The following is a 141,819-nucleotide window of genomic DNA, read 5'->3' as shown; positions in this document are numbered from 1 at the left end:
TAATCTGGATCCACATATACTAAAATGCCTTATTTGTAATCCTGTTGTTTTTGCACTGGGTCAGTGCAAGGGCAGAGTTCTTGTTCCTTGAGAGATTCCATTTTACTGGATTGGAAGTACCAGTTCCTCTTCTCCCTTTCTCCAGATTCTTCTCAAGCCTGGCTCTGCTGGGTTAGTGTGGATGGGCACAGAGGGGCAGTGACACTCCAGCGGTTGATGGGAGGAAGCAGGGTAATCACCTGGATGAACTGAAGGGAGGGGGCAGGGAACACAGGGAGATGAATCAGGGTGGAATAGGACACTCTGGATCTCACCCTGTCTCCTTTCTGTGTCTGTCTCTTTCTGTCTCCTGTTCTTAGAGGTTCCTTTCCCAGCTGCTGCTCTTGGATTCTGAATCCATGCTGGCTGAAGATAACATGAGGGAAGGATCCACTTTTGGACCTTAGTTGCTCCCCTTAGGCCCACAACTCCTTCCTTCCAGAGCACATGCTGTCTGGGTAGCCCTTTGGCATCGGACCTGGCCAATCACAAGTGGGCAGCATCTGGAGAGTGGTCATGGAAGGCAATGCCCAGGGCTGTTTTGGGCTGAAGTTGTATCGGATTGGAATGTTCAGTGGCCTTGGATGTTAGCTCTGGAGGGGAACAAAGGAGTGAGCATTGAAATGAGGGGAACTGGTAGGTGAGGGGAGTCTTGTGGGTGGGGGTACCAGGAGAGATGGGAGCTGGGGGGCATGGAGGTGGGTGGGACCAAAGGGCAGGGGGTCATGAAGAATGTGGTGGGCGCTGGAGTTGAGGACATCTGAGTGCTGGGTGGGGGGGGGGGGAAGCAGAGGAATAAGGGGTTGTGGAGCTAAGTTTCTCTTTTCATGAGATGTGGGGGTGAGAGATGTGGTGAGGCTGAGCCTTGTGGAGGTGGGTCATACTTTTTATTTATATTATCGTAGTAGGGGTGGTTGGTACACAGATGGCAGGATGGCTCCAGATTGCTGTGTGACTGATGTATATTGTTTTTTCCTAGACACAGGAGTTACAGACACTCAGCCTGTCATTTGGGACAACTCAAAACAAAGTGCCCAGTATATATGCACTTGAAACCCTTCAACTCCTTTTGTCTTGTGCTCCAAACTGGAAACTGGGACAAGGGGGCTGTAACTTGTGAAGATGGTTGAACAAACAACCCCCCAACTGTGCCATTGCCTTTCAGTCTGGTCCAAGAGTGCCCCCTTCTTATGCAGTCCTGCATCTCTGTCAATACCCCTCAATCCTCAACTGCTGCCCTACAGCTCTGCCCATGCTCCTCAAGTCTGACCTTACAGAAATCCTAATGCCCCTGTTGTTCTCTTATCTGTATGAACAATGTTTTAGTTTCTGTAGTAGTTTCTGTGTTTAAGGACACATTTGGTAATTAAAAAGATGTATAATTGATTTGTCTTGTAGAGTTAAATTAGCCCAACATCAGTAGCAGTAAAACCTTATCTGCAAAAGACCTTTTTTGACTGGTATTATTTGTGAAAAAGAGGTATGTTGAGAAATGAGGGTGATAGGAACCATAGAGGTGAAAGACCCCTGTATTCTGCTCCCCAAGCCCCTGAGATAGCCAGTCCCCCTGCCCTGGAGTCGATTGGAACCACTAACCTAAAAGTAAAAAGCCCCTGAGCCCCTTGGAGCCTCCCACATCCATTTTTATTCTCCTGCCCCATGAATCTTCATTTGGATTGGTTGGTGATTCTTTGCCAGCAGGTGGCAGCAGCATCCTAGGTATGGTGCAACCTTCTGGTGTCAGTTTACTGACATGTTCTTTCATGCTCCAGTTTCCCCTTTGAGATTCAGTCAAGGGGCTCCAGTGTTTCCAGTGTACTAATCATGATCATTCCACATCTCACCACCAGTTTAAGAGATTGGCTGAATCCAGACACATTATTTGCTGGGGAAAGACTCCCCAGCCCTGTATTGCCACAGAAAATCTTTCTCTCTCACTCTCTTCTGTCTCTCACTCTTAGCCTCACATAGACACTGTTCTGTTGTGTTCACCCCACCTGCTGTCCCAGCCTGACCTAACACTTATGTAACAGCCATTCAAGTCTCATTCCCTTGTCCTGCCTTTGCCAAACCCCACATATGAATCTGCCGTCCCTCCTTCCCTTTCCCAGCAGCCGCAAAGTCACAGAAAAGCCAGAGCCTTACAGAGAGGTTGCTAATGAACCGGCTGCTGATCATGCATTCCCCTTGTTAGACTCTCATACCCAGGTCCTTGGCAGCCCAAGTAGGAGATGACTGGGAACAAATCCCTCCATCTCCCTGTGCCCATCTACTAGCTTCACGTTCAACCCTTCCCTCATGGCAGCCGCAGAGGAAACCGCTTTCCAGTCCCAGAGGCCTGGACAGAGACAAAGAGATGGCATATTCCAAACCATAAGTGATCTCTCTCCTGCCATCCATCACCACCCTCTGACAAACAGAGGTTAGGGACACCATTCCTTACCCATCCTGGCTAATAGCCATTAATGGACTTAACCTCCATGAATTTATCTAGTTCTCTTTTAAACCCTGTTATAGTCCTAGCCTTCACAACCTCATCAGGCAAGGAGTTCCACAGGTTGACTGTGCACTGTGTGAAGAACTTCCTTTTATTTGTTTTAAACCTGCTGCCCATTAATTTCATTTGGTGGCCCCTAGTTCTTATATTATGGGAACAAGTAAATAACTTTTCCTTATTCACTTTCTCCATACCACTCATGATTTTATATACCTCTATCATATCCCCCCTTAGTCTCCTCTTTTCCAAGCTGAAAAGTCCTAGCTGCTTTAATCTCTCCTCATATGGGACCCATTCCAAACCCCTAATCATTTTAGTTGCCCTTCTCTGAACCTTTTCTAATGCCAATATATCTTTTTTGAGATGAGGAGACCACATCTGTATGCAGTATTCAAGATGTGGGCGTACCATGGATTTATATAAAGGCAATAAGATATTCTCCATCTTATTCTCTATCCCTTTTTGAATGATTCCTAACATCCTGTTTGCTTTTTTGACTGCGTGGATGTCTTCAGAGAACTATCCACGATGACTCCAAGATCTCTTTCCTGATTAGTTGTAATTAAATTAGCCCCCATCATATTGTATGTATAGTTGGGGTTATTTTTTCCAATGTGTATTACTTTACATTTATCCACATTAAATTTCATTTGCCATTTTGTTGCCCAATCACTTAGTTTTGTGAGATCTTTTTGAAGTTCTTCACAGTCTGCTTTGGTCTAAACTATCTTGAGCAGTTTAGTATCATCTGCAAACTTTGCCACCTCACTGTTTACCCCTTTCTCCAGATCATTTATGAATAAGTTGAATAGGATTGGTCCTAGGACTGATCCTGGGAGAACACCACTAGTTACCCCTCTCCATTCTGAGAATTTACCATTTATTCCTACCCTTTGTTCCCTGTCTTTTAACCAGTTCTCAATCCATGAAAGGATCTTCCCTCTTATCCCATGACAACTTAATTTACGTAAGAGCCTTTGGTGAGGGACCTTGTCAAAGGTTTTCTGGAAATCTAAGTACACTATGTCCACTGGATCCCTCTTGTCCACATGTTTGTTGACCCCTACAAAGAACTCTAATAGATTAGTAAGATATGATTTCCCTTTACAGAAACCATGTTGACCTTTGCCCAACAATTTATGATCTTCTATGTACCTCCAGTGTATTCTCCTGTTAGGAAAGACCAGGACTAGGTGCTGTAGAGGGGAGCAGGAGTGTTGGCAGTGGGGGTTATCTCTCAGCTACTCCAGTTCTGGTTTCCCCCAACAGGAGGCACTATAAGGAGCAAGGCAGAAGTATTGGCTGTGGGGAGAGTGTTGGTTGGCGTGCAGGCTTGGGGCATAGCAGTTTGCAGCAGTTGTGGTGGTTGGTCTTACTTGCCCTCTCCCCTCTGCACAGAGTTCTCCCAACGTTTGTGTTTACTCAGTAAACACAGGGCCTTGTGTTTGTGCAAATGCTCAAGTAGTCCCAGAAAGGTCCTCTGTCCCCTCTTCTTCCTAACTCCTCTATAAAGTTTTGCCCAGGATCTAGCCCATCTCCTGGTGAGGCAGAGGTGCCAAATCATTCCCACTTCCCTGGTTCCTCTTCACTGTTATGGTATAAACCATCTCTGTGGCCTTTAATTAAAGGTCATAACTTCAATTGGAGCTAAACTTAGCTCCCTCCCACTTTCGTAGCACTGGGAATAGCAGCTGGATAAGAGGAGTTGGATTACTCCTCAGCCAGGTGACCTGTCTCTGGCCCCCCCTTGGTATCTGCTCTGCTACCCATTTCCATCTGTGCTTTCCTCTGCTTCCTCCTATTCCTACAGATCCTGCTCTGCTGACCCACAGAGTCCTGGAAGACTGAGCTCTGGGGAAGATTTTACTCCTCATTTACTACCCCTATACATCTCCATAACCCACACATTCTCATGAAAGGGATACTCCTTAGAGATATCAAAAATGTGTAGTTTCAAATACCCTCCAGCTCTCAATCCTAAAATGGGATGCCTATTCCGCAGGCATCTTGTCCCATGCTGGGCATTGCTGAGATGAAGCCTGTATAGCGGGCATCCTAACTTGGGCTGGGCGTAGCCAGGGCGCTGCTGTGAGAAAGCTCATGCTGCAAGGATCCCAATCTGGGCTAGGCAGGTGCTGTGAACTGATGGGAAGCAGGCATTGTGTCCAGGCAGGGCACTGCCAAAGACAAGTTGTTCGTGCTGTGGGCGCTCCCCCTTCACACACACAATTGTTTCATTACCAGGCCCTGGCCTGTTCTCCAGCCAATGAAAATGCACTGCCACCACTGATGTGAGCAGGCTAGTCAGGTGGTAGGCAGGATGTCCGCAGTCACGTCCAGCGGGTAGGAGCCTCCCAGTGCCTTATTAAAATGTTACTCACGCTGCTGAGAGCAGCCTGGTGGGAACCTGGCCTGAGGGTGGGGAATGCCAGGCCAGCCAGCGTCTGGGAAACACAGTCCCATTCTAAGCATGTCTGGCTAAAGCAATTCAGGGGGAACGCAGAGCCAATGAAAGTCCAGGGCAATTTTAGCTCAGGAGGGCTTGGGGCCAGCAGCACTGTAAGCTTCCTTGCAGCAGTGCTGAGCCGAGGGAAAGGTGCCCGCGGCGGTAGGATCCTCCCTATAGTGTCCTGGCAAGCTCCTGGGGGGTGGGGTGGGGATGGAACTGGTTTGGGGGATTTGTTTCCTCTGATTCCAGCTGGTAGCTTGTCTGAGCCCCTTCATGGCTCAGTCCACGTGACAATTGTTCCCTATTCTTTCCAGGGGCGGGGGGAAGGGGCGGTTGTGCAACTCCAACGCAGCCCCCATCTCAGAGTGGAGCTGCTGGATTTGGCCTCTTGCCATATTACCATAGTGTTTATGATAGAGGTGCATACAGTTACTTTCCTGCCAGTCTTCGGTGAGCGGGATGGAAGAAAGCACCAGTTGTAACTCAGCCTGAGTGGAGACAAACCCCTGGCTCACACCAGTGAAAGACCCATGGGTCCCATCCCCCACGCAGGGCCTTTGAGAAAGATCGGGAGGGGCTTCCAGAACCCTTGCCCTCTCCCTGCGTGAAAATGTCAGAGCCCCTGAAAACAGGTGCCCCAATAGAGGGCTCCCCTCAGACGCCTGTGTGCTTCCCCTCCCCCCATCCTTCTCCCCACTGTGTCTAGGGCTCATGTGGGGGTGCACAGGAGCCAAACAAGCAGGTACCGAATAAACCCCATTGAGAAACCCTGCTATAGCCCTTAAATCCTGTTTTATAATCCTCTGCTATTCCATTCCTGGGCTCCTCACATACAGCCCTAACTATGCCCATTAGGTGTAATCTGCAACCCTCCTGCGATTTCACTCACCAGCGTCCCCCATTCCCAGACACACAGGGCACGCTACTTATTATTATTTGTATTACAGTAGCACCTAGATGTCCCAGCCAGGACCATGGGTCCGTTGTGCTGGGCACTGAACATAGTGACAATCCTCTTTCTATTCCAGTCAGCCCCTACCTCTATAGCTCTCCTAGTGCCCCTCAGTCTTGATGGCTAGGCCTGTGCCCTGGGTGCTGTGTTAGGCTATCTGTGTTTGTGGTTACAGTGTAGCTGGTGAATCCTATTACCTGTGTCTCCTCTCACAAACGTGCACGGGATTCATGGGTTGGAGTCTCCCTCTGCCTTCCCCTTGCACAGCAAGTGGGGACACAGGAGAGATCTGAGAGTGATTGGCTGTGTAGGGCTTGCAAGAGACGAGACAGGGGGAGCCCCCGCCCCGCTTCTCCTTTGTAGGATAGGGAGTGCAAGAGAACAGCCAAAAATGGGTGTGGGAGGAGGGAGACGCGCAACCCAGCAGCATTAGGGCTGCACGTACACTGCTCTCTGCTGCCCTCCGCCTCTGATTTGACGCTTTCTCAAAAGGCTGGGCCCAGCAATTACCATACGGGGATCTATAAAGGCCAGGACAGCGAGCCTACCTCCCTTTACCTTCCCCTACTGCAGGCGTGCGGGTCAGAGGCAGCCCCCAGGTAAGAAAGGGCTCACCACAATGTGGAGCCGGAACACGGCAACTAGGGTGGCCTCCTGCTGCGCTCCTGGGCAGCGATGCTGGCCGCTCTGGGGTGGCAGAGGACGGAGTGTGGGTTTCGGGATGCTGGAGGAATAAAAAAACGTGCTGGCCAAGAGCGGGGGCGGCTGCACCCTGGGGACAGGAGGGAGGAGGCCGGCGCTAGGGCGGGGGGCGCTGAGAAGTTGTAGGGGCAGGTGCACGTGAGGCTCTGGCTGAATTCGGATTCTCCTTTGTGCTCAGGCGGGGTAAGCAAAATGGAGGCCGGGGAGGCGGCGGCGACAAAACTGCCAGACGTGCGCTGCAAGCGGAGCTGGGAGTGAAGCGTGGGGGGCGGCGCGGGAGCTGGTGCTGGCCTAGGGAGGAGGAAGTCGCTCTCTGGGGGAAGTGGGTTTGGAGGCCCCGGCAGGGCGCCTGTGTCCCGCCCCGCACGCACGCGTGGGGCTCTGGTGCTCTGACCCCCGCACACCCAGTCCCCCGCCTGGCGGGGCTTTCCGGCCCGGCGCCGCGGCTTAAGTACTTTGGGGCCAGTTTGCTGGAGACTCGGCCTCCCGGAGCGCAGCAGCGGCAGGGTGCGTGGCTGGGGGGTGCGGGTCCCGCTGTCCCTCGAGGGTGTCTCACCCCCCCCGCCCACCACACACCCTTCTCCCCCCGTCTTCTCCGCAGGAGCATTTCGGCAGAGACACGATGGTGAAGGTCGGAGTTAACGGGTGAGTCTCTGCAGGGGCGGGGTGCTGGGCGCGGCGGGGCTGCCCCTAGGGCAGTGTAAGGCCTGAGTGTGGGGGGGGGGGGCGGTCTCCATCGCTGGGGGCTCACCACCTCCCCCCCTCCCCGCGCCAAGGGCGTGGCAAGGTCACTTGGGCCGCGGCTGGCCTGCACCACACCCACCGCTACAGCGGCTGCGGGCCCCTGGCGGGACGGTCCTAGCCCGGATGACTCACTTCTCCCCGCGGCTGCTGGGGGGAGGGGGGGCTGTGAGTCACCCCGAGCGGAAAGCGCCGCTGCATGCCGGGCTCTTGCCTCCGCCCCGGGAAGGGCGCCGTGGTATCGCGTGTCCCCGCCGGGCCCGGGGAATGTGACCTTCTCCTGCCGCGCCGCGGAGTAACCGGATCCGGGGCCCGGGGTAAATTTAGCGCCCGACCTTTGGGGGCGCGTGGGGGGGGGTGTCTCCGTTAATCTCAATCTCTGCTCGCCCCTTGCACGGCTGCGGCTCCCTGGGGCCCCTCCTACCTTATGGCCTCTGCGCCTCCGGGCTGGGAAGTAGCTCTCTTCTCTCTCTCTTCTCTCCCCCCCCCCCCCCGCGGGGGAGGGGATAGAGTAGCGTGGGGGGTCTCCTTTGAATCCCAGGGGTCTGGATGAAGCCAAGTCTGAGCTCCCCATCAGAACAGGGGTTCCCTTCCTGAGTGGGGGTGTGTACCAACCTCTTCTGTTCCTCTCCTAGATTTGGCCGTATCGGCCGCCTGGTCACCAGAGCTGCCTTCACCTCTGGCAAAGTCCAGATTGTGGCAATCAATGACCCGTTCATTGACCTCAACTACATGGTGAGTGGGACACTGATCTCTAACTTTGAGCTTGCTGTGTGGCCTGTGCTTATGCTGAGGTAGAGGTGGGGTGAAAAGGGGTGGGGAAGGAATGCAAGTTGTCTGATCTATCTATATGCTTTCCCTGTGAAAACCAGAGAACAACCCAGGGGATGAGGGATCAGATTTAATAGGACAGGGAACTCCCATCTGAGCCAAATACAGATGAGCAAGGTCACTACAGGCTGCTGCAAACTACACCCATGGGTTCCTGTGGCTATAAATCGGGATTGAGGGGCATTAACAGACCTATGAGTGGGCTTTGAGGATTGAAATAGGGAAGCTTTGAGAATGCAGCCAGCACTCAACTTTTGTCTGTTTCTATCCCTAGGTTTACATGTTCAAATATGACTCCACTCATGGTCGTTTTCATGGCACTGTCAAGGCTGAAAATGGAAAACTTGTGATTAATGGAAATCAAATTACCATTTTCCAGGAGTGAGTATGATTCTTACTTCCCTTTCCTTTGGAGCTATGGGAGAGGGCATTTGACAACCCTGCAGTTCCTAAACGGTTTATCTCCTCTCAGGCGTGATCCCGCTAACATCAAGTGGGGAGATGCTGGAGCAGAGTATGTTGTAGAATCCACTGGAGTCTTCACCACCACAGAGAAGGCCAGCGTGAGTGATGGGTCACATCTGGCTTGGGTATGGGAGGAAAAGGGTGTAGGGATGACTCCCTCCCCTGCAGGTGCAAGTGGGTGTGTACAGACTTCTCTGTCTGAGGCTGTATTGCAGTGGGATTTTTTTTTTGGGGGGGGGGGGGGGGGGCAAGGTGTCCAAGAACTGTAGAGAACTCTATTAATGTTGGTCTGTCTCCCTCAGGCTCACCTGAAGGGTGGCGCTAAGCGTGTTGTCATCTCTGCCCCCTCAGCTGATGCACCTATGTTTGTGATGGGTGTCAACCATGAGAAATATGACAAGTCTCTGAAAATTGTCAGGTGAGGATGGGGGAAATCAGGGTTGAACCTGAGGTGCAGAGCTGACTATTGTCCTCTCCTGTGAACGTGTGTGGGGGAGCTGAGTGATGTTTGGCCCCTCCTACAGAGGGACTGCCTTCTGGGGGGTGGGCCCTGACTGCCTCTGGCTGACTGTGCCTCTTGTCTCTTTCTTCCAGCAATGCCTCCTGCACCACCAACTGCCTGGCTCCTTTGGCCAAGGTCATCAATGACAACTATGGCATAGTGGAAGGTCTCATGGTAGGTGATCAGGAGGCACAGAACCACTTATTCCTGAAAACCCCCCACACCAGCTCTGTCTGCGGGGCAAACCATAGGAAGGTGCCTCTTTCCCCAATCCACAGTTTTGGGTGGAGCGAGATGGTGGCTGTGAACCCACAGAGCAGGAGAGACAGGCTCCCAATGCTGCCTGGAATAGAGGAAAAGGGAGGGTTGGGGGAGGAATACCTTAGTTCAGTGGGGTGAGGCTCTGTGTAGATGTTGATTCTGTTCTACCCCCTCCCCCCCTTTTAACTTCCAGACCACAGTCCATGCCATGACAGCTACACAGAAGACTGTGGATGGCCCCTCTGGGAAGCTGTGGCGAGATGGCAGAGGTGCTGCCCAGAACATCATCCCAGCATCCACTGGGGCTGCTAAGGCTGTGGGCAAGGTCATTCCGGAGCTGAATGGGTGAGTGTCGGTTCCGTGCATCCCTTGCTTTGGGGGCACAGGGATATCAGAAGGGGTGGGGAACCTGCATCTGGCCCACTTTGCCCTCTCCCCAGTAGAATATGCAGAAGTCCTGGTTGGGGGCAGGAGCCTGTTCTGATCCACTTGTGTCTCTCACAGGAAGCTCACTGGAATGGCTTTCCGTGTTCCAACTCACAATGTCTCTGTCGTGGACCTGACTTGTCGTCTGGAAAAACCAGTGAGTATTGCAGGAAGGGGACCAGGCAGGCCCTGGAGCAACTTCCCTGCACCCCCAATGCTTCTATCACCTTCTTAACCTATGGGGCAGGGAGCAGCTGCTTTGCAGCCTCCATCGTATTTGGAACTAGCCCCTTGTTGCTGCTTGTTCTAAGAGATTATGCAAGAGGCTGCCCCTGTCTGATGTAGTACCTGGCATAATGGGGAGCTATGCATCTCAGCTGTGCAGTCTCAAAACTGGAGCAACTTTCCCTGGGAAGCAGCTGCCACTCCATGGGGTCTGGGATGCTCTGACCCCCCCCCCTCTCTCTCTCTCAGGCCAAGTATGATGACATTAAGAAGGTGATGAAAAGTGCCTCTGAGGGGCCTATGAAGGGCATCCTGGGATACACAGAGGACCAGGTAAACTCACCATCCTTTCAACAGATTGGTGGAGAAATGGAGTGAATACCTCCTCACATGAAGGGAAAAGGGAAGCAACCTTTTGGAACATCAAATATTCTTTAATCCTTCCTCCCCCTGGGAGTGTTTATGTATCAGGGTGTCAATAACATCTTGGGGTTGGGGTGGGGAATGGAGTTGAGGACAAAAGGGGTGTGTGTGACAGTCTTTCCCTCTTCCCTCCCCACTTGTAGGTTGTCTCCTGTGACTTCAACGGCGACAGCCGCTCATCCATCTTTGATGCAGCTGCTGGCATTGCTCTCAATGATCACTTTGTCAAACTGGTCTCCTGGTATGGAGAAGAGGCTGTGGGGTTGAGGGATTTGGAGGGTGGTTTCTCTGGGATAGGTTGGGAGTCCAGGGGAGACTTGGGGGTCACTTAATGGGGCTGGCAAGGATCCTATCATGGCAAGCTTTGCATTCTCTCCCTCTATTGCCTCTAGCTGGAATTTTAGTGAAAACACTTTGCAGCTAGCAGCAGCAGTTTTTGGTTGGCAAAGAGGCAGTATCTGCCTAGGAAGACCTCCATATAGAGTGAGGTTGACCCCTAGTATCTGAACAACTGCAGTCTCCAATCTTTCCCAGCTGGGGAAAGGGAGGTTGTTCTGGGGCTTGGTGTGGGGGGACTCCCCATGGGGACGTACAAGGGGTCTGTCCATCCCTAACTGCTCCTTCTCTACTTCTGTCTCCAGGTATGACAATGAGTTTGGATACAGCAGCCGTGTTGTGGACTTGTTAGTTCACATGGCATCTAAGGAGTAAGCCAGGTGCATGGATCAGCCTCTGCCTGGGGAATGAGGTGTGGGGGGAAGTCTCACTGGAGACCCTTGTTCCTCCCACCACTCAGCTCTACAGCCTGCAGCGAGAAGCCAGTTCTGTTCCATCTGTCTTCCCCATTCCTCTACTGTGTATCTGAAGCTTGGGGGAGGTGGAGAGGCTAACAGAAGCTGACCTGTTTCTATACCACATTTTCTCAAATAAAGTAATAGCTAACCTACAATATTCCTGTCTCTGTCTGTCAGGAGATGCCACAAAGGGCTCATAACATGTGTTACTGTGGCCACTGACATAGCCTGGGACTTTTCCACCACCCCAAATGGTAGCTACTGGCATGGAAATGCAGCTGTTGTAAACTAAGAATATTTCATACAAGACTAAAACTAAGGTTTAATTCAAGCAGTCAAAACTTGGGAAATGCCAGAAGAAAGGCTGTGCAGGGTGTGGTTAGACTTTTGGGGGGGGGGGGGTAGAGGGGACAGTGTTCCCTCTGTGTGCTGCCCCCCAGCCCTGCGTGCACAGCTGGCATGGCAGCCCTCAAGCGAACTGCCCAATGACCACAAGGTCCGTTAAGGAACGAAAGCATCCAGCCAGGTTTGTCAATGAAGCATAGTACTAGTGTCCCACAGACTCTACTGGACCACTAATGCATGTATGCCTGTAACAATGGACCAGCTCAGTGAACGGCGGGACTTTCCATTCCTCCCTAGGCCAGACAGATACTCTCTCTCATACATTTTTATACCCAGATTATATGGCTATTTATTATCCATTACCATGTACATGTTGGTTTAATTAAAACATTTCTATTACATACTGCCATCCTGACCTTATCTTTTAGGAGGGGTCAGTGTGCTCCTGCTATTCTTGAGGAATGTTTTTGTACCATCCCTCATATCGGGATGTTTTGGTACCACTTAATATGGGATGTGGTTGCATGAATACTTTGTGACTAGCACTACTTAGGAATGTATTTTTTTTCCAATATAAGCCCTGTCCTTGCCAGGTTCTGTGAGCAGCCCTGCCTCATACCAGGCCTCTGATACAAGGGTTTATGTTTTAGGCTTTCTTCCTACTATGCAGGAAACCTTAAATCTGCCTTTTAATGATAGTCAAGCTACATGATCATATATAGTGCCCTTTTTAATCCATAGGACCTATGCTTCATTCATTCAGAGCACATGGACAACAAATGAGATGGGGGGTTTATATGAATGAAGTTCTGCGACAGTTCTTGTGTGATGCTGGGCCCTAACTTTCAGGGGCGGCCACTAATTGTGTTCTCAGTATCACAATTGACAACTAAAGCCTGATTTTCAGAAGTGATGATTGAACAACTGACGTCTGAGAATGGCAGGTGCTTAGCAGCTCTGGGAAATATCAGAGCTTAGGTCTGCCAAGTTGGGCACTTCTACAGAGGTTTAGCCTTCAACTTTTTCCTCAATTGCCTTCTAAAATACTACCCTGCTTTCTAGCAGTATTAAGGTAAGTAAATTCATTAATGGGGTGAAGTACTTGGCTACTGTGGGTGTCATGAAATTAAAACCTATTCAGTGCAAGGTTTGGATGGTGTATGATTAAGGATGTGGCACTACCTCTAATGGAAACAAGCAGCTATTAAATATTTTATGCTCAGTCCCTGATCACTGTCCATCCTGTGTAAGAAATGAGGTGGGAGGACAGTATAGTACATCATATAACTAGGTATTGTAGCTTGTTTTGGTTATAACGTTGCAAAGTCAATAATCCCAACTAGGAAAAAGTTGCCTTTGTAATATTTGGTTCTGTTCATATGTATTAGTGTAGTCTAAAATTCTATCTACCATCCAAACCATGCCCTGAAAACATAACTTATTTTCACAGCTCACATGTGAGCTAAGAGGCATATTACTATGCTCATGTTAGAGCGAAAGGCAAGTGAGGCATAGCTTAAGGCAAAATATATCCACTAATTTTGGGTGCCTAATTTAATTCACCTGAGTCTCGAATCTTCAGAGTATTTCGCATTATCTTTCAGTTTCTATGTGGCTAGCAAAGCGCTTATTAGCCTCAGAAGTGAGTGCTCAGCACTTCTGCAAATCAGAGCCCAAGATCTCAAATTAGGCATATGGGGGTGGGGGAAAGAAATGCCTGCCCTGTTCTACAGCCTAATCTAATTCATCATGCATCCATTATTCAGTCTGAGTGAATGAGGCAGGGGTCCTGTGGGGGGGGGGGGGGGAGGGCTTGTGTAACTTCCATTCTGGCATTTCCTACCATCTGAGTGCATGACACACACACACACAAAATGTAAAGAGGGGTTGCAATTTTCCTAGGCTTGTGAGAAGGGAAACAAAACAACTTTCATTGTGTGATATAGTATTACTATCCATGTAGTTCATTAACAGGATTGGGGTCAGTGGGGTGATTTGAAAGATTATTTCACTTGACGTAGTGAGGTAAGTGATACCAGTAACAAGCTGTTAGCTGGCAGTGGAGGGGGATAAGAGTTTGCCAGCAAGTTTCACAGCTGTTTGTGACAGTGGAGGAATAAAGAGACTCTGAAATATTAGATTCCCCTCTGGATCTTTGGAAAAGAGCATGCTCTACCAGCCGTTGTCCCTTCTGCCCGTTTCTTTTAGCTTGTCCTATTCCTTCCTGGCAATCCCCAGCTCCTTAGCCCTGCTCCATTTTCCTTGGCTAGTTAGTCTCTGGTTCCTGCCTGAGCTTAGTCTTCCTCCCAATCTCTATCCCCAATCCCTCTGCCTTCTTATCCCATTTTACTCTCTACCCTTGCTCTTTACCTCGCTAGTTTACCTATTCTCTCTATCCCAATCTTCCTCATGCCTTGTCCCAATGCTTACCTTTGTTCTACAGGATGTCTGGGTGCCAGTGTAGGGGGAGCAGTGCAGTCTCAGAAAACTGCTCTGGGGGGCTGGGTAAGCAATTGCAGGGAAAGTCCTGCTTGTCCCCTGCAGCCCTGGGATGGAGCATGCCCAAAGCAGAGAGCATCTTTGGATAAATTTAGCTGCCCCATAAGTCTCTTCTAAGCATGTGCAAAAAGATTTTTCAGCAGCTTAGAATGTGGTCAAACACAAGTGATTTTTTTTCAGAGGAATAGCAAAACCCTGCACCTTAAAGACCCTGCTGCCTCCAACTCCAGTTTCACACCCTTACTCTAAAACACAGAGGCTTTAACAAAGAAATGATTTTAATGTGAGCAAAAACGTTTTCCCTAATTTTGTTCTTGGAAATGACTGAATCATTTTTTGTTGAAACCTTCCCAAAAAATTGCTGGCATAGGAAGTTTCAGTCTGAATGGTTAATGAACAACTGAAAACAGATTCTTATATTAATGGGAAGTGTCAGTCAACTATAGCCAGCACAATGAGCTATACACTGCACAGACCTATCCCTTAAGCTAAAGGAACAACTGGAACATACAAAAGAGAGGACACTATCCTGGGAAGCAGTGACTCTGAAAGGATAATCAGCTGAGCATGAGGTCCCTGTACAATATTGTAGCCAAAAGGACTAATGCATGAACAAGGGAATCTCGGGTAGGAATAGAGAGGTTATTTTACCTCTAAATTTGGCACTGGTGCAACTGCTGCTGGAATACTGTATCCAGTTCTGGTGCCCACAATTCAAGAAGGATGTTGATAAATTGGAGAGAATGATTAATGAGTTAGAAAACCTGCCTTATAGTGATAGACTAAAGGAGCTCAATCTATTTAGAATCATAGAATATCAGGGTTGGAAGGGACCTCAGGAGGTCATCTAGTCCAACCCCCTGCTCAAAGCAGGACCTAATCCCAACTAAATCATCCCAGCCAGAGCTTTGTCAAGCCTGACCTTAAAAACCTCTAAGGAAGGAGATTCCACCACCTCCCTAGGTAACCCATTCCAGTGCTTCATCACCCTCCTAGTGAAAAAGTTTTTCCTAATATCCAACCTAAACCTCCCCCACTGCAACTTGAGACCATTACTCCTTGTTTTGTCATCTGCCACCACTGAGAACAGTCTAGATCCATCCTCTTTGGAACCCCCTTTCAGGTAGTTGAAAGCAGCTATCAAATCCCCCCTCATTCTTCTGCAAACTAAACAATCCCAGTTCCCTCAGCCTCTCCTCATAACTAGTGCTCCAGCCCCCTAATCATTTTTGTTACCCTCCGCTGTACTCTTTCCAATTTTTCCACATCCTTCTTGTAGTGTGGGGCTCAAAACTGGACACAGTACTCCAGGTGAGGCCTCACCAATGCGGAATAGAGGGGAATGATCACGTCCCTCGATCTGCTGGCAATGCCCCTACTTATACAGCCCAAAATGCCGTTAGCCTTCTTGGCAACAAGGGCACACTGTTGACTCATATCCAGCTTCTCGTCCACTGTAACCCCTAGGTCCTTTTCTGCAGAACTGCTGCCTAGCCACTCGGTCCCTAGTCTGTAGCAGTGCATGGGATTCTTCTGTCCTAAGTGCAGGACTCTGCACTTGTCCTTGTTGAACCTCATCAGATTTCTTTTGGCCCAATCCTCTAATTTGTCTAGGTTCCTCTGTATCCTATCCCTACCCTCCAGCGTACCTACCACTCCTCCCAGTTTAGTGTCATCTGCAAACTTGCTGAGAGTGCAGTCCATGCCATCCTCCAGATCATTAATGAAGATATTGAACAAAACCGGCCCCAGGACCGACCCTTGTGGCACTCCGCTTGAAACCAGCTGCCAACTAGACATGGAGCCGTTGATCACTACCCGTTGAGCCCAACAATCTAGCCAGCTTTCTAGCCACCTTATAGTCCATTCATCCAGCCAATACTTCTTTAACTTGCTGGCAAGAATACTGTGGGAGACCGTAACAAAAGCTTTGCTAAAGTCAAGGAATAACACATCCACTGCTTTCCCCTCATCCACAGACCCAGTTATCTCCTCATAGAAGGCAATTAGGTTAGTCAGGCATGACTTGCCCTTGGTGAATCCATGCTGACTGTTCCTGATCACTTTCCTCTCCTCTAAGTGCTTCAGAATTGATTCCTTGAGGACCTGCTCCATGATTTTTCCAGGGACTGAGGTAAGGCTGACTGGCCTGTAGTTCCCTGGATCCTCCTTCCCTTTTTTAAAGATGGGCACAACATTAGCCTTTTTCTAGTCATCCGGGACCTCCCCTGATCGCCATGAGTTTTCAAAATAATGGCCAATGGCTCTGCAATCACATCCGCCAACTCCTTTAGCACCCTTGGATGCAGCGCATCCAGCCCCATGGACTTGTGCTCGTCCAATTTTTCTAAATAGTCCCGAACCACTTCTTTCTCCACAGAGGCTGGTCACCTTCTCCCCATACTGTGCTGCCCAGTGCAGCAGTCTGGGAGCTGACCTTGTTTGTGAAGACAGAGCAAAAAAATTATTGAGTACATTAGCTTTTTCCACATCCTCTGACACTAGGTTGCCTCCCTCATTCAGTAAGGGGCCCACACTTTCCTTGACTTTCTTCTTGTTGCTAACATACCTGAAGAAACACTTCTTGTTACACTTAACATCTCTTGCTAGCTGCAACTCCAAGTGTGATTTGGCTTTCCTGATTTCACTCCTGCATGCCTGAGCAATATTTTTATACTCCTCCCTGGTCATTTGTCCAATCTTCCACTTCTTGTAAGCTTCTTTTTTGCGTTTAAGATCAGCAAGGATTTCACTGTTTAGCCAAGCTGGTCGCCTGCCATATTTACTATTCTTTCTACACATCGGGATGTTTTTTTCCTGCAACCTCAATAAGGATTCTTTAAAATACAGCCAACTCTCCTGGACTCCTTTCCCCCTCATGTTATTCTCCCAGGAGATCCTGCCCATCAGTTCCCTGAGGGAATCAAAGTCTGCTTTTCTGAAGTCCAGGGTCCGTATTCTGCTGCTCTCCTTTCTTCCTTGTGTCAGGATCCTGAACTCGACCATCTCATGGTCACTGCCTCCCAGGTTCCCATCCACTTTTGCTTCCCCTACTAATTCTTCCCGGTTTGTGAGCAGCAGGTCTAGAAGAGCTCTGCCCCTAGTTGGTTCCTCCAGCACTTGCACCAGGAAATTGTCCCCTACACTTTCCAAAAACTTCCTGGATTGTCTGTGCACCGCTGTATTGCTCTCCCAGCAGATATCAGGGTGATTAAAGTCTCCCATGAGAACCAGGGCCTGTGATCTAGTAACTTCTGCTTAACAAAGAGAAGGTTAGGGGGTGACTTGATCACAGGCTGTAAGTAGCTACATGGGGAACAAATATTTGATAACAGCTCTTCAATCTAGCAAAGGTATAACAGGATTCAATGGCTGACAGTTGAAGCTAGACAAATTCAGACTGGCAATAAGGTGTACATTTTTAACAGTAATTAAGCACTGGAACAATTTACCAAGGGTTGTGGCAATTTTTAAATCAAGGTTGGATTTTTAAAAAAATGCTTTAGCTCAAAAGGAATCATTGTGGGGGAGGTGTATGGTCTGTGTTATATAGGCAGTCTGCCTAGATGATCACAGTGGTCCCTTCTGGTTTTGACTATTCTGACTCTTATTAACTAATAGTAGTACAGAGTTTGTCTCTGTGAAGCTGTGACACACATTGCCAATGGGCTACAGAACAGCTTTCTAAACAGCAGTGGCATGTGAGTTATCAAGATTCCTGGATTCTACTTCTGTTTCTGAAAGGATAGTTTGATGGTGGCTGGCTTGCAGGTATGTGCAATATATTTTTAATGGTCAGAAAATTAAGGACCAAGCGTGAAACAAGTTCTACTGATACCAGGTGTAAATGGCGATTTTTTTTTTCTGAGTATATTTTGATGTTGGCCAATTTTTTTTATGAATTTGTGTGAGGCTAGTACAAGGCACTCTTCTGCAACCCAGGACTATCATGTTTTAAAATGTAGCGGCTTCTTTTTATATATATTTTTACCATGAGAAAAATTATCTCTTTTCCCCTAAACTTGTTCTTAAAAAGGTTGGAATTGGTTTTTGCTGGAATGGTTCAAAATGCTTCAAGCTCAGGCATGGACAACTTCAGCCTGAACAGTTAGTTTGGCAAATTTATAAGCCACTGAAAATAGATTACACAGCTAGTCTGTTACTATGTGCTTTGTCTATAATTCACTGTGTGTATTTAAAAAAAAAAAAAAATTAGGGCAAGTCTACACTTAAAACGCTGCATTGGTGCAACTGTGCCACTGTAGCACTTTAATGAAGATACTCTACACCGACGGGAGACAGCTTTCCCATTGGCATAGTTAATCCATCTCTGCGAGAGGCAATATACCGCTGGCTACACCGGTGCTTAGGTCGGCACAACTACATCATTCAGCAGTGTGGATCATTAGGTATGTGTCAACAATATCCATGTGGACTGGTCAGGGGTGGTGCATGATGCTCATATCATTAAGAACACAGGACTGTTTAGAAAGCTGCAAGCATAGACTTTCCCTATTGTCGGTTTACCGTTGACGGTGTTGAAATCCCAGTAGTGATCCTGGGGGACCTAGCCTACTCCTTCCCCAGGCTCATGAAGCCGTACATTGGCCACCTTCACAGCACCAAGGAAAGATTCAGCTACTGGCTCAGCAGGTGCAGAATGACAGTTGAATGTGCTTTTGTTAGAGTGAAGGGACACTGGCTTTGTTTACTCACTAGTTTGGATCTCAGTGGTCCCCAGGTGTGTCCCTGAGTGCCTGCGCAGCGCTAAATAGGCTGCCGCATGGCCATGCAGCTTACAGGGAACTAAGCCTGTGATTTACAGGACATAAGACTAGGTGATCTAAAGGTCCCATTTGGCCTTAAACCCTATTGAAACTATAATTTTTATTTATTTTAATCAAGGAAACTCAAATAAACAACAATTTTGTGTGAAGCAGGCTGGCAGATAATTCCATTTTGTGACAAATTTCTAGGTTTTGAAATTTGTCTTTGTTCTACATTGGCATTGACTCTCTCTACTATGAAGTGAATAGCAATCTCTGGACACAAAACTCCTTCCCAACAAAGTACCTCGCTGTTAAATATCTTTGCTTCAACAAAAGTTTATTTAGTCAAAAATGTTCTGCCTAGCTCTAGACTAGTCAAGTTGCACAAAACCACAACAAACAAACAATGACAAACATACACATATACATACACTCGGTCACTTTCCATTGCCGTAACAAATCTACCTTTTTCAACCACAAAGTTCACATGCAGACAACCTGACCTCTGTGTAACAGGTTGTCACCCCCCAGGGAGCAATCTGGGACCTGTGGGAACCACTTTGCCCCCTAACCATACAGCTGGGCTAGTCTCTCTCACACTGCTCTGCTGGTGGTTCAGCCAGCCTCTCCAGGCCCTGTTATCACCCAGCACGACAGCAGGTGGTGCCACACACCCAACTGAGCTTGCTCATAGACTCATAGACTCATAGACTTTAAGGTCAGAAGGGACCATTATGGTCATCTAGTCTGACCTCCCGCATGATGCAGGCCACAAAAGCTGACCCACCCACTTTCCCTTAACTCAGCTGTTGAAGTCTCCAGATCGTGATTTAAAGACTTCAAGTCGCAGAGAATCCCCTGCCCTATGCTGCGGAGGAAGGCGAAAAACCTCCAGGGCCTCTGCCAATCTACACTGGAGGAAAATTCCTTCCCGACCCCAAATATGGCGATCAGTAGAACCCCGAGCATACAGGCAAGATTCTCCAGCCGGACCCTCATTTTACCAGCGATGACACGTTATTGCCTAATTGACTAAAATCATGTTATCCCATCAAACCATTCCCTCCATAAACTTATCTAGCCTAATCTTGAAGCCAGAGAAGTCTTTTGCCCCCACCGTTTCCCTTGGAAGGCTGTTCCAAAATTTCACCCCTCTGACAGTTAGAAACCTTCGTCTGATTTCAAGCCTAAACTTCCCCACGGCCAGTTTATATCCATTTGTTCTCGTGTCCACATTGGTACTGAGCTGAAATAATTCCTCTCCCTCCCTGGTATTTATCCCTCTGATATATTTAAAGAGAGCAATCATATCTCCCCTCAGCATTCTTTTGGTTAGGCTAAACAAACCGAGCTCCTCGAGTCTCCTTTCATAGGAAAGGTTTTCCATTCCTCGGATCATCCTAGTGGCCCTTCTCTGTACCCGTTCCAGTTTGAGTTCATCCTTTTTAAACATAGGAGACCAGAACTGCACACAGTACTCCAAATGAGGTCTCACCAGCGCCTTGTATAACGGAAGCAGCACCTCTTTGTCCCTACTAGAAATACCTCGCCTAATGCATCCCAAGATCGCATTAGCTTTTTTCACAGCCATGTCCCATTGCCGACTCATAGTCATCCTGCGGTCAACCAGGACTCCGAGGTCCTTCTCCTCCTCCGTTACTTCCAACCGATGCGTCCCCAGCTTATAACTAAAATTCTTGTTAGTCATCCCTAAATGCATCACCTTACACTTCTCACTATTAAATTTCATCCTATTACTATTACTCCAATTTACAAGGTCATCCAAGTCTCCCTGCAGGATATCCCGATCCTTCTCCGAATTGGCAATACCTCCCAACTTTGTGTCATCCGCAAACTTTATCAGCCCACTCCTACATTCGGTTCCGAGGTCAGTAATAAATAGATTAAATAAAATCGGACCCAAAACCGAACCTTGAGGAACCCCACTGGTGACCTCCCTCCAACCTGACAGTTCACCTTTCAGTACTACCCGCTGCGGTCTACCCTTTAACCAGTTCTTTATCCACCTCTGGATTTTCATATCGATCCCCATCCTTTCCAATTTAACCAATAATTCCTCATGCGGTACCGTATCAAACGCTTTACTAAAATCGAGGTATATTAGATCCACCGCATTTCCTTTATCTAGAAAGTCTGTTACTTTCTCAAAGAAGGAGATCAGGTTGGTTTGGCACGATCTCCCTTTTGTAAACCCATGTTGTAATTTGTCCCAATTGCCATTCACCTCAAGGTCCTTAACTACTTTCTCCTTCAAAATTTTTTCCAAGACCTTGCATACTACAGATGTTAAACTAACAGGCCTGTAGTTACCCGGGTCACTTTTTTTCCCTTTCTTGAAAATAGGAACCACATTAGCAATTCTCCAGGCATATGGTACAACCCCTGAGTTTACAGATTCATTAAAAATTTTCGCTAAGGGGCTTGCAATTTCTGGCGCCAGTTCCTTCAATATTCTCGGATGAAGATCATCCGGTCCGCCCGATTTAGTCCCGTTTAGCTGTTCAAGTTTGACTTCCACCTCCGATACGGTAATGTCAACCCCCCCTCCTTTATTCCCCTCGGTCCTGCTCCCTCTATTCCTAAGCCCTTCATTAGCCTTATTAAAGACCGATGCAAAATATTCATTTAGATATTGTGCCATGCCTAGATTATCCTTAATCTCCACTCCATCTACATTCTTCAGCGGTCCCACTTCCTCTTTCTTTGTTTTTTTTCTATTTATATGGCTATAAAACCTCTTACTATTGGTTTTAATTCCCCTCGCAAGGTCCAACTCTACACGGCTTTTGGCCTTTCTCACTGCATCTCTACATGCTCTGACCTCAATAAGGTAGGTTTCCTTGCTGATCCCTCCCCTCTTCCATTCTTTGTACGCTTTCTGTTTTTTCTTAATCGCCCCTTTGAGACGCTCGCTCATCCAGCTAGGTCTAAATTTCCTGCCTACGAACCGTTTTCCCTTTCTCGGGATACAGGCCTCGGACAGCTCGTGCAACTTCAACTTGAAATAATCCCAGGCGCCATCTGCCTTTAGATCCCTAAGTATGTTAGCCCAATCCACTTCCCTAAGTAGTTGCCTTAATTTATTAAAGTTGGCCTTTTTGAAATCGTAAACCTTAGTCACAGTTTTAATTCTGTTAATCCTTCCATTTAGTTTAAACTGAATTAGCTCATGGTCACTCGAGCCAAGGTTGTCCCCTACAACCATTTCCTCAACGAGGTCCTCACTACTCACCAACACCAAATCTAAAATGGCATCCCCCCTCGTCGGTTCAGTTACTACTTGATGAAGGAATTCATCTGCTAGCACGTCTAGGAACATCTGAGCCCTATTATTGTTACTAGCATTTGTTCCCCAATCTATATCTGGGAAGTTAAAGTCCCCCATGATTACACAGCTCTTATTAGTTTTTACTTCCCTAAAAACATTAAATAGTTCTCTGTCTGCATCCAGGCTAGATCCTGGTGGTCTATAGCACACCCCAAGCACTATCCCGGGGGAGGCTCTAGTAGTTCTTTTACCCAGTGTAATTATTGCCCAGACAGACTCCGTCTTATCCATTCCATCAGTTACTATTTCTTTACAGTTTACCTCATTATTGACATACAATGCCACTCCCCCACCTTTACCTTTTTTCCGGTCATTCCTAAACAGCACATACCCTTCCATACCTGTACTCCAGTCATGACTACCGTTCCACCATGTTTCGGTTATTCCTACGATATCTGGTTTCATTTCTTGGACCAGGAGCTCCAATTCCTCCATTTTGTTACCTAGGCTTCTCGCATTGGTGTACAAACATCTTACTGTATGCTGTTTATCCTTTCTCCCATTAGTTATGCAATTTGGTACGGACCCCGTACTGTCCATCCGCCCCCTCCTTCTTATGTCCAATCCCTTTCCCCTACCTGTATCTGTGCTTATCTCTTCACCCTCCTTTTCAGTTTTGGAATCTGGCGTGGAGATTAACTGGACATCTCCCAACCGTCTCCCCCAAATTCCTAGTTTAAAGCCCTTTTGATGAGATGAGCCAGCCTCCCTCCCAGAAGTCTATTTCCTTCCCTACTCAGGTGAAGTCCATCCTGTGAGAACAGCTGTCTGTCCCCGAAAGCCTCCCAGTGGCCATACATCCCAAAGCCCTCCTTATAGCACCACTCCCTTAGCCAGCTATTTATCCTCACTATTCTGTCAGCCCTTTGCTGTCCTTCTCTAGGAACAGGCAGAATCCCACTGAAGATAATCTGAGCCTTGACTTCCTTAAGCGTCTTCCCCAGCCTGGCATAATCTCCCTTGATTCTCTCTAGCGAGAACCTAGCCGTGTCATTCGTTCCTACGTGAAGGATGATCAAGGGGTTCTTACCTGCTCCTTTTAGGATCCTTTTCAACCGCAGGTCCACATCCCGTATCTTAGCGCCCGGCAGACAGCACACTCTTCTGTTTTCTGGGTCCGCCCTGGTCACAGGCCTGTCTAACCTCCTCAGTAAGGAGTCTCCAATCACATAAACCTGCCTTTGCCTGGTGACAGCGCGATCTACTAATCTATCCCCTGTTCCCTGTAGTCGTAACTCCTGTCCGTTTCTATTTTCCCTTATAGTCCCCCTAGTGCCATCCTGTATCCTCCCCGGGCTAAGTATTGATGCTGTCTCCATCAACTCCTCCCCTCTCTCTATTGGACTAGCCGCTCTTCTCTTCTTCCTCTTCCTCCCACCATCAGTTACCGCCTGCTGCCTCCCCTCCTCGTTATCCAAACACCCAAACCTGTTCCTGAGTTCTATTTCCCCCTCACTAGCCCTCCTTTTCCTTGGCCTGCTTCTCACGGTCACATGCTTCCACTGCTCTTGTTCTCCCCCCGACATTCCCCCCTCACAGACCATAGCCCCTGCTTCCACCTGCACCCCTGAGCATTCCCCTTCCGCCACTCCCTGCCTTTGCTCCATTAGCTGCTCGAATCCCCTTCTAAACTCTACCAGGGTATCTACCTGCATCTCTAACCCTCGGATCTTTTCTTCTAGCAGGTCTATTAGGCGGCATTTCATACAGACATACCTCTGTTCAGGCGCCCCTGCTAGAACCATGTACATACCGCAGCTGCCACATGCAATCATCTGCATTGTGTCTCCTGCTGCTTGGCTCATGGCTGCTATGGTCTCTGGTCACTGCTTCTGGGGATACAGAGCACACCGGGCACCGCGCCCTCCTGCCCCCCCTTCCACCTCCCCCTGTAAACTCCCACTTAAACTCCCCTGTTAGCAGCCCTGTTTGCCGGCTCCTGGGTGCCGCTGCTCGCTGCTTGCTGAGTGTGTTACCTAAGCCACTCAAGGACAGACAAAAGACAACAGCCAATTTCCCAGCTCCCCAGCCTTGCACCCTTGTTGGAGTATAAACCCAGTATTATACTGTCTTGCACTGCACAGCTTACAATGCAAGCTCATTAATATAGTTACCTTTCCCCTTGATGTTGGAAAGATATGCAACAGGCTTTGTTTACAGAGCTGAGATTTTCCCAGACCCTTCACTGAAAACCAACTGGTTAAGATAAAACATAAAACAAGTTTATTAACTATAGAAAGATAGATTTTAAGTGATTATAGGTGATAACAAACAGATCAAAGCAAATTATATAGCAAATAAACAAAAACGCAAACTAAGCCTAACATACTAGATAGATAGGATTTGAGTTAGCAATTTCTCACGCTGACTGATGATACAAGCAGTCTACCAGGTTTCCATACATATTCTTTTAACCTGGGACCAGCACTTCCCCCAGTTCAGTCTTTGGTCCTCAGGTGTTTCCAGGAGTTCTCTTGTTTGGGAGTGAGGCCCAGAGATGATGTCACTTCTCACTTTATATAGCTTTTCCATATGGCAGGAACCGTTTGTTCCAAGCTAAGTTTCCAGTCCAGTTTGTGTAAAAATACAGATACCAAAATGGAGTTTAGTGTCATGTGGTCTGGTCACATGCCCCTGCATGCCTTGCTGGGTCATAGCAGCCATTACTCATAGGTTGGCTGAAATGTTCACAGGAAGGCTAAGCTCTTCCATGGTCCATTGTCTTTGTTGATGAGCCATTAGCACTGTTTAGCTTCTTCATTGTTGTACCTGAAAGTCTAGTTGTGCGTGTTACCCAGAGTAAGCTCATTTGAAATACAGATATATAGTCAATGTTCTTAACTTCAAATACAAAAATGATACATGCACACAAATAGCATAATCATATTCAGCAGATTATAACTTTTCCAATGACGCCTTGTACAAAATGCATCATAATTATGTCATAATCATATCATAATCATACCACTATGATGAATATGGGGGTACAATGTCACACTCTGTCCCCCATGAAATGATGTGAGAAAGAATGTATGTGTCTTCCAGATAGAAAAAAAATCAAAGTAATAGACACCCACGAGATCAACACAGGTATTGCTAATGCCACTCAGACAAACAAGCCTCAGTGGTATTTGTCTAAAACTAACCTTTATACATCAAAATAGTTCTGTATAACAGACAGTGTGTACAATGCACATGTTCATGACCTGCCATCATTTACAGAGTCATAGTAAGCAAACATTAGTATTTATGCACTTTTTACAGAACATGCAGCACTCATAAAACAACCCACCACACATGAATACACTATGGAATTATATATACACCATAAACTAGAAAATTAAAATGACCTTGTAGCCTACATTTGTGAGCTGGATATAAACATAGTGTCTTAAGATAACGTCTCCAAAAATAGCATAACATTCACAACTAATCTATTTCCACATGTAATCTTATTGTACACAGATTCTTCATCTTACACTTTTACTGCGCACATAAAAATAATTGTTTATAATGAGCTTGTTATGCAACACAGCTGTCAGAAAGAAATATTATTATATTAATATTACAAACACATTTGTTGTAACTGGTGAAGGTTCCTAAGCAGGAATAATAGGTAGAGTATAAGGCCAGAAGGAACCACTATGATAACATATTCTAACCTCCTGTATAACACAGGCCATAGGACTTCCTGAATTATTTTGTTTTAACTAGAGCAGATCTTTTAGAAAAACATCCAATCTTGATTTAAACATTTCCAGTGATGGAAAATCCAGCATGACACTTGGTAAATTGTTCCAATGGTTAATTACCCTCACTGTTAAACATTTGTACCTTTTTTCTAGTCTGAATTTTGTCTAGTTCAACTTCAAGCCACTAGATCTTATTACACCTGTCTTTGCTAGACTAAAGAGCCCATTATTAAATATCTGTTCCCCATCTAGCTACTTATAGATTGTACTCAAGCCACCCTCTAACTGTCTCTTCCTTAAGCTATATAGATTGAGTTCCTTGAGTCTGGCACTCTAAGGCAGGTTTTCTAATCCTTTATTCATTCTTGTGGCTCTTCTCTGAAGCTTGTCCAATTTATCACCAGGCTTGGCTTCATGAACTGTGGACACTAGAACTGGACACAGTGAGACGTTGCACTAGTGTCAAATAGTCCTACTTGAGACTCCCCTTTTTATTCCTCCAAGCTTTCCATTAGCCCAGTGATACTCAGACCTCAATGGTTCAGGAGCTAAATTAGCCCTCAACCGTAAAAGAGCCACAGTAGTGTGACTGCATTGTTTCATTTACAATTTTATTATATATGTATAATTCTCACAGCAAAATGGCTGAGCCAGTATTATTTTATTACTACAATTAACTACACTTGGTTAATAACCTAGTAAAAGCATCCTGATTGGTTAATAATTAAATCACACAGTGTTTTACTATTATGTGCTGCAAAGAGTAGCAGGAGACACATTAAAGGAGCCTCCGTCTGAGGCTCTGGCTACATATGGATAGGGCCCTACCAAATTCACGGTCCATTTTGGCCAATTTCATGGTCATAGGATTTTTAGAATCATAAATTTCATGATTTCAGATATTTAAACCTGAAATTTCACAGTGTTGTAATTGTAGGGATCCTGAGCCAAAAAGGAGTTGTGGGAGGTGTGGGGGGAGCTGCAAGGTTATTGTAGGGAGGGTTTCGGTACTGCTATTCTTACTTCTGCACCGCTGCTGGCAGCAGCGCTGCCTTCAGAGCTGGGCAGGTCGAGCAAGGTGGCACCAAGAGCAGTGCAGAAGTAAGGATGGCATTGTATGGTATTGGCACATTTACTTCTGCATTCCTGCCTGCAGAGCTGGGCCATCAGTCAGCAACCGCCACTCTCCAGCCACACAGTTCTGAAGGCAGTAGCGCAACAGTAAGGGTGGCATGGTATGGTATTGCCACCCTTGCTTCTGCACTGCTGCTGGTGGGGTGCAGCCTTCAGAGTTGGGCACCCAGCCAACAACCGTTGCTCTCTGGCCACCCAGCTCTGAAGACAGCACATAAGTAAGGGTGGCAATACCGCACCCCCCCCCCAATAACCTTGTGACAACCCCCCCCACAACTCCCTTTTGGGCAGGACCCCCAATTTGAGAAACATTGGTCTTCCCTGTGAAATCTGTATAGTATAGAGTAAAAAGCACACAAAAGACCAGATGTCACAGGACGAGACCAGATTTCATGGTCCGTGACGCGTTTTTCATGGCCGTGAATTTGGTAGGGCCCTAACTATGGAGCTTACAGTGGCACAGCTGCATCACTGCTAGTGCAGATGCTCTAAGCTGATGGGAGAGAATTCTCCTGTCAACTTAATCATTCCAGCCCCTGTTAATGGCACTAGCTATGTCGGTGCTTAGTTTAGTGTAACTTATGTTGCTCGGGGGGAGGCTTATGAGTGACACAATTTATACCGACATAAGCTGTATTGTGTACATAGCCTGCATATCACCGCCTTAGCCCTTTTGGCCACAGAATCACACTGGGAGCTCATTATCCACCATGACCCCCAAATATTTTTTTAGCATATCTGCTGCCCAAGATAGAGTTCCCCATCCTGTAAGTGCGGCCTACATTCTTTGCTTATTGTTTCCTTTTCCCCTCGTTACCAAGCCATCCAGATCACTTTGCATAAGTAACCTGCTCTCTTCAGTATTTACCACTCCCCCAATTTTTGTGGCATCTGCAAACTTTATCAGTGATTTTTTTTTTTTTTTTGCATGATTGTATGCAGGGCCATCCCTAGCCATTCTCACCAGTGGCGCGGCTGCCCAGGTCGCTTCACTTTCCACCGCCGGTGAGTGCAGGCCCTACCCCCTGCTGCAGTCCTCAGGAGAGTGGGGGGCGGGGCTGGGGCAGAGCAGAGGTGGGAAGAGGCGGGGCTGGGTTGGGGGCCAAGGGGAAGAGGTGGAGCAGGGGCTGGAGCAGCACGCAGCTGCGTAGGGCACCAGGAAATGTGGTGCCCCAAATTTCCTGGTGCCCTACGCAGCTGTGTACTTTGCGTATGGGTAGGGATGGCCCTGAGTGTATGTTTTCTTCCAGGTCGTTGATAAATATGTTAATAGCACAGAGTCAAGGACTGATTACTGCCAGACCCCACTAGAAACACTCTCTGATCATTCTCAGGGTACCCAGGACTGGGAGTCACCTTGTTACCCTCATGCCTCCATTGTGATGAGACTTGCTTGTGCTTAACTGGGTAACAATATTCTGACATGGGTGCTGTCGTGGTGGGCGTCTGCTATAGACCACCAGACCAGGAAGATGAGGTAGACAAGGCTTTCTTCTGACAACTAACAGAAGTTTCTAGATCACAGGCCCAGGTTCTCATGGGGGACTTCAATCACCCTGACATCTACTGGGAGAGAAATACAGCAGTGCACAGACAATCCAGGAAGTTTTTGGAAAGTGTTGGGGACAACTTCCTGGTACAAGTGCGGGAGGAACCAACTAGGGGCCATGCTCCTCTTGACCTGCTGCTCACAAACAGGGAAGAATTGGTAGGGGAAGTAGAAGTGGGTGGCAACCTGGGCAGCAATGACCATGAGATGGTCAAGTTCAGGATCCTGACAAAAAGAAGAAAGGAGAGCAGCAGAATACAGACCCTGGACTTCAGAAAAGCAGACTTTGACTCCCTCAGGGAACTGATGGGCAGGCTCCCCTGGGAGGCTAATATAAGGGGGAAAGGAGTACAGTAGACTCCATCCTGATGTGTAGAAAGAATAGTAAATATGGCAGGCGACCAGCTTGGCTTAACAGAGAAATCTTCAGTTAGCTTAAATACAAAAAAGAAGCTTACAAGAAGTGGAAAATTGCTCAAGCATGCAGGGGTGTAATCAGGAAGGCCAAAGCACAATTGGAGTTGCAGCTAACAAGGGATGTGAAGGGTAACAAGGGTTTCTACAGGTAGAAACAAGAAGGAGGTCAGGGAAAGTGTGGGATCCTTACTGAATGGGAGGAGGCAACCTAGTGACAGATGATGTGGAAAAAGCTGAAGTACTCAATGCTTTTTTGCTTTGGTCTTCATAGACAAGGTCAACTCCCAGACTGCTGCACTGGGCAGCACAGTATGGGGAGGAGGTGAGCAGCCCTCATTGGTGAAAGAACAGGTTAATGACTATTTAGAAAAGCTGGACATGCAAAAGTCCATGGGGCCAGATCTAATGCAGCTGAGGGTGCTGCGGGAGTTGGCAGATGTGACTGCAGAGCCATTGGCCATTATCTTTGAAAACTTGTGGTGATTGAAGGAGGTCCCAGATGATTGGGGAAAGGCAAATATAGTGCCCATCTTTAAAAAAGGGAAGAAGGACAATCTGGGGAACTACAGACCTCACCTCTGTCCCCGGAAAGATCATGGAGCAGGTCCTCAAGGAATCCATTTGGAAGCACTTGGAGGAGAGGAAGGTGATCAGGAACAGTCAATATGGATTCACACAGGGCAAGTCATGCCTGACCAACCTGTCTATGATGACATAACTGGCTCTGTGGCTATGGGGAAAGCGGTGGACGTGATATATCTTGACTTTAGCAAAGCTTTTGATACGGTCTCCCACAGTATTCTTGCCAGCAAGTTAAAGAAGTATGGATTGGATGACTGGACTAGAAGGTGGCTAGAAAGCTGGCTAGATCATTGGGTTCAATGGGTAGTGATGAATGGCTCGATGTCTAGTTGGCAGCTGGTATTAAGTGGAGTGCCACAGGGGTTGGTCCTGGGGCAAGTTTTGGTCAACATCTTAATTAATGATCCAGATGATGGGATGGATTGCACTCTCAGCAAGTTCGCGGATGACACTAAGCTGTGGGGAGAGGTAGATATGCTGGAGGGTAGAGATAGGGTCCAGAGTGACCTAGACAAATTGGCGGATTGGACCAAAAGAAATCTGATGAGGTTCAACAAGGACAAGTGCACAGTCCTACACTTAGGATGGAAGAATCCCATGCTGGGGACTGACTGGCTAAGCGACAGTTCTGCAGAAAAGGACCTGGGGATTACAGTGGATGAGAAGCTGGATATGAGTCAACAGTGTGCCCTTGTTGCCAGGAAGGCTAACGGCATATTAGGCTGCATTAGTAGGAGCATTGCAAACAGATTGAGGGAAGTGATTATTCCCCTCTATTCGACACTGGTGAGGCCACATCTGGAGTACTGCATCCAGTTTTGGGCCCCCCCCCCCCCACTACAGAAAGGATGTGGACAAATTGGAGAGAGTCCAGCGGAGGGCAACGAAAATGATTAAGGGACTCTGGCACATGGCTTCTGAGGAGCAGCTGAGGGAACTGGGCTTATTTAGTCTGCAGGAGTGAGGGAGGATTTGATAGCAGCCTTCAACTACCTGAAGGGGGGTTCCAAAGAGGCTGGAGCTAGGCTGGTCTCAGTGCTGGCAGATGACATAACAAGAAGCAATGGTCTCAAGTTGCAGTGGGGGAGGTCTAGGTTGGATATTAGGAAACACTATTTCACTAGGAGGGTGATGAAGCACTGGAATGGGTTACCTAGGGAGGTGGTGGAATGTCAATCTGCAGAGGTTTTTAAGGCCCGGCTTGACAAAGCCCTGGCTGGGATTAGTTGGGGTTGGTCCTGCTTTGAGCAGGGGGTTGGACTAGATGACCTCCTGAGGTCCAACCCTAATCTTCTATCAGTCTATGACACCACCAGCCTGTTGGCCACCCAAGCACTGCCCTCTGGGCTATGCTAGCCCTTACTTTGCCTTGCAGGTTAACAATAGGTGCATTCCAGTCCCCGAGTCCCTATGAAGCATTCCCCCGTAGGGTCCAGACCCTTATCCACTGAACACTCAGATACACCAGGTCTTCTGTCCACAGAGAGACAGTGTATTCACCAGCTTGTCTGATTTAACACTAGGATCAGCACTTTGCTTAATATCACAGCACTTAGCTATATTTATAGTGAAAACAAGGATAAGTTTATTTTCAAAGACGCAAATGGCTACATATAAAAACAATGTCATAACATGCTTTATAGAGACTAAACCAACAGGTTAATCTCACTCCCAAAGTCCTGTGCAGTGTTTCAACAACGGCTACTTGTGATCCCATTTTCATAAATAAAGGTGCTGTCCGTTTACTTTCTAGGTGCCAGATAAGGGGATGTCATCTTTGCCTTCTACATGTACTCCCCAAAGTTCATTGTCTTTGCATACAGCCAGGATAACCACCTGTTGTTTATTTTTCCTGGGTGCTTCTTCCCTGTTAACTTCACATCTCTTTACTAACTTCTGACTTTGTATGTAAATGGGCGTCCATTGTGTTAGCTTACAATGCTTAATTTATATCTGATAGAGATACATTTATATCCGATAGAGATACATTTCTTACCTCCTGTTGGGAGGAAAACCTGCTTTTCAGCCTTACCTTGATATTTAAAGAATATTTTTCAGTATATATATCCCACATTCTGCATATATTTCATGTTATAGCAGTCTTGGATGATGACCCAGCACATGTTCGTTTTAAGAACACTTTCACAGCAGATTTCACAAAACGAAAAGAGATTTCTAAAAATAGTTACAGCACTCAACCCAAGATTTAAGAATCTGAAGTGCCTTCCAAAATCTGAGAGGGATGAGGTGTGGAGCATGCTTTGAGAAGTCTTAAAAGAGCAACACTCTGATGCGGAAACTACATAACTGAACCACCAAAAAAGAAAATCAACCTTCTACTGGTGGCATCTGACTCAGATGATGAAAATGAAAATGCATTAGTCCACACTGTTTTGGATTGTTATTGAGCAGAACCCATCATTGGCATGGACACACATCCTCTTGAAGGGTGGTTGAAGCATGAAGGGACATATGAATCTTTAGTGCATCTGGCACATAAATATCTTGCGATGCCGGCTACAAAAGTGCCATGTGAACGCCTGTTCTCACTTTCAGGTGACATTGTGAATAAGAAGCAGGCAGCATTATCTCTTGCAAATTGTAACCAACCTTATTTGTCTGAGTGATTGGCTGACCAAGAAGTAGGACTGAGTGGACCTTGGAGGCTCTAAAATTTTACATTGTTTTATTTTTGAATGCAGTTTTTTTTGTACATAATTCTACATTTGTAAGTTCAATTTTCAGGATAAAGAGATTGCACTACAGTACTTGTATGAGGTGAATTGAAAAATACAATTTTTTTCTTACAGTGCAAATATTTGTAATAAAAATAAATATTAAGTGAGCATTGTACACTTTGTATTCTGTGTTGTAATTGAAATTAATATATTTGAAAATGTAGTAAACATAAAAAAATATTCAAAATAAATAGTAGTCTATTGTTAACAATTAATTTGTAATTAATTACTTTTTTTTTAATTGCTTGACAGCCCTAATATATATATATATATATATAAAGAACTCCTTATGTAGTATTTGTACATATGTTTTATAATAATATGTGGGATGAGTGTGATCCCGGCTTTCATTTAATACCTCACATGACATTCTTTGGTGAACCAGAATGGCCATACCTGAATCAGGACATTCCTGTAACTCCCTTGCTAGTTGGCATTAATGGGTTCTTGGGTCCCACACAAACCCATTTGATGATGCTTTCCCCATGAGACCTGTAAGTTAGTCAGTTTTTAGTGCATTGTACTATGTTAATTTTGTATCATTCTAGTTTCTTAATCAAAATATTATGCTGTACCAAGTCAAATGCTTTACAGAAGTATAAGGATATTACATCAGCACTATTACTTTTATTAACTAAACTTGTAATCTCATAAAAAAGATATTAAATTAGTTTGACAGGATCTATTTTCTATAAACCCATGTTAATTGGTATTACTTATATTACCCTTCTTTAATTCTTTATTAATCAAATCTTGCATCAGCCATTTCATAGTTTTGCCCAGGATTAAGATCACAAACAGTGGAAAACAAAGATTAATTCCTCAGGAACATTAACATTCAATAGAGGGGAGGGTTAAGAGCATTTGGCTGTTACCTTGGTGACTGTTGTTGTTTCTAGGCTATAAGAAGATTGAATGGACAACATGTGTTGATTCATAGTTTAAGGGACAGAAGGGACCATTAGATTATCTAGTCTGACCTGCATATCAGAGGCCATTACATTTTATTCTCTTACCCCTGTATTGAACCCAATACCTGTGTCTGACTAAACCAAATCTTCCAGCAAAGAATCCAGTCTTGATTTGAAGATATCAAGAGATGGAGAAGCCACCTCTGCCCTTGGTACTTTGTTCCAATGGTTAACATTTTTTGCTTTATTTCTAGTTTGAATGTGTCTGGTTTCAGCTTCCCATCCATTGGTTTTTGTTAGGCCTTTCTCTGTTAGATTACAGGGCCCTTTAATACCCAGTATTTTATCTCCATGAAGATACTTATACACTGTGATCAAGTCACTATTCAATCTTCTTTTTGACTGATCTCTTTTTCGGTCTAAATTACTCCTCACAATCAATGTCTCTCATAATTTTCTTCATCTTTGAGAAGTTAGCCCTTTTGAAGCACCAAGAATATATATTATTGGTTAGGACTGTCCCCTGTTTGCTCATATTGAATTAATCATGTCATGATCACTGCACCCTAGGCAACCACCAACCTTCAGTCCAGTGATTAATTCAAATTTAGTTGTCATAATGAGGTCTAAAATGAGGTGGAGCTTGTGTTGTGTGCATTAGAAAATTTTGCATTAGAAAATTATCATCTATAATTTTTAGAAACTCTAATGGATGTTTTACTATTTGTTGCATGAGAACTCCAGCATGTATGGCAGAAAGGGATCTAGGGGTTATAGTGGACCACAAGCTAAATATGAGTCAACAGTGTGATACTGTTGCAAAAAAAGCAAACATGATTCTGGGATGTATTAACAGGTGTGTTGTGAGCAAGACACGAGAAGTAATTCTTCCGCTCTACTCTGCTCTGGTTAGGCCTCAGCTGGAGTATTGTGCCCAGTTTTGGGCACCGCATTTCAAGAAAGATGTGGAGAAATTGGAAAGGGTCCAGAGAAGAGCAACAAGAATGATTAAAGGTCTTGAGAACATGACCTATGAAGGAAGGCTGAAAGAATTGGGTTTGTTTAGTTTGGAAAAGAGAAGACTGAGAGGGGACATGATAGCAGTTTTCAGGTATCTAAAAGGGTGTCATAAGGAGGAGGGAGAAAACTTGTTCACCTTAGCCTCTAAGGATAGAACAAGAAGCAATGGGCTTAAACTGCAGCAAGGGAGGTCTAGGTTGGACATTAGGAAAAAGTTCCCAACTGTCAGGGTGGTTAAACACTGGAATAAATTGCCTAGGGAGGTTGTGGAATCTCCATCTCTGGAGATATTTAAGAGTAGGTTAGATAAATGTCTATCAGGGATGGTCTAGACAGTATTTGGTCCTGCCATGCGGGCAGGGGACTGGACTCGATGACCTCTCGAGGTCCCTTCCAGTCCTAGAATCTATGAATCTATGTGTGTCACAAATTGAAGTCCCCTATAACATGCTTTTCCACACACACACACACACACACACACACACACACACACACACTACAGATAGGTGCTTGGAGAGAAACTCATCTTGTTCTCTGGTTTGAGTTGGTGGTCTGTAACTGACCTCCAGCAGTATCCTTTTCTTGGGGTTTGTTTCTTGGCACATTGATCCACATGTATTCAAGATCCTGTGGTTCTGAATTATCAACAACTCAAAAACTAAAACTTTAATATAGAGTTCAACCTCCACCCCACTACCTTTCCCCCCCCCCTGTCCTTCCTAAATAGTTTGCAACCAACATTTTTAACATTCTAATCATGCAAATCATCTCCCTTGTTTCAGTATTGCCAATTATATATCACATTTCCTTTTATCCATGAAAATTTCCAAGTCCTCTTGCTTGTTACACAGAATCGTAGCATTGGTATACAAGCAATTGAAAAAATGTCTTCTTTTCACATTCTTTGCTCCGTGTGTCATGAACAAATTGAACAAAGGAGTTTGCGTTTTAATTGTATTTGCCTTCTTAGTACCTTTCTCTTGCATTGCTAGTTTAACATTTTCCTGGCTACTCCAGCAAGTCTCCCCTACCCATGAGATGCAGGTTGTATCATTAGTACAGCCTCCTTTCCCACTGGAGCATTGACCAATGCTCTACCCAACCAAAATCTTCAAGTTCACACCTGTTGTTCAGCCAGTAGTTCACCTCCAATAGTTTCTGTCTTCTCTCACTCACGGGACTGGAAAGATCTCCACTTCATCTTTTCTCTTCTTCAGTTCCCTTCCAAGATCTCTGTTGTCTTCTATAACACTGGTCTACAATTTTTGAGAAGTCGTCTGCTTCAGAGATAAAATGTGCTATTTATTATGTATTTTGATGTGCTGAATTCAAATATGATAATTAAAACAAATGATTGGCTACTGTTTCTAAGATATTTAAGTTTTTACATTTTATGTCTATGTATATTGTGTAGATAGTAGAGTTTTAATCATAAATTGTAAACCTAGGTCTTTTCATGTGTTTATGGTTGCTTTACATGATAATATTTCACCTGTCCTGTTTATGTAACACTTTAAAAATCAGCAAAAGGGTTATATAAATAAAATTTATTATGAAACAAAAGGCATAAAACTATTATGCACATAGTTTAGTCCTATTCAGTGTCCACTCGGCGCTTCTTGGCTTGTCTCTTGTATTCATTAAATGGAGCATCTCTTGTCACTGTCCAGCAATAGTCTGCAAGCGTTGATGGGCTCCATTTGCCCTGATAGCGTTTCTCCATTGTTGCAATGTCCTGGTGAAATCGCTCGCCGTGCTCCTCGCTCACTGCTCCGCAGTTCGGTGGAAAAAAATCTAGATGAGAGTGCAAAAAATGTATCTTTAGTGACATGTTGCAACCAAGGTTTTTGTATGCCTTGAGGAGGTTTTCCACCAACAACCTGTTGTTTCCGAGAAAATTTATTGCCACTAACTGGAAGGCTTTCCATGCCGTCTTTTTCTTGCCACGCAGTGCATGGTCAAATGCATCATCTCGAAGAAGTTCACGAATCTGAGGACCAACAAAGACACCTTCCTTTATCTTAGCTTCACTTAACCCTGCATGACCAACTGGAATTGATGGCAAAACATTGCCATTATGCAGTAAAACAGCTTTAAGACTCGTCTTCGATGAATCAATGAACAGTCTCCACTCATCTGGATCGTGAACGATGTTGAGGGCTGCCATCACACCATCGATGTTGTTGCAGGCTACAAGATCACCTTCCATGAAGAAGAATGGGACAAGATCCTTTTGACGGTCACGGAATATGGAAACCCTAACATCACCTGCCAGGAGATTCCACTGCTGTAGTCTGGAACCCAACAGCTCTGCCTTACTCTTGGGTAGTTCCAAATCCCTGACAAGGTCATTCAGTTCACCTTGTGTTATGAAGTGTGGTTCAGAGGAGGAGGATGGGAGAAAATGTGGGTCCTGTGACATTGATGGTTCAGGACCAGAAGTTTCATCCTCTTCCTCTTCCTCGTCTGACTCAAGTAAGAATGATTCTGGTGCATCAGAAACCGGCAGTCCTTCTCCGTGGGGTACTGGGCGTATAGCTGATGGAATGTTTGGATAATGCACAGTCCACTTTTTCTTCTTTGACACACCTTTCCCAACTGGAGGCACCATGCAGAAGTAACAATTGCTGGTATGATATGTTGGCTCTCTCCAAATCATTGGCACTGCAAAAGGCATAGATTTCCTTTTCCTGTTCAACCACTGGCGAAGATTTGTTGTACAAGTGTTGCAGCATATGTGTGGGGCCCACCTCTTGTCCTGATCTCCAATTTTGCAGCCAAAATAAAGGTGATAGGCTTTCTTAACCATAGTGGTTATACTGCGCTTTTGTGATGCAAAAGTCACTTCACCACAAACATAGCAGAAGTTATCTGCACTGTTCACACAAGTACGAGGCATCTCTGCTCATTTTGGCTAAACAGAAATGTGTCCCTTTGCAAAATCAAACACTGACAAATAAGAGAGCACGACACTGTATGATTTCTAGAGCTGATATAGGGCAATTTGTTCAGCAGAGTGATGTAAGCTTTGTTATGATTGCATCATCCATGACTTCTAGGAATAACATGATGCAATTCATATCATGTATGACGCAATACCAGCTTCAGATTGCATCATTCATTGTTTTGCCTAAAAAGCAAGTACTGTCCAAACCCAGTCATAGATTTATTCATAGATCCAGTCAAAGATGTATTTTAGTCATTTCTGGTTTAAATTGAGATCCCTTCCCTTTATAACTCACTTATCCTCCGCCATTCCCAAGTCAAGGGTCGTATATACTGACCCAATAGCATATCTTGAAAACTAGAGCCAATCAACAATTTTAAGCATCATTTTCGTTCTCAGTGACCCAGAATTAGTAAAGTTTGACTACATTTATTTCTGAAGCATTTTGGCTGTAGAGCAGTGTAATCTGTGTAGTTCCACGTGATGCCATATTATTGATTATAATTTATTATAAATGTTATAATTGTGACAGGCAGGGCAATTTCCTGCATTATCCTGGACAAACCTTACTGAATTAAGTTGAAGCGTCTTAGGTGCTCATTGTATTAAAAATGCAAAGGTTTATGCACTCTTGTGGGATTGTAGGCAACTTGTCTAGGAGAAATGACTAATGTAAATGTTGGGAAGTGTTATGAGATTCAAAAGACTCTTTTAAACAATGGGTAGAAAACAAGAATGAATTGTTAGTTGAGGTGGTTTCCTAGGAAATACCTGTGAGGAGGGGAATACAAATGCCCACCTCCACACCTGATCTTTTGAAGCTTCCTTCCGGGGAGGGCACCTTTATCTATGAATTGCCTAGTCCCAGAATCAAAAGGCCCAAATAACTCTCAGACTCACGGGTGTAGTGGTTCTGAACCAGAACAGTTATGAATGGTAGTCACTAAAAAATCCCTTGGTGGGATTTGAAGGGCTATTCACTGACCATGTGCTTGCTTAGAAGGAGCAGTGTGGTAACTTGACTGTGTCAATTACACTGTTTACCATACCAGAGGAGAAAAGTAAAGCAGACCTGCTTAGAAAGTCTGGCCTTGCTGGGAAAATCATGATGGAGGTAGAGAGCTGTGCAGCCTGGAAATACCCCAATCAGGAGGGAGAGAGGGACATGTGTCTCTGCCCATGAGAGGTTATGGCTGGGGAGTCGAAAGCCTAATCATGGGTGCCCTTGGTGGACCATAGAAGGGGAATGCAGGTGCAGTTGCCCTGAACTGTGGCTATAATCATCAATGGAGACTTGCCAGAGAACCTCATAATACATCCAATCTTGCAGTTACACCTTGTATCCCGGGAGACAACACTCAGTCTTGATGTCCTTGTGTCCCTGGCTGAATTCTCTGTCCATTGCCTTCTTAATACAGAGTCACCAATGCTTGCTTTCGCAGGATGGTTGAAGAACCTTTCTTGGTGGCTGCTTACTTTATACCACAAGGTCACCCTTTAAGTGTGTACCCTGTTTTGTTCCTCCAGAAACAGGTTTCTCAGTAGTTTACTCACTGAGTATCTGCTAGTAATTGGATCCTTCTAGCCAGGTTGAATGGCTTCTTGGTCTGTTTCCTTTCTTAGGCACAAATCACCATTCCACTTCCTCGGTTTTTATACTCTCTTCAGTTTCTTACTGCGATCCTTTCCCTTGTGGTGTCCATGGCAATGATTTCTGAATCTGATTGTCCAAAAGATCTCCATTTTCTCAGCTGCTATGCACTGTTGAAACTTGCACTTCCAGACAACATATCCTCTCTACCAGCATGGCTACCAACTTGCACGTCATACACTAGATCTCTCTTCTATCTTCCAGCAGAAAGGAAAACATAGCACATAAAAGGGCAGGTCACAGCAGGTGGGTGCAGAACTATAACTAAACAAAAGGACCCACAGTGCCTCCGAAACTCCCATTTGCCACTCCTGATCAAAGGTTCCCTTGACAATTGATTTATAACACAAAGTCTTGCTGCTCAGAGTCATTGTTCAGGACAACTGGACCTGTATTCCCGCCCTATGGTCCAGCAAAGGCACCCGCTCTTAAGATTCTGGCGGTCAGCCATCACCTCTCTTGGATTTAAACAAGCATCTCTCCCCCTCCTGACCGGGGATCTTCCAGGCTACACAGTTCACTGTCTACACTGTGAATTCCCTAGCCAGGCAGATTGCCTCTGTTGGCCTGCTTTTCTTTTCTTCTCTGCGGCTATAAACAGGGCAATTGCCCAGTTATAAGGTACCACACAGCTTTTCCTAAGCAAGCATATTTATTCTTAAGGTGAAAGCATTACAGAAGAAACATAATAAAAACAATAAATGAACATACACGCATACTAATGAGTTTACCAGAAATCATCCCAGCAAGGGCATGTGAAGAGCCCTTCAAACCCCATAAGGGTTTTTTTGTGTGGTTACAAGTTCATAACTACCTTGGCTCAGAACAAGCACCTCCATGAATAGAGAGACACTCCTAGGCCTCTGATCTTGTCCTTATGTAACAGGTGATCAGCAGACAAAGGCAAAGCTTCAAAAGGCTGAGTTCTTGCATAACTGGAGGGGGTACACATTTGCATACATCTCCTGCTACAGACTTCCTGGGAAAGGAAGGACAGAGTTTCAGATAGTCCTCTGAAGTGCATAACACTTCCCAGCAGGGCTTTGGAGCGGAGCCTGGAGCTGGAGCACAGAGCAGCTCCGGAGCAGTGGAGCTGCAGGTTTTTGCCTGGAGCTGGAGCGGAGCTGGAGCACAGCTCCAAAGCCCTGCTTCCCAGGGTTTATATTAGTCATGTTTGCCCCCTACACACAATCCACAGTAAACACAATTATTTTCATTTTTAATACAATGAACTCCTAAAATGCTTAAACATAATTCAATAAGGTTTATCCAGGATTCTGCAGGAAATTGACATACCTGTTACACTCAGCTCTACCCTTCACTGATAGGGAGGGATTAACCACTTGGAGACTTCAAACATTGTGGGTGATCAAAGACCCAAGTGTCCCAGTCACATGGTCCTCACAGAGACAAACAAATGGACCAAACACACAACCTCACCCAGTTCCATTTTCTAAAAACAAGGTGGAGGAAAAATCAATTCTTTTTTTAAATGTAAAAATCAGACTAATAAAAAATGCTATTTTTGTGTATTTTTTTGAATTCCAATTCAATTCCAATCATGAATAATAAAATTAACTATCTTCTAGTAAACAAGAAATAGGTCAAAATAACAGGAGTACTTGTGGCACCTTAGAGACTAACAAATTAAGTTGATGGATTTCCACTCCATACGGCTAAATGCAGTGCCTTGCTAAGGCTAAGGTGCCACAAGTACTCCTGTTATTTTTGCGGATACAGACTAACACGGCTGCTACTCTGAAAGAAATAGGTCATTCACCATTTTCTAGCATAACAAAATATAAAATTAAGACTGAATAACTGTATGTTAAGCAATATAATTGCTTAAATAACTATATATATATATATATATATATATATATATATATATATATATATATAGAGTGTGTCCTCCTGGTTAGCAAACAAAAGCACCAAATTTAGTGTAAAGGCTATAATTAGTTCCAAATCAATGTTTTAATGGTTACCAATCAATGAGAATGAATCTTTCTTTAAGAAAATAACTAAACAACAAACAAGATTAAAATGGATGATTGAAACTACGGTTGCCAATTTAATTCATGATTTGAATTGGTGAATCATTCAGTGCAGCCTGATTCAGCCAAAATGAGAATGTTCTGCAACAAAGTGAACTTGAGAGACCAGTCTTCCTTCCTCTGGAAGAATACTACCATCCCATCCCATGACAGATGAGAGAGAGTATTTTCCATTATCCTGTAGCCAGTTGTTAGTCCTGCTGAATGTCAAATGTCACTTTAACAACAAGGAATCAGGTGGCACCTTAAAGACTAACAGATTTATTTGGGGATAAGCTTTGCAAGGAGATAGAGAGTGAATTCTCAGTTAAGGTGTACTGGACATACAGGTTAATTCCAGGTATGTGATGAGAGCAGACATCGCCCCTGTGCATAGTGTTACAGGAACTCCCATTGCCAGCAGTGGATAAGAATGTGCTGAGAGTGTGGGGAAGGGTGACAAATGGGAGGGTAACGCAGGTTCCTGTAGGGTCCTTGAGCAAGGGTCAGAGCAGCATAAGCCCCGTCCTTGCTTAGAATGGAAGCTCAGCAGAGCAAAGACCATGTCTACTTTTTTGTTATTTTTAAAGCCAAGCCTAGCACATTGGAGGGAGCCTCTTGATAGCTACCACAATCAAAATACTAAATGCAGTCCCTGGAGGGCAGCATGACCCCAGCAATGGAGCCCTTTTCCCCACCATGTTCCCCACACATGGTCACAGACAGACCGAGGGATGGAGCATCATTAACTCCCCTCTGAGACTCCAGCAGAAGCTGCAGCAACAGACCCTTCCCTGCAGCAGTGCAGTGCCCAATCTGGGCTGCCTACAGGAAGCTTCCTCTCAGCAGTGTCCTCCAACTCCCACGCCAGCTAAATAAAACCCCACACAGCTGTAGAAAAGGGCATTATTGTCCCATTTAATGAGTCCTCATTTCCATCACAAACACATACACACGTGTCGTCACACCACAGATGCACAGCAAAGCAAAGTGCATGGAGGGGGCAGGAGCCAATGGCACTTTCCCTGTCCCCAAGGAGAGAAGAGGCTCTCGGTGCGCTGTGGTGCAGGGACCACGGGAGTGTTCAATGAGCACAGAGGGCAGAGAGAGTCCAGCACTCGGTCCAGTTGGCACCAATGTTTGCAGAGGGACACAGCTCCAGTTCTACTTCTGAGCAGCACAAGGGGTGCAGAGGGTCACAGGTCAAGTATACCAGGACAGGGGACGGAGGCAGTCCCCAGGAGACAGGTCCCAGGGGATGCTGCTATAATAAAGTTGGCTCCTCCCTGTCTGAACCCCAGTAAGATCCAAGTGGGGGAGGGGAAGACAGCGATGGGGAGAGGGAAGGGGACCCTGTGTGAGGGCCCTCAGCTCTAGCTAGCTGTTCTCATTTACAACATGTCCTTTCTGGGTAAATTCTCCACCCCTGCCCCAAATGAGGAGGGATTTGATAGAGTTCTGATGGTGGCTCCCTGTCCCTGTCAGTCTCTCCCAGCCACAGTTCAGACACCCCTGCTCTCTGCCTTGCCAGGAGTGGGCAGGGCCTCTCAAATTATCTGATAGAGGCATCCGTTGGGAGGTCGTGATTGGACTCCTCGGTATCCTCATTCAGGGCCGGTTCACTGTTAGAGAGTGGTGTGAAAGCAGGAGACTTTCTGAAAGAGAACAAAAGGGCAGGGGTCACGTGGGCACAAGACTGGGAGAGGGGGGACGGGAGAGAAGCAGAGCTATTATAACTAGGGCTGTCGATTAATCACAGTTAACTCACGCGATTAACTCAAAAAAATTAATCTCAATTCATTGCAGTTTTAATCGCACTGTTAAACAATAGAATAACAATTAAAATATATTATATTTTGGATTTTTTTCTATATTTTCATATATATTGTATTCTTGTTGTAATTGAAATCAAAGTGTATAATTTTATTACAAATATTTGCACTGTAAAAATGATTAAAGAAATAGTATTTTTCAATTCACCTCATACAAATACTATAGTGCAATCTCTTTGTCGTGAAAAATGCAACTTACAAATGTAGATTTTATTTTGTTACATAACTGCACTCAAACACAAAACAATGTAAATCTTCAGAGCCTACAAGTCCACTCAGTCCTACTTCTTGTTCAGCAAATTGCTAAGACAAACAAATTTGTTTACATTTACGGGAGATAATGCTGCCCGCTTCTTATTTACAGTGTCACCAGAAAGTGAGAACAGGCATTTGCATGGGACTTTTGTAGCTCGCATTGCAAGGTATTTACATGCCAGATATGTTAAACATTCGTATGCCCCTTCATGCTTCGGCCATCATTCCAGAGACATGCTTCCATGCTGATGACGCTCGTTAAAAAAATAATGCCTTAATTAAATTTGTGACTGAACTCCTTGAGGGAGAATTGTATGTCCCCTGCTCTGTTTTACCCACATTCTGCCATATATTTCATGTTATAGCAGTCTCGGATGATGACCCAGCACATGTTGTTCATTTTAAGAACACTTTCACTGCAGAATTCACAAAACCCAAAGAAGGTACCAATGTGAGATTTCTAGATAGCTACAGCAATCAATCCAAGGTTTAAGAATCTGAAGTGCCTTCCAAAATCTGAGAGGGACGAGATGTGGAGCATGCTTTCAGCAGTCTTAAAAGAGCAACACACTGATGCGGAAAGTACAGAACCCGAACCACCAAAAAAGAAAATCAACCTTCTGCTGGTGGCATCTGTCAGATAACGAAAATGAACATGAGTCGGTCCGCACTGCTTTGGATTGTTATCGAGCAGAACCCGACAGCAGCATGGACGCATGTCCCCTGGAATGGTGGTTGAAGCATGAAGGAACATATGAATCTTTAGTGCATCTGCATCTGGCACGTAAATACCTTGCGACGCCGGCTACAACAGTATCGTGAGAATGCCTGTTCTCACTTTCAGGTGACATTGTAAACAAGAAGCGGGCAGCATTATCTTGTTCAGCACTGGCTGAATAAGAAGTAGGATTGAGTGGAGTTGTAGGCTCTAAAGTTTTACATTATTTTATTTTTGAGTGCAGTTATGTAAAAAAAAAAAAATCTACATTTGTAAGTTTAACTTTCATGGTAAAGAGATTGCACTACAGTACTTGTATTAGGTGAATTGAAAAATACTATTTCTTTTGGTTTTTTACAGTGCAAATACTTGTAATCAAAAATAAAGTGAGCACTGTAAACTTTGTATTGTGTGTTGTAGTTGAAATCAATATATTTGAAAATGTAGAAAACATCCAAAAATATTTAAATAAATGGTATTCTATTATTGTTTAACAGCACGATTAATTGAGATTAATTTTTTTAATCGCTTGACAGCCCTAATTATAACTGATACCTAGGGGGTGCTGTAAAACCGGATGGATTCCTCAGGTACTGGAAGGGGTGCAGTTAACACTGGGAAGTAAACACGTGACATTATATGGGTCCTGTAGAGTACCACTGAGAGGGCAAGGGGGTTATATAGAGCCTAAATAAACGCTGGTGCCAATGATGGGGAGCTTTGCTCAGAACAATATCCTGGCAGTATCCTGTGGCAGGGGATATGGAGGAAGGAAGTGACACTGTGAGCTCATTCCAGCAGGGCCCAGCCCAGAGCTGCACTGACTTCATACTCCCACAGGCCAGCAGAATGTCCCAGCAGATCAGTGATGCTCTGTTCCAGGTTCTTTTTAGACAGTGACATCATCTGTCAAAGCTGACATCTGAGCACGATTCATCTTCCATAGGCACCTGGCACCAAATTCAACTCCTGTGAGGAGTCTGCAAGGTGGTTACAGCTGATCATTCAGAGTCCAATCCAGTTATGACAGCCAGCCTGGCCCCTCACCCATCAATGCACTAGCTCCCATTCCCCTGCGAGAACTGGGAACAGAACCCAGGAGCCTCAATTCCCAGTCCCCCTAGTAGTGCCCATTCTTCTCCCAGCGCTGGGAGTAGAACCTTGTCTGTGTGGGAGATGAAATACAGACAAGTACAAGGTGCATTTCTTTGACTTTGCCTTCTCGAACAGAAGATATAGAGTAACATGTAAATTCAAAACAAACAATGCCCCCCAAACCAAAGCACTGCACTGTGCACACTTCGCTCCCAGGGGAGAGGATGAGTGAACAAACAACACGTGACAAACACGTCATCATGATGCTTAATCTGGAAGGCATTCAGATACTACAGCGAGAAGTGCAGTACACAAACCTATAAAGCACAGAACTGAATTGAACCCAAGAGTCCTAACTCTGTCCCCTGACTCTGAGCCACTAGATCCAATGCCCCTCCCAGAGCTGGGATTGGAACCCAGGAATCCTGGCCCTCCCTATCCTGGAGCTCACCTGTCTCCAGACTGGGTGATGAGCCGGCGGCAGGTCTCCATCTGCACATCCAGCCCACGCTTCATGCTGCACATTTCCATGTATTCATGCAGGTGCCGATTCATGTCATTCTTTGCTGTTGCAAGCTCCAGCTGCACAATGGGGAGCAATGAGGAGCTGAACCTGCTGGCGTGGCACTATCTGTGCCACATGGGGACACTGCATATTGTCCCAGTCAGCCCGCCAGAGGACACTGCCTACCTTCTCCTCCCACCAGGGGACACTGCCCAGCTACACCAACCAGTCATAGGGAGACATCCACAATTACCAATTTTCTTGTCCCTTCTGGGGTCTATCCCTATACCTCCCACCTCCTTGTCCGCCCTCATCTTCCCCACTATGTCCTTCTCCCACCTCTATTTGGTCGATGGTTTCCTGATATTCCTTCTCGCGGCTCTTGAAGAGCGACTCCGTGTCCTTAATCACCTTCTCCAGACAGTCATCCTGCTGCTGAGGGAGAAGAGGGTGCCATGACGTTTGGAAACAGGGCAGTTGCCAGACAACAGAAAGCACAGAGTGAGAGATCAGAGAAAAACCCGGCAGCACCAGAGAGAGAGAGAGAGGGGAAAGGGTAGGGAACAGAGACAGACAGTGACACAGGATTAGAGATGGGTGTGTTCCCAGTTCACACAAATCCCATTTAACAGGCCACAACTACAGCCTGACCCCATGTTTGCATTCACTCCATATTTGCTGGTACAACTACACCTATACACACTTGATCAGCCAGGGCTCTCCCATCTAGCAGCAGGGATGGGACAGACAGCCTGGGACCATTGGCAGTGTGAAGTTTTGTCCCACAAAAGCACAGCGTTGCTCTGAGACATTGGGGATTGTGGCAGAGAGACAGACCCCCATCCCCAACCGCGCCCCCCGAGACCCTACAACTGTTAACCCACCAGGATCAAGGGGAGCAGCTGGAGTGTTGGCTATGCAGGGGCCTTGGCCAATTGGACTTTCAGGCCTCATCTTAGGCGGTGTAAAATGAGTTTCCTTCTCACTCAAGGGCTGATAGTCTCATAGGCGGGTTTAAGGGACAGAATGAGGGGAGCCTAGAGCAGCTAGAGATGGCACCTTACCAGCTGGGTAGGATTTTTCTATGCTTGCTGGCTTTGGCAAGAACCTCAGACAAGAGGCCTTAGGTCAGTCTGAAAAGGAGATCTGGGCACATTTTACAGGGGCAGGGCAGTGTAGCTAACTGGTGGGGGGGAAGGCCATGTAGGGCCTAGACAGGGGTGTTTGAATATTCTGCATTTGAATGAGAGCTTCGGGGTAACAAACACTCAAGAAGGGATGGAATGGATAAGACAGAGTCTGTCTGGGCAAAAATCACATTGGGGAAGAAAGCTACTAGAGCCTCCCCTGAGATACTGCTTGGGGTGTGCTATAGACCACCGGGATCTGATTTAGGTATGGATAGAGACCTTTTTAATGTTTTTAATGAAGTAAATACTAATGGGAATTGTGTGATCATGGGAGACTTTAACTTCCCAGATATAGACTGGAGGACAAGTGCTAGTAATAATAATAGGGCTCAGATTTTCCTATATGTGATAGCTGATGGATTCCTTCACCAAGTAGTTGCTGAACCAACAAGAGAGTATGCCATTTTAGATTCGATTTTGGTGAGTAGTGAGGACCTCATAGAAGAAATGGTTGTAGGGGACAACCTTGGTTCGAGCGATCATGAGCTAATTTAGTTTAAACTAATGGAAGAATAAACAAAAATAGATCTGTGACTAGGGTTTTTGATTTCAAAGGGGCTAACTTAAAAAAATTAAGGAAATTAGTTAGGGAAGTGGATTGGACTGAAGAACTTGTGGATCTAAAGGTGGAGGAGGCCTGGAATTACTTCAAGTCAAAGTTGTAGAAACTATCAGAAGCCTGCATCCCAAGAAAGGGGAAAAAATTCATAGGCAGGAGTTGTAGACCAAGCTGGATGAGCAAGCATCTCAGAGAGGTGATTAAGAAAAAGCAGAAAGCCTACAAGGAATGGAAGATGGGAGTGATCAGCAAGGAAAGCTACCTTATTGAGGTCAGAACATGTAGGGATAAAGTGAGAAAGGCCAAAAGCCATGTAGAGTTGGACCTTGCAAAGGGAATTAAAACCAATAGTAAAAGGTTCTATAGCCATATAAATAAGAAGAAAACAAAGAAAGAAGTGGGACTGCTGAACACTGAGGATGGAGTGGAGGTTAAGGATAATCTAGGCATGGCCCAATATCTAAACAAATACTTTGCCTCAGTCTTTAATGAGGCGCTTAGGGATAATGGTAGGATGATGAATGGGAATGAGGATATGGAGGTAGATATTACCACATCCGAGGTAGAAGCCAAACTCGAACAGCTTAATGGGACTAAATCGGGGGGCCCAGATAATCTTCATCCAAGAATATTAAAGGAACTGGCACATGAAATTGCAAGCCCATTAGCAAGAATTTTTAATGAATCTGTAAACTCAGGGGTTGTACCATATGCCTGGAGAATTGCTAACACAGTTCCTATCTTTAAGAAAGGGGGAAAAAAGTGATCCGGGCAACTACAGGCCTGTTAGTTTGACGTCTATAGTATGCAAGGACTTGGAAAAAATGTTGAAGGAGAAAGTAGTTAAGGCCATTGAGGTCAATGGTAATTGGGACAAAATACAACATGGTTTTACAAAAGGTAGATCGTGCCAAACCAACCTGATCTCCTTCTTTGAGAAGGTAACAGATTTTTTAGACAAAGGAAACACAGTGGATCTAATTTACCTCCATTTCAGTAAGGCATTTGATACGATTCCACATGGGGAATTATTAGCTAAACTGGAAAAGATGGGGATCAATATGAAAATTGAAAGGTGGATAAGGAACTGGTCAAAGGGGAGGCTATAACGGGTCGTACTGAAAGGTGAACTGTCAGGCTGGAGGGAGGTTACTAGTGGAGATCCTCAGGGATCAGTTTTGGGACCAATCTTATTTAATCTTTTTATTACTGATCTTGGCACAAAAAGTGGGAATGTGCTAATAAAGTTTTCGGATGACACAAAGCTGGGAGGTATTGCCAATACAGAGAAGGACCGGGATATCATACAGGAAGATCTGGATGACCTTGTAAACTGGAATAATAGTAACAGGATGAAATTTAATAGTGAAAAGTACAAGGTCATGCATTTAGGGATTAATAACAAGAATTATTGTTATAAGCTGGGGACACATCAGTTGGAAGTAACAGAGGAGGAGAAGGACCTTGGAGTATTGGTTGATCACAGGATGACTATGAGCCGCCAATGTGATATGGCCATGAAAAAAGCTAATGTGGTCTTGGGATGCATCAGGCGAGGTATTTCCAGTAGAGATAAGGAGGTGTTAGTACCGTTATACAAGGCACTGGTGAGACCTCATCTGGAATACTGTGTGCAGTTCTGTTCTCCCATGTTTAAGAAGGATGAATTCAAACTGGAACAGGTACAGAGAAGGGCTACTAGGATGATCCGAGGAATGGAAAACCTGTCTTATGAAAGGAGACTCAAAGAGCTTGGTTTGTTTAGCCTAACCAAAAGAAGGCGGAGGGGAGATATGATTGCTCTCTATAAATATATCAGAGGAATAAATACCAGGGAGGGAGAAGAATTATTTAAGTTCAGTACCAATGTGGACACAAGAACAAATGGATATAAACTGGCCATCAGGAAGTTTAGACTTGAAATTACATGAAGGTTTCTAACCATCAGAGGCGTGAAGTTCTGGAACAGCCTTCCAAGGGGAGCAGTGGGGGCAAAAGACATATCTGGCTTCAAGACTAAGCTTGATAAATTTATGGAGGGGATGGTATGATGGGATAGCCTAATTTTGGCAAGGAATTGGTCTTTGACTAGTAGCGGTAAATATGCCCAATGGCCTGTGATGGAATGTTAGATGGGGTGGGATCTGAGTTACTACAGAGAATTCTTTCCTGGGTGTCTGGCTGGTGAGTCTTGCCCACATGCTCAGGGTTTAGCTGATCGCCATATTTGGGGTCGGGAAGGAATTTTCCTCCACGGCAGATTGTCAGAGGCCCTGGGGGTTTTTCGCCTTCCTCTGCAGCGTGGAGCACGGGTCACTTGCTGGAGGATTCTCTGCACCTTGAAGTCTTTAAACCAATATTTGAGGACTTCAATGGCTCAGACATAGGTTTGATACAGGAGTGGGTGGGTGAGATTCTACAGCGTGTGTTGTGCAGGAGGTCAGACTAGATGATCATAATGGTCCCTTCTGACCTTAAAGTCTATGATTCTATGAATCCATTAGAAATGTGCGAGTATTTGTGTACGAATTAGCATAAAGAGGAATGAGGGATCCACACTGTACCAGAGAGAGAGAGAGACACACACACACACACACAGAGACAGAGACAGAGGGCAGCTGGAGATGGGGTATGACTGGGGCATAAAGCTGGTGTTACCTCCCCCTGCACCTCTGCAGCTGCAATAGCATATCCGGAGAAATCCTCCCAGAGCAGCAGCGTTTCCTCTGTCTCCTCCCATGTGAGACTGTCACAGTCATCCTCAAAATCATACTCCCTCCTGGGGACAAGGAAACCACATGTCAGCAAACAGAGGGGAACTCTCCCAGTAGGAAGAGCTACAAAGTGTGAGGCTTCAATACTAACTGTGGGGGAATTCCCAATCCTGGCTTTTTCCTGCAGGAAGGTGCTGTAGTGCAGTGGTTTTCAAACTGTGGGTCATGACCCAGTACTGGGTTGCAGAATAGAAGGCACTGGGTCGCGGCAGCTCTGGTCAGCATCGCTGACCGAGCCATTAAAAGTCCCACCTGCAGTGCTGCCCAGCTAAGGCAGGCTAGTTCCTACCTGTTCTGACACCGAGCTGTGTCCCAGAAGCAGCCATCAGCAGGTCTGGCTCCTAGGTGGGGGGACCACAGGGCTCTGCGCGCTGCCCCCACCCCGAGCACCGGGTGCTCCACACTCCCAATGGCTGGTTCCCAGCCAATGAGAGATGGAATGGGGCAGGCGGTGCCTGCGGGTGAGAGCTGTGTGGAGCTGCTTGCGCACCTCCGCCTAGGAGCCGGACCTGCTGCTGGCCACTTCTGGGGCACAGCGTGGTCCGCAGTGCCAGGACAGGCGGGAAGCCTGCCTCTGCACCCTGGCTGCACCACTGACCAGGAAAACCACTGGAGGTAAGCACGCGCCCCAACTCCACGCCCCAATCCCCTGCCCCAGCCCTGAGCCCCCCCTCAAACCCAGAGCCCCCTCCTGCACTCCAAACCCCTCATCACCAGCCCCATCCCAGAGCCTGCACCCCCAGTCCAGAGCCCTGACCCCCTCCCACACCCTTAACCCTTCATTCCCAGCCCTACCCCACAGCCCTCATCCCCGCACTCCAACCCTCTGCCCCAGCCCTGAGCTCCTCCCACACCCCAAACTGCTCATCCCAGTTCCGTTGGGTCATAGGCATCAACAATTTTTTTCAACTGGGTCGCCAGAAATAAAGTTTGAAAACCACTGCTGTAATGAACATGGAAGAGCCATTGGCTGTGGGGGAGCTTTCAGCTACACCAGTCCCAGCCTCTCCCAGCACGGGGAAGAGCTGTAGGGAACAGGGCAGGAGAGCTGGCTATGACAGAACTCACAATGACTCTAATCCCAGCCTGTCTCAGCAGCAGGTGTGGGGCAGAAGTAAGGGCTGGGCTACACTCACAGCTGGTTCAGCATCCTCTGCATCTCCTCATTGATGCTCATGGCTGTGGTCTCTTCATCTTCCTCCTCTTCAGGCTTCTTGGAGGCATCGTTCTCAGACAGTGAAGCGTCCTCGTCACTGATCAGCTTCCGCTCCCGCTTCCGCCCCGCCGTGGCTGGGACCTTAATGGGAGACAAGTGCAGAGACTACAGAAACAAGGCCGGGTCCAAGGTCGGGTTGTTGAGAGGAGATGGAGGGAAAAGGAATGGCACAGGGGTAGGAAGATAGGGAAAGTAAGAAAGAAAGAAGGAAGAAGAGAGAGCGAGAGAGAGGGGCTTATTATGATCAGGTTAAAGATGGTGCAATGGCTAAAATGTGATTTTAGAATATTTTAAAATGAAAAACTATGCAACTAAAGATGGAATCTGTGAACCTGATGAGAAGAATGTGGTTTAATTGAAGAACTCAACCCTCCCCGCCCCCAGATCCAGAGACAGAGGGAAAGAGAAAGGCAGAGAGAGGAAGAAGAGACAGTCTAAGTGAAATATGTCAATATTTACAGTCAAACCTTAGTTTACAGAAAGTGTCTAAATTGTACATATTCTTAACTGAATGAAACTAACCAGCTGCTTCTGTAGGGGGAAGGGAGAGAGAGTGAGACAGGGACAGAGAGAGAGAGAGAGGGACAGGGACAGGGACAGAGAGAAAGGCAGAGAGAGAGAGAAGAGGGGGTGGAGAGAGAAGGGGTTAGAGACAGACACTTTGCACCATGTCTCCCTCTTCTGCAGCTGCTCTCAGGAGTCCCAGCGCCCAGTATCTCTGAATAATGAGTTGGGTGGGTACTCCTAATGCCTCGAGTAACGTCAGGAGCTCTCAGCCTCCTACCCTTGCCTCTCTGCCTGCTGCTCCCCACCCCAACGCATGTAACCCAATATGGAGAGCAGGTAAACTCATGGAACAAGGCTTATGGTGACTGAGTCCCTCCTCTGCAAGAGGCATGTAAGTGCTTTGGTCTCTCCCCTTGGCTGGAAGCTCCTTCCCCCAGTGGTAGCTGTTTCGCTTGGGACAGCAGCAGGTGCATCTCACCTGAAACATTTTGATCATGTCCTCACAGTTACGCTGCTGTGCCACGTCACACAGCTTGGCTGTGATGTCAATGCGCCGGCAGATATCCATGTCCACTTTCATGGCCTTCTCTTGGATCTTGGTATCCAGCTCTGTGAGGTTCTGACCCAGCGAGCACCAGCCCAGCAAATGGTGGCAAGGGGACAGAGGAAAAGGATAGTTAGACAAGGCACACGGAACCCTCTGGCACAGAGTCCTGACAGAGAATTCTCCTGGGCATGGTGAGCGAAATCATCATGCTGGAGGCATTATAATCAGGGCCAGGCACTGTCAAGGCATTGCTGAGGGAGCTCACGCTGGAGGCTTTCCCCATGCACTCAGGTTGGGCGCTGCTGTGTCACTCTGTAGACATTCCTTGTTTGGCATTACTATGAGGAAATAAACAGCACGTCTGCTGAACCATGGGATGGGTTCACAATGTCTTGGACAGTGGCTGAGGGTGTATGCTGGGTGGACAGGGGCACTCACATTGCTCATCAGACCCTTGAAGACAACCAACTCTGCCTTGAGCTGCTCCACCTTCAGGGCCAGTTCCTCCTGGCACGCTTCAGCCTCCTGGGCCTCCTGCTCACGGGGTAAAGGGAAACACTGGAATCAGTGCCAGGGAAATGAGGCTAGAGTGCAGGGGGAGTGGGGATGGGCCCCTCACCTCATGCAGCTCGGTCACTTGGTCCTGCAGCTGGACACGCACAGTATACTCCTCTTCCCACCTAGCGAGACAAATGTGCCAATTACACCCTGCCTGCCCCACAGCACCCTCCGCTGGGGAGGGCAGAGCTGGCAGCTGCAGGTTGCCTTCCTCACTCCTGAACTGCGCACTACGGGATCCACTCTAGTCATACAAGGAGTGTTGGGAGTACGGGAGAGAATTTGATACCCTTCCTTTCCAAACAGCTACAGCTGTTGGATGCATGTCACGCCTTCCAACCATGAGCTGGTCCCGGCCACAGACTCTACTGAGCTCACTCAGAATTCACCAACTGTCTTTCATGTCACAGTGCGAGGCCCTCAGGACACCAACCACAAGCTGTATTTAGCAGCTGAAACGCACTCCCCCAGGACCACATTAGATCAATTGGCAGATCTAGCCCATTGTCCTCTCTGCCCCTCCCCACCATGCCAGTTCAGGCAAGTGGCCTCCAGCCTGGGCTATAGTGGGTTTTGCTGTAGAGGCAGTAACAGGCGTTGGGCTGTATCAGGCACTGAGGGGCTGCAACAGTCTGTGCTGGTGTTATATTTATATATAGATATGCTGTGTTATTAAATTGGGCTGTACTGAGACAGTGGATAGTAGAGCTCTGCAAAGGGCTCCACTATACAGGGCTGTGCTGTGTTGTGATGGGCTATGCTGTGTGGTATAACCGGCTATGCTATAATCCCCTGTATTGCACTGCAATGGGCTGAGCAGCATTGCACTGTGATGGGCTGTGCTGAACTGGCCTATTTTATGCTAGGTTGTATTGGTTATTCAGGGATTATGTTACACCAGGTTTGCAGCTAGGCTGCAAAGGGCTGTTCTGCCCTGGTTATGTTGGGTTTCAACTGGTTGTACTATACTTAGGCTGTATTGTGTTGCAAAAGACTGCTATATTAAGCTGTATTGCTCTGCGGCACGCTGGATATGCTGCAATTATTGCAAGATGACTGGCAGTTTTATGCTGGTTGTGTTGTGCTGCAATGGGTTACAATACTCTAAGCTATATTTCATCACCAGGTGTTGTGCCATTCTGTGCTATATTAGGGTGTGTGGTACTGTTTTGTGTTGTGTTGTATTGCAATGTGTTGATCCATGTTTTGTTATGTTGTGCTGGGTTGTATTTCACTTTGCTAATTAACTGTATCCTCTCCCATGTGTAGTTCATATTGGTTGGTGGTGCACTGTATTGGCCCCTGCTCTATTGTGTTGAAAAGCGCAGCACGAGGTTGTTGCTATTCCATTTCCTTTGGGTGAGTGGAATTTTCTCATTGGGCTGGGCACTCATGAGTTGCCAACTCTTGCAATTTTATCATGATTCTTGCAATATTTGGTGTTTTTCTTAAAGCCCCAGCCCCTGGAGTTGTATAATAACATGAGAATCTCAGATTTCATTTTTAACATAGCACATTTCTAGTGCTCGTGGCTGGGCAGAAAAGTTTGAAAACGTGAATCCTAAAAGCTCAGAAACCAGAAGGCAAATAGAAAGAATCCCACATTTATTATCTCGTGATTTTTAAGCCAGTCTCCTGATTTCTGGTGCCTGACTCATGACTTTGGAACACCTGGGGTTGGCAATATTGCTCACTGTGTTAGAAAATGTTCCACCCTACAGCTCCACGTTGGCCTTTTTTAGATACCCCAGACCACTGCCCTGAACAAGCAGGCAGCCCATCCTCCATCCGCAGGATAAGAGTCCATGGGGTTCCTCTTACTTTGATAGGGGAGAACAGGAAAGAGGGAAGAAAAAGAGATACATAACAGAGGGAAGGACAAAGAAAGAGACAGGATGTATCTTACATGGGAAATGATCAAACAAGGTTTCCATCTCTGAGGAGAAAATGTGTTTCCCTGACACAAAATACTTCAGTATCTCTTCCTCTCCCTCCTTCTCTCTCCAGATCTGGCTTGCAGTGCTTTCTGCCTCTCTTTCCATCACTCAACCTGTCTCTCTAGCCCTGTCTACACTAGGAAAGTGACCCATTACTCAAACAGCTTTAAAGTAGTGATTCCCCATAACCATTACGGTGTAGAACAGACAGGGATTTCAACACTGGGTCAGAAAATGACAGTGATACTTGGTGGAAGCAACATTTGTGTGCCCTCTCCATCCTTCACCCCCTGCTTACTCTTTCCCTGTCTCTCTCTCTGTTTCTCTCCTCCTCTCAGCCACTCTATCATTCCCATCTGCAATGCACCATTCCTAATAATAACCTCCCTGAACACTTCCCCCACACAGTCCAGACCAGCCAAGAGGCTCCAGCCGGCATCCTGGATGTCCTGCGGACTGTGAGCAAAGCTTCTTCCTGTTACCCCTTCTCACCACCCCAAGTCCCCTGGGGAGCCACAGATCCTTCCTTTGTATGCAATGTAACACACACATCACTCCAGCATCGCAATATTCCAGTAACCTGCCCGAGGACCAGATAATGTGAGGGGAGGAAGACAGAAAACCTGAGAGATCCTCTGCCCCATATAGACCAGGCCACTCACCAGGCAACACTAGGCCAGCATTTCCAACCCATTCCCTCCCATGCCAAGGACAACACCCAGCCCCTCCCCATCCAGCCTCATGACACCATGAGGAAAACAACATGAAAAAAATCGAATCTGTCTTTAAAAATCAATATCAGCCAATCTGGGACCATGAACACTAAAATGCCTTAATTATCATCACGTGGTCATTGTGGTGCCAGTAGTGGACAGAGTTAAGGTTGTTTGGGTGCTTTAAACTGTATATTTCCAACCTTAACATGTTTGGGTGACACTTTTAAGTTTAACCTTAACTGTGGATTTCCTGAGTTTATAATACAAGGCTTGGGGATAATCACGTCATCTCTGCGATGTAGTTTATTCTGAATTACTGATATGGCGTCTCCATCTTAACCACATCTTATCATTTGTGTCTGGGAATACATATATATATACATGGAAGAAAGGGAGAAAGCAGACATGACTGGGCTCCCAGCTGCATGATCCTTGGCAGTCCGCACACATGTTTTTTCCCCGCTAAGATCACTGACTCATCATTTAATTTTATCCACCCCAAATGTGGTTCCCACCCAGTCTCTTGTCGCTGCTTCTCCTCCCTTCATATTCCCAATCCCCTGCAAGCTGTGTTCTGCTCCAAAGTCCTGTACATTTTAAGAGAAACTTTCCTCATCACACTGTTGGGGGCTCAGCAGTCTTTGGGGCTCCTTTGGCCAAGGTGCAGATACTCAGCACTGCCCTATGCCCTTCCAGAATGCAAGAATTTCATTCCCAAAACTCAAACTATTCAAAAACCAGGAAATACTAAGTTAATGCAACTCTTCCTACAAAACACAACCGTAGCTGTGTCCCTATTAGGATGACAATGGGAACAAGGAATTTCCTGGGTCTGAAGCATTGAAGTTTAGGAAATTCAACTCTTATTGCAGGAGGACATGAGGAGCCCAGGGCCTTGTTGAGCTCCTGCAACCTTAATTCCATGGCATTACATTTTTGCATATGAACTTCCCCTGTTTTTGAGAAAGTGAGGGGCCATGACTGAAGGGAAATTTTGCAGCAGGGAATGGGGAAGGTTTCTTGGGCACACCTTGTCATCCCTCAGGCATTAGCTCCCACCTCCTCCTAGTCTCCAGCAGGGTTAGAAGCCCAGTGAGAGGAAGGAAGTGGGTAGTGGAGATACCTTGAGAAAGTCAGCTATCAGCTAAAGACTGCATGGGGGGGCGGGATCCCCAGAATCCAGGCCTCAGACTGGGGCCCACGTAGCAGGAAGGGTCTCTGCACTCCCCTTGCCCCCAGGAATGGGAGATGGGGAATCCCAGAAGCTCTTCTGCTGATGTGGGAGAAGTGTGTGGGAAAGGGGAGCCCCACAACCTCCTCCTCCCAGTCAGGACCATAGGAGGTTCACAGCTGCAGCTGTGCATCTCAGAAGGTTCTCGATGTGGGGAAGGAGTTGTGGGACTTCTCTTTATCCCAATGTAAAAATATGTTACACCAAGCACATCACTGGCCCCCAGGCCTGCAGCATCTCTAACCACCCACCTGTCTCCTCCCAATGTACCCGCAGAATCACCTACACAATGCCCCTCTGAGTGCTGGGGTGAATATGGGACACCTCCAAAGCCTTCCAAGTTCTTCAGCATCAAACCAGCTAAAACAAACTCTTGAACTGTGAACAAGCCAAAACAGGCTGGTCATGCTCCTGAAGAGCCCAAATAGTTTACAGTTTTGGAAACCACCAGAGATTAAAGCCCAGATCCTCAAAGGTACCGATACACCTAACTCCCATTGAAATCACTGTCCCCTAAATACCTTTGAGGATCTGGGCCTAAGTGACTTGGCTAAGGAAACTCAGGAAGTCTGTAGCAAAGTTCAGAACTGGGTCTCCTGAGTCACCATTAGTGCCTCGGGGTGGGCTAGTTCTCCAAAATACCTCAGAAGGGTGGCCAGCTCCAGATGTACAATTTAAGTGACTGCTAACCACCACATAGCCAGTCTGTGGAGGGGCTTCAAGAACAGAAACCAGTTCTCCTAGGTCTTACTCTCCATTGTCTTAACCACAAGACCTTCTTGTTTCTTCCTACAATCTGTCCTTCATTACCACACCTATTACACTGACATTCCAGCTTGTATGACTACAGCCCTGGGCAATTCAGTTTTAGCATACTAATTTCAAAAGGCAAAGGGCTGAATGGATGATACAGCAAACTCAAGTATTAGAGACCTAGGTTCTATTCCTAGCGCCAATAGTAGTGACATTGGGCAGCATCACTGTTACATGATCTGCAAAAAAGGGGCAATGGTAGCTGCCTGCCCCTAGGGAACGGGCTCTAAGCCTGCACTTCATAATAAATAATAATAATAATAATATGTATGACGCGCACAGAAAAGTAACACTAGCAGTCCATAGAAGAGAAGATTTGAACTCTTGAGCATCTGTTTCCTAGTCAAGTGCACCTTCCTCTGAGTATCAGGTATTTCATAGAACAATCTGGTCCCCCCTACCCCTTCCTGTTCCATACATAGCTCACAGCACTTCAGCTTCCCACTTCACAGAGACAAAAAGAAAGCCTGATTATTTTTGAATTATTTGGATCTTGGCATCTGACAGCTAGGGGTTAACAGGGCTATATATTTTATTTGGATCCTGCCCATAGTTTTGCCCCTTCCTTTGCTTAAAAAAATCCCCCCAAAGCATCACAAGAATTTTTTTATTTTTTTTTAATTCACATGTCATTTGGCTGTGGGGGAGGTGGGCAAAGAAATGAATGTCTCCAGGATCCCTTAGCCAAGTTACCCCAAATTTGCACCCAACGCTACCCTAGGCCCTGAACTGGGACCTGTTTGTTTTCAGGCTGATTTTATTAAACATGTGAATTTTAGAGCAGTTTAAAACTTGACATTAAACAGAAGTGTGGTTGCCACCTTAACTATAGTAAAACAAGGACGTCCCGGTGATATCAAGACTACCCAAGAACTTTGGGCACAAGCCAACCACTAGCTCTTGGGGTCAGGAGGAAACTTTCCCTGGGACAGGTTATCCCATCACTGCCCTCTGCAGGGTTTCCTGCACCTGCCTCTGAAACAGCTGGTGCTGGGATACTGGACTAGATATGCTACAGGACGAACAGGGAGAAAGGGGGTTAGGTGGCCAATAGATAGTCCTATCAGGGATTTCTCCAGAGCATTCCCACTATGGAGCAAGGTCCCTTGGTCTTTGACACTGAATTACCACGGTCTTGGAGACTCTCTCTCTCTCTCTGCCCTTACCTCCAAACTTCATCTCCTCTCTGAATCCGACTCAGCCCCACTCCCTATTTCCCTTGTAAGCCCAGTCTTCTTACTTGCTGTATCATCTCACTCAGTGTTGCTAACTCTCAATTTTTTTCTTAAACTCCCAGCTCCTAGGGTCATGTTAATTCACGAGAATCTCAACTTTCATTAAAAAAAGTTTCAGGCCCTCATGGTTGGGGTGAAAAGCTGGAGAATGTGACCTAAATGCAGCATGAATGCTCAAAAACCAGAAGACAAATGAAAAGAGCCCAGCACTTACAATTTTTAAAGTTTTTGTGATTTGTATCCTGATCTCATGATTTTTTGGGACCTGACTCATGATTTTGAGTGCTTGGAGTTTGCAATCTGCATTCACCCATGTCCCTTTGCTCCACCCCACTGCCTCTGCTCTCTCACCTGTGCTAGTAGTCACCTACTCACTACCCTCCTCCCTACCTTACACTCCCCTGCAGCCCCTCCACTTTCTCACCTTTAGCTGTATTCACCCCACTGCTCCCTACCACTCCATTCTCTGCCCCCCTCTCTTGCCTGCACTGACACGTCTCCCAGTTGCCCTGGGGCTGCCACTCACTCCCTGCCCCCATTCTCCCTTCAGTCTCCTGCCTGGCTAGACTCACCCTGTTCCCTTTCTCACCTGCGTTTGTACTCGTCGCGCTCCCTCTTCACCTTGGCCAACACATTGTAGAGGGCCCGGATCTCAGGGGTGATGGTGTCGATCTGCACGCCAACCCCATCAGGATGAACCCACGAGACCCCTGGCCCCTGAACCAGGGTGGTCTCAGGTCCTGGGCCCAGCCGACGGGCCTGCGAGAAGGACCAGATGGTGCCTGGCATGAAGCGAGATGAGGATGAAAAGGGGCTGCCAGACAAGGGAGGAGGCTGGGAAGAAGGCGTGAATGGTACCCCAAGGTGGCAGCTAGGAGAGCCCAAAACCCTAGAGGGGGCACAGAGCCCAGCTGGCCGGGGGCTGCCCAGGGCAAGCCCCAGTGGGCGAATGGGGCTGATGAAGCTGGTCTGCACAGCCTGATCCCGGCGCTGGACAGCCCGCTGACGGCTGCCCCCCTCCTCCAGCGCCTGCTGCAGCTGTTTTTCCAGCTGCCGGTTCCTGCGCTCCAGCTCGTGCACCTTGGCCAGGAAGCAGCGGAACCGCAGGTTCAGGGTCTTCAGCACGTTGATGTTGGAGCCCAGGTCATTGCGGAGGGCCATGGCAGCAGGGGGGGCCGGGAAAGGGGACACTGCTGAAGCGGGGCCCAGCTCTCCGCCGAAAAAGTCCCCCAGGGGCGCGGGTGGAAGCGGCTCCGGCTCAGCCAGGCCCTGCTGCTCTTGCTGCAGGAGGAAGAGGTTGGGGCCGAATAACGGGTTCATGGCTGCGGCTGGTCCGAGCGGGGGGCAAGGGGAGCGGAGAGAGGGGGGCCGAGGGGCCAATCAGGACCCTGGCTGCTGCAGGGCCGCTGTCAGGCAGAGGCGGGCTAGGGGGAGGGGGCTGCGCGGGGAGCAATCCCAGGCGGAGCGAGGGAGGAGAGAAGGAGGGAGCCGGCTGCTGCGGGGGGCGGGGCGGGAGACAGGGCAGCAGCTTCCGCTGCAGATGGGAGGGATCTGGGAATGCAGCAGAAGCGCTGGTGGGGTGGGCTGGTGCCTGCACGTAGAAGCCGGAAAGGGGGATGGGGAGAGTGTCGGAGTAAGGCACAAAGCAGGAGCGCGGGGTGAAGAGAAAATCCTCCGGGGAGGGGGGCGCCTCATTCACGTGCCCCACGCTTTGTCCTTGGGCGAGGGGTTCTACAGCCCCCGCGGGGCTAGGGGAGAAATCATGGGCACACCCTGGTTTTCAGACTGGAGCAGCCTAGTGGTTCGTCCCTCTAGCCTAATATCCCGTCTCTGGCAGTGGCCAGCACCAGATGCAAGAAGCCCTGCAGGAAGCAGTGATGAGCTAGATAATCTGCCTTTACCTCCAAGGCTCTCCTCAGTATAGTCCTACCCTACCGCGCTGTCCTATGAATTATTGAGACATCTAGCCCCTGCCTTCTCGCCAACAAAACCCTTGATTCTCCCACAAGCCCTGGGTGCTTTCTCCTCTGCTGCCCCTGAAATGTAGGGGAACCTCTCCCTTAAACCTTATCCACTTTGAAATCCATCCAGACGTGGGTCACCACCCTCATGGTGCCTACAGCGAGTCGCCAGCTGATGATGGCTAGGCAGATGATTGGCTGAGATTTTGTGTATGCAGCTAGTCTATGCAATGACATGCTAGTGTTACCGCAGTTTTTCTTCTCCCACCCCAAAATGGCTGTTTAACTCACCTGTTGAGTCTTGCCTTTATGACTATGCTCTTTGAAGATTACCTTTACCAGACTGGGACCCAGAGGAACTGGGGGGCAGGGAGTCTATGTCCAGCTCTGCCACTGGCTTGCTGAGTGACCTTGGGCAAGTCACTTAATCCCCGTGCCTCCATTTCCCCACCTGCAAACTGGAGATTCAGACTTTAATGACATGATCACATCCTGTTTTTCCCACAGGACCCATTTCTCATTCAGTGCACAGCATGGACGGTGCTCACTAAATGAGCAGCGATTATATATTTTATTTACTCCATGTTACTCAATGTACAGCCCTATGCCTCATTCACTGCACACTGTTCAAACCCTGCTCTGAAGACAAAAATTATGTATTTCCTCATGGGCTTTTCTGCAGCTCTCATCACTATAATAGCCAAATGCTTCACAAACTTTACTTTATCTTTACAACAGCCCTGTGAGATGAAGGGGTTTTATCCCCCTTTTACAGACAGGGGACTAAAGCACAGAGTTTAAGGTCAGAAGTGCCCACTAATTTTAGGTGCCCAATTTGAGATACCGAGGACTTGATTTTTCAGAGTACTTAGAGCTACACTGATCAAAATCCAGCACTTCTGCAAATGAGACCCAGAAAGTGAGCACACAATTAGCAACCACCTGTGAAAAGTCTGGTTGCTGTGACTTGCCCAGCCTCACATAGAGGCAAGAATAAAACTCTCCAGGGCAGTATTCAGCTGCCATGAGACCATCCTTTCTCTCCCTGCAATCCTTTCTGCAACAAATAAGATGGGGGGGTCCTACAGACAGCAGTTTCCTTCGCCACACAGAACAGGTCCATCATGTGCACTGAATGAGGCAAGGGATGCTATAGAAATAATAGTATGTGATCACACATACATACATAAAGACTGTACCATAATGCATCAGCCTAAGGGAGGAGGGCGAATTAAAGTCACACAGGCAGCCTTAATTATGACACTTTCTAACTTATGTATTCCTGACTTTGCAGCCTTAACAATATTCTTTTAACCCATCATCCACTCCAGTTAACTAGTTGCTTGTTCATTTTTCAGTTTGCTCCAGCATCTTTTCTTTTGCAACTTCAATTTTTGCCAGAGCCTCAGCGTTATTACCACAAAACAGCAGGTATCTCGTAACATCCTCTGTGGTAAAGACTGACCAAAGAAATGATATGCATCTCCACAATGTCTTCATCACAGCATGGCTGGCCCCTGTAAATGACGCAGGTCCACCACCCCTGTGCCAGGCAGAACAGGTACAATTAAGAGAGCAGGGCTATAAAGGACCAGGGAAAACCTAGGAGGAAGGAGACCTGGTGAGCTAGGGCTGGCAGTCTCTGTGGAAAGCTTCAGAGTTCTCTACAAGCCCTCCTGGGGAAAGGGGGGGATTTCTCAGGAAGCCAGGAGAGGGGCTAGCCTGCTGACTTTCAAGAGTGAAAGTCAGTGCTGGGAGGCTGAAGCTTAGGAAGCCAATGAAGGGCTGGCTGGCTAGCTGGCTGGCCTTCCTCAGCTAGAGAGCAGGAGCGCCGCCAGCTTTTCTGCCACCATAGGCGGCGGAAGGTCCCACCCCAAAATGCCGCCCCCCACAGAGGCAGCAGAAGGTCCCGCTGTCGAAATACCACCGCGGTCGCTGCCCCCCAAATTGTAGCACCCTAGGCGAACACCTAGGTCGCCTAATGGGTTGCGCCGGCCCTGCTAGAGAGCCATGTCCAGAGAACCTGTGAGATGGCTAAAAGGTGAAGAACAGCAGAGGGAATATGCTTGCAGGCTATTTGAGCCAAAGAGGGCTGAAGCCTGAGGCTGAGGTGTAGTGAGGGACACAAGTTACACTAGAAAGTTGGGGCGTGCTGAGAGACGCTGGGACTCTATGCGATGTGCTCTCTGGACTACAGCTATGAGACTTGGGGTATGGTTTACGTGCATGGGGGTGGCTGTTGTTGTAGAAGCAACAGTTATCTGTATGCTCTGTATAATCTGTATGTTCAAAAGGTCTGTTACACCTCCCCCCCTTTTTTGTCTCCTCTCCCTCTTTGAATACCTGTGAAGTGGCTTTCCCCCTCCCCCTCCCTCCTGGAATGCTTGTGGGATGAATGGGCTGCTTGAACAGCTGGAAGATCAGAAGAGCTCCCAGGTAGACAAGGTGTCTGGGACTCTAATTAGGCAGCGCTCACACACACAATGCATGGACACTGCATGGACACTGTCCGAGGTGGACTGTGACCAACCAGACGTGGCCAAGTCATCTTTAGTTGCAGGCCATGAGGAGCAGGTCCTTAAAAGGGAAAGGGGACATGTACTCAGGAGTGCACTCACAAGATTGTACCTCCTGTAAAGGCCCTTCGCCCAGATCACCTGGCCAGTGGTTTGCCACGTTGCATTCCATCATGCCTCGGGAAGACTTACCTTCATCGCACCATCCATCGCTGTGCTGTGGGACACTTACCTTGAAGGATCCTGACATCTCCAGCGCCGTGCCTGTCCTGGGAGCATGAGTGTGACCTCCCTCCCCCCCTTCCTTTGAGCTTAGCTATCAGTATAATAAATGTGCTTTCTGCCAAACTCTGGTGGGTCATTAGTCCTCCCTAAGCTTACTAGCTGACCCAATTTTGGTTAACATTACTGGCGGAGAATGCAGGCAGCTTAGTGGAGGATTTGACCCAAGAGTAGGGGTCCCCTGGTGCCCCCCGGTAGCCTCTTGAGTGGGTCCGGCTCGAGCCTGTGTAAAAAGTGGTAGGTTAGCAACCCACTGCAGGGAGAAAAGGACGCTGCTACTAAGTATGCCACTGTGGGGCAATGGAAATAAAAAGGCGAAGCAGCCCGAGCGAGGAGACTCCCCCCCCCCGCCCCCTGGGGAGCAGCACCGCTGCCCAGGGTGTTGTTAGAATGGCTCCAAAAGAAAGGGGCAGACCCCTGGATGCCAGGGGCAGTTCCACCTGGGAGTACAATTCCTGAACTAGAGCTCATGTTGAATAAATATGTATTTATATACGGTCCAGATAAGGTGGGACTGGATTGTGCAGCTGCCTGGCTGCTGTGGCAAGCAGGCTGGCAATGGCAGGTGGCAAAGAGTCAGCTTGCCACTGAAATAGATTCACTCAGGGACCGATGTAATGAGCTGGAGAAGGAATGGGATATGTGCAAGGCGCAGGCTCTGACTGCTAGCACCCAGGAGTCTTCCCTCTCTGTAGCCACAGTACAGGTGATGGCAGCAGAGGAGGAGTGGGAGTAGGGGGAAGTAGAGAATGCCGCTCTGAGCCAGGCAGTTACCTGCCTGAAGGATCTGGTCCAGGAAGGGTCTGTCTGGGAGAACAGGGTCCGGGGAGCTTATTCAGCCTGGGTCACTGCCGTTGGGGTGAAAGCCCAGGGGGGTGCGGGATCATATGATGATTGGGATGGGGATATCTGGTATGAGCCGGATCCCCCGGATCTGGACCCCGGACACCGTGTTGTGGCAGTCCGGAGGGTGGTCTGAAACTATGGGCCTGCACCTGCAGGGGGCGGAGCAGCCCCAAGTACCGGACACACTGTGGCAGAGACCGAGTTGACTCCCACGCAAGCAATAGTTAGCAAAAACCCTGGGTGGCCCCTTGCGCTCCAGGTTCAGCAGGTGGGCCTAGGATATGGTGCCCCTGTGTTTGGATCAGGGTCAGAACCTAGCTGAGACCCGACGGGTGTTAAAAGCCGCGTCCGGGTTGGGAGGAGATTTAGCAGGGGCAGCTCGTCAGCAAGCCGGTCATGCCACATACAATAATATCTTTGATAAGTTGGCAGGGATGGCGCCTGCCATAGCGCATTGTTGGCAGAGTTTGTCTCGGCGGTTGCTGCACCCAGGGAAGACCCTGTCCGGTTCATAGAGAGAAGGGTTCTCCTGGAATGCTTGTGTGGCTGCCACAGCAGGAGGGCAGGTACCCCCGAACATAGCTCAAATAGCCCTGCGTCTGGAGGAATTGAGGAACTGAGAGACCCTTCTCAGTCCACGTACAGCAGGCGATCAGGAGGTGGGAACCCGCGGATGTGGAAGCCCTGCTGGATGCAGTCCGTCAGGCTGCTCTCGTCACCCCACCTGTGCTAATTTGTTTCTAAGCTTCTATCTTTCAGCCTCTGAACCGGATCATCAGGAGAGCTGGTACCAGCTGAAGAGTTATAAAAATACCATAGTTATAGTGTAGCGACAAAGTCTGTGTTGCATGTTCTGTGTCTGTCTCTGGTGGGTGTCCTGTGCTAGCATTGGATCCAGAGAGAGAGAGGGAATACTATACTAGACAGGGTAAATACCATTTCCTCTCTCTACTTCCCCTCATCTCCAACCAAATTATCAATCACATCCACCTCTGTCCAAAAGACTTTGGTCCCCACTGCATCAGGTTTATTTTTTGTTAGGTTCTCTAATAATCATTTTGTTGTTGATGATACATTTTCTTGTATTGTTAATTCCACACTTTCCTCTATGCACGCTGGTTCTACTTTCCCAAGCCCTGAAGGGTAGTTCATCGGCCCCCATAACCTGTAACATGCATTATCACCCTCTAGTGGGATTTTTGACCTTGGTCCGTGATTGTAGGGCCCCGTTTTTCAGGTCTTGGGTCTGTTCCCTCCCCACCCCCCGAGACCTCTTGAGAACAACTGTTAGTAATAGGGGATTCTGCAACGTTTTAGCAACTAGATGTTAGTTTAAGTATCAGCAATTTCACCAAGTTCTCTGTTACTATGTATCTTCCAAATCAGTTTAACCTTGCATGACAACTGTGGTACTCCTACAAATCTTATTTGTTGTGTGTACTTAAGGGTTAGGGTTGACATTTATTGTTTGATGGCTAGTGCAGCATCAAACTTGGGCCCTATTTTGTTTGTCAATGTACCCAATTGTTGTAATGGTGATGGTTTTATTATATTCCTAATTATTATGATTGTTTGCATTTGTGTTTGTTATATCTGGTGTTTAGTCAATTGTAATGATTTTAGTTATATTCACCTGGTTAGGATTGTTTGGTTTGTTTGCAACAGATCACCTGTGCCCTACAACGGCAACAACTACTGTAATGATCATAGATCAAGGGGCGGAGTGTTGTAGGAGCAGCAGTGCTCTGTATAACCTGTATGTTCAAAAGGTCCGTTACAGCCCCCCCCCCCCCCCCTTTGTCTCCTCTCCCTCTTTGAATATCTGTAAAGTGGCTTTCCCCCTCCCCCTCCCTCCTGGAATGAAGGGGCTGCTTGAACAGCTGGAATATCAGAAGAGCTTCCAGGTAGACAAAGTGTCTGGGACTCTAATGAGGCAGCACTCACACACCCAATGCATGGACACTATCCGAGGTGGAGTGTGATCAACCAGACACAGCCAAGTCATCTCTAGTCGCAGGCCATGAGGAGCAGGTCCTTAAAAGAGGAAGGGGACATGTGCTCGGGAGTGCACTCACAAGATTGTATCTCCCGTAAAGGCCCTTCGCCCGGACCGCCTGGCCAGTGGTTCACCGCGTTGCATTTCATTGTGCCTCGGGAAGACTTACCTTCATTGCACCGTCTATCGCTGTGCTGTGGGACACTTACCTTGAAGGATCCTGACATCTCCAGTGCCGTGCCTGTCCTGGGAGCGAGAGTGTGACCTCTCCCCACTTCTTTTGAGCTTAGCTATCAGTATAATAAACGTGCTCCTTTCTGCCAAACTCTGGTGGGTCATTAGTCCTCCCTAAGCTTACTAGCTGGCCCAATTTCAGGTAACAGTTGTAATAACTCCTCAGGACTATTTGCACACAGAATGTTTGGACTATTCCTGGGGATTCTGAGGGAAGGAAACAGAGTGCTGTGGACTACTGCAGGAGGGCACTCCAGGCAGGGCCATCCTGACAGTCCTTAATTTGTTTCTTGATAGTCCAGCATATCCCCCCATTCCCTGGCCATCTCCCTGCTTAACATACACTGAAAAATGTTCTCCACTGGTGAGGGGTTGGCTATTTGTACTTTCCTTCTACCTGCTGCAGTTCCAGCTCCTTTCTGCTGGTTTCCAGGGCTTGGATTTCCATTTTTGGAAGGATGCCTGGTTGGCTCAATCAACCTTTGACCCTTGCCCTTTTGCCATCCTGCCTTATTTAGGGGTTATCCTGCTACTTATGGTAGCTGCTTAGGTAGCCTCCCTGATGAACCCAAGGATTTCATTTGTACATTTGATGGTACAGCCTTTTTGACTAGCTTCATTTTATTAAAATCTCCCTTTCTACAGTGCCATGTCACCATACCTCGCTTTGGGACCTTTCCTCCCCTGGGGATGTTAAATCTCACTGATAATGCGGTCACTATTACTTAATGGTTCAACTACAGCTACTCCTTGAACAAACCCCTGTATGTCACTTAAATTTTAACTGCCTCATCCCTTGCTCAAGCACTAACTGTTCCAAGAAACACTTAAGGTGTCAAGAAATTGCTTCTCTAAACCAATCTTGGCCTTCGAGCAGTTTATACAAGAGATCTGGAAGTCATCCTCTACTAGATTTAGTGGCTATTTTTGTCTCCTCAGCTCCTTTCCCTTTGCTCAGTCTCACCTCATTCCGTTGTTCAGCATTCCAAGAGGAACTGGAGTCACAGCCAAGGGATTCGTAACCGTCAGGTTTAATATGTGGGAGAGACAATAGCACAGAAACTGCTGGCAAATGCAGGCACACATTTCTGAGTCTGGGAGGGGAGATAATTCAGTAATTAGCTGGGCAGGCAGAAGCTCAGTTACATGGTGGAGTCAGGCCATCTGCATTTGATTCCCAGCTCTTTAAGGAAAGAGAGTTCTACTGGGTTAATTCAGAGCAGGCTGGGCCTTAGAAATGTTGGTTCCTATATTGAACTGTGACCTTGGGCAAAACCATCCCCCCCTCTCTAATCTTGCCAGGAGAGTCTGAGGCTCCATCAGTGCACAGAAGACCCTTTAGGAACCACACACATGAAAAGGACACAAGCTGACAAAGGCTTAGACCTTTTGGGGGGCAGAAGGGGGGCAGTGCCCACCTGAAGGATAAAGAGGAGTCTCCTGGAGGAGATTCCACACCTCATCTAGGTGCAGAAGATTCACAGGCCCTGGTGCTGACTGAGGGCTTGTCTACACAGCACTGCAGGTGCACCAGTGTAGCGCTTAGTGAAGATGCTACCCACATGTGTGGGAGAACTTCTCCCGTTGGCACAGGACTCTACCTCCCCAAGAGGCAGTAGCTATATCGATAGGAGAAACTGGGAGTCAGGTCCCCTGTGCCAGGAGTTAGGTGGGTATAACTGCATCACTCAGGGGTGTGGATTATTCACCCCCCTCAGCGACGTTATACCAACGTGAGCATGTAGTGTAGACCAGGACTTAGACATTTAAGCTGAATTCCTCATCATAGTGGCACTGAATCCCCAAGGGCAAGTCTATGATGTAGAAAGAGATTCAGGAACCAAAGGTGAGAGCCAAGGCTTGAGCTAAAATCTTGTTATACTTCAGCAGGAACCTGCCATCCAAACAGGCCAGACTGCAACTAGGAGCTAACCCAGGAGAGCTCTAACTGGAACTCATGACTCACTTACCGGTGTTGAGGGGTGTATTATGTTGGCGAATGGGTCATCTCCCCCAGGAAGGTCCTGGAACCCCCTTGCTTAAGGCGCTAGGGACTAGGAGCCCTAGAGGATGATCCCACAGGGCACTAAAGGAAGACTGATTTGTTTAAGTCTCAGTATGTGGGGAAGGGGAGGGGGACACTTCAGACATGGATGAATTTGATTTCATCACCCACTGTTAGGTCAGTCCCTCCCACTAGCCTAAGGTTAGAGATGGAGAATCAGGGCAGGAACTCACCAAAAGCTGCAGAGCACGGCAATAGCAGCAATGAGAATTAAGCTCAGGGCTCCTGTATGCCAGGCTCATGCAGGAAGAAGACTACTTCAGATATGTAGGAGAGGGGGGCTGGACAGCCTTATCTATGCTTATCAGTGTGGAGAAAAAGTTTACTAGTAAAGCTGCCTCCAAAACAAGGCCTGCTCACTGCTGCGATGGGAAAAACTGGCTACTATCCCCTCTTCAGGCATGAGCCCATTTGCAGGGCTACTCGCAAAAAGGGCTTCCAGAGCACAGGGAGCTGGGCTGACATGTACTAGGCATAGGGCAGTTGCCGGGGTTTGAACGAAGGTTAGTAGCCTTCCAGCAGAAGCAATTCCCTTCCATCCTTTGCTAGCCCCACTTACTGAGCCACAGCAGCCAGAGGGTGGGTGAAGAGGCAACCAAACTGTACAAAACCCAGGCTGTAGGGCAGCCCCCATCACTGGCCCAGGAGTGAAAGAAAGGGGCACAAGGGAAAGGTTTGGGAAGGAGGGGTGAAGTGACTGGAGTGGGCGACTGAAGATTGGGAAACGGGAGGGTCAGAATAAGGGCAGGACAGAAAGCAAAGAGGCAGTGAGGGAGAGTGATGGGAGGACAGAACAATGGAAGCCAAGTACAGAGGGAGAGGCCACAGTGCAGCACAAGAACAAGTGGCTACAGCTGAACATTTACTGCAGGGTCCAGTTACACTACACTGAAATAAATTCCTGCCTTAGACATGCAGGGAGAGAGAGAATTTGATCAAAGTATAAATCTTTAATGAATCAGGATCTATCAATCCAGTACCCCAACCCCATGCTGGGGGAAGTACACTGGGCTGCAAGAATAAAGTCCAAAAAATGCTCCCTCTATAGGAGCAATAGTTGTCCCAGACACTCACTGCACAAGATGGCGAAAAACAACCCTACATGGGTGGAATCTGGAGAGTCCCTGACCTTCAGCCTTCAAGGAGAATGCCCCATCCCTGCAACTCTCATGGAATCAGACACCAAAGCCCAGAGAGGCAGTCCCTCTTATTGTCTATTCCGGTGCACTCTATGCCGCTTCCTGGCCGGTGGCCGAGCTCCTAGATGCCGGGGAGAGGGCCTCTTATGCCTTTGCACAGAACCTCCCTTTGAAGGGGGCTGCTGCTGCTTCTTCTGCCCCACGGTGACTTTCAACCTCTCAAGTTTCTTCCTTTTAAGCTGTGGCTCTGCATCTACTTCCAGAGCAGATGCTGGACTTGCTGTTTCCACAATAGATTCCTCATCTAGAAGAAGAAACAAGAGAGTCAGAGAGGAAAGTGCAGAAGATGTTGTGGTGAGCAAGCAGTGCTGCCTGGATGGCGAGCTCTCTGCTGCTCCAAACCAGCCAGCATTGTACATGAGCAAGATAGCATAGCGCAGCTCTGGAGTTCAGTTACCTTTCTGCATTTTGGGGATGGCATTAGAAAATTTCTTGAGCTTGGCGATGAAGAACCCATCCATGTTGTGGGTGTGAGGGTAGAAACGCCGTGTGGATTTGAGGGATGGGTGGAAGCGACGGTCCTTGAACCTGAGGGGAGAGAGAAGAGGAAATATTAGTTTCCCAATTGAAGTCTGAGGGCTAAAAACAGAGCAAGCTTCCCTCCTCCCCACAGCCCCTAGAGACTTAACACACACCTGGTGAATCCTTCCTTGCCAAAGTCCAGCCCTGTGGGCACCAAGCGAACATTGCGTTTCTTCAGGGCATAATCCACAACCCACTCATTCTCTTCCACCTGCCAGAGACGAAGCATTAGAGACAGACTCTGTGGAGACTCTCTGAATGAGAGCTCCCCCAGCACACGGGTCAGCTGCCTGGCACCCAAAGGGAACTCACCATGATGGAGCAGGTACAGTACACTATGTAGCCCCCCGTCTCTGAGGCAGCATTGACTGAGTCAATAGCACTGAGAATCAGCTCCTTCTGCAGATGAGCACAACGCAGGACATCCCTCTCATCCTGAGAGACACAGAGGGGGTTAGAACACTTGAGCTATGCTGATCCACTCCTTCCCCTGGCCTAGCTCACTGCACCCTCTGTGCCTGCTGCAAATGGAGGTGTGATGAGAGCAAGAGCCACCGGTGGTGAGGTAGCAGGACTCAGTTGGGCTTCTACCCCTAAATCTGGTCCCAGAACAGTGTGTGCGAGGGAGACAGGTCAATTTCTTCAGGTTTCTCTGGTCCAGACATCTTGGTGCAAGGACAAGAGTCCAGAAGCCCCGCTCTTCCATGGCCTGCAGGCAAGTTCACATCTCACTCTGTACCCTACACCAGCAGTTTTCAACCAGGGGCCCTCCGGGGGGGGGGGGGGGGCACAAGCAAGTTTCAGGGGGACTTGTGCCCCCCCCCCACCCCCCAGAATAAGCCAGAGATCAGGGCCAGTGTTAAATTCACTGGGGCCCAGGGCAGAAAGCCGAAGCCCGAGCCCCTCCTCCCAGGGCTCAAGCAGAAGCCCAACCAACCAACGTAGCTTGGTGGGGCCCCTTGTGGCTGGGCAATCGCTCTCCTTGCTACCCCCTAACACCGGCTCGGCCCTGGCTTTTAATCTACTGACAAAAAATTGTTGCACAGGTGGGCAATGGAATTTTTAATAGCATGTTGCGTGGGGCCTCAGAAGGAAAAAGTTTGAGAACCCCTGCACTACACCACAAATCACCCAAGCTCCTTCCCACTTCTCCTGAGCCGCCCCTGCCCAGGCTGCTCACCTTGTTGGTTTTGACAGCAGGGTCCTTGGAGATGACACCTGTGCCACTGCAGGGAGCATCAAGGAGGACACGGTCAAACCCACCCAGCACCTAGAGGTGGGTGGAGAGACAGAGGTCTTGGCCTCAATTCCATTGACAGGATAACAAGGGGAACAGAACAACAGCAGAAAAGGGGAAATGGGGGGGAGGGGGAGAAGAGATGCCCCATTGCCTTCTCCCCCACCCCATGTGCATTCCTTTCTTGTGAGTCACCCACCCGCTGCACACAGTCAAGGAGAGCACAGATGGATTCCATGAAGCCTTGTGATGGCCACAGCAAACATGAAACTACCCAGTGGCTGCGTACCTTGGGGAACTGGCGTCCATCGCAGTGGCTCAAGACAGCATTGGTGACTCCCAGACGGTGCAGGTTCCCCACCACACTGCGCAGCCGCTCAGCACTGCTGTCGTTGGCCAGGATCACACCTGTGTTCTTCATCAGCTGAGCTGTCAGGGGATGAAGGTTACATCAAGACCCAGACAATGTGCAGCCCCACCCCCTCCCAATCAGCAGTAGGAATAACCCCCCCTCCCCTTCCCCAGTGGGCCCCTCACTGCTTCTCCCTCCTACCAGGCAACCCATCCCCCAGCTCCCCCTATTTCCCTGCCCCCAGGTGTCCCCACAGACCTCTTTCCCCCAGGCTCTCCTCCCAAACTCCAGAGCCTTGGTCCCTCCCTCACCCTCACCCCCCCCGCAGTCAGGTACCTATGTAGCTGGTCTTGCCTCCTGGGGCACAGCACATGTCCAGGATGCGTTCATTCTCTTGGGGGGCCAGAGCCATGACAGGGAGGAGGCTGGAAGCTCCTTGTAGCATGTAGTGTCCAGCCAGGTACTCAGGGGTGGCACCTTGGAGGGGGTGGGGGGGGAGGGGAGAGAAAGAGAGGAGGGGTGAAGAACAGAGCCATGAGAAGAGGAGAAGCAGCTAAAAAAATGAGTCAGTCAGCTCAGCCCTGCGAAGGGAGGGTCAGTTTCTCACCGATGGGCACAGAGGAGTCGTAGACAACAAGCCCAGTTTTCGACCACTTCCCCAGGGGGTCAAGATTCACACCGCGATTAATCAGAGCCTGAAGGATGAAGACAGAGGGGTGGGATCTTTGCTCCATAACTGGGACAGAGGTTGAGGGACCATGATGCTTTGCTCACCTGTGCCAGGTCTCGTCGCCGTGTTTTCAGTGTGTTGGTACGAAGTGTCATGGGGCGAGGAACCTCATTAGATTCTAAGAAGTTGACCAGCTGGAGATAGAGTCAGAGTTTAGGGCCAGAAGGCACCACCAGATCACCTAGTCTGTCTTCCTGTACATCACAGGCCACCAACTCCTCCCACTACTTGCACGCTACGCCCAACAACCAAAATTAGAGTAAAGTATTACAACTGTCAGGAGACTAGACTGTTGTGTGCTACAAGCAGAGAACAGGGGAACCAAGATGCACCAATGCCTGAGGCCTGTGCAGTGGCAGGGAAGCAATTACGGGAGATATACCCAGATAATCCTGGCAAATGATCCACACTCACATGCTGCAGAGGAAGACAAACCCTCCCTCCCGCTAGGTCACTGCTAATCTGAGCTGGGGGAAAATTCCTTCCCAAACTCACATAAGGTGATCAATTAGACCCTGAGCATGTAGCAAGAACCAGTCAGCCAAGCACCAGAGAGACAATGATCAATACCACCTCTGAGCCTTGGCCCACCCTGTCCACTGCCCCTTCTCCAGCTGTGGCCATCTCTGATGCTTCAGAAGGAGGGGGAAGAAAACAAACAAACAAAAACCAGAATACATTGCCAGGGAGGGAGTCCCTTCCTGACCCCTGCAGGTGACCAGCTGAAATCCTGAAGCATGAGATTTTAGAAACATCTGACATGAACCAGAAGGAACCTCCAGGACTGCCGAGACCTGCACCCCGCCATATAATTCCACTGATAAATTTGTCCAACTCTCGTTTTCCCCCATAACTTCTAGAATCTGTTCCAGAACCTATCCTCTGATGGTTAGAAACCTCCTTCTAATTTCCAGCTTGAATTTGTTCACAGCCAGTTTATAGCCACTTGTTTTTGTGCCAACATTGTCCTTTAACTTAAATAGCTCTTCACCCTCCCTGGTGTCTACCCCCTATGTATGTGTATAGCGCAATCATATCCCCTCAGCCTTTGTTTTGCTAACAAGCCAAACTCTTCCAATTTCCTCTCATAAAATAAGCCAGGGGTCAGCAACCTTTCAGAAGTGGTGTGCCGAGTCTTCATTTATTCACTCTAATTTAAGGTTTCACGTGCCAGTAATACATTTTAATGTTTTTAGAAGGTCTCTTTCTATAAGTCTATAATATATAAATAAACTGTTGTATGTAAAACATTTTAAAAACCTTATTTACTTAAGAAGCTTCATTTAAAATTAAATTAAAATGCAGAGCCCCCCGGACTGGTGGCCAGGACCCGGGCAGTGTGAGTGCCACTGAAAATCAGCTCGCGTGCCATAGGTTGCCTACCCCTGAGATAAGCCCTCCATTCCCCGTTTAAATTAATCTTTTTTGAACATGGGTGACCAGAACTGTACACAACATTCCATATGAGGTCTCACTAGTGCCTTGTATTATGGCATTAATACTTCCCTATCTTTACTGGAAATGCCTCGCCTCACATCCTAGCCTTTTTCACAGCCGCATCATGTTGGTGGCTCAGTCACCTGTGATCGGCCCATACACCCAAGTCGCTCTCCTCCTCTGTTGCTTCCAACTGATGAGCACCCAGCTTATAGCAGACATTCTTATTAGACCCTATGTGCATGAACTTGCACTTTGTACTATTAAATTTCATCCCGTTTCTGTTACTCCAGTTTTTAAGGTCATCCTGTTCCTGTATAATATTCTGAACCTCCTCTGTACTGACCATGTCTCCCAACTTTAGCAGCAGCAAATTTCATTAGCATTCTATTTTTTGTGCCAAAGTCATTAATAAAAATATTAAAATATGAGAGGTCCCAAAACCAATCCTTGAGGAACTCCATCAGTAACCCCCGTCCAGTCCGATAGTTCACCTTTCAGCACAACTTGTTGCCTTCTCTGCTTTAGCCAGTTCCTTATCCACCTGACAATGGTTCGACTGATCCCCATCTTTCCTAATTTAACTAACAATGTCCCATGTGGTACCGTGTCAAACATTTTACCAAAGCCCAGGTATATTAGATCTATTTAGATAAATTTAATTATTCTTTTCTTCACAATTTGCTCTAAAGCCCTGCATGCTACTGAGGTCAGACTACAACAGGGGTCGGCAACCTTTCAGAAGTGGTGTGCCGAGTTAAGGTTTCGCGTGCCAGTAATACATTTTAATGTTTTTAGAAGGTCTCTTTCTATAAGTCTATAATATATAACTAAACTATTGTTGTATGTAAAGCAAATAAGGTTTTAAAAATGTGTAAGAAGCTTCATTTAAAATTAAATTAAAATGCAGAGCCCCCCAGACCGGTGGCCAGGACCCGGGCAGTGAGAGTGACACTGAAAATCAGCTTGCATGCCGCCTTTGGCGCACGTGCCATAGGTTGCCTACCCCTGGACTACAAGGTCTGTAATCGCCCAGGTTACTTTCTTCCCCCTTTCTTAAATACAGGTACCGTAGCTATTCTCCAGGGGAGGAAGGGGAGAAAAGAAAATAAGATAAAGAACAGGCGAAGGCGGCAAGGAAGTCAGGCCCATATCTGGGAATTGGGTGGGCAGACGGGTGAACACCAGTCAGTGTGGATGTAGGCTGGGTGAATACCTGGACCTGGGCGGGGTTCATACCTCAGGGAGAGGGAAGAGCTCCATGAGCTTCTTAAGCAAGAAGTCACTGTAGGAATAGTAGGCAGCAAGGTCCTGGCGTAGCAATGCGAGGTACTCCTGCCGGGCACGTCCTGCCTCCCGCTTCACCCTGAAGTCCTGCAGCACCTCCACATTGTCCTTGATACGTTGATGAACAAGGTGCAGGTCAGGTGGCTCAGCAGGTAATGAGGCAGTTAAGGAATCAAGAAAAAGAAGAGTCACGCGACCCTGGGCATTGCTCAAATGTGAATATTGTGTGCATACCATGACATGTAATGCACAGGTGCCTCTAGAGCATGACTTTCAGGCTACACATATGGCATCACAAATGCCTCTGCTGTTATGCTGGAGTGTGCTAGTTCCCCTCTCCCCCCAACAACACACAAGCACAATCGAACACATGCAGGTGATATGGCTCCTGTGATACACTAGTGCAGCCTATCATAACCAATACACCTCCGCTATGCAACACACATGTAGAACCCAACATGGTTCTGTGCAAGAGTGTGGGTGCTCATCTGTGCCGTGTACACAGCTTATGTGCACCACACACGTTAGAGGGAAGGATATTCTCTCTCTCGATCTCCTCACCACTGGGTAGCACAAATTGCTCATCTATCTCCATATTGAGCTGCAGGTCCGTGTCCTCCTCTTCCTCCTGCCCCTTGCTTCGGCTGCTCAACCGCTTCTCTTCATCTTCACTGTCATCCTCACTGAGACCCTCCCTGAGCACAAGAGAGGGAAGGGTTTGTATTTAAGCATGAGAACCTTCCATCCTCTCCCTCCTCCCACATAAGGAGAGAAGTGCCACAGAGAAGTGTCCAGTTCTGGTGCCCACGGTTCCAGAAGGATGGGGATAAATTGGAGAGGGTTCAGAAGAGCCATGAGAATGATGCAAGGATTAGAAAACCTGCCTTCTATTGATTGTTAAGCTAAATACATAGCCTCAAAGAGACAGTTAAGGGGTGACTGGATTACAGTTTATAAATACCTACAGGGGGAACAAATATGTAATAATGGGCTCTTCAACCTAGCAGAGAAAGGCACAACACAACCCAGTGGCTGGAAGCTGAAGCTAGAGAAATCTAGATTGGAAATAAGGAGTACATTTTAATGGTGAGAATAATTAGTCACTGGAACAATTTAGCAAGGGTCGTGGTGGATTCTCCACCACTGGCAATTTTTAAATTAAGATTGGATGTTTGTCTAAGGAACATGCTCTCAGAATTATTTTGGAGAAGTTCTATGGCCTGTGTTAACACGGGGGTCAGACTAGATGACCACAGTGGTCCCTTTTGGCCTCGGAATCTAGGCTTGCTAGAAATGTGGGGGGATGGAAGAGACAGCCTCACCCCAGCCTAGGAGAGAACCTGCTGGCCTCCAGCTCCTGAAACCCTCACCTGCCAGACTTCTGCTTCCGGGCGGCTTGTTCGATGGGCAGCAGCTAAGAGAGTCATGGGAGAGTTAATGAAACTATGGCATCAGATGGCAACTCCCTGCCACCCCCATTCCTGCCCCTGTAAAACCCACTCACTCTATGCGAGAGCACATACAGACCAGCAGCAGGTGAAGGCAGGAGCAAGTATTCCATGCCTGGACCCATCTCCACTCTTGAGGTCTCTCTCACATGGGGATAAAGCCTTTCAACTCCTCCCACCCACCCCAGGCGTCCTCCATCTCAGTGATAAGGTCATGATGTCTGAGCCCTGTACTACCCCCAGCTGGGGAAGTCTCAAGTGTTTACTGTGACATGAAAGTCAGGAGTTCCTACCTCCTCTTCCTCAGAGGACGAGGCTCCATAATCATCCATCATCTCCTCATTGCTCCCGTCATCCCCCATGTTCTCCCAGGCATCTACATCCTCATCTCCCTCACTTTCACTGGACTCCAAACGCTCTTCTTCATTATCCCCAGCAGGCTGTGATCTCTTGGCTGGAGTTAGCGAAAGTGAGCATCTGTTACTGCACCCAAGCTGAGGGTCCCGAGAGGCTCCTTCTGCTGGCCCCCTGCATTTTCCTCCTTTCTGTGGGGATGGCTGCTCTGCAGCTGCAGGCAGAAGAAAAGGTTAATGATTTGTAACAACCCTCAAAAGCATCTTGTCCTGTTCAATGCAAAATAAGAGGGCTGGGAATTCTGCATTCTAACTTCTAGCTAAAAGGGCCAGTTAATTCTCTGTACTTCAGTTTCCTCACATACAGTCAATGGGGATTTATGATACACATCCCTTTTTCACAGGTCTAATACTGAATTTTTTAAATTCTATTTATTTGTTATGATATTTCTCTTGCTTATTTCCAAGTTAGATTCTTATACTACACCTACCAGCATAACACCAGAGCACCTTTCACAATGCGTTACGTAGAGCGGCTAACATTGGTTACATGTAGTTGTTCCTTTCTCTGTTCCTTCCTTTTTCCAAGGGGGAAAAAAAACTTTTTTTTTTTTAAATATATGATGTGGTAGGAGTTTGTATTAGTGAAGGCAGGTCACAAAAGCGTGTCCTATACTTGTAATGGAAAATAGTGAGGTTTACAGTAGTTAAGGAAAGGATGGTCTTGTAGAAGGTGGCACTGGATTGGGACTCTGCAGATCTGGGTTCAGTTCCTGACATCACCATAGACTGTGTGTCTCTGAACCTGTCTCAATTTCCAAATGTAAAATGGGGGTCACAGTATTTTTGTTCATCTGTTTAGATTGTAATCTCAGAGTCAGGGAGTGCCTTTCACTATGTTAGTACAGCGTTTAGGACAACGAGGTTGTGAAAGAGGTTGGGACCTTTAGGGTATGTCTACACTGCAGCTGGGAGTGTGCCTGACAGCCTAGGCTCAAGTAAAAATAGCAGCGTACACACTGCAGCACGGAGAGAGGCTCAGACCGCCACCCAAGCTCAGACCCAGGAGGGCGGGCAGGCTCCGACTTGCGGGGCTAGCCTGAGCCACCATCTGTGCTGTAATGTTTATGCTGCTATTTTTAGCAAGCAAGAGTGAGCAGAGCTAGCACTACTCTGTCTACCTGGGCTGGGAGGCTCACTCGCAGCTGCAGCGTAGACATACTCTTCGGCACTGCCGTAAATACAAACTCTTCATTCTCCTCATTAAGTGGTTCTTAGATTCTGTGAAGATTTCTCTCTACACTTTTGGATTAGTCCCCAAAAATTCCCAGATCCTTCAGTGTATCCTGAGCCCAGCTTATTGTGCACCCTGAGGTTAAGGACTGCGACCATTGCATTTGAAGCTGTATTTTATGGGGAACCAGCATAGAAAGCAGAAAATAAGTCTGATGTGCTTGCTCCCAGTGTTACTGAGGAGACACAGTTTTAAAAATCCAGGTTTTACAAAATTTAATTTGAGCCAAAATTAAGTTATGGTGGTTACAAGGCACTTCTTAGTCCTGTGCAATGCATGTGTTTAAAACCCTAGCTACTAAAGATGCCCACAACACTCTGGAGGTCAGGTGGGGGCAGTAGAAAGAGATGTCCACTGCTTAAAATGACTTAAGCTATGCCAGACTCCTGCTCTGCTCACAGCTGAGGATGAAAGTGAGATTTAAGAACTTAGAACATCCGGAACTCTTCATTAGAAAAATGCTTTAAATGATTGAAGTCAACTCATTAAACACATACCTGTGCTGGTGCCATCCATCCCCCCCTTATCTGTTGGCTTCTTTAGCTGAAGCAGATTTTTCCTAGCTTGGGTTTTTCCTGACCCCATTCGTCTCTTTGCAGCCCTGAAAACACACGGACAAGCGAACAAAAGAATAAATGAACAGAAAACCCCTTACATCAGAGAGCCTAACAACTCCCTCTGACCCATCACAGCACTCGGACTTGGGTCTGCCAGATTGCAAATAGTGCCTTGGATTCTATCCTCTCTAGAGGAGAAATTAATTTGTGTATTTGTACACTCACCTTTTTCGTGCATGGCTGGATAATTTGTTTCCACTGTTATCAGTAGCTAGAAACAAACAAAGATGACAGAAAATTAAGAAACTGGTAACAGGAGGAGGACAAACAATAGGACGATGTCCTTATTTACAAGCCCTTACAGGTGTGATTGCGTGTGGGGAGTGCAGAAAATGTAGAAAAGGATACGGAAACAAAGACACTTACCTGTCGGAAGAAATTTGGCTAATTCTACCTCTGCTCCCTTCTGTTTGCGGGCTTTGCGCCCTGGGCCACGTTTTTCCTTCCTCAGTACATCAAGTTTGCGCCCCATAGTACTGTTCACTCTGTGGGGTAAGTAAAGGAAAAGAAGGAAGGAAAATGAGATAAAAGAAAACAGAACAGACCCCACGCACACACATTTACTCATATGGCATGGCAACCTCAGGGGTGATTCCTTTAGGACAGCAGTTCTTCCAACTGCCTGTCTGTCTCTCTAACACAATGGTTCTCAGCCAGGGGTACATATGCCCCTGGGGCTACCCAGAGGGCTTCCTGGGGGTACTTCAACTCATCTAGATATTTACCTAGTTTTACAACAGGCTACATAAAAAGCACTAGTGAAGTCAGTACAAACTAAAATTTCATATGAGTTGTTTATACTGCTATATCTACCATACACTGAAATATAAGTACAATATTTATATTTCAATTGATTTATAATTATATGGTAAAAATCAGAGAGTCAGCAATGTTTCTGTGTGCTATGACACTTCTGTATTTTTATGTCTGATTTTGTAAGCTAGGAGTTTTTAAGTGAGGTGAAACTTGGGGGTACGGAAGACAAATCAGCCTCCTGACAGGGTAGTCTAGGAAGGTTGAGAACCAGTTATCTAACACACTCCCCGTTCTAAGGTATCTCTGGTTAAACCCCATCCCCCGTAACTCGTTTCTGAGCTCTCAAATCTCGCTTCCCAGAAACCACTTAGCTCAGGGTCTTCCCCAAACCCTCAGCCCTCCCGACCAGCCTCAGAGTGTTTCCCAGTTCAGACACAAGGAGCCCGCGGCTGGATCCCCCACTTCACGCCCCCTCCCCCCAAAGGGCCGAGCTCTGCTGGAGCTTTCACCCCAAGTTACCACGCCCAGGACGCCTGCACAAACCCCGGCCTCCCCCTCCCGCGCACGCTACCCCGGCTCCGAGCCAGACTGGGGAGTGAGGACACGGGCAGAGCACCAGGCCCGGGCGAGGACAGCAGCAGCCGTAAACCCGCACCTACCTTCCGGCCCCACGTGCGCAGCGCCCACTTCCTGGGAAAGTCTTTGCGTAGCTTTCTCTCCACGCAGGCTCAGCCCGGCTCCTCCCTCGCCCTGGGATTGGCCAGACGCTTCTCCTCCTGCCACCCCGCCATTGGCTAGAATCGTCTCCCCCTACCCACTGATTATGCAGCCGGCCCCCCGAACACACCCACACCCCTTCTTCCCCGAGCCGAGAAGAGAGGCATAAGCAAAGCCCCTTACCGCAGTGGGTGTTGTTTGACTCGTTTCGGAGTAAGGTAGGTGTGAATCTGGAGTGCAACCGCGATTCCAGAATAATTCCATGTGTCAGACCAGACAGCCGTAAAAGCTGCAGGCTTAGTTTACCCTGCAAAGTTAGGGCAGTATTGGTGTCAAGCAGGGCTCTAGAGAACCCCCACTGCTGGCCTAGCTAGGCTAACCCCAGCCATGTCAAGGGAAGAGGGTTTATTGACTTACCCAACTGTTTGGGGGAAGGTGATGTACTTACATCGACAGAAAGTTGTGGCAGCATAGGCTATAGTTACATAACACAGCTAAGCTGCTCTAGCTATGCTAGCAGAGGCTCTATAGCATAGATTTACCCCATTTGTTCAAACATGCCTTAGGCTACCATTGCAGGAGACTGTATTAAATTGAGCTCCTTTACATTTACACATGCCTTCTGCAGCTTTAAGGGGTACAGCTCAGATTTTTCTTCACAGGCTGTAGAGCTAAAATCTCTAATACTAGACAGTTGAGATTGTGCTGTATTCACTTCTGTCCAAACATCACATACACCTCTACCCCGATATAACATGAATTCAGATACAACACGGTAAAGCAGTGCTCTGGGGGGGCGGGGTTGCGCACTTCTGTGGAGCACAGCAAGTTCGATATAACGTGGCTTCACCTATAACGCGGTAAGATTTTTTGGCTCCTGAGGACAGTGTTATATCAGGGTAGAGGTGTACAATAAGATTAACAGAAGTTATGAGATAGCAACACTGATTTGTCCCAACAACTGCTCCAGAATTTTTTTTGGGGGGGAGGGGGTAAATGTGCACACTTACATATTTATTTGCCAGATCAGAACAAATTACCACCCTCTGCTCCAAAAATGGCAAGGTGGGGCACTCTCAAGCCTAAGTCTGGCCCTGCTAAAAGCAGAGCCAAGCAGGCAGCTCTGGCCAGGCCTGTGCTGATAGCAGTAGCCCTAGCAGCACATGACTCAATATGGGGGAGAAGACAGTAGCCAGCGATCAGAGACTGGGTGTAGCTATAAAGCTCTCTCTGTATGTTTCCTTACTATCACCTTGGGTATGTCTACATTACAATGGGACACCTGACTCAGGCTCCTGGGGCTCAGGGGGGTGTTTGGAGCCCAAGCTCTGAGACCCTACCACCTTGCAGGGTCCTAGAGCCCAACTATCTACACTGCAATGAAACAGCCCCTTAGCCTGAGTCATCTGGCACAGGACAGCTGCAGGTTTTTAATTGTAGTGTAGACATACACTGCTCAGCATTTGTAAAGGCACAGAAATCAGGGACATGAGCACCCCAAGCCAGCCTTTGACAGCTCATTACCTGAGCAGTAACGTAAATGACACAGATCTGCACTGATCACAGATTAGGCTGGAAAGGAGGTAGCAGCATCTCAGCATGCATCTGAGGATCTGACAATTTTTATGTCTTTGTGGAGCACAGAACAAGGCTTATGCTACAGGATACCAGGGACCCATGCCATGCCATAGAAGGGCAAAGAAGTAGCAGCACTCCACCAGAGATTGCTTGTTTATCTCCTGCTATTTCCTCCCCACAACTTCTTGGCACAGCTACTAAAGACAGCAGAATAAAATACAAGGAAACCTTTATTTTTCAGTTTTATCAAGATTTTTTTCATCTTTTTTAGCTGTTTATTAGTGGACAAGTCCAGTCAGTTTTTGTATTAAAAACGATCTTGATGGAGGTAGCTGTGTCTCTGTCCTGGCTTTTGCTTGGTCTCATCTGTACACTCATCTCAGTAAACAAACTCAAAATAAGATTAAAACAAAAAACGTGGAACTCCAGGCTGAGGCAGCGAGCAGTGCAGCCAGGATTCTGTGTAACAGGACGTGGCGCTGTGGCCTCCAGTCACTATGTACAGAGTCCATCATGTCCCCTCTAGCCCCAGCACACTCCTTGCTTGTGTGGGCTGGCAGCAGAGGGAGGAGTCTCCTCTCCCCCAGGGAGGCCTGTGCAGCAACGTCCACCAAGGGGAACAGCACCCGATCAGGAACGTCAGGCAGAGGAAGGGTAGAGTGTGAAGGAGGATCATTTCAGCTTGGTCAAGAAGCCAACAGTACCAAGCCAGGGACTCATTGCTGCTGGGCCACCTGTGGGGTGAAAGAACGTGTGTTAGGAGCCCTTACTGACAGCATCCATCCAGCTGGGACACTCCCCGTGGGTCCCACTCCCTCCCGATAAACGACCGGATTGGAGTGGGGTGGATTAAGCTCCAAGAGGGATAGGGATCTCTACCGGCTGGGGGAGGGGAGGATGCTTACCTGCTGGGGAGGTGGTGGGGGAGGAGGTTCGCTGCTGCGGTTGGCCAGTCGACTAAGGATGTTGCGCTCAGACATCTGGAGGCGCACAGCCACAGGTGGGATGCGGGCAATGGTGGCAGGCAGCCGAGTCACATCTGCCTTCATGTCACTCAGAAGCTCCTCCAGCTGCTTCAAAACTGGAAGAGAAAGGGGTGTGTATTTAGAGGGGGAGAAGGGGAAAGGGGCACCCTGGCAGGGGGAAACAGGTTGGGGGGATAGCGGCACGAAACAAGCCCACCTTTGCTCAGCATGATCTACTGCCTCACCTTTGTGAAGAACAGCATTGGCTGGCTTGTTCCCAGCCATTGACTCCTTGGACAGGTGCTGGTGGCTCTCTGCCAGACACTCCACCTCAGCAAAACGTGTATTGAGGGCCATAGACGGGTGCGATGGATCTTCCGACATGTTCAGATAGGCAGCTCGCCGCAGCTGCTCCTCAATCACCAGTGCCTGCTCCAGCAGCTGAGAGAGAAAGGATAAGCATGAGAGCCTTGCCATGCCTCCTCCAGTTATTTCCTGCAGAGCAGCCTACCAATCACACCTTCCTACTCCCCCAGATTCTAAGATTTACCTTCTGCCAACATCCCCACCCCATCTTCTCAGGCCTGAGCTACTGCAGCTTCTTCCCTTAGCCCCATTTCCCAGGCTCTTATTTATATTGGGGGTAGTGCCTAGAAATGCCAGTCAAGGATCAGGTTCCCACTGTGTTAGACACTGTGCACAAAGAACTAGTCCTGTCCCAGAACAAAATCATCTCCTAAGCATCCTGTCCTCCATGCAACTATAGCTCACTTTTTCAGGGACTGTTCCCTCAGGTACCATCACGGTTTTATCCTCTTTATCCCTTGAAGGAGCAAATAGACCACAAGAACAAATTCACAGTGGGTGTTCCCTGAAGGACCTTCAGGCTGTTTCTTCCCCCTAAACACCAGGAACAAGTGCTCCTAAGAGAACAGTGGCCATTTTCCTGCTTTCCAGTAGGCAGAGCAGTCTGGGACAGGTTTTCATAGTAATTCAATCAGAAAAACAAACATGCTAACAAAACCAAAACCAAAACAAAACAAAAACAGTTCTTGTGTAGTCTCCAAGGGCATGGCTAGGCTAGAAGAAAAATGGTTTTATTGAAGCATTGGTTAACTTGTTTTAGAACCCTACTGTAGTAGTGTGAATACAACATGCACTATCTACACTAGAATTCTATAATGTGTTCAAACATGTTTTAAAATTATTTTAACTTAGTCTAGACATACCCTGAGTGGGCTGTAATACCAAGGAGCTTGAGGGTGGAGAAAGGGAGGGGAAATATTTTTAAAAAACCACCCCACCACTTTGATGCTAAAGCACTCCCAATCCACTTCATAGGTTCTCCTGCAATCAGGGAACAGAACAGTGGACAAGCATGAAAGACAGCAATGCTCTTTATCCATCAGAAATAGTCTCAGAGAGGCAGACACCCTCAATTTTCCTTCTGCAGCTCCCACCTTGAACCTCCTGGCCAGGAACTTGTTCTTGATCTCCAGGAAGTTGCCCCTGTTCATCTCACCCTTGAAGGGTTCATTGAGGATGGCATAACGTGGATCATTCTGAATGTCCTGCCAGCGGGCATAGCCATGACTGAGATAGAGGAGCTCAGGCAAACAAAGGTAATGAAAACAAGGGAACACATATTCCAGGCAAATAGGATTGTATCCCATTGGGTGTGAGGGAGATGGAAGAGACGAGACTATCTTGCTCACTGTATCCTAGCCACCCCTGTTAAGATCCCCACATGGAGCTGTGATCTTGGTTGGGGTGGATAAATATGAGGCTATCCCACTAACTATATTCCAGCCACCACTTGATAAGATCCCCTTTATGGGGATCGGTCAGACTCCCAGAAAGGAAAAGGGTGTTCTGTCAGGGGAAGGATACTTGATGATCCCAGCCAAGAGCCAATAGTCATGGCGCCGGTGCCAGATCTCGTAGGTTTTCTTGGTGACAGTTGCTGCTCGTTCTTCATTTTGCCATAGAGAATGCAACTCTGAATGGGAGAAAAGAAAGAAAGTCAAAAGGGATTTCACTAAGATGAGCAGCGGCAGAGTAAGTGTAGCTGCACTCAGGCCCCTCATACCAGTGAAGCCACCATCAGCTATGTTGAACATGAAGCGCTGCTTCACTGCCTTCTTGTGCCTCTCATCAAGAGAGTCCTTCAGCATCTCCCCGTTCTGCAGCATCACCACATCCCTCTTGTCATCTTCTTTCTTCTCCTCTGCAGACACAAGGACCCATTAGAGAGAAAAGTAGAGAGTATCACAGCAGCTGCACTCATGAGGTACCCCTCTAGAAGGTGGAGAATGAAGAGGGCTGGCAGTACTCTGCCACACTCACCCTTCTCATCCAGGTTGATAGTCAGAGGTTCAGCAGAGGGCTCAGACGACACTCTATCTTCAATCTTCTCCACATCAGCTGCATGAGAAAAGGGGAATAGAAGCCATGAGATCAAGTCTGGTAGCTTCAGAGGGTTTAACTGTTCAGTCTAAAATCTGGCCAGTTTCCCCAATCACATTTATGTTTAAAGCCTCACCCTGACCAAAAGAGGATAGTCTCTGTACAGCTCTGGAAACATGCTAACTGGGGTCCCGCACACAGTTCTGGGCTTCCAACAACCTCCAACTAATACCTTTGCTTTCCATTTCCATTGGCTCCTCCTTCACCTCTGGTTCCTCAGGCTTTTTCTCCTCTGCTTCTGGGGGGTTCATTGGGGACTTTGCCTCTTGTGGGGGTGTCTCCACAGGCTGGGCACACTGCTGATGAGAGGAAACCCTGTTAACTCAAGGAGGAGCAGCGTATGGACAAAGCCTGTGAAACCCCACCCACCACCAGAAGCTGAAGGCAGGGTGAAAGAGTGCGCCACACAGAGGGTAGCTGTGGGAGAACAGAGTGTCAGAGCACAAAATAGGGCTCCTTCATACCTCTACAGAGTGTTAACAAGGAGATGCATTCTTCTTAGGAATCCCCAGAGTCTAGCTCTGTCCCAGGCGGGCAGGGGAGGGGAACGGGACAGGACCACAACACAACAATGGGCACAGCAGAAGGAGAAGGAGGAGATATCTGTAACAGTATGAAACAAACAAGCACCTACTAACTCACCTCCATTGGGACCTCTGCTTCAGCAGAAGCTAGGTTGGGTTCCTTCTCAGACTCCATGGGCTCCCCTTGCTCTCTGGTACTGGCTCCTTCTTCCACCTTCACACCCTCTTCTGTGCCTCCCCCACCCAAGACCAGCATATTTGTATATAAATAAAAAAATAAAAATAGGAGACCATCAGTAAGCTCTGACCTTCATTGCAATTTGGTGCACCTTTCCCTTAGCTCCCACAAAGTGGACCTCCAACCCAACTTGAACCGCAATGGGACCAAAGCCCTCAGACCCCACAGGACAGCTGCAGGAATTGCCTGTTGGCCCCAGCCCACCCAGGGAAAGGCAATGTTCTCTCGTGCCTTTAAGGGCATGCACATCTTTTGGGGGCAGCCCTCCTAACCTGAGAGGCAGGTTGATCTGCGTCCGCCCCCAGGTCCTCCCCACCACAGCTCTGGTGAAGGGAACAGCACTGGTAGGGGCAGGACACGGGGCAATGCAAGGGGAAGGCTCTCACCAAGTGGAGGGGCAGGGGCAGGTGTGTTAGGCTGCGTGTCCCCTGGCGTGGAGGGTGTGGGGGTTTTGGGGGAGGGCGACCCCGGCTGCAAAAGCTTCTTGTTCTCCTCTATCTCTGCTAGTTCTGGCATACTCCAGCGCCCATTCACATGCTCAAATTCCTGCACCTGGCGGGGGAAGTGGAGAAACAGATACACGTCATGGGAGAGATCACACTAAGCTGCCCCTCTAAGCAGGGTAGATGGGGATCTCAAGACATCACAGGCTGGGGAGTCCCCAAAGATGGGTGGGAGAGGAAGAGAGCAGCCACTGGTTTGTCCACTGCATATAAGAACTCAGGACTTCTGTGATAAGAGGACCTCTGAGGAGAAAGGGATGATGTGTGGTGGAGGGAGAGTTCAGCATTGCTCCACTAAGCACCCACCTTTTTGCGTATGAGTGACATGACTCCAATGCGGGTGAGGACATGCTGGCGGGACAGCCCCTCCCGTGGGACCCCGTCTGCGAAGGTCTCCGCACCATCTGCTCCCGGCTCACATAGGTGACGCATGAACAGCGAGACATAGGCCCTGTAGCAGTATTAGATCAGCCTTAAGGTCCAACATATGGGAAAAGATGCCCTAGGGCTCCTAGTCCCCAGTGACCCAAGCAACAGTCTCCTGGCTCAGACCCGTAAATACTCTGGGATAGTTCCTGAGCTCCTTTCCCTTGGTTCAGTTTCCCCTTCTGTTATTCCTCCTCAGCCTCCCCAAACAGTGTTCTTGCCCCTGCAGCATGCAGCCCCTTTTACCCCTTGAGCCCTCTGCTACTATTCTCACTCTTTCCTAGTGGGTTCAGATGCCACCACCTCCCTTCCCTTGCCCAATGCAGACTCACTTGAACTCCTTCTCAGACTTGCCACGCAGGTCCCGGACAAGCCACTGGGTGGTGAAGGCATCCTGGGGTGGCATCCCATAGCGCATGATGGCATTAAGGAAGGCTTTGCGCTGGCGGGCATTGAAGCCCAGCACCTGGAAAAAGGAAGGACAGGTATAGTGAGAGCCCCAGGCACACAAACACATGGACTCAAAGGCCCTTTCCAGGGTACCACTTACTTCAATGTTCCCTCCCACACGGGCAAGAAGGGGAGGCAGGGGCTTATCTTTGTCGTTTCTCAGGCCTTTGCGACTGGGCCGGCGAGCAGCTGGAAGAAAGAGACAAGCAGGTAAGAGGTACACAACCTAGCATAGTGAGAACATTCACTCATGACATCCTACGTTACATGGAGAAGGACTGGAGCACTAAGCTCCCAAGCCAAGGTGTCCTGACTGCCACCTCCCAGAGAGAATATTGCCCAGGCTCCTGGGGCATCTACCTTCAGATCTCTCATCAAAATCCTCATCGCCTTCCTCAGAGGCCACTGAATAATCCGACTGGTTATCTGACTGGTCATCCTGCCAATCTGGAGAAGAAGGAAGGGAAAGAAGAGAGAAAAAAAAAAAAAAGCGTGAGAGCCTGACAGACCCTATCCTTGCAGGTTCTGTTCTCCCCAGCCCCACAAAAAATCCCTGTGGGTGTCCCTTCTGTACCTCTGTCCTCCTGGGAGCCATCATTGTAGTTGACCTGCTTGCGGATACGTTTACCCTTGCCCAGGTTCCTAGCCAGGTCCTCCTGCTGCTGCTCATAGTGGTGACGCAGCAACTTTTCCCAGTAATCAGGGTCCACTGACTCTTCTTGTTTTATGATCTCCCGCTCCACTTCCTCCTCCTCCTGCTCCAGGGAGAGAGGGATAAGAGAATAGCCATACATTCAAAACCCCCATCCCCACAGGGGCAAATACCTGCTGCTCACCCCTCCCCACCACTTTCAGATGTCTACACCCTAGTCACATCTGTTCCTGTTCAACTCCTGCACCCTGGAACAGGAGAAGCAAGACACTCACCCCCATCTCTTCTTCCCGTACCACATACTGGGCCACCTTGAAGGAGCTGAGATACTCATTCATGCCCTGCAGCTCTGTGTCTTCAGTCTCATCCTGATTTCGGTCCAGTAGTCGCTCGATTGCTTTGTCATCGTAGTGGATGACACTGCTGTCCTCACCCTCTTTGCTATCACCTGAAAGAGAGGAGCACAGTCAGTTGGTGTTGAGACTCAAGGGGCTTTTGGGAGAGTGCCACGCAAGGCCTCTCCATGAGGCAGCATTCAGCCCTCCTACCATTCACTTGGGGAAGGGGGGGGGGGTTTGAGGCAAAAATATTCCCACTCCCATCCCTTGGCCAGCATCCCCTAGACCAGTGTTTTTCAAAGTTTGGGTTGCGACCCGGTACTGGGTCATGGCATGCAAGGCACTGGGTCGCCTTGCTCAGCACCCAGGAACCCTAGCAGCTCTGGTCAGCACCATCGACCGGGACGTTAAAAATCCCATCGGTGGTGCTGCCCAGCTAAGGCAGGCTAGTGCCTACCTGTTCCAACACCGCGCTGCGCCCTGGAAGCGGCCAGCAGCAGGTTCAGCTTCTATGCAGGGGGGCCATGGGACTCCATGCACTGCCCCTGCCCCGAGCACCCATGGGAGCCGGGGGGGGGAAGAAAGGGGAGCGGGAGAAGGGGGAAGGAAGAGAGGTGATGCGGTGCCTGCGGGCGAGAGCCGCATGCACGGCTTTGCCCAGGAGCTGGACCTGCTGCTGGCCACTTCCAGGGTGCAGCACGGTCCACAGTGCCAGGACAGCCAGGAAGCCTGCCTCTGCATCCCGGCTATGCTGCTGACCAGGAGCCACCGGAGGTAAGTCCACGCCCCAACCCCGTGTCCCAATCCCCTGCCCTAAGCTACCCTCAAACCCGGAGTCCTTCCTGCACCCCAAACCCCTCATCCCCAGCCTCGAGCCCACACCCCAACCCCTTGTCCCAGCCCAGAGTCCTCTCCCACACCCTGAACCCCTCATTCCTGGCCCCACCCCACAGCCCTCACTCCAACCTTCTGCCCCAGACCTGAGCACCTCCCACACCCCAAACTGCTCATCCCCAGTTACGTTGGGTCACAGGCATCAAGAATTTTCTTCAACTGGGTCCCCATGAAAAAAGTTCGAAAACCACTGCGTTAGACAACACCCAGGCACTCACCACCCTCAGTGGCCTCATCCTTGAAGAGCTCCTCAGTCCCAAACTTCAGGATGTCATCAAGCTCCTGCTTGGACATGGAGCCTGTCTTGGAGCCCAACCCTGGCCTCACCACCAGATGCGTTAGCATCATCTTCTTCTTCGCCACCTGAGTGATACGTTCCTCTACTGAAGCCCGGGTCACAAAACGGTAAATCATCACTTTCTTGTTCTGTCCAATCCTGTGTGCACGGCTGAAAGCCTGAGGGGAAGATGGTGTGTTCAGAACAACCCCAAAACCAAATACTATACCGCTTCACCCATCTGACCTGGTTTACATAACCCTGACCTTCCTGGGATCTTTCACTCTCCCCTTCCATTTCCTGCATGTTACCCCTTGGGAGCAGCCTTCAATGCCAAATCACTTCCAGCCACCCCCTCTCCACTTAGGGCTTTCTTTCTCCACAGTGGAGTCTCCCCCTCCCCTGCCTGACCACATATATGCTTCCTTCTCTCCCCTCCCTCCACTCTCACTTTCGACCCCCTCATTTCTAAGAGTCACCTATTACCATTAGTGACTCTAGTGCAATCCTACAGCCTTACCTGGATGTCATTGTGTGGGTTCCAGTCTGAATCATAGATGATCACTGTGTCTGCTGTAGCCAGGTTGATACCGAGCCCCCCAGCTCGAGTGGAAAGCAGGAAGCAGAATTGCTGAGCACCAGGAGCTTCAGGAGGAGAGCGAAGGGGATGGGGAAGAGCATGCGCATTAGATTCAACTCCACAGACTCATCACATCCAGCCCCTCATGCAGGGAGGCAGTATCAACCCAGAGGCCTAGGAATGGCATAGCAGGATGTGCTGCAGATCAGCACTAAGGATTAGCAGCAGATGTGGGGCCCCAAGCATCTGTGAGGTGAGGGAGGGTTCTCGTTTTCTGTGGGGTGTATAGGGTTCCATACCATTGAAGCGATCAATGGCCTCCTGGCGCATGTTCCCTGTGATCCCACCATCAATCCGCTCATATTTGTACCCTTCATGTTCCAGAAAATCCTCCAAGAGATCCAACATTTTAGTCATCTGGGAACAAGGAGATAAAGCTGAGCAGGAAGATACCAAACTGGATTGCCGCCCCTCTCACACACAGGGTCCCCAGCCTCTGGAAGGCATTGCCCCATTACCTGTGAGAAGATGAGCACCCTGTGGCCTCCTTCCTTGAGGTTCTTCAACATCTTCTGGAGCAGCAGCAATTTCCCAGATGCTCTGATCAGGGCACTACCATCATACATCCCATTTGGCATCTTTGGAGCTTCCTGGGGGAGGAATTGAAGAGGGGGCACATTTTCCCTTAGATCTCTGACTCTCACCACGGTGGTGCTCAGCACCATCATCCTTTGTGCAACTGGTACCTTGCCGTTTGGCTCCTACACTCCCATTCCATTTTCCTTTCTTCCCACCTCTTTCCCTCATTGCATCTTCCCTCCCTACCACTTGTGGCCCCTGCAGGGAGACTCCCTCTGCTTGCCACTTGGCAGGGGCTGCAGAGGGAAATGAAGGAAGGGCCTACAAACATTTCAAGCCCAAATTAAGGGGAAGGATAGCTATCCAGGTGCAAGGAAGTTCAGGTTCACCCCAAGTGAATGGTAAGGGGCCTTGCTCAGAGGAGGATTGAGGGGCTAGAACATACCATAGCAGCAACAGGAAAGAGGTAGGGGTGATTACAACATTTCTTCAGATCCATGACCACATTGAGCAGGGAGACTTGGTTGCCACCACCTCGTGCATTCAGTGCCTCAAAGTTCCTTGTCAAAATGTATTTATAGTATTTCCTGTGAAGAGAGAATCTGAGTCATTAAGCCCCCCATCATAAAAAGGGCTGATAACACAACACTCCCCCCCTCCCCCCCCAGCTAGCATCAGTCCAGCTCCTGGCACTACCTGGGTAATTCTTCCCTGCTAGTGCTACCTATACTCTACCAATGGTCAGTCATTATCTCTCCATCTCCTACATGAGTGTGTAAGATTATTTCTCCCTGGCAGCAGCAGCAAGAATTCTTGATCCCACCCAGCATGTCCAAAGCATATGGACCTAAAGAAGGCATAAGTTGGTCTCAAGTAGCTTCTCCACCCTCCCATGCTCACTTCTGCATGGGGCTCAGCTCCACCCGGACGATGAGTTCTGTCTTTGAGGGCATGTTCTTGAAAACATCAGCCTTGAGGCGCCTCAGCATGTGTGGGCCCAGCATATCATGCAGCTTCTTGATCTGATCCTCCTTGGCAATGTCTGCAAATTCTTCCAGGAAGCCTTCCAAGTTACTGCAGGAGAAACAAGCACTCAGGGCAGAAGATGCAGGTCCATGGGGAGACAAATAGGGTGGGGGAAGGAAACAAGGAAGCAGACTCAGTTTGGGCCTGCATTACAAGACATACTGGAATCTCTCAGGTGTAAGGAAGTTGAGCAGGTGGAACAGTTCCTCTAGGTTGTTTTGCAGAGGGGTTCCTGTGAGCAGTAGCTTGTGCTGGAGGGAATATCCATTCAACACCCGGAAAAACTGGGGAAGAAAAGAAAGGAAGGGAGTCAATGGACTCATCCAGGTAGTCTGCTGGTCCCCCTTCCCAACACAAGATACTGTGCCATAGAGGAAAATTCCTTCCAGAATCAACCCTTCAAGCCAGGGCTCATCTTAGATTACAGGGACAGTTTGTGCAAGAGTCCTACGTACTGGACCTCCTGGCTAGTGTCTTTACAGAGGCTGATCTCATTCACACATTGCCTAATACTCAGTCCTCAGACCCGCCTGGGTGAGACCCTGCTGCAGCAAATTCCCACAAATCAGATGCTGCACATTTCCTTTACGTGTCTTGAACTGCAGACTCTTCCAGCCAACCAGCCTTCTCCAGACTGACATATTATCCACTCTACCTCCTCCTGAACTGGAGTCCTACATTCCTTCAGCCTCCCTCCCTTTCAAAGAGTTTAAGAGACCTGGCAAAGTAGATCTATTACTGGCAATTTTTAATTAATTGGGAATACTAGGGAAGTTCCAGAGAACTGGGGGGGGAAACGTTAAGGTTGTGCTAGTATGTATAAGCAGTAAAAATGGGTTGACCCAGCTAACAGACTGGTTAACCCAACAATCAGTCCCAGGCAAGAACATGGGAATGCTGATATGGTACTCCAAATTAAACAAGTATTTATGCCAGTCAGCATGGTTCTATGAAAAATAATGTCAGACAGACTTGATACTTTGAGATTAAGTTTAGTTGACAAAGGTAACTGTTGACACAGTATACTTTCACTTAGTACTACATAGCACTGATTAAAAAGTTAGAAGTATAACAAGTCAATGTAGCCCATCTGAAATGGATCAGAAACAGTCTAAAACAGATCTCTAAATGTAGTTAGTAGGGTGTCATTCTAATGGGGATTTCTTTTGAATCCCACAGGGATCTGTTGTTGGTTCACAATTATTTAATAGCTTTATTATCTGGGAGAAAATATGAAATTGCTGATTAAGTTTGTAGATGACAGTTTGGTGGGGTTGTAAATCATGGGAACATCATTCATACAGAACAACCTGGCTTGCTTGGTAAACTGGGCACAAACATGCATTTTAATATACCCAAAGGGAAGGTCATACATGTAGGAATAGAGAACACAGTCCCCCATCCTATAAGTATAACCAATAAAGATTTGGAGGTCATGGTGGATAATAAACCAACTTCCCAGTGAAATGCAGTGACTAAGAGGACTAACATGATACTTTGTATGAACAGGAATATTTAACAGATGTGGGCAAGCTAGTAATACTTCTATATGCAACATTGATGAAAATGTCATTGAAGTCGTGTCCAACATCAGTGTTCACACTTCAAAAGAGATGTTGAAAAATTGGAAAGCATTCAGAAGACACCTACAAGGTAGGAAAAACCCAGCCTTACAAGAAAAGCCTTTGAAGCTAAATCTATTTGGCTTAGCTGAGAGGTAAAGAGGGGACTTCATCATGATCTATAAGAACCTACATAAAAGGAGAAGATTTCCAATAGGAGAGGGCTCTTTAATATAAAAAAAATAAAAATAAAAAAGAATCAAAGACATAACAAGATCCAATGGCTACAAGTCAAAGCTAGCTAATTCATACTGGAAATAAGGCACAAGTTTTTGAACAATGAGCCCGTAAGAACATCTTGCAAGGTATACGTTAGATCGGGGTGGGCAAACTTTTTGGCCCGAGGGCCACATTGGGGAATAGAAATTGTATGGCAGGCCATAAATGCTTACAAAATTGGGGTTGGGGTGCAGGCTCTGGGGTGCGGCTGGGGATGAGGAGTTTGGGGTGTAGGAGGGTGCTCTGGGCTGGGACCAATAGGGTTTGGAGGGTGGCAGGGGGAATGAGGGCTGGGGCAGGGGTGCAGGTTCCGGCTGGGGGTGTGGGCTCTCGGGTGTGGCTGGGGATGAGGAGTTTGGGGTGTAGGAGGGTGCTCTGGGCTGGGATTGAGGTGTTTGGAGCACAGGAGGGGGAATCAGGGCTGGGGCAGGGGGAGAGGCTAAGGGGGTGCAGGCTCCGAGCAGCACTTCCCTCAAGCAGCTCCTGGAAGCAGCAGCCTGTCCCTTCTCCAGCTCCTAGGCGGAGGCATGGCCAGGCAGCTCTGCACGCTGCTCCATCCATTGGAGCGCATAGGAGCCACATGGGACCATGCTGTGGCTTCCGGGAGCCGCGTGGTGCCACTCCCAACCCTGCGCCCGGGCCGGAGTGCCGGAGCAGGGCTAAGCCACGTGGTGCAAACCCTGACCCAGCGCCCCGGCCGGAGCGGGGCCGAGCCGCGTGGTGTGGCTCGAGGGCTGTAGTTTGCCCACCCCTGTGTTAGATTCTTTTATCACATGAAGTCCTTAAATCAAGATTGGATGTCTAAGGGCTGGTCTACACTGGGGAGGGGGGGGTATCTTGGATCGAATTACCTGGGGTCCACACGGCACGGGATCGACGGCCGCGGCTCCCCTGTCGACTGCGCTACCGCTGCTCGCTCTGGTGGAGTTCCGGAGTCGACGGTGAGCGCGTTCATGGATCGATATATCACGTCTTAACGAGACGCGATATATCAATCCCGGATAAATCGATTGCTACCCGCCGATACGGTGGGTAGTGAAGACGTACCCTAAGACATTATGCAGCTCATCTGAGAACATGGGCTTGATCAGGAATTACTGGGTGACATTCTCTGGCTTGTATTATGCAGGAGATTAGGCAAAAACAATGGTCTGGCCTTTAAAAAAAAAAAAAAAAAAAGCCTAAATTCCACCCCCTTCAACCTCCTGCCATCACTCCAGAACTCCTTCTGTACCTTAGATTGATTGTTCTTGAGCCGGTGAGCTTCATCCACAATAAGACAGGCCCAGTCAATGGAACCCAGAATGGCCATATCAATTGTGATCAGTTCATAGGAGGTGAGCAGCACGTGGAACTTCACAGATGCTTCCTTCTGCAAGGAAAAATGAGAGTTTAGCCATAGGGGAACAGGGAAGTATAGGTACAGCCCCAGGCCAAAGCAGCAAGAGGAGGACCTGCCTTTGCATCAGGCTGCCCTGACCATTCACTATCATTCAAGGCTTCAAGAGTCAAGGTGTTAATATCAGACAGTGAGGTAGTTCCAACTTGGACAAATCCATTTTACCTCCTTAGCAGCCATGTTCAGTTAGATATAGGATTCTCCTCCACAAGTTAATGTTTAAGGAGGCCAGGCCTCATTCCAGAAGAGTCTACTGTTTAGAAATGGGTGAAGAGAGGGAAGGAGAATGCTAGGGAAATGGACAATTAGTAAAGAAGAACTTGGAGGGGCGGGGGTGAGAATGGTATGGCCAGAGAACTAAATCCATTCCATACAACTCTGATTAGTTGAAATTGTTTTAGTGCTGCCTGGAGCTTCATGGAGGAGAAGTAGTTGTCAACATGGTTCTCATTTTCACTGTCACTCACAGTGAAAGCAGAGGAATCCAAGCTTCCCTATACTGCTGTGGAAGCTTTGAGCAGCAACATCACCCCTACCAAGCTGCCTGTCTGTAGGCTTGGCAAGGCAAGCAGTCAGTTTAAAGGCTCTTTTCAATTAGAATGTTCAAGAGGTTATTTACTGGGAAAGCTGCAGAAACTAACAGCTGTGGTAAGGAAGGTTCTTTACCTATCAGGGCAAGGGGGCAAGTGGGGGGGGGAGAGGGGGAATTTTCAGTCAGGTGGCACGAATGTCAGAGGAACTGGCCCTTTCAATGGCTCTACATGGAGTCAGAGCTTCAGTCTCTGTGAGTTTACTATTTCACTCTCATCTAGTGCTATAGATCTCAAATTCCTTTACAAAGTAAGGTCAGTGTCATCCACCTCACAGATGGGGAAATGGAGGCAGAGAGAAGGGACTTGCTTAAGGTCACACAGTGAGTCAATGACAGATCCAGGAAGCCCTAGTTGCAACCTCCCTTATTTACTACTGAACTGTGGAAATGTCTACAACATGAGCAGCACCTGTCCTACCAGGAATCTGATGGAGAACTTATTTCACAGAGGATTGCCCACCAGCCCTCAATTAGCAACCACTTTCACGGCCCAGATCAGAACCAGGTTTCTAGAGGCTGAAGTCCTCATATTCCTGAATTCTCAACTCTTAGAAGTGAGCCAGTGTGCTGTAACTGGGGCTTAACTGGAATCAATTTCAGGCTCTTTACCTTCATCCTGGATGCCTTCTTGCCCCCACGTATGGCATTGTCCTCGAAGGAGAACTCATTCTCCCGGATGATGGCCCGGCTGTCCTTGTCCCCAACGTAGGTCACCACATACATGTCTGGAGCCCACATCTCAAACTCCCGCTCCCAGTTGATAATTGTGGAGAGTGGGGCACTCACCAGAAAGGGTCCCTTTGAGTGGCCCTGGGGACAGAGTCATCAGGAGTGTTACAGAACTGCATCCCATCAGGGCAAGAGAGCATTCCCACAGATATGTGCGTATCCTCAGCCACTTTTGCTCCTCACCTCTTTGTACAGAGAGTACAGGAACACAGCTGTCTGCACCGTCTTGCCCAGCCCCATTTCATCAGCCAAGATTGTGTCTGTGCCCTGGGCCCAGGAGAAGCGCAACCAGTTCAGCCCCTCCAGCTGATAGGGGTGCAATGTCCCTCCTGTTACATCAAGGTACTCTGGCTGCCGGTCATACTTCACCGTTGGCTATAGTAGAAGGAGAAAAATGTTGAGTCCCTTTGCACCAATCAGACAAAAATCAGCCACCAAGACTTCTGTTTCCTATGCACTGGGCTCCAGCTTATGCCTCCCTAGTTCAGGCACAGTTGAGACAGTGGCAGGACAAGCCCCCATGCCATGTGTCTCAACTGGCCCTGAATGGCATCCCATCTGAAGAGCTCAACTTTGGAAACCAAACCCTCCCTATGACAAGTCAGCCAGTCCCCTCCCCAAATGGCAAGGTAAAACTGAGTTTGAAGGTTCTGTATCCTCTTCCCTTCCTCTTTAACCCAATAAGGGGGCTCTCTGGAGACAGTATCCTTCTGCCTTCAGCTTAGTAATTTACTGATGTGTAAGAGTCAGATGCACCAGCTGGCATCACTAGTGGGAGTGAAAGAAACATGCTTCACACTCTTCCCCTGTAGATGCAGGTATCCCACACATCCCAGAACCCACTCACCTCCCTAACAGGGAGCGGTAACTTACATCCACCGTGGGTGTGTCTGGGGGTCTTTCCAGCTTCCGCATCTTCACCTTCTTTATCTTCTTGCCAGGCCGACCCTCTTCACCTCTCATCAGCTCCCTGTATAAAGATATTCTTTGAGTGTGGGTGGGGCTATGTGAGTTTAATGGAATTTGCAGGAGATACCAAATGGGGAGGGGCTGCAAATAGCAAGGAGGATAATCATCCAAAGTGGCCAAGAGACGAGCCAACCCTGAAACACACTGCAAGGCAGGCACAGGGCCACTGCTTTAAGGAAAAGGAGTCAGTAGGGGCAGAAGGATTCCTTGATCCCCTTCATCCTACCAATCCTGCAGTTCAGGAAGATCCCCCACCCCACCCCCTTACCTGTGATTCCAGTAGGCCTGTTTGTAGAGGTCATAGTCCTGCACCTCCACATCCTCACTCTCCCAGGAGGCCTGGTCATAGGGCAGGTCCCTCCATTTAATCAGATAGTGGACATTCCCCTTCTTATCCACACTGCAGAGAGAGAACAATAAATCTCAAGCGTGGGAACCAGCCTTCACCCAGCCCACCCCTGGCACAGAGGGGAAGGAAGGTAGGAAACAGAAGGGGTAGGGGTAAGAGAGCAGCCATGTCCATAATCCCCAGCATAATTGAAATCAAATCTCCAATCCCACCCTTTCCTACAAAAAAGGATCCAGTTGATCCCATCATAAAAGGAACCCTGCCTTTATCTATAGTGGATGATCCACCTTCTTTCTGCTAAGCGTGACCGATATTTGTGGTTAGGGTCTCAATGGATCTTATCACAATGGGTCCTCCCCTCCCATGATGGAGAATTCAGTGGATCCTATTCCGTCCCCTTAGTCATGCTTGACACTCTTGAGAAAGCCGCCCCCCCCCCCCCCCCCACTATCTCTGTAGGCTGGAATCCACTGGATCTTGCTGTGACAAATCCTTGCTCCCTCCCTCACCTGTGGTTGAGGATCCGGTGGATCATCATCCACTCAGGCTTGATCCCATAGCGATAGAAGCGCTCCTCCATCTCAGCGAACTTGGGGTCCTTGTTCTTTCGCTTGCGGCTCTTCTCCTCCTCACCACCAAAGTCCCCTGAGGGTGGCTCATCCATATCATTCTTGCGTTGGTAATTTCGGAACATCACTTGGCAGTGCAGCTCCAGCTGGAGCCAGAACAGACATATATGGTTAGAGTGGCATCACGCATCCCTCCCACCACACAAAGGTAGTGGTCCACTCCCTAAGCAAGCCAAGAGCCCACTAACCTGCAGCTCAGACACCCATGAACAGTGCCAATAGGACATGCCCTGCCATTTGACGAAAAACTGCCGCTCAGGCCGGCCCTCCAGGGGTTTGGGGGAGGGAGTGTTAGGGTCTGCATCAGCTGGTCGGGGCACTGGTGTGGGTAGTGGGGGCTGGCCCCACTTCCAGATCAAGATCTTCTGCACCTTCCCCTTCAGAGATGGGCACTGGAGAAGTGAGACAGAGGTGGTTATGCCAGAATTTAATACAAACGACCCCAACTTCCCCCCAGCATTTCTCTGAACTTTTGCCAATTTGTCATTTTTCCAGGACAACGGGTAGTGATCAATGGCTCCATGTCTAGTTGGCAGCCGGTATCAAGCGGAGTGCCCCAAGGGTCAGTCCTGGGGCTGGTTTTGTTCAATATCTTCATTAATGATCTGGAGGATGGCGTGGACTGCACCCTCAGCAAGTGTGCAGATGACACGAAACTGGGAGGAGTGGTAGATACGCTGGAGGGTAGGGATAGGATACAGAGGGACCTAGACAAATTAGAGGATTGGGCCAAAAGAAACCTGATGAGGTTCAACAAGGACAAGTGCAGAGTCCTGCGCTTAGGACAGAAGAATCCCATGCACTGCTACAGACTAGGGACTGAATGGCTAGGCAGCAGTGCTGCAGAAAAGGACCTAGGGGACAAGAAGCTGGATCTGAGTTGAGAGAGTGTGCCCTTGTTGCCAAGGCAGCTAACAGCATTTTGGGCTGTATAAGTAGGAGCACTGCCAGCAGATCAAGGGACGTGATCTTTCCCCTCTATTCGACATTGGTGAGGTCTCATCTGGAGTACTGTGTCCAGTTTTGGGCCCCACACTACAAGAAGGATGTGGAAAAATTGGAAAGAGTCCAGCGGAGGGCAACAAAAATGATTAGGGGGCTGGAACACATGACTTATGAGGAGAGACTGAGGGAACTGGGATTGTTTAGTCTGCAGAAGAGAAGAATGAGGGGGGATTTGATAGCTGCTTTCAACTACCTGAAAGGGGGTTCCAAAGAGGATGGATCTAGACTGTTCTCAGTGGTACCAGATGACAAAACAAGGAGAAATGGTCTCAAGTCGCAGTGGGGGAGGTTTAGGTTGGATATTAGGAAAAACTTTCACTCGGATGGTGGTGAAGCACTGGAATGGGTTACCTAGGGAGGTGGTGGAGTCTCCTTCCTTAGAGGTTTTTAAGGTCAGGCTTGACAAAGCCCTGGCTGGGATGATTTAGTTGGGAATTGGTCCTGCTTTGAGCAGGGGATTGGACTAGATGACCTCCTGAGGTCCCTTCCAACCCTGAGATTCTAGGACAGAGGAGCCCTTAGCAGAGTGCAATGTTCCTGGGGCAGGCGGGGGGACAGGTCCGGCCCTCCTGCTGATCCTTGCGGGAGATGTCTTAGAGCCATACAAATCTATATAGATTCTATATGGAAAAGAAACTACTGGACTGGATCAGCCCAGGGTCCACTTAGTCCAGTATCCTGCCAGATGGCTAGACGACAATTATGGAAAAACCGACACAAAGGAAGTTTCTTCCTAACCGGTCAGAGGTTGGAATATGCACTGAAGCAGGAGAACTTTTATATTTCTCACCGTGGATGTTCTCAATAGCCACATATACATTTAACACCCTTTTAAATTATTTTCTTAGTGATATCTTGTGGCAGTTTATCCCAGCTCTGTTCTGGAATGTGAGGCCTCTGCATATGCCACCAAATCTGCAGCCCACATAGGTAATTCACACCCCACTGCAGGGTGCTGGAACAATTTGTATAGTGGGGGTGCTGAGAGCCATTGAACCAAACTATAAAGCCTGTATATAATGGAAGCCACTTCAAGCCAGGGGGTGCTGCAGCACCCCCAGTTCCAGCACCTATGCCCTACTGATAATGAACTTAGCTAAATGAACAATTTTTGTCAGCTCTAACACTTTAGGATTCAATAGTTTAAACCATAGCCTTTGTTCTCAGACATGTTCAGGGGTCCAGGAAAGTTGGAGCCTCAGGTCCCTGGAGCCATGTCCATGGAACCATTTTGCACATGGTAGCATAAGTCTGCCCATCACTGGGACCCATGACCATAGAGCCCCTTTCTGAAGTCTAAATAAGGTAACCAAGCTATGAGGCACTGTAAGGCTGGAGGAGAAAGGCCCCAAACAAATAAAGACAGAAAGAAATGGGCAAGCTAGAAGAGCAGTTACATCCCTGAGGGAACTACACAGCCCTGAGACAGAGAGGGATACCACTCCCTATGGAGGTGGGGCAAATGGGGGTAGCAGAGACTCACAGTGCAGCGAGGGCACAGCCATTCCCCATTAGGAATCTCTGGCAGTGGGGGATTTAGACAGTGAATGTGGTAGGAAGAGGGACAGGCATCACAGCAGAGCAGTTCCCCTCCATCCTTGCAGACCCGGCAGAACTCCATGTGGTGATCATCCTCCTCCTCAGGGTCTCCCACAACATCCTCCAGGATCTCCTCGCCTTCAGAGTTATCCTCCTTTGCCTCCCACTGGATCCCCTCCTTCTCCTACAGCAGAGAAGAAAACTATTAGCCCAGGGTATACAAAACCCCCATCCTCCTGATGCCCCCAGCCTCCCACCATCTTTTCAACTTAGCCTTCTGCAGAAACAGGGAGTACAGAACCCCCTTCCTCCATGGTTCTTCCCTTGGGTGTATAAAATCTGGTACTCACACAGTGTGGGCAGCTCCATTTGCCCTCTGGGGCTTTCTCCATGTCTGGGTCCAGGCAGACCATGTGGTAGGCACGGGGACAGGTGTCACACAGGATGATTTCTCCTCCCTGCTGACACACCTCACAGTAGTCCTGGTGATCTGTCTCATAGCCATCCACAGGAACTGTGGAGTCGTCCTCACCTGGAGAGGGTGGTGGTGACAGTTACACATCATTGGAAGCCATTGGCACTGGTAGAATTCCTTCCTGCAGCAGTGGGGATACCCTGCCACACCAAAAGGCTACATAGGAATAGAGACATTGCTCCAGATCCAGACAAAAAAGGCAGGGGCAGGCAGCTCTTGCTCCACAACAGTCAAGGTGAGTGGAAACAGAAACCAAGGACAGGGCAGAAAAGCAGCTGTTGCCAACTGCAATAATTGTATAACTCCCTTCATGTCTTATTCTACCTATGGGACCCAAGGCAGGATTGCTTCTCAGTCCCTTCCTCAGGAATTAAACTCTTCAGTGCTAACTGTGGGTGAGACTCACAAGTTCCCTTCCCTTTCAGCAGTCTTACCCCATTCCAATAGTTCTTCCACCCTGAGCTCTCTCTAAACAATTCTCCTGTCCAGGGGTTTAGAGTCCTTAGACACTAACAGCAGACAATTCTCGTATCTCCCCCCTCATCCCCTTAGTTGTGCTCCATCCGAAGCTGAGCACTGTACTTGGATACCTTTCTTTTTCCTTTTCCCAGCCTTGAGTTTCTTGCGGCTGCGGCTGCTGCGGCTAGTGGATCCATCTGAAACAGAGTAGCTATTGATGCTAGCATCATCGAAGTCTGATTCCACATCCAGATCCTCATCTTCACTCTGGGGAATGCAGGAAGAAAGTATGGTGAGTCAAGAAGCTATGGTTTACCAGCCTCCTGCATCCTTGGACCATCCTCATGCATTGCATGTTGGGAAGCGTGGCGCTGGTCAACTGCAAGTTCCTAGTATCATCAGTTTATCAGTACCCCCAATGGGGAGAAAAGGGAAGAACAGTCAACTCACTGATGATCTCTTACGCTTGGAGCTAAATCCTCCCAGTTTGATTTTCAGAGGAGCCACCTTCTTGGTTTTGGGTTTCTTGATGTCAGGAACACGAGGACTGGCCTTGGGCTTCCGCCGGGCATTAGGCCCTATGAGTAAGGGAGATTATGAGACAGAGGATCACCATTCTCTAGCTACCACATTCCACCTCTCATCCTGGTTTTTCATCTCACCTTTGCCCTCCTTGGTCTTGGCCTTACGTAGTGGCACATCAGCAGGGGGCTGGGGAAGGACAGCATCCACGTTGGCCACCATGCTCTCTACCACAGCCACAGCCGCAGCCGCTGCAGCTGCCACAGAGGCCCCTGAACTGCCTTTGAAGGGGTTGTTAGTGCTGAACTCCCGCCACTTGGCCCCCAGCACCATCATCATCTTTGAGACAGCTATCTTAGGATTCTTGGCAGCTATGAGTGGCCTGTGTGGGGCAAAGAGGGAGTGTTACTGAACGGACATGGATACTGGATCCCGCCCATCCCAAGAACTACAATCCAGCCTAACCCCAGGGTTACTAGCTGCTGCCATCCTCCTGAGGAGGGAAATATTTCTGGCTCTGGGAGAGGAATGATGTCTACATTAGAGCAGAAGGGGGCCTGAAGATATGGACTTGTGTCCCAGCTTTACAACCGACAGCAAAACCATGGGACCAATCACTTTACTGTTGTCTCCATTCCCCTTGCCCTGGGCGTAACGGTCACCAAAAGGTGGCCATTTAGTGTCTAAAATGCTTTGAGGTCCAGGGAACAAGGATATTTTGTCCTGTTTCCCTTCTGCTCCAGAGGCCCAAAACTTACCTGACAAACTGGCTGAAAGCCTTGTAGTTGGTGAGAGTTCGGTAATCCTCCTCTGTGAAGATATGATCAATGTCCTCCATACCCCAGTCTTCCAGGAGCTGAGCAGACGATTTGGGTTCCTGTGCAAAGGGTGACAGGCAGCAAGTCCCAGAGTGACCAGACACAATGAAAAGGGGTTTAGCCTCTATATACTGCAGGCGAGCCCATCAGTCTGGAGGGCGGGCGGGGGGGGGGGGGGGAGGGAAGAGGAGAAGAGAAATGACAACTCTGGGTCAGGCGATTTCCCCCTCAAGGTCTAGAGGTGAGAGGAAAGTAATTTGGGAATATGGCCTGTATGGGCCAAGTCTAGAGGTCAGAGGGAAGAACAAGCAGGACAGCCCCCATGTGCCATTGTAAGGTGGCAATGTGATGGTCTCTCCATGTCAGATCTAGGAGATAGAGTGGGGCAATGGGGCAGCCTCTCACCTTTGAGTCATCATCTTCCTCTTCTTCCTCCTCCTCCTCCTTGCGCTTGGCTTTGTTTTTCTTTTCTTTCTTGGGCCCTAATTTCTTCTTCTTCTTCCTCCCAGGGGTGTAGTCACTGCCCTCACTGTCTGAGTGCAGCACCTCCTCTTCCTCCTCCACAAACTCATTCCCCTCACCAGAGCTGTCCCCTAGCTGGAGGAAAGGGGGAAGAGAGAAGAAGATCAGGCAGCTGTGAGAAGAGACCTGAGAGAAGTACTCACTATACCTTCCCGCACACTCCAGGGGGCTCAAACTAGGAGTCACTGTCTCAGGGTGTGCAGCAACAGGAATGACTGCCTATGTGCCCAGTCTTCAGAGCCTGTTCCATGGCAGAATCTCTCCTCACACTCAGCCCTCCATTCCTCACCTCCTTTTTCTGGCGCTTGCTAAGTTTGGGCACTTTTGGTTCCTTCAGCTTCTTGGGCTTCTTTTTCTTCTTGATTTTGGGAGTTTCAGCCTCTGATAGCAGCTCTTCCTCTGGCTCTTCTTCAGGCTCTGGAGGGGGATGTGTAGGTAGGGGAGAGCAGAAGAATTAGGAAGCACTGATATATACTGAAGCACCACCATCATGCCCTCTGGGCCATGCTACACAATCCAGGAGTGCTGCATCACAGCATACCCCAACTCCACACACAACTCAACTGCTTCTTCAACTCCTTGGTGCACACATTCAAACCCACACATTCATCTTAGCCCTGTCTAACAGTGTCCAGTAACAGACTGATCATACCATACTGAAGAGGGCGAAATCAAAAGCCCTTAGACCCCCATACCTCCCACATCACTATCTACCCTAGTTAGCCCACTGCTCCTTCTCCAAGAAAAGCCACACGTTATTTAACAGGTTAGGAATTTCCTTAGCCCAGCAAGCATAGCAAAAATGGAGTTAGGAGTTACTGGCCACATGCAGAGGAATCAGCAGTCAGAGATGTGAGCAGTCCCAATTGGTAAGGGAGGAAAAGAGCAAGACAGGAAGCCCCCAGCTGGTCTTTGGAATAGGCAGCGTGAGAGTGCAGCAGAAAGCTCAAGAGAACCAGCTGATCAGGGATGAGGGCATGGGCTCTATCGCAGGGTCCCCAGAAGAAACCTCTACAGCACAGGGGCCCTACAGTGGCAAGCAAGGAACAAAACAGTCAGTTGCAACTTGCTCTTCCCCTCCCACCTGGGCAGCTTCTGTTCAGGGCAACTCACTCACCAGATCCCTGCCTCAGCAGCCAGCCCACAAGCATAGCTTTCCGGCACCACAGTCAGCACGCTCAGTCCCTCACTGTTGTAATGCATGCCAACTCTCCCCCACCCACAAAAACACACTCCCATCTGTGTTCTCTCCCCCTCCTTCCCACACAAAGCCCAGAGAGGAATGGACAGCCAGACAGCCCTTTCCTTTGTGACCCGATCCACAGCAGCCCAACCACTCACCCTCTCTCCCGTCCCCAACCACCCCACCCATTACAGAGCGAGATTACTCATTCTCCCTCCAGGGGAAAATGGCCTCCTGACCACAGAAGCGAGGCAGGATGGGAGAAGCCACAGCTCACAGCAGATGCAGCCACCAGAGAACAAGGGGCACAGGGGAATGTGCTCAGGATGGGGTCCATATTCACAATGGACACAAATATATCCCCTTCCAGCAATATTTGCCTGTATCTTATCTACCAGGACAGGCACCATATCCTTCCCTTCCAACCAGTTCTGATTTAGGGCTCTGTCAGCAACCCCCTCCCCTCCCCCCCTCGATTTCACCCAGTACATTTCCTGAAGCTCTTAAATTCCCAGTGACTTAAGTCAGTGGCTCTCAACCTTTCCCGACTACTGTACCCCTTTCAGGGGTCTGATTTGTCTTATGTACCCCCAAGTTTCACCTCACTTAAAAACTACATGCTTGCAAAATCAGACATGAAAATACAAAAATGTCATAGCACACTAGTACTGAAAAATTGCTGACTCTCATTTTACCATATACATATAAAATAAATCAGCTGGAATATAAATATTGTACTTACATTTCAGTGTCTAGTATATAGAGCAGCACAAACAAGTCTTTGTATGAAATTTTAGTTCATAACTGATTTTGCTTGTGCTTTTTATGTAGCTGGCTGTAAAACTAGGCAAATATCTAGGTGAGCTGCCATACCCCATGGAAGACCTCTGTGTACCCTAGGGGTACGCATACCCCTGGTTGAGAACCAACTGACTTAAGTGACTGGGGCAGGGAGTCTAAGTGTGGGGGGGATGATTCTAGAGCTCCTTTCTAGAACTCCTATTTTACAGAGTGGCAAAATGAGTTGTACATCCATACAAGTCAGCAATAGAACTGGGAATAGAACCTGAGAGTTGATTCTCAATCTCCAGAGCTCTAACTTCATTCCCATTCTCCACACAGAGACTGCAGTTATAGTGAAAATCAGGTATGAGGCCTGAAGAGGAAAATACTAAGGGAAGGATTCTCAACATTTTTCTTTCTGAGGCCTCCCCAACATGCTATAAAAACCTCCATGGCCCACCCATGCCACAACCACCATTTTCCTGCATATAAAAGTCCGGACCAGCATTAGGGGGTAGCAAGCAGGGCAATTGCCAGGGGCCCCATGCCACAAGGGGCCCCGCAAAGTTAAGTTGATCAGGCTTCAGCTTCAGCCCAGGGTGGCAGGACTCAGGGCCCTAGGACTTCTGCCCCACACAGCGGGGCTTCAACTTTCTGCCCTGAGCAAGTCTAATACCAGCCTTGCTTGGCAGACCCCCTGAAACCTGCTCACAGCCCCCTGGGGCCCCGGACTCCTGGTTGAGAACTGCTGTACTAAGGGAACTGCACAGGTAATAAAGCTACTGACACAAAACACAAGAACAGGGCTAAGGTGAACAGCGTAGAATGATCCATGGGAAGCTTGGAGAGTAGGGTGTGGTGAAGACAGAAAGTGGGTCATGCAGTAGCCCAAGGCAGTTTCCTCTGGACTCTCAGCAGGTCTGAACTCCCAGATGGATGAGAGGAAGCCAGACACCTTGCCCTCTCACATACGGTTCCTGCTCCCAGCCATGGTACATATACCTTGCAGGCACTCAGATGCCCCATTAAAACCAGACTCCCTACCCCAGGGACCTCCAACAGCCTGCACTAGTTTGGAATAAAACCAGTTCTACCTCACTATAGTGTGCGGACCATAGCTTTTAAAAAGGACACAATAAAGAGACCCAAATATTCTAATCACCTGGGCTCCTAATGAAACAAAACTTCTCCCTGCACATCGTATTTTACATGCAGCACCCATTCAATAAAATAGAACAGCCCCAATACCACTCCCTTTTACATACTGCTAGTCACAGCCATTCTACAATGCCATCTATACCTGGGTGCTGAGGGATGCTGTTATTCAGCAGGATTTCCATCTCCTCATCATCACTGCCAGCAGAACAAGGTGATGGGGATCCAATGCCCGATGCCATGTCCTCCAAATTGGGGTACTTGGGCTCAGACAGCTTCTGCAGCTTTGTCTCCTTCCTGCCAGATAGACCAGTATGTTGTTAAAAACGCAAAAAAAGTTAGCTATGATAATCATCATGAACCCACATTCCCATGCAATAGTCCTGCCCAATGCACATCTGTAGTGAACTTAGAAATGTGCAGCCACTGACATAAGGGCTCAGTAGGGAAGCATGGAAATGCTGAGACTGGGCACTAGTTTAGGGTCCTGATGAGGGTGGTGTTGTAGCTACTGGGAATTAAACTGTGTCATGAATTCATTTCATGCAAAGGGCCACCAAATGGCGGTCTGATGGTAACAGCGTCCAAACCCTTGCAATATGATGCCAGACTGGTACCAGTGCTGTAGGATATAGCTAAGTGGAGTTTTGTGACTTTTAGGTAACTGGTCACAATTTAATTCGAGATCGTTAAAACCTTTGTCAAAGCTACTCTTGACGCTCCCCAAACTTTGGTAGTTTACATTTCTAGGGAGCCAGCCATGGCTGAGCGACAAGCGGGTGCAGCATGGAACAAGTGTTTGGGGAACAGCCAAACTCGCCTTCACAAACAAAGTGTTCGCTGCCTTGAGCTGGCGATCAATTCATGAAGTAAAAACTCCAACGAAGACAAACCCCTAGCGGTGCGAGAGGCCAGCATCGCAGCCCCCCCCGAACATTTCCCATACTCAAGACGTGCATTTAGGGTCCCCACCAAAAAAAAGCCTTTTTAGTACCCGAAGGATTCACATCCCACCCGCCTCACGGAGCCGGCGGGGCAGGACAATGTACAGACGCCCGTTCAAGGAGCCCCACCACGCCCCCGGGAGGCTGACAGAGGCCCCCCGATTTCACGCAGAGAAAACAAAGGCTCGGCGAGCCCGTGGCAGGCACCGCGCGGGCTCCCGGCGAGCCTGTCCCCCCCCCCCCGCGCACACACACACGCGGGGGGAGCCCAGCAGCACGCGGCCACCCCTGCCCCTCGCGGGGGGCGGGCGCAGCTGCGGCTCAGGGCGCTCGGCCAGTCCCGGCGGGCGGGGCGGCCCCGAGAGCGGGGCCGTTCCCCGGGGGCAGCAGGGGGGCGAGCCGGGCCGGTCGCTGGTGCGAGGCGTCTCCGAAGCAGGAGGGTCCCAGGCACCGCGGCTGCCCCGTGCCCAGCGGGGACGCACGGCGTGCGGGCCGAGGTCGGCGCCCCCGGGACCCGGGGAAGGGCAGCTCCCGGGGTCGGGGGGCTCGGCGGCGGCGACAGGACTGGGGTCGGCGCCCTGAGGGGGTGCAGCCCCCGCGTCCTGCCCTTTGAAGCAATTTGGAGGTCGTGTCCGGTCTCTGCCCCTCGCCTCACCCAGCTCGCCCCCCGGCTCCTCGGCTCTCGCTGCCGCCGCTGAAGGGAAAATGGCCCCGGCTCCGGCACCACCTCTTAAAGGGGAAAAAACCCGGCCAGGCCCCTCCCCACTCCCGCTTCCAGCCCATAATATGTCACGACACCTCGGCAATGGGTCCGCCCCCGTCACCCTGGCAACCCCCCAACTGAGACATCCCATAATACTTGCCCTCTCTTCAGAACTCCCTACTCACTGGCCGGCCCAGCATCCCATAATAATTACCCCTCCCATCAGGAACATCCCATAATACAATCGTCCCTCTAAGAAACATCCCATAATATTCCCCACACACTCACCCCTCACTCAAACATCCCATAATACTAATCCTTTGCTAAAACATGCCACCCCCCTCCCTCACTATCACCCTCCCTCACTGAGACATCCCATAATTGCATTCTCCCACACACACTGACATCCACTCTCAGCCCCAAGCATCCCATAATACTCCCTCCTCCCCACCCCATTCCCCCCTCACCCAGACATCCTACAATAATCCCCCTTCCTTGTTAAGATATCCCATAATATCACACACTCACTGCCCAACCTGGCATCCCATAATAAGCACTACTCCCTCTTCAACTCCTCCACTGAGACATTCCATAACAGCCCCCATAATATCCCATAATAGTCATACTCCAGACATATATCCCATAATAATAGTCACCCTTCTCATCCTCCCCTCTCAGCCAGGCATCCTATAATAGTTGCCAGGAGCCACTGTCCAGCCAGGGATCCCATAATACTCTCAGCAATTCTTAGCCACAACCGACAATACTTGCACTGACTGCCTGCTCCCCCACTCCAGCCAGGCAGCCCATAATAATCACATTCATGTATTTCCCCCCCTCCACCCAGACAGACCAGAAGGAACAGGGTGCCATCTGAATAGCCCACAATACTGAAGCATGGAGACAAGCATCCTGTAGTACTACCTACCAATCACTTGTAAGAAAATCTCATAATAATACTCATGATCCACTCTCACCATTCACCCCACCCCCACATCCCATCTACACAGACCATAATAACCACTGGGGGCACAGGGCCAGCCACACATCCCATAATACTCTGGCACAGACTGCCAGGATTCTTTGTTCCTCCAGATGATGCAGATTCAACGTATCCCATAATGATCAACACCCCCCCAAATACACACTCGGGCAGTTAGCTCATAATATTCACTAGAATCGACCTCTAGGCAGACATCCCATAATAACCATGCTCACCCCCCTTTTAAAAGAGAATCAAGCATCCAATAATACAGTCACACCCCATTAAGGAATGGCATCCTACAATACAGAAGAGCAATCAATATGAACAACTCTGATACTCAAACATCCCTATCAAGGTCAAACATATTATCCACCCCCTCACGCAGATCATAGACATGACCATCCATTAATGCTATACACCTTTATGGTATAAACTTAATAGTATCTATTTCCCCTCCATTATATGCATGGACTTCCCTCAATAGTATTCCCTCCTTCCTTATACACACAGATATTCTATAATTATGTCCTTCCCATTGTGTGTGTATGTATACGTGGACATCCCATAATACTATTCACACCATTATATATACAGACATCCCATATTACAATACTTTCCCTCTATTATGCACAAGGGCATGCCATAATAACATCCATACTATCCAATTACACACATTAGTATAGTATCTAACCCTCCCTTTATACACATGGACATCCCATAGTATTGTCCTTCCCCTTTGTTGTACACACAGACATCCCATAATACAATCACTAATAATCCCTTACTATAAACATGTAAATCCCATAATAGTATCTATCCCTATTTATGCACACACAGACCATAACACAATCCACCCTTCCATTACAGGTACCCATAAAACTATCCGTACCCCAGTTATACACAGACTCCCCATCTTACTATCCATTCTTTTCATTATAGACATGGCCATCTTATAGCACTATACAGCCCTCATTATGACCACAGGCATCTCGTGATACTCATCATCACCTTATACTGACCATGGACGTTTCATAAAAATACAAACACCCCAATTATACATATTCACAATTATGATATGCACATCCAATAATACGTAGTCTCACATTATACAAAGTGACATCCCATAACATATTCCAATCCTCATACTTATTGACAACTCATAATACCATCTATCCCAATTTACCATGACATTCCATAACACTATCACTTTATAACACCCTGTTATAAAGACAGACATCCTACACTGTCCAGCCCTCCCAGTAGACACATGGAAATCACATAATACTACCAATTTTCCATTATATATAGACATCCTATAATGCTATCCATCCCCTCTCATTACATACACAAACGTCCCACAACAGTATCCATCCCTTGTTACAAACACAGATATCTCATGATACTACTGAGGCCACCCTATTACACACTGCCATTCCATAATATGATCTACTCTTTGTTATACACAGTCATCCTATAATACTGTCTACTCCCCCTCCCCCTGTTAAATACAGTCATCCCATAATGCTATCCATTTCTCTCCACTATATGAGAGGACATCCCATAATACTACTCTTTCATTGTACACATCAGCATCCCATAATACTATCCATCTACAGGACACACACTATCCATACTCCACATTCAATGCATATATTTACATTACTATCCAAACCAGACTGTCCACCCTAAAATACTATTTTACTACTCACCATTACTTTCCACCCACCTGTACACACACTCACAATATATTTCTTCACCTCATTGCTTCTGTTTCCCCTCTGTGGGGCTAATGATACTGTCCTTCCTTTATCTGAGATTTATAGATAATAAATGCTGCATAAGAAGTAAGTGATGTTTATTATTACTACTACAGTACAGACCCGTTTACGCGCGAATCCGCTTAACGCGCGGTAGCGCCTTGCCTCCCAGTGCTACCTATTTAACACGCAAGACTCGTTAACATGCGGTACAGGAACTTGCTATGTAGCACTACATATTTGCTCACTAACTCACTGACATAGAAATCGACAGGAAGTGCGGAGCGGAAACGTGTTGTACATCTTTACCGCCGACGGGAGAGGAGTAGGGGGGGAAAGGGGCAGCAACGTTAAAGCGCTGCCACTGCAAAGGACCGTACTTAAGTGCTGCTGCAGCAGCGCTTTAACGTTGCTGCCCCTTTCCCCCACAGCCGTCAGCGGCCCTGCTGGTAGGGACCCTACCAGCAGGGCCGCTGACAGGGGAGGCAAAAAGGGCAGGGACATTAAAGCGCTGCCGTGGCAAAGGACCCTGCAACGCTTTAAAGTCCCTGCCCCTTTTGCTCCCCCCTCGACTGCTGACGGGCGGGGGGGGCAAAGGGAGCAGCTGCCCCGGGGTCGGCGATTTAAAAGGGCCCGGGGCTCCGGATGCTGCTACCGCAGCTTCCCTTTAAATCACCATGAGAACCCTGGGCGGTGTGGACCAGGCGGCCTGGAAGGGCTGGCTGGGGGATGCTGACCCCATAACCCCGCCCCTTCCGCCCGAGGCCCCGCCCCTTCCGGGGGCCAGAGCCGCCCCGTACTGGTAATTGTTCTGAGTTACTTTCACCCCTGTGTAGTAATAATAATGTTTTTATTAGATTACACATTTGAATTTATATTCTTGCAAAGCGCTGTTAACAGATAGGCCTGCAGTATTTGGGACGCTGTGAATACTTATGTAATCCTAGATAATTATACATGTATATATAGATATCTTCAGATATTTCAGCATGGCCCTCTTAACCCGCGGTCCGTTAACAAGTGGTCGTGATGGCTTGACTCCCGACATCCATGCGTAAACGGGTCTGTACTGTAGTAGTAATAATACTCTATCACCCATTATAGACATGTACATCAAATCCCCCCCACACACAAACAGTATACATGCAAATGTACCAAAATGCTTTCCATTCCCTCTTTACACACTGACATCCCATAATGCTGTCATGGTTGTGGAGAACTGTGAAGCTCTATGGTAAACAGACAAGTTTACTGTCTACATACAGTTTGTTATTACAGTATAAGTTCTAGATATATCCCATAAAAATCTCATCTTTACAGATGTGATCAAGTGATTAAAGGTAACACAAGCAGAATCTCTGGAAGGCCAATTACACTGGTCTACAATTTTTGAGAAGTCGTCTGCTTCAGAGATAAAATGTGCTATTTATTATGTATTTTGATGCGCTGAATTCAAATATGACAATTAAAACAACTGATTGGCTACTGTTTCTAAGATATTTAAGTTTTTACATTTTATGTCTATGTATATTGTGTAGATAGTAGAGTTTTAATCATAAATTGTAAACCTAGGTCTTTTCATGTGTTTATGGTTGCTTTACATGATACTATTTCACCTGTCCTGTTTATGTAACACTTTAAAAATCAGCAAAAGGGTTATATAAATAAAATTTATTATGAAACAAAAGGCAAAAAACTATTCTGTACATAGTTTAGTCCTATTCAGTGTCTACTCGGCACTTCTTGGCTTGTCTCTTGTATTCATTAAATGGAGCATCTCTTGTCACTGTCCAGCAATAGTCTGCAAGCATTGATGGGCTCCATTTGCCCTGATAGCGTTTCTCCATTGTTGCAATGTCCTGGTGAAATCGCTCGCCGTACTCGTCGCTCACTGCTCCGCAGTTCGGTGGAAAAAAATCTAGATGAGAGTGCAAAAAATGTATCTTTAGTGACATGTTGCAACCAAGGCTTTTGTATGCCTTGAGGAGGTTTCCCACCAACTACCTGTAGTTGTCTGCCTTGTTGTTTCCGAGAAAATTTATTGCCACTAACTGGAAGGCTTTCCATGCCGTCTTTTCCTTGCCACGCAGTGCATGGTCAAATGCATCATCTCGAAGAAGTTCACGAATCTGAGGACCAACAAAGACACCTTCCTTTATCTTAGCTTCACTTAACCTTGGAAATTTTCCACTGAGGTACTTGAAAGCTGCTTGTGTTTTGTCAATGGCCTTGACAAAGTTCTTCATCAGACCCAGCTTGATGTGTAAGGGTGGTAACAAAATCTTCCTTGATTCAACAAGTGGTGGATGCTGAACACTTTTCCTCCCAGGCTCCAATGACTGTCGGAGTGGCCAATCTTTCTTGATGTAGTGGGAATCTCTTGCACGACTATCCCATTCGCAGAGAAAACAGCAGTACTTTGTGTATCCAGTCTGCAGACCAAGCAAGAGAGCAACAACCTTCAAATCGCCACAAAGCTGCCACTGATGTTGGTCATAGTTTATTCACCTCAAAAGTTGTTTCATGTTGTCATAGGTTTCCTTCATATGGACTGCATGACCAACTGGAATTGATGGCAAAACATTGCCATTATGCAGTAAAACAGCTTTAAGACTCGTCTTCGACGAATCAATGAACAGTCTCCACTCATCTGGATTGTGAATGATGTTGAGGGCTGCCATCACACCATCGATGTTGTTGCAGGCTACAAGATCACCTTCCATGAAGAAGAATGGGACAAGATCCTTTTGACGGTCATGGAACATGGAAACCCTAACATCACCTGGCAGGAGATTCCACTGCTGTAGTCTGGAGCCCAACAGCTCTGCCTTACTCTTGGGTAGTTCCAAATCCCTGACAAGGTCATTCAGTTCACCTTGTGTTATGAGGTGTGGTTCAGAGGAGGAGGATGGGAGAAAATGTGGGTCCTGTGACATTGATGGTTCAGGACCAGAAGTTTCATCCTCTTCCTCGTCTGACTCAAGTGAGAATGATTCTGGTGCATCAGGAACCGGCAGTTCTTCTCCGTGGGGTACTGGGCGTATAGCTGATGGAATGTTTGGATAATGCACAGTCCACTTTTTCTTCTTTGACACACCTTTCCCAACTGGAGGCACCATGCAGAAGTAACAATTGCTGGTATGATCTGTTGGCTCTCTCCAAATCATTGGCACTGCAAAAGGCATAGATTTCCTTTTCCTGTTCAACCACTGGCGAAGATTTGTTGCACAAGTGTTGCAGCATATGTGTGGGGTCCACCTCTTGTCCTGATCTCCAATTTTGCAGCCAAAATAAAGGTGATAGGCTTTCTTAACCATAGTGGTTATACTGCGCTTTTGTGATGCAAAAGTCACGTCACCACAAACATAGCAGAAGTTATCTGCACTGTTCACACAAGTACGAGGCATCTCTGCTCACTTTGGCTAAACAGAAATGTGTCCCTTTGCAAAATCAAACACTGACAAATAAGAGAGCACGACACTGTATGATTTCTAGAGCTGATATAGGGCAATTTGTTCAGCAGAGTGATGTAAGCTTCATTATGATCGCATCATCCATGACTTCTAGGAATAACATGATGCAATTCATATCATGTATGACGCAATACTAGCTTCAGATTGCATCATTCATTGTTTTGCCTAAAAAGCAAGTACTGTCCAAACCCAGTCATAGATTTATTCATAGATCCAGTCAAAGATGTATTTTAATCATTTCTGGTTTAAATTGAGATCCCTTCCCTTTATAACTCACTTATCCTCCGCCATTCCCAAGTCAAGGGTCGTATATACTGACCCAATAGCATATCTTGAAAACTAGAGCCAATCAACAATTTTAAGCATCATTTTCGTTCTCAGTGACCCAGAATTAGTAAAGTTTGACTACATTTATTTCAGAAGCATTTTGGCTGTAGAGCAGTGTTACCAAAGTTCTGTCTCTGTATACCTTATACTACTTTCCCATTTAGAATTATGATCTCGGGAGGGCTATATACCACCATGGTATAACACAGGCCAAACAGTTATGCAACAGATAGGGAGGCTCTGTCACAGACATTGTTTGGATATATTTTTAATGATTAATGGTAATCCTCTCTCTCTCCTTCCATTATTCTTCATAAATCAAAGTTTCTCATTCAGCAGAAACCTTAACTCTGGTCTATAGTGACACCATGCAAAAAACATACTTTGATTTAGCAAATTGTTTGTTCCCTGGTATTTCCTTAAATGGACTAATTGGCAGGACATTGGCCTCTGCTCCTGTGTCCATTTTGACTTGAGAGGAAGTTCATTTATTATTAGGTAACAAATCATCCATCATGGTAGGTTCAGGCCTGCTTGGAGTTGGAACTGGTCTCCAGCCCTGTGAATAAATTGCTCATACCCAGCTCACATGCTAGGAATTTTCTGTCCCCTTTGTTGGTACCTGGATTCAACCTACACTTAATCTGGCATAGTGGTTTTTACCACCATGCTTGTGAAAAACCTTTTCATATGCTGGGCAGCTTCCTGGACTGTGCACACAGACACACCATAGAACAATTTGCACAAACCCATTTAATCTCTCTAAGCCTGTTTTGATTTCTAACTTTCTTGGGTTGATCTCTTGTAGAGCATTTTCTCAATTAGTTACCATGCAATTCCTTCTCTATTGTACAGGCTCTTGTCATGACCTAGAGTTAAGCTCTTGTTGCTTCTGCTGTGCAGCACCTCATTTTGAAATGTGAGGTCAGAGTCTTTTTTCATCTTTCATCTGTAACACAGAAGATAATTTTGTCCTAGATCATTTAACTCATTATGGGCCAAACTCACGGATACTTACTTTTACTTTAAGATCAATAAGAAAATGTTCTATAATTTTCCCTTTGTTTGTTTATTATCCCAGAATTTATGTCTCTTGAACACCACATTGCTACATTTTTACAGTATTCTATAAACTTTGCTATGCCCTCTGGGCCCTCACCACTAGTGAAAACAAAAATACCAAATATTTCAAAGGCATCTTCTCTAATACTATGCAAAAGGATTGCTACTTGCATTTTCTGGGGCTTTGTCTCTGATCCAGATGCTGCCAAGCAGAGTTTGAAGCATTGCTACCACCACTTCCATTTTTCTGCAATGTTTCCACCTTAGGCTAGGGATTCTAGGGATTTTAAATTACCCATTTTCTTTGTTTCTCTGTTGCTGTCTTCCTTCCCCCCCCCCCCCCTTTCTTTTCTCAGGGAGGCATTTCTGACACTATGTAATGTCCTTGTTTGGCATTGGGCATGGAGACAACTAACACAGTTGCCTATTCTTGTGGAGAAAAGATGTGAGCACCTCAGGTCTTATCAAGTGGTTATTCCTGCAGGAAACAGATGTCACTAGAACAAGAGATACTTGAAGACCTCTAGTGAGACATGTACAAAATATAGAAGGGTGCAATCGAGAACCATCTTGTGGACCAGAGAGTGCATTGGAGGAAGAGATTGCTGAGAATAATGTGCTAGTTGAGGCAGAGAATCCCGTGACTCAAACAACATCCCCTGTGAAACTATTTATTTGCCAGCATGACTATTGGTCTAATATGCAGTAGAAGGACAGTGGTAAAGACTGCACCCCTTGGTGAGTAATGAACTGATTCCATATGCATTATTTGTTGAATTATATGTTTAAAAGTTTAACTGATCATTATACAATATATTACAGGCATGGCTGGCAGCAACTCCTGTAGTTAAGATTGATAGACACTTTCCTTTATAAGACTGTTTTCAGTTGCTTATAACTTTGCCACACTTTGACCACATGGGCTGAAATTTTGTATGCCTGGTGTCTACCTCAGGCTAAGCTTTTTGTATATATGAAGAGTTCAGCAAACACCATTCAGCCATTTCAGAAAATGAGATTAAGGAAAAGAAATGTTTTTTTTCAAATGTTAAAAAATTCTTACAACCATTTCATTGAGAAGCTTTAGCAACCAGAGTTTTGAAATTTGGCAAGTGGCTTGCCTTGCAGTCACAGAGGTATCTTTTGCCATCCTTGTGAAAATCTAAACAAATATGTAGCCCTATATCTTATTTACTACACCCAACATTGACAGAAACTTTTGACCATTTTGGCCTTAAACTCTCTGTACCTGTTCCCTCATCTATAAAATGGAAATTATAATACACCTCTACCCCGATATAACGTGACCCGATATAACACGAATTCGGATATAACGTGGTAAAGCAGCGCTTCATGGGGGCGGGGTTGCGCACTCCGGCGGATCAAAGCAAGTTCGATATAACGCGGTTTCACCTATAACGCGGTAAGATTTTTTGGCTCCCGAGGACAGCGTTGTATCGGGGTAGAGGTGTACTTCTTTACCTCACATGGGTGTTATGAAGATAAATTCATTAATTTTGTAAAGAACTCTCAAATTAGGGTGATAAGCACCATAAAAAAGCCACTGAGGAAATTAATTCTGTATTCGGTGCAGGGTTTGGATGGTGGGCAATAAATAATGCACAGGGCCCAGGAGTGCCGCCAGCTTTTTTGCCGCCCTAGGCGGCAAAAGGTCCCGCCCCCGAAATACCGCCAATGACCGGGGCGGCCAAGCATCCGGCTGCCACGGTCGCTGCTCCCCAAATGTTAGCGCCCTAGGCGACTGCCTAGGTCGCCTAATGGGTTGCGCCGGCCCTGACAGGGCCATACATTGAATGATATGGATATGTTGAATAGCTACCCGTTCAGTGAGCACTATCCATCCTGCATTGAATGAGGCTGGGTGTCCTGTGGAAAAAATAGTACCTGATCATGTAATTAAGACTACATCATAATGCATATACACAAGGGGGCTGAATTAAGTTTTACAGGCAAGCTTAATTCTGTTTTTTCCTAACTTTCAAGTGCTCGACTTTGCAACCTTAGCAGTCTTTTATCATAATTTGTTGTATGTAATCATCAGCAAAGCTGCCAGCAAGACCAATCGTTAAGGTTGTTTAACACTTTCCATTATAAGGTCCTATTTAAATAGTGAAATAGGTAGTTAGCAGACCTAGCAGTTATGCACACCAGGAGTTGAACCAGTTGGATCTTGTTGTGGTACAGGCAGTGTGACCTCAGAGTCAGAGAGGCTGCCTGTTTGTTTGAACCACTAGGATGGTGCCTCTGTGTTACCTGCCTCTGTGTCCTATATAAAACCGAGGACATACATTGAAATACAGCCCCTCTTACAGCTGATTAACAGTGACACTGTCTTTTAGTTTGTGGTTGTACAGTGCCTAGCACAATGGTCCTGGTTCATGACTGGATCTACTAGGTGCTACAATGATACAAATAATAAATAATAATACACAACAAATTAAGACAAGAAGTGAAGAAATCTACATCCAGCTGGAACTATAGGGGCAGTTTTGTTGCAGGGAGTGGTGTGGATGACTCAGTAGGGGGTCTCCTCCCATTGGAGTCAGCGCTGCAGACCTCAGTACTGCTCTGTGCTGTCTGTTAGATGAGATGTAAATCTGAAGTCCTGACCTCTCCTGGGCATTAAAGGTCCCCTGTCATTTTGGTGGGGGTGGTTAATCCCAGGATGCTGGTTACACATTCCCACTCTGAGTGATTTCTGCTGTTCCTGATGCGCCAGCCCCAGCTCAAGGTCAGGGCACAAACTGCCAGAGTTTTGTAGGTGCTTCCAACAGACAGTGGTGTCTGGAGGGTGTTTTCTCATGCCCCACCTTTGGTGGTGATAAACCAGGTGCACGGTGGGGTAACACCCTTCACTGAAACATAAGGAACTGGTCACTATCAAAAAGCTCTCGTGCTTCATGGCATAAACTGAAGCAATTGAACATGTCCTGCTGCTAAATGAGACTTGGGGAAAGACAGCCTGTGTATCACCTTGTGTGTGTATTTCTCTCTCTCTCTCTCTGTATATACACACACACATTTCTGCCTTTCGATGTTTCCAGATCTCACAATTTTATTGTAAGTCTTGTGATATTTGACATTTTTCTTAAAGCCTCAGCTTCTGGAATAATCTAAATAGGGACAAATTGTGAGAATCTCAGCTTTTTGTTTGTTTGGTTTTTTTTTTTCCCCGTCTTCTTCTGGTTAGGTAAGTTTCTAGCCCTCATGGTTGTGGAGAAAAGCTTGAAAACACAACCCCAGTGCATCCTAAAGCCTCAAAAACAAAAGACAAATACCCCTCACCCCTCTCAAAAAATATTTTTTTTTTAGTCTCCTGACTTTTTGGGGCCTGACCCATGATTTTTGAACAGTTGGGCTGGCAACACTGTCTGTCTCTTTCTCTATGCCTATCTACTTGTCTGTGTGTGTCTCAAATATATATCAGTGTGTTTGCATGTACGTCTGTTGCTCTCTCCCCCCCTCTTTCCCATTTCTCTCCCCTCCCCCTTACCAGAAGCACTGTTAAGGTCCCTGAACAACTCTCCTGGGCAGTCCCACCCTGCAGAGCCAGGCACATCCCATAATAGTCCACAAAGGCAAGTCCATCCCATAATAGCCACCCACAGGAAACGTTCCTTAGCAACCACCCCCACCCCCACCCTGTGGAGCAGCCATCCCATAATATAATGTCTGCTGTATTGGTTATGACTGTTGAGAAAGGGAGGGAGAGCAGGGGAGAGGGGCCCTGTGGTGGATGGGAGCAGGCAGCTGTAATAAAGGGACAGTGGTGAGGCAGGGAAAGGACCAAACCAGGAAGAGAGAGACAGGCGGCAGCAGCTCAGAGAGGGTTCCAGCAGGCATAGCCAGGGAGCATGGCTCTGGCTATAGCCTGCCCATCTGCACTGACATCCCATAATAATTCTTTCCCTCCTCCGGTCCACAACATCCCATAATATTTTAAAGGGAGGCAACCCGCAGTAGGTACAGAGAGACATCCCATAATAATCTCCCATGTGTCACATGCATTGAGAATCGTGCCATCCCATAATATTACTCCCTCTCGCACACATACACCTCACTAGCTGCAGAAGGCCTTGCCATCCCATAATATTTCCCCTTCTTACGGGCATCATCATCCCATAATACTCTCCCCGCTGTAGAAGGACTTGCCATCCCATAATACTCCCTGCCAACCATCTGCCCCCCTCTGGTCACATAAGGCCTTGCTATCCCATAATAGTCATTGCTGTCCCTCCCCTGTCACAGAAGTCCACACCATCCCATAATACTTCTCTCCTTCCCCTCCCCCCAGAAGGTCTTGCTATCCCATAATAACAGCAGCAGAGGCCTGACCCCGTGGGCCGAACCCTAGTCAGCTTAGCTCAGATATTTCCTAAGTGGCTGAGTCTGCCTCCAAGCACTAAACCCTCCGACACTGGCCAGGCTACATCACTGTTCATCATCCATCTGTTTATATCCCCTTTTCCCTCTGTCTTCATATCTTTTCTTTCTGCCTGTCCCTCTGTCTCTCTCCCTTTCACACTCTTTGTCTCTTTTTCTATGCTCTCTGTCTCCTTTTCTTTTCTCTCTGACTTTCCTTTTGGTTCTGTCCTTTTAGTGATGGGATATGGCTTATTTGATACACACCTTCTCCATAACATTTCAACCTTATCAGTTCCATAAGGCACTAAGATTTTGGGCTGAATTAATTTTATTTCAATTTATTGTGATGTCCTTCACAAAAAAAGCTCTAGATAGCTCTAAGTTATAGTTTAGACTTACTAGCGCTTTATCATATGCTTATCTTCTATAAATTCCATACATTCCTCTTTCATGGGTGTGATACAGACCCCATTTCTTACCACTGATAATTGGATGCACTTTATTCTGTCTGCAATACATCGATAACTTGCTCAGCACCCCTGCCCTCTTACAAAAGGTCTGCAACCCTTATATTTAGCTATTACTTGTAGTATTTTGTCTTCTCACATCAGAGTAGTTGAAAGTACTGTCTGCTGGGTCACTATAGCTTTACTAGAAGTTTACTATCTGCTCACATCTTTATTATTGTGCTTCTGCTAGAAAAGATTACTCCAGTCTTACTATCTGCTCACATGAGTATTCTTGTATTTCTGTATAGGGTTTTTGCTTACGATTTAGTCTTTGCTCATGTCAGAGCTTTTGTGCTTCTTTACAGGGTTACTGTAGTCCTTTCAGATGCTTGCTATCTGCTTTCTTGGCCTCTATATAGCTTTACTATCAGTTCATGTCAGTATGTCTCTGCTTCTAAACATTTTCTTTCCTTAGGTTTGGTGGCCTTGGATGTGCAGGTCAGACTAGATGATTTTGATGGTGCCCGTTGGCCTTATGCTTGGTCTACATTACAGAGTTAGGTTGACAAAAGGCAGCTTACATTGACCTAACTATGGAAGTGTCAACACACTTAAATTTTGTTCCCCTTGACATAACTGCCCTGTTATACCGCCTTAATAACTCCACCTCCATGAGCAGTGTAGAGTGAAGGTCAATGCAATGTCAGTGTAGACACTGCGTTACTTACATCAGTGGTCTCCAAAGTGGGGTGCGCGCACCCCAGGGGGTGCGCAAGAGGATCCGTGGGGGTGCGTGGCAGGGGGTGTGCGGCAGGAGGAGCACCACCAGAGCAGCGCCGCTTCGGCAGTTCGGGTGGCTTTTTTTTTTTTTTTGCTTCAGCAGTTCGGGCGGGAGTCCGAGTGGCCTTTTTTTTTTGCGCGCTTGGGGCAGCAAAAATGGTAGAGCCGGCTCTGCGGCGCGGCAGAGGGTGCGTGCTCAAAAATTTTTTACTGATAGGGGTGCGCGATCAAAAAAGTTTGGAGACCACTGACTTACATCAACTGTTATTGGCCTCCAGAAGGTGTCCCACAATGCCCCACCCTGACCGTTCTGGTCACCATCGTGAACTCTGCTGCACAGCAGCCATCTGGGCAGGGAACCGCCCCTCCCCTTTAAAGCCCTGCCAATTTTTGAAATTCCATTTCTTGGTTGCCTGGCTTGGAGAGCACACCTAGCAACTCGAGAGTACACTCAGCTGCCCAGCTGCCCATCACGGCTACACCCTGAAGATGTACTCCTGCCTGAAATACACAGGAGATGTTAGATCGCCTGGGTCTGAAGGGAGAAAAGGCTATGCAGGCACAGCTCCAATCCAGCTGTAGAAACTTTTGTCATCTACGAGCAGATCACTCAGGACATGGAGGAGAAGGACTACAAGAGAAACCAGCAGCAGCGCCACGTGAAAGCCAAGGAGCTGGGATAGGCATACCAGAAGGCAAGGGACGCTAACAATCTGGTGTGAGCGCCCCAAACATGCTGCTTTTACAAAGGGCTGCATGCCATCCTCGGTCGAGATCCCACCACTCCCAAGAGCCCCATGGATACTTTGGAGGATCCCAAGTCGGAGGCCCCTGCTGTGAAAAGCCAGGAGAAGGTGTAGACCGAGGAAACAGAGAAGGAGGAGTATGGGGGACAGGTGACCATGGGATCCAGCTGTGCAGCAAGCCAGGACATGTTTTTGACTCCAGCGCAGTACAACCAATCCCTACAGTCCAGCATGGGTGAGCCTGATGCAGGGGAAGGAACCTCCGGTAAGTATGCTGTTTGCTTTGAAATTACAGGGATGGAATCACCAAAGTAGCAGGACATATCTATTGATTTACTCTTTTTTACTTATGCTAGAAGAGGTAGTGAAACAACCAACAGAGGTAGAGTTGCTATCTGTTTCTCATCCCCCACTAGAGTTAGGCAGAGAGGTCATAGAATCATATAAGATTAGGGTTGGAAGAGACCTCAGGAGGTCATCTAGTCCAACCCCCTGCTCAAAGCAGGACCAAGGCTACATCTACACTACAGGGGGGGGGTCGATTTAAGATACGCAAATTCAGCTATGCGAATAGCGTAGCTGAATTCGACGTATCAGATCCGACTTACCCTGTTGTGAGGACGGCGGCAAAATCGACTGCCGCGGCTCCCAGTCGACGGCGCTTACTCCCACCTCCGCTGGTGGAGTAAGCGCGTCGATTCGGGGATCGATTGTCGCGTCCTGACGAGACGCGATAAGTCGATCCCCAAGAGATCGATTTCTACCCGCCAATTCAGGCGGGTAGTGTAGACCAGGCCCAACACCAACTAAATCAACCCAGCCAGGGCTTTGTCAAGCTGAGCCTTAAAAACCTCTAAGGAAGGAGATTCCACCACCTCCCTAGGTAACCTATTCCAGTGCTTCATCACCCTCCTAGTGAAAAAGTTTTTTCTAATATCCAATCTAGACCTCCCCCACTGCAACTTGAGACCGTTGCTCCTTGTTCTGTCATCTGCCACCACTGAAAACAGCCGAGCTCCATCCTCTTTGGAACTCCCCTTCAGGTAGTTGAAGGCTGCTATCAAATCCCCTCTCACTTTTCTCTTCTGCAGACTAAATAAGCCCAGTTCCCTCAGCCTCTCCTCATAAGTCATGTGCCCCAGCCCCCTAATCATTTTCGTTACCCTCCTCTGGACTCTTTCCAATTTGTCCACATCCTTTCGGGGGGAAGGGGGGGCGGCAAAACTGGACGCAATACAGTAACTCCTCACTTAAAGTCATCCCGCTTAATGTTGTTTCGTTGTTACGTTGCTGATCAATTAGGGAACATACTCGTTTAAAGTTGTGCAATGCTCCACTCTTACGTTGTTTGGCTGCCTGCTTTCTCCACAGCTGGCAGCCTCCTTACGCCCCCCCTCCATCCCCACAGCGCCTCCCGCCCGCCGGCAGACCCCGCGGATCAGCGCCTTTCCCCTCCTCCCCCGCCTCCTGCCCGTGGCAATCAGCTGGCTTGTGGCGTTTTGGAGGCAGGAGGGAGGGGGGAGGTGCACCAAGTCCTCGCTCCTCCCCCCGCCTCCTGCCCAGGGCAATCAGCTGGCTTGCGGCGTTTTGGAGGCAGGAGGGAGGCGGGGAGGAGCGAGGACTCAGCGGGCAGGCTCCCCCTCCCTCCCAAACGCTGCAAGTCAGCTGATTGCCCCGGCAGGAGGGAAGGGGGAGGAGCGAGGACTCGGCGCGCCTCCCCCCTCCCTCCCCTACGCAGCAATCAGCTAGCTGGCTTGCGGCGTTTAGAAGGGAGGGGAGGGAGGAGCCAGGATGCAGCGAGCGAAGTAAAGGGGGAGGAGGTGGGGGGGGGAGAAGAGGCGGGTCAAGGGTGCCGGCTTGGGGGAAGGAGTGGAGTGGGCGGGCTGAAGGTTGAACCCCCTGCCTCTGGTGCTTGCACAGTAGGGGGAAGCTGCCCTGGAACCTAATCCCCCCATTTACATTAATTCTTATGGGGAAATTGGATTCGCTTAACATAGTTTCACTTAAAGTCGCATTTTTCAGGAACATAACTACAACGTTAAGTGAGGAGTTACTGTACTCCACATATGGCCTCATCAATAGTGGCCGAATAGAGGGGAATAATCACTTTCCTCGATCTGCTGGCAATGCTCCTACTAATGCAGCCCAATATGCTGTTAGCCTTCTTAGCAACAAGGGCACACTGTCAACTCATATCCAGCTTCTCGTCCACTGTAATCTCCAGGTCCTTTTCTGCAGAACTGTCGCTTAGCCAGTTGGTCCCCAGCCTATAGCAGTGCATGGGATTCTTCCATCCTAAGTGCAGGACTCTGCACTTCCTTGTTGAACCTCATCAAATTTCTTTTGGCCTAATCCTCCAGTTTGTCTAGGTCACTCTGGACCCTATCCCTACCCTCCAGCATATCTACCTCTCCCCCGAGCTTAGTGTCATCCGCGAACTTGCTGAGGGTGCAATCCATCCCATCATCCAGATCATTAATGAAAATGTTGAACAAAACAGGCCCCAGGACCGACCCCTGTGGCACTCCACTTGATACCGGCTGCCAACTAGACATTGAGCCGTTGATCACTACCCGTTGAGCCCGACGATCTAGCCAGATTTCTAGCCACCCTATAGTCCATTCATTCAATCCATACTTCTTTAATTTGCTGGCAAGAATACTGTGGGAGACCGCATCAAAAGCTTTGCTAAAGTCAAGGTTTATCACGTCCACCGCTTTCCCCATAGCCACAGAACCAGTTATCTCATCATAGAAGGCAATCAGGTTGGTCAGGCATGACTTGCCCTTGGTGAATCCATGTTGACTGTTCCTGATCACCTTCCTTTCCTCCAAGTGCTTCCAAATGGATTCCTTGAGGACCTGCTCCATGATTTTTCCGGGGACAGAGGTGAGGTTGACCTCTCTGTAGTTCCACAGATTCTTCTTCTTCCCTTTTTTAAAGATGGGCACTATATTTGCCTTTTCCCAATTGTCTTTTACCTCCCTGATTGCCACGAGTTTTCAAAGATAATGGCCAGTGGCTCTGCAATCACATCAGCCAACTCCTTCAGCACCCTCGGTTGCATTGCATCCGGCTCCATGGACTTGTGCATGTCCAACTTTTCTAAATAGTCCTTAACCTGTTCTTTCACCACTGAGGGCTGCTCACCACTGAGGGCTGCTCCCCATACTGTGCTGCCCAGTGCAGCAGTCTGTGAACTGACCTTGTCTGTGAAGACTGAGGCAAAAAAAGCATTGAGTATTTCAGCTTTTTCCACATCATCCGTCACTTGGTTGCCTCTCCCATTCAGCAAGCATCCCGCTTTCCCTGACCTTCTTCTTGTTGCTAATTATACCTGTAGAAACCCTTCTTGTTACCCTTCCCATCCCTTGCTAGCTGCAATTCCAATTGTGCTTTGGCCTTCCTGATTACATCCCTGCATGCTCGAGCAATATTTTTATACTCCTCCCCAGGGTTCGGCAACATGTCCGTACACAGACACAAGTGTCTATAGTAAAAATTTTGAGGTCCGTGGGGGGGGATCACGGGCGGCTCCCCACAAGCTGCTCCCTGTCCCTGCTGTTGCTGGCGGAGCCGTGGCCAGGCAGCTCTGCACACTGCCTCTGTCCCCTCTCCCTCCCCAAGCACTGTCTCCACGGCTCCCAGCCCATTGGCCGGGAACTGTGGCAAATGGGAGCTGCAGGGGGTGATGCCTGCAGACGGAGGCAGCATGCCTGCAGAGCTGCCTGCCTGCCCCTCTGCCAGAAACAGCAGGGATGGGGAGCCGCTTGCGAGGAGCCACCTGAGGTGAGCCTCCCCACAAGCAGCTCCCCCGTCCCTGCTGTTGCTGGCTGGGGGAGGTGCGGCCAGGCGGCTCTGCACGCTGCCACTGTCCCCCTCCCTGATCTCTGACTCCATGGCTCCCAGCCCATTGGCTGGGAACTGAGGCCAATGGGAGCTGCGGGGACAGGGCAGCATGCAGAGCCGCCTGGCCATGCCTCCGTGTAGAAGCTGGAGGGGAGATATGCTGCTGCTTCCTAGAGCTGCTTGAGGTAAGCGCTGCATGAAGCCTGCATGCACACACCCCTCCCCCCCATGCCCACATCCCTGCCCCATCGCTGATCTCGCTCCAAACCCCTTGGTCCCAGCCTGGAGCACCCTCCTACACCCCAAACCCCTCATCCCCAGCCCCACCCCAGAGCCTGCACCTCCAGCTGGAGCCCTCACACCCCCAACCCCCTGCCCCAGCCCATAGCCCCCTCCTGCACTCTGAACCCTTCAGCCCCAGCCCAGAGCCCCCTCCTGCACTCTGAACCCCTCATTTCTGGCTCCACCCTGGAACCCGCACCCCCAGCCCAGAGCCTGTACCCCCTCCCACACCTCAACCCCCTGCCTCAGCCCAGAGTTCCCTTCCGTCCTCCGCCAATGTCCATCAACTGAGTCCGGTAATTTTGTCAAGTGTCCGTTGTGCAACATGATGGTGCAGACACCTGCTCCTCCCTAGTCATCTTTCCAAGTTTTCACTTCTTGTAAGCTTCCTTTTTGTGTTTAAACTCACCGAAGATTTCACTGTTAAGCCAAGCTGGTCGCCTGCAATATTTACTATTCTTTCTGCACATTGGGATGTTCCTGCACCCTCAATAAGGCTTATTTAAAATACAACCAGCTCTCCTGGACTCCTTTCCCCCTCATATTAGCCTCCCAGGGGATCCTGCCCATCAGTTCCCTGAGGGAGTCAAAGTCTGTTTTTCTGAAGTCCAGGGTCCGTATTCTGCTGCTCTCCTTTCTTCCTTTTGTCAGGATCCTGAACTTGACCATCTTTTGGTCACTGCTGCCCAGGTTGCCAACCACTTCTACTTCCCCTACTAATTCTTCCCTGTTTGTTAACAGCAAGTCAAGAGGAGCACGTCCCCTAGTTGGTTCTTCCAGCACTTGCACCAGGAAGTTGCCCCCAATACTCTCCAAAAACTTCCTGGATTGTCTGTGCACTGCTATATTGCTCTCCCAGCAGATGTCAGGGTGATTGAAGTCCCCCATGAGAATCAGGGCCTGTGATCTGGAAACTTCTGTTAGTTGTCCGAAGAAAGCCTCATCTACCTCATTCTCCTGGTCTGGTGGTCTATAGCAGATGCCCATCACAACACCACCCTTGTTGCTCTCACCTCTAAACTTAACCCAAATACTCTCAACAGGCTTTTCTCCAGTTTCATACTGGAGCTCTGAGCGATCATACCGCTCTCTTAGGCCTTGTCTACACTACGAGAGTACTTCGATTTTAGTTAATTCGACTATGTGGAATCGATATTACAAAGTCGAACGTGTGTGTCCACACTAAGGACAGTAATTCGACTTTGTGAGTCCACACTAACGGTGCAAGCGTCGACATTGGAAGCGGTGCACTGTGGGCAGCTATCCCACAGTTCCCGCAGTCCCCGCTGCCCATTGGAATTCTGGGTCGAGCCCCAAATGCCTTCTGGGTAAAAAAATGTGTCGAGGGTGCTTTTGGGCGCCTGTCGTCATCCGTCCGTCACTCCCGCCCTCCCTCCCTCCCTCCCTGAAAGCGCCGGCGGGAAATCAGTTCGCGCGCTTTTCTGATTACTGACAGCGCGGACGCCACAGCAGTGCGAGCATGGATCCCTCTGCGACCATCGCTGCAGTTGTGGCAGTTCTCAACGCATCGCAGCTTCTCATCCACCTGTACCAGAGGCAGCTGCAGATAAATCATGAGAGGAGGCTACGGCACCACCGTGACGGCATGAAGTCGGACACTAGCTCCGACCTCTCAGAGAACAGGAGACCCAGCGCCCAGGACATCTCGCTGTCACTGGGTCTTGTGGATACTGTTGAACGGCGATTCTGGGCCCGTGAAACAAGCACGGAATGGTGGGACCGCATAGTGCTGCAGGTCTGGGATGAATCCCAGTGGCTGCGCAACTTTCGCATGCGGAAGGGGACTTTCCTCGAACTGTGTGAGTTGCTGTCCCCTGCCCTGAAGCGAAAGGACACCCGGATGCGGGCAGCCCTGACTGTCCAGAAGCGAGTTGCCATAGCCCTCTGGAAGCTCGCAACGCCAGACAGCTACCGGTCCGTCGCTAACCACTTTGGTGTGGGCAAGTCTACTGTGGGGGTTGCTGTCATGCAAGTAGCCAAGGCAATCGTCAAGCTACTGCTATCTAAGGTAGTGACCCTAGGAAACGTGGAGCTCATCATAGATGGCTTTGCCGAGATGGGATTCCCAAACTGCGGTGGGGTTATAGATGGGACTCACATCCCTATCCTGGGACCGGACCACCAGGCCAGCCAGTACATCAACCGAAAGGGATACTTTTCCATGGTGCTGCAAGCACTGGTGGACCATCGGGGACGGTTTACTAATATCAACGTTGGATGGCCTGGCAAGGTTCATGACGCTCGAGTTTTCAGAAACTCTGGTCTGTTTAGACGGCTGCAGGAAGGTCTTTACTTCCCGGACCACAAAGTAACTGTTGGGGATGTGGAGATGCCTACAGTCATCCTCGGGGACCCTGCATGCCCGCTAATGCCCTGGCTCATGAAGCCCTACACTGGCGCACTGGACTCAGGGAAAGAACTATTCAACTACAGGCTCAGCAAGTGCAGAATGGTGGTGGAGTGTGCTTTTGGCCGTCTCAAGGGGAGATGGAGAAGCCTACTCACTCGCTGTGATCTCAGCGAGACCAATATCCCCATTGTGATAGCTGCTTGCTGTGTGCTCCACAATTTGTGTGAGAGCAAGGGGGAGACCTTTATGGCGGGGTGGGAGGTTGAGGCAAATAGCCTGGCTTCTGATTACGCCCAGCCAGACAGCCGGGCGATTAGAAGATCCCAGCGGGACGCGCTGTGCATCAGGGAGGCTTTGAAAGCCAGGTTCCTGACTGAGCAGGGTCTCCAGTGACTGTTTACTTTGTGGACACAGATGCTGAACCTGCCCCCGTTTCTTTACCCAGTTACTGTTGACTATCCTTCCAAGTTACATACCCCCTTCCCCACCTTCCCAACAAATAAAATCTGTTCCGTTTTGTTAATGAACAAAGTTCTCTTTCTTACTGTTTTCGCGGGAATGTTTTAAACCGGGGACGCAGACTGTGGCGGGGGGCGGGTTTACTGTTCTGATGCAAATGATGCTTCTAAACTCCGGGAATGACAGGCTCCGCAGTGCTGGATTGGTTGTTTCAACGCAGCCTGCCAGCAGTCCTGGGCGGGACTGCGTGTATGTGTCGGCCAAGTGACTTTCTGGCAGGGTGCGGAGGCTAACAGACCCCCTGCTGTGTGGCTCTGTAATCCAGGATAAGGACCGCGGCATAAGATCTCTAACTGCCCTCCCCCGCCACAAAGTCACAGATCAACCCCCTCGCACCCCAGAACATGAAAACCGCCTCCCTGACTGACCAGGGCAACTGGTGACTGCACTGTGTATGTGTCCTGATGCTGGACCTGCCCCCGCCTCTGTAGCCTGCTACAGGTGACTGTCCTGTCCAAGTAACAAACCCCTTCCCCCCCTTCAGACAGAATCCCCTCTAAAAGTCACTCTCGGAAACAGTACTTAACAGAAACAGATGTTTTATTATGAACCGCACATGAAAAGGGGGGGGAGGAAACTTGGACGTGGGCTAGTGTGAGATGGGTAGGAAAGGACTTTTCAAACTTTGTGGAACGAGAGCCTTCCATTGCTGCAGCAGTGTGCAGGGGCCGACTGAAAGTGTTAACGGCCCTTGCCGCCCCTCCTTCTTTGGACTTTTGGTGAGGGGGGTGTGGGACTTGGTGGCAGGGGAGGGCGGTTAGAGATAGACAGCAGCAGGGCTCTGTCCTCCTGCCTCCGGTCTTGCAGAACATCCACTAGGCGCCGGAGCGTCTCCGTTTGCTCCCTCATTAGTCCAAGCAGGGTTTGAGTAGCCTGCTGGTCCTCCTGGCGCCACCTCTCCTCCCGTTCCATGACTGCTCTGTGCATTTGTGACAAGTTCTCCCTCCACTGTGTCGTCTGGGCTGCCTGCTCTCGTGAGCACTCCATAAGTTCATAAAACATGTCTTCACGCGTCCTCCTCTTCCTTCCCATCCTCGTAGTCCTTGCCAGGCTGGGTTGGGAGACAGTCGCAGATGTGTCTGTGGGAATGGGAAAAAGGGAGTGAATTCCTGAGACAGATAAATGAAGTTGCTAACAAAGAACATAGTCTTTCTCTGTGAACAACACCATGCACTGGACCTTTCACATGCGCACTCAGGACAAGGTCGAATTTTCGGCCCTCGCCTTCAGTGCCTGGGGTCCTGCAGTTGCGATCAGAGAAGCGTTGCAGGACACCTCTACTTCTGTTGCAGGAAAGCATGATAAGCCGTAGACTTGTGGCAGCTTAAAAATGTAATAGTAGCACTGGGCTCCTTTCGCACTGAATGCAAGGCCACTCTCTGCTGGCAGCAATCAGGGAAGCATGAGCTCTGCCCCTGTCCCACCACCTCGCGGCTGTCCCCGGGAAAGCTCCCTGTATGCTGCCCCTCTGCCGCCTCCACCGCGTGGCTGCAAAGCAGTCCCAATACTAACATTCCCCTCCCTAATTTAAAGCAGCGCGTCATGTGTGATATTACTCTCATGAGGATCTCGGAGACCGAGAGGGGAAGGATGCTTCGGGAGACCATGCAGAGGCCAGGGCCGTATGCCGCCATGCTGTGCCGTGCCATGATCCCGGACTACCTAATGGACTCATGGCGTGGGAACGTGCGTTACCATGGTGGACCGAACAAGATCGCCCTGCCGCGGAACCTGATGCGCATGATTGAGCGGTACCTCCAGGAGAGCTATGCCGAGCTATCCCAGGAGGACTCTCTGTCCATTCCCGGGCACATTGACCGTCTTTTCCTTTAAGTGCAGCATAAGGGACTACAGAGTGGAGCGTCCTGTGGTGGCCTAATCATGAATATCCGGACATTATTTGATTTTCTATACATAGTTAGGACTAAATAGTTGACTAAGCCAAATAAATCATGAACACCAAATTGCTAATATAGTTAATATTCCTGTTTTGTTATAAATAAAAGTTTCTATGTTTAAATGAGTGAATGAAAAGCCCATTCTTAACAATATAAATATTCCAGTTATGTTAAAATGAAATGTTTAGATGTTTAAAGCACTCACTGCTTGATCCTTCCCCTGATTCGGTGTCCGGGGTAAGGGCTGTGGACGGTTGGTAGGGGATCTCGGTAAGGGTGATGAAGAGCTCCTGGCTGTCGGGGAAATCAGCGGTGCAAGCGCTGTCGACTGCCTCGTCCTCCTCATCTCCTTCCTCATCTTCCCCGTCACCTAACATTTCCGACGAGGAACCGGCCGTGGACAGTATCCCATCCTCGTAGTCCATGGTCAGTGGTGGGGTAGTGGTGGCGGCCGCACCTAGGATGGAATGCAGTGCCTCGTAGAAACGTGATGTGTGGGGCTGGGATCCGGAGCGTCGGTTTGCCTCTTTGGTTTTTTGGTAGCCTTGTCTCAGCTCCTTGATTTTCACGCGGCACTGCGTTGCATCCCGGCTGTATCCTCTCTCTGCCATGGCTTTAGAGATCTTCTCGTAGATCTTTGCATTCCTTCTTTTGGAGCGCAGCTCTGAAAGCACGGACTCATCGCCCCACACAGCGATGAGATCCAAGACTTCCCGATCAGTCCATGCTGGGGCCCTCTTTCTATTAGATTGCACGGCCATCTCTGCTGGAGAGCTCTGCATCGTTGCCAGTGCTGCTGAGCTCTCCACGCTGTCCAAACAGAAAATGAGATTCAAACTGCCCAGACAGGAAAAGGAATTCAAATTTTCCCAGGGCTTTTCCTGTGTGGCTGGTCAGAGCATCCGAGCTCGAAGTGCTGTCCAGAGCGTCAACAGAGTGGTGCACTGTGGGATAGCTCCCGGAGCTATTACCGTCGATTTCCATCCACACCTAGCCTAATTCGATATTGCCATTTCGAATTTAGCGCTACTCCTCTCGTTTTCGAGGAGTACAGAAGTCGAATTTAAAAGAGCTCTATGTCGAACTAAATAGCTTCGTGGTGTGGACGGGTGCAGGGTTAATTCGATGTAACGGCGCTAAATTCGATATAAACTCCTAGTGTAGACCAGGCCTTACATACAGTACAACTTCTTCACCTTCTCTCCGCCGCCTGTCCTTCCTGAACAGTTTATACCCATCCATGACAGTGCTCCAGTTATGTGAGTTACCCCATCAAGTCTCTGTTATTCCAATCACATCATAGTTCCTTGACTGTGCCAAGACTTCCAATTATTCCTGCTTTTTTCTCAGGTTTCTTGTGTTCATGTACAGGCACCTAAGATAACTAGACGATTGCCCTACTTTCTCAGTATGAATCAGGAGGCCTCCCCTGTTGCATCCTCCTCCTTGTGTTTCCTCCCGGTATCCCACTTCCCCACTTATCTCAGGGCTTAGATCTCCATCCCCCGGCGAACCTAGTTTAAAGCTCTTCTCACTAGGGGCACGTCTTCCCTACCCGCCGGATCGGCGGGTAGCAATCGATCTATTGGGGATCGACTTATCGCGTCTAGTGAAGGCGCGATAAAATCGATCCCCGATGGCTCTGCCGTCGACTCCGGAAATCCACTGCGGCAAGAGGCGGAAGCGGAGTCGAAGGCGGCGCGGCAGTGGTCGACTCGCCGCCGTCCTCACAGCCAGGTAAGTCGACCTAAAATACGCAACTTCAGCTACGCTATTCACGTAGCTGAAGTTGGGTATCTTAGGTCGACACCCCCCCCCCCCCCCCCGTAGTGTAGACCTAGCCTAGGTTAGCAAGCCTGCCTGCGAAGATGATCTTCCCTCTCTTCGTTAGGTGGATCTCATCTCTGCCTAGCACTCCTTCTTCCTGGAACAGCATCCCATGGTCGAAGAATCCAAAGCCTTCTCTCCGACACCACCTGCGCAACCATGCATTTACTTCCACAATTTGATGGTCACTACCTACATAGGCGCCGACTTCCCCTCTGCCTGGTGGGTGCTCATCCCCCCCCCGCCTCTGCCCTGCACTGCCCTTGCCCCACCCCCATTCCACGCCTTCCACAAAGTACCCACCCCACCCTGCCTTTTCCCAGACCCGCCCCGCCCCCTTCCTGCCCCCATTTCACCCCCTTCTCCCAAGTCCCTGCCCCGGCCCTGCCTCTTCTCCGCCTCCTCCCCTGAGCATGTCGCGTCCCCGCTCCTCCCCGTCCCTCCTGGAAAGTCCTAAGCGCCTCCAAACAGCTGTTAGATGGCGGAGGGGGGGAAGCTCTGGGAGGGAGGGGGAGGAGTGGAGATGCGGCGCACTCGGGGGGGAGGAGAAGGAGACGAGGAGGGGGGAGCTTGGCTGCCGGTGGGTGCGGAGCACCCGCTAATTTTTCCCCGTGGGTGCGCCAGCCCCGGTGTACCCACAGAGTCGGCGCCTATGCCTACCTGGGCCTTTTCCTTCAACAGGAAGGCTGGACGAGAACACGACTTGCGCCTCAAACTCCTTTATCCTTCTTCCCAGTAGGGTGACCAGACGTCCCGATTTTATCGGGACTGTCCCGATATTTGCTTGTTTGTCCCGACCGAACATCGGTCGGGACACGGGATAAACAAGCAATTTTGCCCTCCGCTCCGGCGCACAGGCGGAGCCCAGAGGGGCTCTTGCCCCCCCCGCCCTGACTCTGTCATCTCCTTCCCCCATTGGATCCCTCCCCAAATCCCCGCCCTGGCCCCGCCCCCAGCCCTGCCCCTCACTGCCCCATTGGATCCCTCCCCAAATCCCCGCCCTGGCCCCGCCTCTTCCCCAAGCACGCGGCATTCCTCCTCCCTCCCAGGTTTGCACACGAGCCATGGCCGGGGCCGGGAGAGCAGTGCGGAGGCTGCTCCAGCCCTGCAGCCCCCAGGGCAGCGCGGTGGGTCTGGGGGCAGCGCGGAGCGGGCAGGGCCCGGGCGGGGGGTGGAGACACGTGTGAGAAGGACACACTCCTGCCGGGAAGGGCCGGGCCCGGCTGCCTGGTTCGCCCCCTGCCTGGATGGGTCCCCAAGCTCCCCGCGGCCGAAGAGGGGCTGCCCAGGGCTGCGGGGGCGAGTGTCCCAGGCGGGGCGGAGCGGAGCCCGGGAGCGGCTGGGCCGGGAGCTGCAGGAGGGGCCTGGAGCGCGGATCGGCTGCACAGCTCGGAGCCCAGGCTGGGCCCGGGAGCGAGGGGATGGGGGAGCTGGGGGTGTATCGGGGGTCGGAGCCGAGAGTTGGGTGGAGACGGGGCTGTGCCACTGCCTCCTGGTGGCGGGGAGGGGAGGTGGGGCGCTCCAGCTTTTTTTTTTTTTTTGCTCTGCCCCCCCGTGTCCTGATATTTCATCTTTGTCATCTGGTCACCCTACTTCCCAGAGCCACATAATCTGCAGTGATCCGCTCAAGGTCATTCTTGGCAGTACCATTTGTGCCCCCATGGAGAAGTAGGAAGGGGTAGCGGTCCACGGGCTTGATCAGTCTTGGCAGACACTCCGTCACATCTTGAGTTCTAGCTCCAGGCAAGCAGCACACTTCTCGAGTTTCCCGGTCTGGACGGCAGATGGATGACTCCATCCCCCTTAGGAGGGAGTCTCCGACCACCACCATCCCGTCTCCTCCTCTTGAGAGAGATGGTCGTGGAACCCCCATCCCTAGGACAATGCATCCCATGCCTTCGGTCGATGTGGTCTCCTTCTGATCCCTTCCCTCGGATGACTCTTCCAAACCATTCTCCACCATATTACTGTGCAGAGAGCCTGAAAACAGTTTCTTATCTCTATCTGCACTGGGGGTACATGGGTTCTCCTCTTTATTCTTCTGGAGGTCATATGCTGCCAATTTTCTTCCCCGTTCTGCACTGCCCTCTCTGGTTCTTTAGCATGCTGTGCCTTCAGTACCAAACGCTGACTTCTATCCAGAAAGTCTTCATTTTCTCTACTGCAACACAGGTTTGATAGTTGGGTCTCTAGTCCTATAACCTTCTCTTCCAATATGGAGACCAGCTTGCACTTTGTACAGACGAAGTTGCTTTTATTGTCTGCGAGAAAGACAAACATGGCACATCCTGTGTAGGTCACAACAGCTGGTCGCTCACTATCCATATTGTCTTCCTTCTAAGAGCCTCTTCAGATGTTGTATTTACTGCTCACAGAAGCCTGAAAGGCAAAAAACTCTGTGGGAACTCTCCCCAGGCAAACTCCCTCTGTTTGCTTCTCCTCTGTTCACAGATCACTTGGGTCGCAACTGGCTGCTTTTTTATAAGACTGCTGGCTCGAAGCAGTTGCCCTGGCTCAAAGCTTTCCCTCCAATCAACGACTCAAGGCCACCTGGAACAAAGCACTCCCAATTCACACTTTTCAAACAAACAAACACATGGTCAAACAGTCCCTGCAACTAGCTCCAGTCAAACAAATGGTCACAGCAGACAGACACTCAGATATTCACCGCACCAGCTCACAACACAACCCCCCCAATGTAGCACTCACTGTAGCTCCTCTCTGATGGTTCCCAGGCAAACTCCCTCTGTTTGTTTCTCCTCGGTTCGCAGCTCACTCGGTTCGCAGCTCACTCGGTTCGCAGCTCACTCGGTTCGCAGCTCAGGTCCCTGCAGAATACGCTGTTTATGTGCACCAGGATGTCCCGTGAATCCTTTGTAGAGATCTCAATGAAATTTTCTTGCAGGTAGTCTGCAGCCCTCTGCCGAAGGTGTCTGGGGAGGGTTGCCTTATGTCTTCGGCTGTGGTAGGCATAAGCGCCGTCTTTCTTAGTTGCTATGGGGTGATCGACCCCCGCTCAGCCCGAGGCCCTGCCCCCACTCCACCCCTTCCCCCAAGTCCCCACCACTGCCCTGCCTCTTCCCATCCCCACTCCACCCCTGCCCTGCCTCTTCCCACCCCCTCACCTGAGCGCACCCTGCCCTAGCTCCTCCGGCAGGCTGCGGAACAGCTGATTGCGGCAGGTGGGAAGTGCTGAGAGGAAGGGGGAGGAGCTGATCAGCAGGGCTGCCAGCAGGCTGGAGGTGTGGGGGGGGAGGAGGAGGCACTGACTGTGGGTCGGGGGGGCTGCCGATGGGTGCTAAGCAACCAATATTTTTTTCTGTGGGTGTTCCAGGGCTGGAGCACCCACAGAGTCGGCGCCTATGGTGTAGGACAGTTTACTGCTTTTGTAAGATTGGATGCTTCAGGACATTGCTAATGACTTACACCAGTAGATCACCAATTTGAATCCAGCACAGCTCAATAGAGATTAAAAGCTGTTCCCACCTAATGGATGCTTGGTGGCCCTAATATGAGAGTTTGATGGGTCCTAGTTCCAGCTCGCACCACCACCATGCTTTGCTCTAAACTGCACACTCTTTGGTGCAAGAACTTTTCTTACTATGTTTTTACCGTCTCTAGTATAATGGGGCCCTGATCTTGGTTGGGTTTTCTAGAGAGAGTCCCTGCAGCTGGGGCCATAATTGCCTTACTCATAAATTTGTTCTCACAGGGTGTGAGCAGAGGGACAAAATCAGAAGACAAAATCAAAAACTATGATTTAATTTTTCCTAAAAAAAATCATATGATTTTTAAGCCAATCTCATGTTTAAATGGCTCTGTGATTAATTTTCAACTATTGCGATTGGCCATACAGCTGTTGCAGAGAGCCAAAGGCCTGGAAAACAGATAAAGATTCTGAGGCTGAAAGCTCAGCTGCTGAGACTGATCCTTCCTCTCTGAAAGAAGGGGAGCATCAGGTAGTTACTGCCAAGTAGGACCCGTGTCCCCAACCCAAGCATATATGGTAGGGGAATTACTGGGGGATCATCCCTGTGAGAATAGATATGTCACCTGGCCTGCCACCTTGTCCCCCATTCTTCGCTCTCTCTCCCTCCCATCCCTGCTGCCCTCATGAACCCTAGTCAGGGAAGCTATAGCTCCATAAATGCTCCTGCTTATGCCCAGGCCCTCACCCTGCCACAAGTCTGGGCCCAATGGATCATTTAGATTTGTCAGACCTAGCGTCTTAGCCAGCAAACCACAGACAGGTCACTGGCTAGGGCTTCTGTCAGAGGAACCCAACTGGCAGCTTTGCTCTTCACACTCACTTTTGAGGTAATTTCCCACCTCCACCCCGCATTTTACCTATCCCTCCAAACATCACACAGCCCTAGAAGAAGCAGTGGGAGAGGAGTAGCTGATGGCTCAGCTACCAGTGCCACCCTTAGCTAATTGCACTCCCCCGGTAACAGCCCCAGTTGGCAAACCATGTCTAGTTTATTTTGCTAACGTTCTCAGGCCTTGTCTACACTACGAGAGTACTTCGATTTTAGTTAATTCGACTATGTGGAATCGATATTACAAAGTCGAACGTGTGTGTCCACACTAAGGACAGTAATTCGACTTTGTGAGACTTGGTGAGTCCACACTAACGGGGCAAGCGTCGACATTGGAAGCGGTGCACTGTGGGCAGCTATCCCACAGTTCCCGCAGTCCCCGCTGCCCATTGGAATTCTGGGTCGAGCCCCAAATGCCTTCTGGGTAAAAAAATGTGTCGAGGGTGCTTTTGGGCGCCTGTCGTCATCCGTCCGTCACTCCCGCCCTCCCTCCCTCCCTCCCTGAAAGCGCCGGCGGGAAATCAGTTCGCGCGCTTTTCTGATTACTGACAGCGCGGACGCCACAGCAGTGCGAGCATGGATCCCGCTGCGACCATCGCTGCAGTTGTGGCAGTTCTCAACGCCTCACAGCTTCTCATCCACCTGTACCAGAGGCAGCTGCAGATAAATCATGAGAGGAGGCTACGGCACCACCGTGACGGCATGAAGTCGGACACTAGCTCCGACCTCTCAGAGAACATGAGACCCAGCGCCCAGGACATCTCGCTGTCACTGGGTCTTGTGGATACTGTTGAACGGCGATTCTGGGCCCGTGAAACAAGCACGGAATGGTGGGACCGCATAGTGCTGCAGGTCTGGGATGAATCCCAGTGGCTGCGCAACTTTCGCATGCGGAAGGGGACTTTCCTCGAACTGTGTGAGTTGCTGTCCCCTGCCCTGAAGCGAAAGGACACCCGGATGCGGGCAGCCCTGACTGTCCAGAAGCGAGTTGCCATAGCCCTCTGGAAGCTCGCAACGCCAGACAGCTACCGGTCCGTCGCTAACCACTTTGGTGTGGGCAAGTCTACCGTGGGGGTTGCTGTCATGCAAGTAGCCAAGGCAATCGTCAAGCTACTGCTATCTAAGGTAGTGACCCTGGGAAACGTGGAGCTCATCATAGATGGCTTTGCCGAGATGGGATTCCCAAACTGCGGTGGGGCTATAGATGGGACTCACATCCCTATCCTGGGACCGGACCACCAGGCCAGCCAGTACATCAACCGAAAGGGATACTTTTCCATGGTGCTGCAAGCACTGGTGGACCATCGGGGACGTTTTACTAATATCAACGTTGGATGGCCTGGCAAGGTTCATGACGCTCGGGTTTTCAGGAACTCTGGTCTGTTTAGACGGCTGCAGGAAGGTCTTTACTTCCCGGACCACAAAGTAACTGTTGGGGATGTGGAGATGCCTACAGTCATCCTCGGGGACCCTGCATACCCGCTAATGCCCTGGCTCATGAAGCCCTACACTGGCGCACTGGACTCAGGGAAAGAACTATTCAACTACCGGCTCAGCAAGTGCAGAATGGTGGTGGAGTGTGCTTTTGGCCGTCTCAAGGGGAGATGGAGAAGCCTACTCACTCGCTGTGATCTCAGCGAGACCAATATCCCCATTGTGATAGCTGCTTGCTGAGTGCTCCACAATTTGTGTGAGAGCAAGGGGGAGACCTTTATGGCGGGGTGGGAGGTTGAGGCAAATAGCCTGGCTTCTGATAACGCCCAGCCAGACAGCCGGGCGATTAGAAGATCCCAGCGGGACGCGCTGTGCATCAGGGAGGCTTTGAAAGCCAGGTTCCTGACTGAGCAGGGTCTCCAGTGACTGTTTACTTTGTGGACACAGATGCTGAACCTGCCCCCGTTTCTTTACCCAGTTACTGTTGACTATCCTTCCAAGTTACATACCCCCTTCCCCACCTTCCCAACAAATAAAATCTGTTCCGTTTTGTTAATGAACAAGGTTCTCTTTCTTACTGTTTTCGCGGGAATGTTTTAAACCGGGGACGCAGACTGTGGCGGGGGGCGGGTTTAGTGTTCTGATGCAAATGATGCTTCTAAACTCCAGGAATGACAGGCTCCGCAGTGCTGGATTGGTTGTTTCAACGCAGCCTGCCAGCAGTCCTGGGCGGGACTGCGTGTATGTGTCGGCCAAGTGACTTTCTGGCAGGGGGCGGAGGGTAACAGACCCCCTGCTGCGTGGCTCTGTGATCCAGGATAAGGACCGCGGCAGAAGATCTCTAACTGCCCTCCCCCGCCACAAAGTCACAGATCAACCCCCTCGCACCCCAGAACATGAAAACCGCCTCCCAGACTGACCAGGGTAACTGGTGACTGCACTGTGTATGTGTCCTGATGCTGGACCTGCCCCCGCCTCTGTAGCCTGCTACAGGTGACTGTCCTGTCCAAGTAACAAACCCCTTCCCCCCCTTCAGACAGAATCCCCTCTAAAAGTCACTCTCGGAAACAGTACTTAACAGAAACAGATGTTTTATTATGAATCGCACATGAAAAGGGGGGGGAGGAAACTTGGACGTGGGCTAGTGTGAGATGGGTAGGAAAGGACTTTTCAAACTTTGTGGAACGAGAGCCTTCCAGTGCTGCAGCAGTGTGCAGGGGCCGACTGAAAGTTTTAACGGCCCTTGCCGCCCCTCCTTCTTTGTACTTTTGGTGAGGGGGGTGTGGGACTTGGTGGCGGGGGAGGGCGGTTAGAGATAGACAGCAGCAGGGCTCTGTCCTCCTGCCTCCGGTCTTGCAGAACATCCACTAGGCGCCGGAGCGTCTCCGTTTGCTCCCTCATTAGTCCAAGCAGGGTTTGAGTAGCCTGCTGGTCCTCCTGGCGCCACCTCTCCTCCCGTTCCATGACTGCTCTGTGCATTTGTGACAAGTTCTCCCTCCACTGTGTCGTCTGGGCTGCCTGCTCTCGTGAGCAGTCCATAAGTTCATAAAACATGTCTTCACGCGTCCTCCTCTTCCTTCTCCTAATCTGCGCTAGCCTCTGGGAGTGTGATGCCAGGCTGGGTTGGGAGACAGTCGCAGATGTTTCTGTGGGAATGGGAGAAAGGGAGTGAATTCCTGAGACAGATAAATGAAGTTGCTAACAAAGAACATAGTCTTTCTCTGTGAACAACACCATGCACTGGACCTTTCACATGCGCACTCAGGACAAGGTCAAATTTTCGGCCCTCGCCTTCAGTGCCTGGGGTCTTGCTGTTGCGATCAGAGAAGCATTGCAGGACACCTCTACTTCTGTTGCAGGAAAGCATGGTAAGCCGTAGACTTGTGGCAGCTTGAAAATGTAATAGTAGCACTGGGCTCCTTTCGCACTGAATGCAAGGCCACTCTCTGCTGGCAGCAATCAGGGAAGCATGAGCTCTGCCCCTGTCCCACCACCTCGCGGCTGTCCCCGGGAAAGCTCCCTGTATGCTGCCCCTCTGCCGCCTCCACCGCGTGGCTGCAAAGCAGTCCCAATACTAACATTCCCCTCCCTAATTTAAAGCAGCGCGTCATGTGTGATATTACTCTCATGAGGATCTCGGAGACCGAGAGGGGAAGGATGCTTCGGGAGACCATGCAGAGGCCAGGGCCGTATGCCGCCATGCTGTGCCGTGCCATGATCCCGGACTACCTAATGGACTCATGGCGTGGGAACGTGCGTTACCATGGTGGACCGAACAAGATCGCCCTGCCGCGGAACCTGATGCGCATGATTGAGCGGTACCTCCAGGAGAGCTATGCCGAGCTATCCCAGGAGGACTCTCTGTCCATTCCCGGGCACATTGACCGTCTTTTCCTTTAAGTGCAGCATAAGGGACTACAGAGTGGAGCGTCCTGTGGTGGCCTAATCATGAATATCCGGACATTATTTGATTTTCTATACATAGTTAGGACTAAATAGTTGACTAAGCCAAATAAATCATGAACACCAAATTGCTAATATAGTTAATATTCCTGTTTTGTTATAAATAAAAGTTTCTATGTTTAAATGAGTGAATGAAAAGCCCATTCTTAACAATATAAATATTCCAGTTATGTTAAAATGAAATGTTTAGATGTTTAAAGCACTCACTGCTTGATCCTTCCCCTGATTCGGTGTCCGGGGTAAAGGGCTGTGGACGGTTGGTAGGGGATCTCGGTAAGGGTGATGAAGAGCTCCTGG

The 141,819-nt window shown here is 48.6% G+C and overlaps 4 protein-coding genes and 1 non-coding gene across 9 annotated transcripts; 1 reads left to right on the top strand and 4 right to left on the bottom strand.

The window, feature by feature from the left end:
- Positions 1-6,377: 6,377 nt before the first annotated feature.
- Positions 6,378-11,462, top strand: GAPDH (glyceraldehyde-3-phosphate dehydrogenase). The gene is made up of 12 exons (XM_065399464.1): positions 6,378-6,536; positions 7,241-7,284; positions 8,016-8,115; positions 8,486-8,592; positions 8,684-8,774; positions 8,979-9,094; positions 9,271-9,352; positions 9,633-9,784; positions 9,944-10,022; positions 10,340-10,423; positions 10,657-10,754; positions 11,155-11,462. The coding sequence occupies exons 2-12, from the start codon at positions 7,262-7,264 to the stop codon at positions 11,222-11,224; spliced, it is 1,002 nt and encodes a 333-aa protein (XP_065255536.1). The 5' UTR covers positions 6,378-6,536; positions 7,241-7,261; the 3' UTR covers positions 11,225-11,462.
- Positions 11,463-42,428: 30,966 nt separating this feature from the next.
- Positions 42,429-59,954, bottom strand: IFFO1 (intermediate filament family orphan 1). Of its 5 annotated transcripts, none has more exons than XM_065416905.1 (10): positions 59,224-59,954; positions 52,764-52,824; positions 52,583-52,678; positions 52,076-52,216; positions 51,613-51,621; positions 51,011-51,195; positions 49,759-49,879; positions 45,691-45,786; positions 45,298-45,428; positions 42,429-42,601 (listed from the first exon to the last, which is right to left on the bottom strand). In XM_065416905.1, the coding sequence occupies exons 1-10, from the start codon at positions 59,952-59,954 to the stop codon at positions 42,499-42,501; spliced, it is 1,674 nt and encodes a 557-aa protein (XP_065272977.1). In that variant the 3' UTR covers positions 42,429-42,498. The 5 variants fall into 5 exon arrangements, with proteins under 5 accessions (XP_065272977.1, XP_065272992.1, XP_065272999.1 ...); XM_065416920.1 differs by having other exon boundaries at positions 51,011-51,171; XM_065416927.1 differs by having other exon boundaries at positions 45,691-45,783; positions 51,011-51,171.
- A 9,510-nt stretch (positions 59,955-69,464) lies between these two features.
- On the bottom strand, positions 69,465-80,469 carry NOP2 (NOP2 nucleolar protein). The gene is made up of 17 exons (XM_065403653.1): positions 80,426-80,469; positions 79,377-79,495; positions 79,176-79,221; positions 78,891-78,994; positions 77,040-77,314; positions 76,669-76,712; positions 75,839-75,993; positions 75,251-75,450; positions 72,619-72,708; positions 72,452-72,539; positions 72,181-72,321; positions 71,782-71,921; positions 71,436-71,525; positions 70,568-70,690; positions 70,369-70,466; positions 70,131-70,261; positions 69,465-69,977 (listed from the first exon to the last, which is right to left on the bottom strand). The coding sequence occupies exons 2-17, from the start codon at positions 79,480-79,482 to the stop codon at positions 69,742-69,744; spliced, it is 2,067 nt and encodes a 688-aa protein (XP_065259725.1). The 5' UTR covers positions 79,483-79,495; positions 80,426-80,469; the 3' UTR covers positions 69,465-69,741.
- Positions 80,470-82,221: 1,752 nt separating this feature from the next.
- CHD4 (chromodomain helicase DNA binding protein 4) lies at positions 82,222-108,620 on the bottom strand. Its single transcript, XM_065423861.1, has 40 exons — positions 108,548-108,620; positions 107,094-107,245; positions 104,117-104,244; positions 103,711-103,902; positions 103,246-103,364; positions 102,628-102,869; positions 102,416-102,543; positions 102,097-102,232; positions 101,382-101,563; positions 100,976-101,215; positions 98,676-98,879; positions 98,368-98,573; positions 97,778-97,909; positions 97,414-97,510; positions 96,724-96,915; positions 96,421-96,621; positions 95,055-95,192; positions 92,142-92,263; positions 91,854-92,027; positions 91,399-91,540; positions 90,893-91,024; positions 90,674-90,791; positions 90,315-90,439; positions 89,724-89,973; positions 88,561-88,733; positions 88,208-88,388; positions 87,994-88,080; positions 87,734-87,822; positions 87,516-87,649; positions 87,064-87,208; positions 86,641-86,806; positions 86,135-86,244; positions 85,665-85,791; positions 85,373-85,450; positions 85,116-85,253; positions 84,917-85,025; positions 84,487-84,619; positions 83,272-83,467; positions 82,967-83,142; positions 82,222-82,795 (listed from the first exon to the last, which is right to left on the bottom strand). Exons 2-40 carry the CDS (start codon positions 107,188-107,190, stop codon positions 82,778-82,780), a joined length of 5,757 nt encoding a protein of 1,918 aa, XP_065279933.1. The 5' UTR covers positions 107,191-107,245; positions 108,548-108,620; the 3' UTR covers positions 82,222-82,777.
- On the bottom strand, positions 86,471-86,613 carry LOC135873122 (small Cajal body-specific RNA 11). Its single transcript, XR_010561073.1, has one exon. It is a non-coding gene; the product is annotated as a small Cajal body-specific RNA 11 (non-coding RNA).
- Positions 108,621-141,819: the final 33,199 nt, after the last annotated feature.

The sequence above is a fragment of the Emys orbicularis genome, chromosome 1 (assembly GCF_028017835.1).
Source record: "Emys orbicularis isolate rEmyOrb1 chromosome 1, rEmyOrb1.hap1, whole genome shotgun sequence".
In the NCBI taxonomy this organism is placed as follows: Eukaryota; Metazoa; Chordata; order Testudines; family Emydidae; genus Emys; species Emys orbicularis.
This window is presented reverse-complemented; position numbering and strand designations above follow the sequence as displayed.

Bases quoted from the DNA above. Each gene is read 5' to 3' on its own strand.
- GAPDH (XM_065399464.1), top strand. From the start codon at position 7,262: ATGGTGAAGGTCGGAGTTAACGG. The intron at 8,593-8,683 runs GTGAGTATGATT...ATCTCCTCTCAG, and splicing joins CAAATTACCATTTTCCAGGA to GCGTGATCCCGCTAACATCA. The intron at 9,095-9,270 runs GTGAGGATGGGG...TCTTTCTTCCAG, and splicing joins AAGTCTCTGAAAATTGTCAG to CAATGCCTCCTGCACCACCA.
- IFFO1 (XM_065416905.1), bottom strand. From the start codon at position 59,954: ATGAACCCGTTATTCGGCCCCAACCTCTTCCTCCTGCAGCAAGAGCAG. The intron at 45,787-49,758 runs GTAACACCAGCT...CTTCTCCCTCAG, and splicing joins CTGCAGAGGTGCAGGGGGAG to CAGCAGGATGACTGTCTGGA. The intron at 45,429-45,690 runs GTGGGAGAAGGA...CCCATTGTGCAG, and splicing joins AAACCATCGACCAAATAGAG to CTGGAGCTTGCAACAGCAAA.
- NOP2 (XM_065403653.1), bottom strand. From the start codon at position 79,482: ATGGGGCGCAAACTTGATGTACTGAGGAAGGAAAAACGTGGCCCAGGG. The intron at 72,322-72,451 runs GTGAGAAACTGA...ACCCCCTCCAAG, and splicing joins CGACTCCTCTGTGCCCATCG to GTGCCACCCCTGAGTACCTG. The intron at 70,691-71,435 runs GTGAGCAGCCTG...TGTGTCTCTCAG, and splicing joins CTGCTGTCAAAACCAACAAG to GATGAGAGGGATGTCCTGCG.
- CHD4 (XM_065423861.1), bottom strand. From the start codon at position 107,190: ATGGCATCGGGCATTGGATCCCCATCACCTTGTTCTGCTGGCAGTGAT. The intron at 103,903-104,116 runs GTGAGGAATGGA...CCTTTCCTCCAG, and splicing joins GCAAGCGCCAGAAAAAGGAG to CTAGGGGACAGCTCTGGTGA. The intron at 91,025-91,398 runs GTATGTTCTAGC...TTCCTCCCCCAG, and splicing joins TCTTTCCTGTTGCTGCTATG to GAAGCTCCAAAGATGCCAAA.